The following is a 136,203-nucleotide window of genomic DNA, read 5'->3' on the forward strand; positions in this document are numbered from 1 at the left end:
TCATGTACGTTGTTCCGTTCGTAGAACAATTACATTCTCTAACATATTTTTTCTACAGGATATCCAGTTTTTCCGTGAGGCTTCTGACGTTCAGTTCGATGAGACTGGCAACCGGAAGAGAAAACACAGATACGGCGATGAGGATGAAATCGAGATGGAACAACAAGAACGAAAGCGAAGACAAATGCTCAACAAAGAGTTCAAACTCTTTGCCGAGCGAGTAGCCGAGGCAGCATCGACGTCTATGGGTGAAACACTCGAAGTTGACATCCCCTTCAGTGAATTGTCGTTCGAGGGAGTGCCGTTCCGCACCAACGTCCGATTGCAGCCCACAACAGAATGTCTCGTGCATCTCATCGACCCTCCATTCCTTGTTGTCACCCTCAACGAGATCGAGATTGCTTCGCTGGAACGTGTTCAATTCTCGCTTAAAACAATTCGATCTCGTACTCATCTTCAAAGATTTCACCAAAGCGCCGTTACACATCAATTCAATACCGAGTGGTCAACTTGATGATGTGAAGAATTGGCTAGAGTATGCATGTCCGTTGTGATCGGTAGAACATCGATACTGATGGAACGCGTTCGCAGCTCGGTCGACATTCCTCTCGGTGAAGGCCCGGTCAACTTGAACTGGAGTCCTATCATGAAGACTATCAATGAGAGCCCGTGTGATTTCTTCCAGCAAGGCGGTTGGCGAAGTTTCCTCGGTGGGGGTGATGCCGATGTAAGTGCTTAGATGTGATCATCCGTCATGGGGGCTGAAGCATTGTTGGCAGAGCGATGCAGACGTGGGTTCGGACAGCGAATCTGAGTTTGAGGCAGATCCTGAGGAACTGCAGTCTGAGGAGAGCAGCGCTGATGCTAGTGAGTATGATGGCTCAGATGCGAGCGACGACTCAGGAAGTGGTTCGGGTTATGATGATGATAGCGATGACGGTGATGACTGGGAAGAGCTAGAAAGGAAAGCTGCTAAATGTACGTATATTGACCATCGCTCTTTTTAAATACTTATTTGCAAACCAGCCGATTCAAAGCGAGCCGCCGAGGCAAAGGGAACTCGCGGAGACTCCGAATCAGATGATGACCGACCTAAAAAGAAGAAGGTCGCTGCTAAACCCAAGACGAACGGCAAAAGCAAGAAGCGGTGATCCTTGATGTGGACTTATCATGATGAATATTGTATCTGCTTAGCACTTTAAACTTTTGCCTCAATCTACTTTGCATCTGGTCCAGGTAGAGCCCTGAACTCGAAAGTATGCGACTGTTTGTTCATTAAATCACAGCGGAAATCAAGACGGAAGATGCGGTCTATGTATTGGCGTACTCTGTGATCATGCTCAACACTGATCAGCACAACCCGCAAATACGAGTCAGGCCTTTGCACTTCTTATGCGCTTTCTTTATCTTACAAAGCAACAGAAACGCATGTCGATAGAGGATTACCAGCGGAACCTGAGAGGTGTTAATGATGGTACTAACTTTTCGCCCGAGTTCTTGGTGGGTGGCTTTCTGCTGTTGAAGATCTATGGTGTTCACTCCCAGCAGCAAAGCGTTTACGATTCCATATGCAAACGTGAAATTGTTATGCCTGAAGAGCATACTGGCCAACTCAGCTTCGAGTACGCCTGGAAAGAACTGCTCACCCGTTCACGACAATCGGGTAAGTCGATTGTGCAGAAATTGTAGTGTGCACAGGGAAGTTGATGACGGAGTGGGAGCAGGGCGTCTCAAAAGCTGACAACAAACCCGAATTGGTCGATATGGCCCCTGCGTTGTCTGCATTCATGGCCATTAAGGACGAAGAAGAAATGGTGTGTTCACGCATTATATCTTGGGGCCAACGGTCTTCTAATGCACAGTGCAGACATGCATCCGTACGGCGGCTAATCTCACTTCTACCTTGCTCGTTCACCACATCGTGTTAAAACTGGAGATGATATTGGACAAGGAAGCTAAGATAACTCATGAACAATTTGCTACTCAGATAGAGGCGCGACTTGGGTCGGGTGAAGGTGAAGTTGCCAAAGGACCTGATATGAAGGTGTGGAGTAAAGGGCAGGGCCTCAATGATGTGCGTCAACTGCTCTTCCAGACTCGCTCGTACATCTCATGGGTCATTCCAGGTTGACTGGGCATCGACGGAGATCTGCTACTCTCCCATCATTCAGTCGCGGTCAACAACCACTAGTTATGATTTGCGATCGACTGCGGAATCATCTTCGGACACTATCGCACACAAAGGCGTCTTCCTAATTGCCGTTGGTATGCGATACAAGGGTTACTGTGCCAATCTTGGGCGCAGTATTATTGTTGACCCCTCGAAGGTCAGTGTTAGCGACGTCCTTTTCTCACTGGTCTCATTCGGCCTCGCAGGAACAAGAAGCCATTTACAACTTACTGTTGTCGATGCAGAGCGAGATGCTGAAGGAAATCAAGGATGGCGTCAGCGCACGTGAAGTGTATCAATGGGCATTGGACATCGTGAAAAAGGAAAAGCCAGAGCTTGAGAAGAACTTTGTCAAGAATGCTGGGTTTGGAGTGCGTAATCCTCTATCAAAAATGTGCCCATAAGTCTCAAACTCGTTCAGACCGGCGTTGAGTTCCATGATTCCGCGTATTTGCTTTCTTCTAAAAACTCCAAGCGCCCGAAGACGGATATGGTTTTAAACCTGTCTCTTGGCTTCTCCGACTTGCTTGATGACAACGGCAAGAAGTATGTGTCATTCCTTTGGTCCACGGCAGCCTCGTTCATACTTTTATTTCAGATACGCCCTCCATATAGTTGACACTATTCGCGTTGGCGCTGACAGATCAACTCTTTTGACTGAAGGCGCCAAATCCACCAAAGACACGCTCTTCTTCCTAAATCCTGAAAATGAAATTGAGGTGGAAGAAGATAAGCCGTCCAAACCCAGTAAGAAGGCTCCTGTGAAGCCTCTGGTAAACGGTTCCCCCGTCAAGAACAAGACAGTTGGTGGGAAGGTGTTGCGAAACAAGACGCGTAGCGCTGCCCAGGAGGAAGTTTTAATGACTGCAGCGGCCAAGATCAAGGAACATCAGCAACAGCTGCATGAAGGTCTCCAGTCTGCTGGATTGGCGAAGTACTCTGAAGGTGCTAGCGGTGGCGGTGAAAAGGAGGGTAAAACCTGGAAGCGTTTCCAAAGTTATAAGGGTGAAAGCGCACTGCCACGAGAAGTTGAAAGTCTTTGAGTAAGTGCATCAACTTCTGTATGGAACTTCTTATACTAAAACAACACCACTCAGATCTGCGTAGACCGCAAAGCTCAAACGATTGTGCTGCCCGTGCACGGATTCGCTGTACCTTTCCACATCAACACTATCAAGAATGCGAGCAAAAATGACGAAGGGGATTACACGTACCTCCGCATCAACTTCCAGACTCCTGGTCAGCTCGCCGGGAAGAAAGATGACACGGTAAGTATGGCTTCAGAGTTACGAGTGTTCTCGAGTTTTTGAAGGTATTGCCAAATAGCCTTTTGAAGACCCTGACTCTACTTTCATTCGTTCGGTCAAGTGATGGCCATCGTTTCGATACTATTTCCAAACAAATCACAGACCTAAAGAAAGAGGTCAACAAGCGCGAGCAGCAGAAGAAGGAAATGGCTGACGTTATCGAGCAAGATGTCCTGCTCGAAATCAAAGGTAGACGTGCGCACAAGCTTCCTGAAGTGTTCGTCCGCCCCGCCCTTGATGGTAAACGGTTACCCGGTGAGGTTGAGATCCACCTCGGCAAATAGACACAGCGTGTCTCTTCGCATTCTCGCTCTCGATAATGGATGTTTCAATTACAAAAAGTGTATTTTAAAGTTCTTTAAGGCAATAAGTAAATCCGTGCACGAAGCGTGCCCGAAAATGAAGCAAATCGAGGGATATATCGAGTTCGTCATGTGGAACGACGAGCGGGAAGCGTCGGCGTAAGGATTACATAATAAGAATGTAGCCAAAGCGTCAGTAAACTCTCAAAGTGTACTGCAAGGTAATAAATAAATATATACATAGAGCGCGCCCAAAAATAAAGTAAATCGAATGATATATCGAGTTCGTCGTGTTGAACGACGAGCGGGAAGCGTCGGCGTAAGGGTTACATAATAAGAATGTAGCAAAAGCGTCAGTAAACTCACTAAGTGTACTGCGAGGTAATAAATAAATATATACATAAAGCGCGCCCAAAAAATAAAGTAAATCGAATTATATATTGAGCTCGTCGTGTTGAACGACGAGTGGGATGCGTCGGCGTAAGGTTCGGCCACTATGGGCATTGTGATGACATAATGCGTGACTTAACTCTATTTCGGGTACTACCGGCGGAGTTTGATTTTCTCAAGTCAGTCACTATATAAACCTCCAGCGCTTGAATCTGTTTTCCTTTCCGTTCTTTCATGTCTGTCTCAGTAGTCGTGCGCTTACAACCGTGTAGTAGGAATTTGTATCTGTCTATTACCATTACAATACTATAGTACAATAACATGATAATCCTAAGTGTACCTCACAATGAAGTAAACTTCAGCGGTGCGCTGGACTTGCGCCGAAGGATAGACGCTTAAGGTTGTTTTGATTTTGCTTATGAAATAATTGTAAAGTTAATGTAACTTCGAATAGGCGAAGGTTTAAATGACATCAGGAAACATACGGAATGAATGCAAATTGTGCAACGCTCTGGGAGTCGCTCCAGATTGACGGTGAGATCACACCCAAGTTATCGTGACTCACATCCTTAACGTGATTTTCAGATTGGTCAACGATTGATCCTATTTTGACCGTATATCGTTCAGGCCATCATTGAACGATAATGCAAATTGTACCAATTTTCTACCTCTAGTTGATATAACATACTGATGTCTGGTATAGATACCGCAGTCGGTCTAACAGCCCCTATCTTGTCACCATGTCTGGCCCAACACTACGGCACATCCTACGCAGCCATACGGGTTTCTCAGCATCAGACGGTAGCGTGCGGGGCGTTTGGTGATCTCTAAGAGTTATAGGCATATGGATTTGCGCGCAAGTTTGGACAATTACCTCTCCGAGGATAATACACTGCAGGTACGCAGGCTCTTCCAAAAAACTTTTCAATATTCACTAAAGTCATCAGATAAGCACCTAGCACCTTGGTGACGAACGAAGGGAGCCGAGGAGGAGCTCACTCACCCATGTACCCACAACTGCCGGTTGCGCACTCTGCTACATATTCCCCTTCACATATCCCTGCAGTGCGACTAAATATAGATGCCTCGACGTATCTGTTACCCGTGGCGCAAAGGCAACATGGGTAGCGAAATGTATGTGCCTTACGATAAGCCTCAAATCGAGAAGGGTGAATTTTATGGCCGTATCGGTCGGTCGGCCTGCATTGGGTGTACGTGAGTAACGAATATTCTCTCATAAAGATAGATGACTTACCATTGAAACGTTGTCAGTTCTGCAGTTTGAGCGTGATAATGCAGTATGCCATGGCGGCAAGTGAGGATTGCCACCAGCATCTTTACAACTTCGGGGTCGGCAGTCCCTTCGAATTCCGTAGATATCATTGAACATTCAGAATGTGGAGAACTTGGTGCGTTCATTTTAGGACGTAGAGCTTGAAGATGACTGAGCTCTTATTTCCAGCATTTATATAGCTATGCTATCGTTTCGCTTCATGTCTGCTTTGTTCCAACATTTGGTTGCCATTCCGCCATCGCCATATCTAGCCATGTGCCTGCCATTTCGGCACCATTCCTGTGCCATACGCTGAATCGCATCATTCTTTCTATAAATCCTCCGGCGATAGACTTCCAGCGTTGACCATCCATTCCTCATGTCAGAACCCGGATACACCTGTGTGTGTAGGCGCACTTTCGCTGCGCAGAACCACTTCTCTCAACACCAGCGCTCCTGCCCTCAAACAAAAAAACGCCTATCATCAGCTATATCCGCTTTTAAGGAACTTGTAACTCGCAGAAAAAGGCCGCGCACTTCGAACTATAATGCTGAGCCTGTGGCGATTATGGGGCCGCCTTGTCAACTGTCTAATTCACCTTCCAATCACCTGGTTTCGCGTGAAGCCAACTCTGTCATAGAGTCCGAGGTTACCGTTGTACCTCCGTTCAACTCATCCTTAGGAGATATGACCCCTGACTGTGACGTTGGGGGAAATGACGGAGATACACTTAGTTTGGCGGAGCGCAGACCAAGACGCCAGAATCGCCAGCTGCCCAAGCGATTTAGAGACGTCCTTCCGCTGCCACCACCTACTGCGCCGTCGGGCATCTTTCCTCCAGCATCCATCAATCACGAACAAGTCGTCTCATCCAATCAATCCCCACCCTTATCCCGGCAATCTGTATTTCGTACCCCCTCAAATATATTCGGACTAGTACGACAATACTTCTCATCTACACCGCCCTCCCACGATCCGGAAGAGTATGTCTCCATCGCAGATCTCTCGTTCATCCCTGATAATTCTCGTGCCGATGACGAACCCAATGCACCCACTGCTCCGGGCAGCGACTCGCAATACAGTCCCTATCCCAATCGCTCCTCCTTCCGACTTGGCGATTGGTACTGGAACCAGGGCCTGCAAAAGTCGCAGAACGACTACATGAAACTATTGGATATATTGAGTGATGGCAACTTTGAGGCCACTGACGTGAGCTCCACACGTTGGAAGAAAATAAACTCCCAACTGGGTGTCAACGAGTATGACGAAGACGATGGAGAAGAGTGGGAAGACGAGGATGCCGGTTGGAAGAGAACCCCAGTGTCAATTCAGGTGCCATTTTCCCGTACGACTGAAAAACCGGGCCCTCGCCTATATCAGGCGGCCAATCTCTACCATCGGTCCCTTGTGGCTGTCATACGGGAAAAGATAGCTAACGAACGAGATAATAAATTATTTCATTATGAACCGTATGAGCTGCGCTGGAACCCTTCTCACCTCGATGCCGAGGTTGGCATATACGGAGATCTTTACACGTCCCCGGCCTTCCATGACGCTCATATGGATATTCAAAATTTACCCAGGGAGCCCGGCTGCGATCTTCCTCGAGTCGTAGCTGGTTTAATGTTTTGGTCAGACGCTACACAATTGACTTCGTTCGGCAACGCCAAATTATGGCCGACCTACATGTACTTCGGTAACGAGTCCAAGTATCGTCGCTGCAAACCATCTTGCAACTTGAGTAACCACGTCGCGTACTTCGAGACGGTACGCTTCCCCAGTATTTGATTGTATTGGTTATCTAACTTTGCACTTTCAGCTTCCAGATTCATTCAAGGATTTCACAGGCGGGAAAGGCATGACTAGCGAGTGTGCGACACACTGTCACAGGGAACTATTTCACGAGCAGTGGAATATCTTACTGGACAGTGAGTTCTTGGAGGCGTATGAGCACGGGATCGTGATCCTCTGTTGCGACGGCATCACACGCAGATTCTACCCCAGGATATTTACTTACTCCGCAGATTATCCTGAAAAGTACGTGAATTTGTCTGTGTCTTACTGTAGATGTGATTCAGATTTCAATAGGGTCCTTATAGCCACGGTCCGCAATCTTGGAGGGTGTCCATGCCCGCGTTGCCTTATACCTAAAGACCGCATTCAAAACATGGGAAAGCCTCAAGATCGGACACAGCGTGAAACTCTTGCACGCAGCAATGATACGCGAAGGACTATGGTTAGTACTGCGCGGTCACTTATTTACGAAAAAAACTACGCGGTCGGGAGCGCTCCAGTTGAGCAAATTCTTAAGTCGCAGTCCTGGGTTCCAACCTCGGTAAGGCTTGAACTTCCATCCCTAACAACGCCTAACCATTCCATAGAATGCGTTTATAGATCGCCTCGGTCCTTTGGGCTTCAACATTTTCTGCGCACTTGTAGTAGATCTCTTGCATGAGTTCGAGATCGGCATTTGGAAAATGCTTTTTATCCATTTGTTGCGGATTCTTACCGCGCAGAACAAGGATCTTATTCATGAGTTGGACCGGAGGTACGTTGCATGAGCATGCGTTACCCATTCAGCTGACCTCTTCGTCACCAGATACAGGCAAGTTCCTACCTTTGGTCAAGCTACTATCCGGAAGTTTTCAGCCAATTCTTCGGGCATGAAGCGCATGGCAGCTCGAAACTTCGAAGATTTACTTCAGGTATGACCACATTTTCATTGACACTTGATCAGACTTGACGCTATCCTCAGTGCTCCATCCCTGTGTTCGACGGTCTTCTGCCCGAACCGCACAATTCATCCGTCCTGCAGTTGCTATTTACCATGGCTCATTGGCACGGACTCGCCAAACTCTGAATGCACTCTGATTGGACACTAGATATTATGGATCATGTAACTTCAGCAGTAGGCGAACAATTTCGCGACTTCAAAGCAACGGTTTGCTCCGCTTATGTGACGCACGAACTTCACCAGGAAGTCGAGGCTCGTACCCGACGCAATGCAAAGCAAGCTGCAAAGCAGACAGGCAAGCATAGCTCTAGCGTGTTGGAGCAAAGGAATGCGGCAGTAGAGTTACAGACATCATCCAAAAATGCTCAACGCACAAAGACCTTCAACTTCCAGACATACAAGTTTCACGCTTTAGGCGACTATGTGTCTACAATCCGTCGATACGGCACATCCGATTCGTACAGCTCCGAACCTGTCAGTCCCGTATATATAACTTCATACTTAACTTACTGACTATTGCAGGGTGAACTCGAGCACCGTTCTCCCAAGTCCAGATATCGTCGGACGGATCGCAAGTCGTTTGTAAAACAATTAACCCGGATCGAACGTCGCCAGGCTCGCATTCGTCGTATTGGCGACAAAATAGTTCATCGCCCGCACATCGAAATCGCTGAATTAGCCAGAAGCCCATGTGTCCACCACCATATTGGCGCAACGCAAAAATTCCCTGTTCACATAGGAACATATCTAATCAGCCACGAAGGTGATCCAGCGATCAAGGTAAATGTTATTGGTATGTGCAAACGTCTCCTAACGCCCCCGCAGAATTTTGTCGTGAAGCTCAAGTCTCATCTGTTGAAACGAATTCACGTTTTACCAGGAGCGGGAGAAGAGGATGGTATCGATGCGGTCATCCTCAAGGACGATCGGATGTATCGTCACAACATAGCAAGGTTCAACTACACTACGTACAATGTTCGCAGGGGCCAAGACGTCATCAACCCCAAGACCTCTCACTGCAACGTGATGGTCCTCCGCAATGCCAACGATGTGGGGAATCAAGGGCACAGATTTCTTTATGGTAAAGTATTAGGCATATATCATGTTAACGTTATCTACGTCGGAAGTGGCATGGTAAACTACACCCCACTCCCAATGGAGTTTTTATGGGTTCGCTGGTACGAGCCCACGATGCAGGTCTCTTCCTGGGAGAACTCCACTCTAGATCGTATTAGGTTTCCGCCCATGACTGACGAGTATTCGTTCGACTTCCTTGATCCTTCAGATGTTTTGAGGGGCTGCCATATAATACCATCTTTCGAGAAGGGTAAAAGACATCTGGAAGGATCAGGCATGTCTGGATGTGCAGGAGACAATGATGATTGGCGTGAGTACTTCGTTAATCGGTGAGTCAGGAAAATAATTAGTGCAAATCAATATTGAACTCATGATTTCAGGTTTGTTGATCGCGACATGCTGATGCGATTCCACTTTGGTCTTGGAGTCGGACACGTCTACTCTCACTATCGTGGCGCACCGGCTGGCCCTCAGCCAGAAGGGAGCACAAATAGTGTCCCCGAAGATGACGTCGATGTCAATGACTTTGACTATGACTTCGAAACAGAAGAGGAAGATGACAGTACTTCGAGAGTGCAAGTCGTCGGGGAGGGGTTTGGCGACAGCAACGAATCATTATTAGAACAATTTGATCAGATGTACGATAGCGATGTAGATTTAGATTACGAGAATTAGCGGTGAGCTCTTGTACATAATACATTTTAGGTTTTTAAGACTCAACTCGATGGCCTGCGATGGCGCATTTTATTCTATGCACATCAGCACGATGCAGAGTGTCACATGAATTTACATGTAATAACGGGATGGCATTGCGATGGCACTCGCATAATTTCTCACATATGGGCGTTTATTCATAAAAGACCATCTTTGCGGTGTTGACTCTTACCTAGATAGCAATGGTTTTCCTCTATGATGCAGACAACAGTGCGCCATTCTTTGACTCCATTCTCTTTCGAGAAGATGCATTTTTTACTTTTTCAGTAAGTCATGTCATGCTGTTCACTTCACCGCCTGCGAGACTAATTCTTTACAGTTTGTCCTCCGAAATTGCCCTGAGGCGACAGCTGTGTTACCCTTCGTGGGGTATGTTCCTGTAGGGTCGCTGATGACACTCTATCCTCTCTACGTATGTATCTGCATACCTAGAAAATCTTCGTGATGTCTCATTGTCGCTGCAGTCTACACAAGCAGGTGTTGCGATCGTAAGTTTTCTTTCTTTTGCAGGGGTGCTATATACGCTGACCGCCGCTCTAGTTGGGATCACTAGCTATATTGTCTGCTTATTTGCGAACTCCGTTGGTACACTGCGCGGTCTATGAGCAAAGGTCAGACATGGAGGTGCCCATATATGTGGTAAGTTGAATCTCAATAGTGTTACGTCTTCCCACTGATCAGTCACGCAGCTGGAACCTCAGTCTCGTACATTCAATCTTCCCTACGTAGGCCAAAAGATAGGTCACGACGGCAACCATTACAACTTATTCACTTGTGTAAGTATATTTTGCAATTTTATTCTATCTCGCCTGACAATACCATAGGACAGTGACGGCACTGCTGTCCATCTCGCACTCCATCCTGCAGGCTATGAGCCTATTCCCCATGCTGTGGGATTCCCTGCTCTCAACTTCACATCTTTCCCGCCGGCGTTGGATCTCACGTTTGGTCTAACACAACCTTTCATCCCACTGAACACGGCTATGGTCGACCCTCGTTCCATTTTGGAATCGTGTGTGCGATCTCCCACTGTTAATCGTTTGCGTTACGACCCTATTCTCGTCGCATCTCGCGCGCATAGTTCCACCGCCGACTCTTCAGAGTCTGGTTTGGTCGGACCCAGCTCAATCTTTGGGTCATCCATCCTGGAGACTTCATATATAGGCTCTTCCGCATATCCGGCACGCAGAGGCGACACCGATGCTAACATATCCAAGAATCTCACAGGCTCAACTGGTACCAAGCGCAGAACTACGCAGAAAACAGACAAACCCACACTATCCTATATCATGACTCGCTACCCCAACTGGAGAAAGGCCCTTGCCTACCTTAGGTGCATGCTACGAGTTGCCGTGTGCCGCGGAGGTCACCCCAGTCTGTTCTTACTCGTAACGGCTGATTATGCTACTGAGCGAAAGGCGCTGATTATTTCCCTCTGGCCCGAAACTCTGGTTCGGTGTGAGTTGCAGCCGCAGGATTTGGAAAAGGGTGAGCAGCTCGATCCCTCTGACTGTTTATAAGCATACTGATCTCGTAGCAGTTACTATGGCAGACGATAATGTTATGTCTGACATGGACATCCTAGCTCTCGTTCGTGTTATCTTTTTTCTTCCCTATCTATCTCATACTGGAACAGGGCGATGCTTGGTTCAGTCTTTGGATGTATGACAACAAGTGTCACGCGTCCACCTCAGTCATGACCAATCGTGCCGGCTTTGACCTGAAACATCTCTTCGGGATTACGCTACATGATAAGATCCTGTCCATCGTATCGAAGCTGATGCCCCCACAGTCAAATTGCCTTCCGTTCACCGTAAGTATTCTGAATTGGCTTTGGTACTCAGACTCTTATCTTCTCACATAGGTCAATGGTTTAGTGAAGTTCCTCCGCCATCAGGTCTCGAAAGAGTCGGTTTACCATGTAGTTTTCTGGCAGAACGCCACACCAGGTTATCGTATCTGTCTCGCTGATCTGGATCCCACAGCCTTTAGGGAGGCAGCACACCCGCCTGTGGCCACGTTGGCCTTAGTCGTAACTACTGTCAGTTGCCTCATTAAACATACTGTTTTCATTCACTCATTTCATTAGTGTTACGACGTCTTTCTGGACACCTTTGATGAAGAATTCAAAGACACTCATGTGTTTATGTCTCCAAGCGAGATGCATAAACACGTATGCGAGACGCTTCCTATGCTATTCGAGCAATCTGACGACCCAGATTATACGTCATTCATGGCCGCTATGAGCGCGTTATGTACCATCAAGTGAGTTTACATTTGTGCGGTGTCTACACTCCGAACTGATCAGAATGCAATGTGTAGGAAGGGCGATGTCCAACGGGTTAGCCGGCCTAAGCACCCAACAAAACGAAAAGCGGTTGCTTAAATTTACGTTTCCGTCCATATCATTTACAAAGAGAGCTTTTTGAAATGTACAGTGTGTTCCGCTTCGAGTCCTTCGTGTATTATTGGAGCTAAGATACGATGTGATCCATTACATGAGTTTCTATATAAGTAAACAATAATACCCACACTGATATCTACGCTCGCTTAGAGGCTTTCGGAAGGATCCAAAACACACGGGTCTTTTTCTAGTTTCATCAATGGCGCACCTAAACCTGCAATATAATTTTGTGTAAGCGAGAAACTAGACTTCAAAACGTGTGTGAATTAAGTCATTCATTATCGTCATTATATTAACTAACGTTTTTATAGTTTGATGGCCATCATGCGCCATAACTGGGCCATTACTCCCAATTCAAACGTATAGGTTAGCATCAGCATTTCACCATCGTGTGAACACCCCCGACCTCATTCTTCTCTGCCCACCATTTTCAACATGTCAAATATTATTCTTTCTACATGCGACACACCTTTGGACCTCAAGTTGCTTGGACACAATGAGAACGACCTGGTATACTGGCTCCAGACGAAGGGGCATGAAACCGTCAGTACCCCTATATATATTTATATCGTTCCCTCATAACTTCATATCCAGCTTCCAGAATCTCTCTTTACCGCAGCTTCCGTGCTTTTTGGATTGGTCGATCCTCTTGATATTAAGACTCTCATTGAAGTGAGCCTCAAGGAGGATGCGACGCAGACAGGCCTCCACCATGAAGAGGAAAGTTGCTTGGAATACCTCAAGCGAGGAGGGCGTTTGTTGATGGAGGAGCGAATGGATCGGGCTCAGATAGAAGTATCATTGTTCAGTAGCGCTATTGCGAACTTATGTGAAGAGTTAAACGCTAGATGTCACCCAAGTAAGCCATGTTGTTCGAAGTATCTTGTCCGACCCTTAAAATTTATTTCTAGCTCCATGTCGTACTGATCCAAAGAAGGTGGCCACGCCCAAAGCTGTTGGATCTGTGGGAGCACACCAATCATCCATCTCAGTCAGTTGTTTCCAACCTACAAAGGCCGTTCAAGACAAATGCCATGCATGGCTTCGCACGTCGTCGCAATCTCAAGATATCACGCGAGATTCCAATGCTGGCCGAATACTTCGTGATTTCCCCTCAACTTTACAATGCCCCTGTCTTCACGACCATGTCCTAAGGGTGAGTGCTATTCATATTATGAAGGTTAGTGTTCTTATAATGTACAGCCCGACGATCAATTCATCCCCCTCCCTCATGTGATGAAAACTTGGGTCGATAACTTCACATATGGTGCATACATGAGCGCATCATTAGCAGAATCTAACGAACCCCTATGCCTCGACCACAGCAACAGTTTCACAACAAAGGAGTTCAAATCAGTGGGTATGCTCAAGTCTGATTTCCACATTCTGGACTTGAAGAAGCAACGCGCCCAGTCCGAAGTTGACATGTTGTCTGAAGCCATTGCACGTATCGCCGAGTTCCATCACAATGATGACGGTGAGCATGTAGCTTTTTCGAGTTTTCTCTTACTTAAGTGATATGCAGGCACCACTGAGACGGATGAATCAGATTCATCCGATGATTGGTCCGATGATTGGATGTCAACCTCGTATACATCTTCCCCTTCCTTGTCACTCTCTTGACCCTCTTGCAGATGTACCACCTAGGTCCGAGTTCACCACCTATAGTTCCACAGTTATATTATTACACAAGTCAGTTGTACGATGGACTTCGTTTATGTTATTCATCTTCCCATTATTATGATCACCAATTTATATCTGTTTGTATGCGCTTGCTCACCCACCCTACGTCCATGTCTAAATGTGGGCCAAACACATTTTTGTACTGAGGTAAGGTTTCATGGTTACTTCCATTCAAATTTGAACTTCGTGCTCGATTAAAATCTCAATCTGAGCAACTGACTTGGGTCCAGGATGTCTGGTCTGCTTGCATTTCATCGGACTTTTGGTAATATCTTTTAACTATGATTTTTATCTCGAATCAATTACTAACTTCACACTAACCCCTATGTGACAGTGTTTGTCTTCGCCACCTGCATATCATGTTGTCCCATTTCAAATACATATCAATATTATATCTCCGTGTGGTCAAACATTATTTCATACATGTGCGACAGCATGATAATATTTAAAAGCTGAACATGTAATGATGTATTTCGAGGCCAGCTAAATATAAGAGTTGGAAGGTTCTATTATCATACTGCTGTCACCCTACAATATGTATATCAAAATTATACATCCCTTGGATAATCATATCTTCTGTTGTATATGTGTCGCAGTGTGATAATATTGTCCAATTTTACAGCTGAATGTCTTTCAATGCCAGCCAAATATAAGAGTTGGAAGGTTCCATTATCATGCTGCTGTCACCCTACAATATGTATATCAAAATTATACATCTCTTGGATAATCATATCTTCTGTTGTATATGTGTCACAGTGTGATAATATTGTCCAATTTGCAGCTGAATGTCTTTCAATGCCAGCCAATTATAAGAGTTGGAAGGTTCCATTATCATGCTGCTGTCACCCTACAATACACATATCAGAATTTTATCTCCCTCGTAAGATCATGTCTGATTTCATATTTGTGTGACGCCATGATAATATTGTCCAATTTTGCAGCTGAATGTCTTTCAATGCCAGCCAATTATAAGAGTTGGAAGGTTCCATTATCATGCTGCTGTCACCCTACAATACACATATCAGAATTTTATCTCCCTCGTAAGATCATGTCTGATTTCATATTTGTGTGACGCCATGATAATATTGTCCAATTTTGCAGCTGAATGTCTTTCAATGCCAGCCAATTATAAGAGTTGGAAGGTTCCATTATCATACTGCTGTCACCCTACAATACACATATCAGAATTTTATCTCCCTCATAAGATCATGTCTGATTTCATATTTGTGTGACACCATGATAATATTGTCCAATTTTGCAGCTGAATGTCTTTCAATGCCAACCAATTATAAGAGTTGGAAGGTTCCATTATCATACTGCTGTCACCCTACAATACACATATCAGAATTTTATCTCCCTCATAAGATCATATCTGATTTCATATTTGTGTGACGTCATGATAATATTGTCCAATTTTGCAGCTGAATGTCTTTCAATGCCAGCCAATTATAAGAGTTGGAAGGTTCCATTATCATACTGCTGTCACCCTACAATACACATATCAGAATTTTATCTCCCTCATAAGATCATATCTGATTTCATATTTGTGTGACATCATGATAAGAATATTCAAATGTAAAACTAGATGTATAATAATGAGTTTTGTTTGTCATATATATCTGGTCATAACAGTTTCGGGTCAATTTTCTGATGTATGAGGCCAACGACCTGTGAGTTCTGACTTCTGATGCACGGGCCTCCCAAGTTGTGGATTGCCCTCTTTCCAACTGAACATGCACATTGCAGACAGGACAAGCGGCGCGAGGATCTTGTTGCGATGGTCCAGCGCCAGCACAAACGCTGGCCATTCAAAGAGGGCAAGAGGCGCTTCACCTCGAAGACGAACATGGTGCACATGCGTGCTGTCCTCCTCAACCCAGCATATGGCTTTACCAGGCCTCGAGCCGCTGCTTCCAAACAGGTTGCAGCTCAGCGCAGCAATGCTGTGTCTGCGGATGGGCCGATTCCACCACCACCACCACCAGTGCTATCATCGGCACCTTCTCCACCTCCACCACCAGTGCTGTCATCGGCACCTTCTTCACCTCCAACTCTGCCGCCGCCTTCACCTCTGGCACTGCCATCTCTGCAACCTACCGCTATTGAAACTGAGGATCCGGTGGGGACCGAGCTCGAACATGGTACCGAGATGGACTTTGGTAGCTGCGCCCTGCCAGGTTCGTCTCCATCTCAAGCCATTTGCTACTACTGCTGACTCCTTCCCCAGACTCCATGGACTCATCTGGCCAGGCTGCAGGCAGAGCGACTGGTGAGAATGAGATGGCCATGCAGGTATGGCCTTTGTCATTGCCGAGGAGAACCAATGACCTCCGTTCACAGGACATGGATCTCTATGTGGACTTTATGCATCCTAGTGCTGACCTTGAGCGCTTTGCGTACTCGGTCGCTCTTGAGCAGGTTGGTGCACTGAATGACCTGACGGGTGAGTGGCAAGGAAGCATGATGCAGCTCATCGAACGGCTGCATGAGAAAGCACCTGGTATTGAAGGTAAGCCCTTTTGACTGCTCCAGCTGGTATTATAACTGTGCTTGCCAGATGCCTTGGAGATCACGTACCCAGATCCAGCTCACCCTGAGTATTTGCGGTGGCTTGTGTCTGCTGCTGCAGGTGGACTGCTGCATTCGACCCCAGATGCTCCCAGCATCCATATCCCAGCGGACAATGTTCTGACACTGCACGTCAGGTTTGGGCAGGTGAGGTCTTTTCATTCTCGCATTGGGTCATCCACCAGTTCACAGCTAAGTTTGGATCATTCAGATGAGGGCAGCTGCCACTGCTCCAGGCGCTGCTCCCGCTCCCGCTCCAGGTGCTGCTCATGGCCAGCACTGCGCCACTGCATCTGGCTCCCGTGCATCTCAGTCCCGCACTGCCACAGCATGGCTTGCTGAGAAGGCGCAGGAGGAGCCTGGGTATGCTGCCTTCAAGGCTGGCCAGCACCGCATCCAACCCAACGCAGCCGTTGTGGCGTCATGGCAGTTTGCTGTGCAATTCTGTGAAAGGTACAGCCAGAAGCCATGTCCCGTCAGCGTGAGTACTGCATTGTCTCTTCAGTCCCTTACTGAGGGTATCCACTAGGAACCAAGTGACAGCTGCCAGTCTTGGAGCCTTGCGAGAGGACTGCGCATCAAGAAAAAAGATGTGCAGGATGCCCTTGGGGTGGGATCAACGTGGATGGCTGAAGCGCAGCAGGCAGTGCACATCTTGCGGCAATATGGTGAAGGGGGAAGCTCACCCAGGCAGGCTGTGATAGCCAAGTGTGCTTCGACCAGTGAGAAGGCTGGTGCACGAGATCTTCTGGGCTATCTGCGCATGCAATGATAGGCAATTCATTATAGTGTAACTTACTCACAATGATAATGACAACGGTGATGGCTTGACTGCATCTGCCTGTGCATCCTCACCTGCGGCGAGTCAATCATGTTTGAGCAGCACATCCTCACCTGCAGTGAGTCGCTCGCGTTTATGTTGTGCCATTCTTATGCGTGTGCGACGCGTTCCGTCTCGATTCCGGCTCCCGTTTATTGTGAGTGATATCTATTTATCTACAGTGCATGTGTCTGACACATTCTTTTTCTCGCCCAAAGACACCGATGCAAGTATCCCATCCCATTCCTGTCATGCCCAGCATCCACAACTAACTATAACCATTCAACAGATCGTCTGCGTGCGTGGCGCGTTCCATTTCAACCACGCCATGGGTTTCAATGCTGCTACCATCTCTAGCCATGACGACGCTTTCGATCTTGAACGCTGGAGGAAAATTTCAAACCATGGGTTTTGACGCTGCTACCATCTCTAGCCATGACGAAGCATCCACAACTAACTATAACCATTCAACAGATTGTCTGCGCACATGGCACGTTCCATTTCAACCACGCCATGGGTTTCGACGCTGCTACCATCTCTAGCCATGACAATGCTTTCGACCTTGAACACTGGAGGAAAAATTTCAAACCATGGGTTTCGACGCTGCTACCATCTCTAACCATGGGTTTCGACGCTGCTACCCTCTCTAGCCATGACAATGGCTAATTTGGCTAAGAAGATGCATTTCATGTGAAAGGATTTGGAAGTACAATTTGCGTAACGCTTTTGATGAATGACTCAGTTGGATGTGTGTAGGATATAGCACCGCAGTTTTTGTTTGAACGAAAATAATGAATTTGTGGTCTTACAGACCTGGACTCGGACTGAATCAAAGGTTAGCACACCCCTCAACTCGCTGCTGCCTCCCATACCGCGCACCCCTCAACTCGCTGCTGCCTCCCACACCTGTACCCACCAATCAAGGATAATGCAAAGCAGCTGCAAGGACAGCCTGAAAGCCAGCCCCACGATCCTTCTGTAGATAGTCACAGAAGGCTCGTACCTTGCCCATGAATGCAGAAGTGTTCTCATACTTCTCAACCAGGAATCTCAGCGCAAGGGAGACATTCCAGTTCGGCTTTGCTGACAGCTGCTCTACAAGGGAGACAACCTTGGAGTGCCTTGCAGCCTCAGTTTTGAGGCCACCTTCATTGCGTCGCCACTTTGCACCCCACCGGTCCTTTAGCTCTCGTGTCGAAAGATGGCCATTCAGGCCATCGACATACTCAGTCCAGATGTCTGTGATGGCATCCACAGGCTGGTAACGGTACCTTGGGAGCCAGTCTCCGTTCTTCCACTCCCACTCATGAGCGTCGAGCTTGGCCCGCCCATACTTGGCAAGAAGGGCTGCCCATTTCTCTGACTGTGGATCGGAGGGTGAGGTGTCAACGGCCGATGGCTGGTCAGCGCCAAAGGAGGGGAGTGCCAAGTTGGGACGGCTGACTGTGGGAACCAAAGTGCTGGTGCTCATGTTTGTGGTGGGTGCGCCTGAGATGTTGATGGTAAAATTAGGCATGGTAGTGTGGGGAAAAGAGGGGACGGTCTGAAGGCAGAGGGAGGGGAGTGAAGGCGGTCCAGTGATTTGGTGAGTGGGTGCTGGGATGGCTGTGGCAGCTACAAATTTTTCCCGAGTCATGAGCGCATCATTCAAGGAAGAATAGCTTACCTGTCTGCACAGCTGCCTTGTGGCTCCTTCTCCGCCGCCCATGAGAGCTGCCTGCAGTGAGCTCTGCGAGCAGGGCACTCTGGGTTTCCATGTGCTGCCGAACCTCTGCCCGCAGGGCTTCATTCTCTGCATGCTGAGCTTGCTGATCCAGTGTCATGTTTGTGACAAGGCCCTTGAGGCTGCACACAAGATGCTGAGGCAGGTTATGAAAGGCCATCCTGGCCTGCTCCTCTGCCTGCGCGACTGCCTGGATAGCTTCGTGGGCATAGTCCCGGAAGCACTGCGTGTTGAAGGGCTTGAATCGAAACATCTGAATTTCAGGGTGTTTGGTGTAGAGGAGCGCAGCATCCTGAAGAAGGACCAGTCGGAACCACAGCAACACAGAGAGGAACTGGCGGAGGGCAATGTCCATGGCAAGCGGTGAGCGTTGACTGCGGTCTTTGAGGTCTTGCTGTGCCCGCTCAACAAATGGAAAAATCTCCTCCATCAGTGCAAGCGGTGGAACTGCAAGTAAGTCATGCATTAGAGGATGCGCTGCAGGCCTTGTGGGTGCTCTCACCAATACTGTTCCTGGGCAGGGTGTAATCCTCTGGGCGCCGTGCATTAAACATGCCTGCACCAAGCAGTGCATCCAAAGGGAATGCACGGTCATAGACTGGATTGAATGAGCCGTTGTCACTCCAGCCACTGAGTGCCTTGGTGCCATTCACACTGGCACCGTGTGCACGTGCTGTCTGCGCAGCATAGTGACGGCCAGCGTGAGTCTTCTTTGTGATGTCAACGTTGTTCTTCATGTGCATGGTCGTGATGCGATCGCGATGGTCTGATACAATGATTTTCATGTCAGCTGGGATCTGAGTTAGTCAAGGGTGCACCCACTGCAACTCACTTTCATAGGTCATTTCCTTGGTCGGGCTGCCTGTGTAAAAGACATGGTATTCATACCACTCCCGGCAGCCATACTCGCCATAGTTCTTGTTGGCAAAGTCAGGGGCAAAGTCAGGAGGGGCGCAGTTGAGGATGTGGAAGTGTGCGAAAAAAAGGAATGCAAGCGCGCCGACGGGGCAGAGCTCAGCATGGACATGTCGTATGGCCCCATGCTCATCAACACGGCCTGTTTGGTTGTGTTTCGCATTGTCCGCCAGTGCAGCGAGGACCTGCACAAGAGAGTGAGGAAGGAGCAGGCATCGATATTGAAACTGAGCGCACGCACCTGGATCTCATTGTTTTGGTCCAGTGGAACGGTCGCTGGGAAGAGGTCTGACCACTCCAGCATACGGCAGCCCTCCCCTCAAAAGGCTGTTGCAGCTGATACCAGCAGCATCGCACGATCACGGATCCCAACAAAGACATATTGTGGCCCTGAGAAGTCTGTGAGGCACCAGAGAGAGCAGCGGATGAGCTTGGCCTTGGTGTATGTGTCTGATCAATGGTTACTGTCAGCGGCAGGCAGGGATGCAGCGACCGACACTCACCAGAACTTGTGCCAGCAGCCTTCACTGTCTGTGACTTCTCAACTCTCTTCGGCTCATGGTGCCTTGATGCTGACTCGAATGCACGTATACGTGGATCCCTGCGCAGGCTGACGTGTGTCTCATGCTCGCGTGGGTAAGAGTGTGAGTGGTTGAGGCGGTACTTCTCAAGAGCATTGATGACCTGTGCAACGTGAGATTTCCCGAGGGATGAGCCTTGGATTAAGTCTTTGCTCCCGCGCTTATACTGAGCATTAGAAAGAGGCGTCAGAAGAGAATTTGAACTGATATGAATCAGACGGTTACCTTCTCGCGTGTGGTCTCATGGTGGAGAAACATCGACGCCTTCGCAGCAGTCACAGGAAAGGCAGGAATCGGAACTCATGTGCTGTCCACAGCAGCAGTGCGTGCTTGGTCTGCATCAAACCACACCTGATAGTTCTGAACTTGCCGTGGGTAGCTCTTCGCTGTGCCCTTCCCCTCAAGCTCCTTTTCTCCAATCCTCAGCCACAGCTCATGGGATTCCCGCTCAAGCATGCTGAGCGAACGTTCCATGCGTGGGGAAACCGCCAGAGTGTTGAATGGCTCCATGCGCAGCCGCTTTGGACTTGGTGGAGGGAGGCAGGGGGGCGAAGATGCGCGGTGGATGCCATGAGTCGATGACATGGGTAAGCGCTGGTATGAATGATGGCAAAGGCTGGTAATGAAGTGCTTTTAAAGCAGTGGGCAGATTTGATTCAGCTCGGGTCCGTTAATTGCAATGTGGCAGCACAGAGTAATTGACAGCGGTGCTGAGACAGGCAATAACCTGAAAGCCGCCAATGGAAAGCCACGCACGTAAGCATCGACACTCGGAACTAATGAAAAGGCAGGACCTACAGCCTAGTGTGTTAGTGCCGTTCCTTCTGTTCTTTTCCCATGTTGGATCGCTCGCATGACTGTCCAACGGGTAACAAACACTGTGGGTGGATTCACCTGCCAAGTACACTAGCAATCGCTCAGTTGAGTGCAGGACCATCAGCAATAAAAAATCTTAAACATTACCTTGAGAGTCGGACGTGCAGCAAAGTAGCACAAGAGAGGACAGAACGTGAGTCTTGCAACCGTGCATGGTGAAAGTCCATGGACGGAGAGGCTGAAGATGTTAAAACTATGAGAAATGTCAGAACGGAAAGAATGCAAGGTCTGGACAGATTGAAAGACACTTACTGGAGCGCGTTTGGGTGCCAGGGACAGAACTTCAAGAAAGAAGAATAGGGCAGATGAAGAGAACACGAGCCTTGGGACTGTCCGACCGTGGATGGTGAAAGTTGAAAGTCCATGGTATCAGTGCACTTGAGACTCTAAAAAAAGGTCAGAATGCAAGGAATGCAAGGACTGGAAGACACTTACCAAAGCATAGTATGCGATGCCCTTGCGCCCCAGGACAGAACCAAAAGAGTGAAGAATGTAACACTGTGAAGAATGGTCAAAGCGGAAAGGACAGCCAAAGTGAAAGGCGCGTACCGGATTGAATGAAAGTAGACATTTCGGACCGCATGTAACACTGTGAAGAATGGTCAAAATGGAAGGGGCGGCCAAAGTGAAAGATGCGTACCGGATTGAATGGAAAGTAGATAGGTAGAAAAGAACAGACTGAAAAGAGCAAAAGATGGTGCTGACAACGCTAGCGTTCGGAATGAAAGCATCGAACATTGGTTTGCATGGCGGACGTGGCACAACACACACCTGCACTGATTCCACCCCCCCAATGGCAACGGGGCACGCCCAGATCTCACGTAGACCTTGGTACCTACCTTGGCGGTAGTGAGCGCGCCCGGGTCTCACGTAGACCCACCCTGCAAAGGGCCAAGAGCCAGGAGCATCGTCAGCCGCCCATCAGTGCTTGCCACCACGCCAAACCAAGCAGTGTCCAAAGGGACGGAGGACCGAAAGGAACACAAAAAGAAAGGAATGGCACGAACGGACTGGCTGGGACGACGACAATGGTGGTGGCAGCGGCGCACACAAACGAGAGAGGGGCGAGATCGATCGGAGTTTGAAAAAATAAATTGGCTGCCGTTGATCGACTTGGCGCCGGCGACGAGCCGTGTACACAGTTGGTGACTCCGCTTAGGTTTGGCAGGGGTCACCAGCGAGGTCACCACGCCCAGGTGGTACCCGGGGGTATACTCTATATATTACTAGTATACGATGTCAGACGTTTGTTGCGGCGGCGTTCGGTACATCTTTGTTGGGCTTCTGAATCGTCGGCGCCTCAAGCTAAGCTTGCAAGGCTCCCGAGTAATTCCTCGTCGTGGTATGCTGCCAGGTCCGCGTCATGGTTTCCAAATTTCAGCACTTGGCAGTTTTTTTGTGCCAAATCACGTCCAAAATAACCTGAAGCAGACGAAATTCTCGCCAAAAAATCAAATTGAATATTCTGGTTCGAATTACTCCGAACCGATCAGTATCCGCCCCAGCTGGCTATCTCCCTAATACACTTGCACTAATCATGATTGACATTATGGTCTTGGAAGTTCATTATCTGGGAGACTGAATTCCGTCAGGTAAGAAGGTTCAACGACATCAGAGAAAACCTCCTTCACAAAATGGCTCAAAAAAGAAGGAATTTCAGGGAATCTGTTAAACTACATGTATTTCGAGAGTATTTCAACGAATCTGTTAAATTACATGTATTTCGAGAGTATTTCAACGAATCTCGTTATATTCCTCAAACAATAGTTAAATAAGCGTGTCGGTCACTAAACGAGTTTACAAAGAAGCTGGGACAGAGCTCCAGAACGGTACTGCTCGTCCATTCACGAGGTACTACTGCGCCGAAATTTGGAAAAAGATGAACACTCCTGCGGATGTCCGATACATCGATAATGCTTGCAAGACGCTCTCCATGACGCATCAGACGGCAAATTTTGTACAGCCCATGGTGGGATTCAGGTTGCTGGAAGGGTGTGAACCATTCCACATACGCAAGGTGGGCGGGTGGTTTTAGAGGTCCAGCAGGGAATAACAAATTTGTAGCTTGACTTGTCAGCGTGAAGACGACGCGAACTTGCGCAACACGGTATCCTTTTTGGAATAAAGTCAGATTAATTCTGACAGTAGAGAAACAGGCGAGAAACAGGCGTAGATAAAGAGACGAAGGTATCCGAACAGCATGCGTAAAGAGACAAAGGTATCCAAATAGGTGAATGTAAGGCTTATGGAAACTCTAGGTCTAGTCTACGTAGAGTCTACGTAGAGTCCACTCTGGGTCCTGTCTGGGTCCTGTCTGGGGGTGTGCCAGCCGCCCGGCCAGATTAAAGCGGAGTTTAATTCCAAATCAGGACGATGTGACTGAGCTTCAAGTTGTAATTTAGCTCACCCCGCCCTCATCTTGATGACGCCCGCCGCCCCACCCTCTTGCCCGCCGCCCAGGGATCCGCATGGGTATAGAGATAAAGGCCTTAGAGCGGAAAGGTTAGCACTTGCACAGTTAGAAAGCAGTTACTAAAACGCACCTGATTTCAGTTTGGAATGAGACAACGGCCAACAGTCGTAAGCGCGCACCCACAGTAACTGGACTGCAATCAGCACCTGCAGCCAAATTAGCACGGAAGATACCTGCAAAAAAGAACTATGGTAGGCACCGGCTGTGATACTGTTTCAAACTCTGTATACTGACTACATAACATTCTCCACAGATTTATGCGATATTGAAGGATTGGAGTAGCGGCAACCCGCCTTCAAATGCGCAAGTCAAATCATTCAATGCCTCCCACGTCGGTGTTTACAAGGCTCACCAAGCGACTCTCAACCGCATCTTCAATGGTAGTATAAAGAAGTACCATGCACTGATGGCACGGCTTTACAAGGCAGTCAGGTGCGTCTTGCTTGCGCCATTCTTCATTGTTGGGCACTCTGACTAACTCAACACCAGTGCAATCGAGAACTCGGCGTCCACTGCCTCATCAAGCACTTGCGACTATCAGGTGCATCTTGCTTGCACCATTCTTCATTGTTGGGCACTCTGACTAACTCAACACCAGTGCAATCGAGAACTCAGCGTCCACTGCCTCATCAAGCACTTGCGACTATCTCGATCTCGATGCAATGGTCGAAGAATAAATCAAGCTATGAATATGGCACCGAGTCAGTTGTTTCTCAGTTTGCTGATATTTTCTTTTCTTTTCACATCTTTTGATTGTGATATTTCGTTTTAATCAATGTTCATGTATGTCGACTTCAACCGAATTCAAAATAATTTGATGGTATTCGAGGAATAATGACTGAAAACTCAAAGAAATTCGAAGAAATTCGAAGTAATTCGAAGTAACTACGACCGAGCTTGAGAAATCTGGTCGTACTCGATTTCACTGGATTTCACTGAAATTACGAGGAATTCTCCAAAAAATTCTGAAATTACCTTGTTTTTGTGAAGGAGCTTTTTCCCGATGGAAGGTACCACCTCGGGAGAGGGTGGAGCAATGGAAGGAACAATGGAAAAAAAATTAGAACAGACAAGATTGGATAGATACGGGATCTCACCGAGGAAAGCTGTGTGCTGAACTCAGAAGGAGAACTCCTCCATTTGTAGAGAACGGCAGGTTTGCAGAAGATCGCTGCGGGCAGATCACGAGGCTAGAGAGTTTGCGGAGCGTGCGTTCCTGGACAGTTGACTTTGGAGTCGGATCTGCCGTGTTCTCTCGTAAGGCATAAATTAGTGTACAGCAACTTGTCACGGACACGGCAGATCCGACTTCGACGATCCAAAGTCAACTGTCCAGGAATGCACGCTCCGCAAACTCTCTAGCCTCTTGATCTATAGTACATAATAGGCTGCGGAGAAGCAGTCACTGACGCGGACTCACCGGAGTGAAGTGGTCCCCGCGTCAGCTACTAGTTACTAGTATAAGGCTACGTGTATTAATTGAAAGCATTATATACTATGTGCTAATATATAATTATCGTCTCTGTCTGCCCATGTAGTAGAAATATTTTGGTGTCAAAGCATTTTTTTAAAATCCAATTTTTTGTCTTTCAGAGTAGTAGTACTACTCTATGTAAGACAGTAAGGTGTCAAAGCTTCTCAATGATACTGCTCAGTGCTGGCGCTCACCTCCTAGTAACATAGCCGTTCAAATCACCATCATGTGGACAGTTTCAAGAATAATACGCCCTCGGCGCTAGCAGTTGCTACATAGTACATAGCCCCTGCACTCAAAGTCATCGTGCCTGCAGGACGATGCAACAAGAATCAAATAAAACTGCACGTGTAAGCGGAGAAGTTAGAACCCAACTACATCCAAAAGTAGTAGAATTAATCAGGCCTCAGGGTTAAGCACCCTGGGGAATTTCCGAATCCTCCGAGTCAGAGACTCAGACAACTTTTGGAGTCATAGTTGACCTGTTACTGTTCCGGAATTGATCGGTTCCCAAACTCAAGAAGAACAAGGTACGTGCAAGGTGACGTTACTTAGTCATGCCTGACCCCCAGGACCTCCTCGCTTAGAAATACTCATCCGAAATTCCGAATAGCTGGGTTTCTAACCCCGAACACCTGGCTTTGAATGTTCCTCTTTACCTTCATCCTTCCGACTCGTGCTCGTAGCGCTACCTTACTCACTCAGTAACTGCCTTTGGTGTACCGGGTGGCGAACGGTGTAATTTGGTGGTGCTCGCACTTGACAGATCCACATTTTGCAATATCTGTTCAGTTGGTGAGTGTCATTTTTGATTTGTTTAAACTGTCCTCCCTATGAAGTCCGGTATGGCCCGTCCCCGCCCCGAGACTGAGTAGTGGAGTGTCACCTCCCCTTCCACCACATCTTTGTATTTCAACCTTTTCTTCGCTTACTGTCTACCTAGATTCTTTCGCATTTACACAGGCTGTGTTACTTTCAATCCTCAATCGTGCGAACACAATCATCTCATGGCCTTCACCGCACCAAATTGCACTCCTTTGTAACTTTCACTGTGCTCGTCCTCCAGCACTTGACAACATCTCTAGCACTTGACGGCATGCTCGTCCTTCTCCAATGCTTGACGACGCTCTTCAACCTGATAATTATATTTATTGCTATCTTGCTACTGTATGGTTAGTTATAATGATTTTTCTCATATTTTCTGTGTAACTAAATACTAGACTCCGAGCGCGCTTGCCAGTGTGCTATATGTGCTAAGCGGCAGCATGATGGACTCGAAGTGCAATACGAGTGAGTGATCTTCACTAATTGCAGTTAAAGATGGCTGAGGTATAGTACTAGGTGACTGCGCTTGGAATGTTGTGTTGCTTGTGGAGAGCGCAGGGGCAGGTACGTCGTACGATGATGTTTCAGCTGCATGTTGATAATCGAGTGCCCCAGCCAGAGAACTATATGACGAGACTCTGATGCAGCATTCTGAGTTGTCTGCGATCGTGAGTGGTGGCGGGGACTGAATTCTTGTGGGTTGATAGTCTATGATGCGAGCACCCGATACTAATGCAAATGACAGGGCACTGAATTTGCTGATTTGCGCTGGAGATGGTGATTTGTGGAGTGAGAACAACGGCAGTTCAATCACTGGCTCTTTGACACTCGCATGTTGCACTGTTGGCATCGCTGTATCAGGGTGCAGAGGTGCTGCACGTTGTACTGTCATGACAGTAGGTATCGTGATGGCACGCATTGTAGCAGGGTGTGGAGCTGTGCTCTGCGTTGCACTCACTATATATGAGGAGTGGCGTTTCTGTTGCACTCGAGCTAATGAAAATGAGCTAGTGTTTAGAGTTGCAATATAAGTTCGTACTTTGTCGCATAATGCACTGTTTTGCACGTTGAATATAAGTTGCGCCTTGATCTCTAGTCGATACACCAAATGTGGTGTGAACGTCCATACTGTTTGTTGCTCCCTGGTCATATCTCATGCCTTTCATGAGGCCAGCTAATAGAGTCAAGTGAATGCCTTCACGATACGCATTACGATGAGATTGCTCATTGCCGTTGGTTGTTGCGGGTGATGCTTTCCAAAAAGCGAGAGGTATCAGGCTTGCTGGTTGGTATATTGCCGGAAACGCAAATTTCGTGCCTTCAAGCTTATCTTTCAACCATGCTGATGATGTGTCAATTTTTACGAAGTGTTTTATTGATGATAAATCACCTGCAGCTTTTGGACCGCCATTGCGAATGATATCCAATGTCTTCTGAATGTCTGGATGAGGCTCGGACGTTGCCAAGCTCAGCATTGCTGTATATACTTTGTCTGAAACGTGGGTGTAAAGGCCGTGGACATTTCTCTTATAATGTGCCACACAAAGCCGATAGAATCGACGGAGATGGTCGTACGGCCCCAGATCGCAGAGACGACGTTGCGACTCGTATGGACATGGCATTGTGAGGGAGCGAGACAATTGCATGCAGTACATTCCCAAACCTACAACATTTAGTTATTTACAAAAACTGTCTGGATGGCTGCTACACGCACCTAACCCTTGACCTTTGTGGCTATCAGCAATCACTGTCTCGAACCCGCAGCCGTGGATATGGTTGAATGACACAGGCAACCCAGTGTCAGTGGATGCGATCTCAAAAATTCGTTCGAAGAGAATGAGGTGAGCTTTAGCACTTTGTGACGTTGTAAATGCTCTGCTGCTGACGACAGCTAGAAAACAAGACATGAATGCACAAAAGTATAAACAGTGTGGTGAGATTTACATCGTTGGTGCTCAACATTCCATGACTCAATTTCAAACTCTTGCCATCCTTGTGCACGCTTAAACGATGTGTCGATGGACAGGCGCGTAGCTTGCATGAGGTGCAGTGACATACGTGGTGTCATGCAGATGACGAGTTTGAGTGTTGCTCCCCGCTCGATGATGTGTGTCTCTGCACAGCGCACGTAGCGTTGTTCCAGAGGTAGCTTTGCATGCTCCTCAGCAAGGAGACGTGCACCTAGTAATTCCATGTCAGTATAAGCAGCAGAAATCTGGTAGTGATACCTGCCTTCGAATCCTGTTCCACTGGGATACTTCACAGACCTCAGAATATTGATGAGACGCCGCACATGATCGAGATTGGCCAGTGATGGGTGAAGATCTTGCAGTGTTGCGTCGCGGCCATCTGGGAAGTCCCAGCCAAGTACTTCATGAAGGCCCTGGATGAATGCTGTGTCCAAATAAATCCGACGTGGTGTCGCATCTGCTAGTTTCCATTTCATGAGCAAGAGAAGCTCATGAAATATGTCAACAAGTGGTGTTGGTGTTTTGACAGGTGCAGGAGGTGGATGTGAGTGCGGGTTGCTGCAGAGGACGACTATGCGTGGGCAAGTTACGAGATCATGGGGGACATAGATGTTGAAATTTGCGGTGCAATTATGCGTCCACTTCCGCAGGACACCTTGTTTGAGCTTGCCGTCTGCTTGACGGTGGAGGTGTGCTAGTGCATGGAGATGAATTCGACGATGTAAACACTAAGGGAAGCAAAAACTCACGACAAACTTGCCTTTGGGAGGATGGGCTTGTAACATAACTGCATGGTAGGAGTGGACCATATCCTTGTGACTTCGCTAATTGCTCGCATTCTGAAATAATGATGTGGTCATCGTCGAGGAGAGCTTGCAGGTAGCGTGTGTCACATTCCTGCAGATTTCGTATGAACAGGTGGGTACGGCGAGTGTGGGAGCGCAATTTGCATCTGTTGCATATCAGTCAGACTATTGCAAAAAGGAATCCATGAATAAACTTACCGGACAAATGGCTGATTGTAGGCATCAAGCTGCATGATAAGTTTTCCGCTACACCTGGGCTTCTTGACTTGACGACTTGACGGCAAGCAATCCACACCATCCAAATCACCATCAAAGGTAACACTGTTGAAATATTCATCAGCCGAGATACCATCCAAGTCGTCTATCACACTCTCAGCAAGGTGATCATCAATGCCATCAATGGCAGAGCAGCCACGTTCATACAAGGCCATGTACAATGCCAGTGTTCGTTCGAAGATTTCCCTGTCAGCAGCGCTGGCAGGACTGTTCGAGTCTGTCCGAGACACAGTCTGACAATGAGATGAAACCTCAAAAATATTAGTAGAGTGATGCGTTGACATGTCGCGCTTACGCGCTGAGCAAATCTTAAGGCCTCTACCTGAATAGATGTGTGAGAGGTATCAACTAACAAAGAAAAAAGACTCGTACAAGATGTTTTAAGGCTGGTGCATGAAACAGGATGTCCTTCAGCATCACGAAGCATAAGACATCGACTGATTGTCTTTCCCCCATGCCCATCACCCAAGGAGTACTGAAAACTTGATTGAGGGCGGAGAGAAGACTTGGAAGTAGTTGGATCAATGTGGAAGATGTGAGCAACAGATTCATTCGCATATTGTCCAGTTTGTGGATATTCAACAATGGCACCAACTGGATGTTCGACGAGAGAATGTGCGGAGGTCCTGCGCGTGACACGATGAAATTCCCGTACACGATCTTCATCTGTAAAAGGTCGTGCAGGAGGTGGGATATAGTATGTGCTGATAGTAGGATGTGAGCAGGCATGTTGGATAGCTGGGGCAGTCACAGTAGAGAGATGAAGTGGTGTTGAAGCAATATGAACAGGACTCAGAGGTGTCGGTGATGGTGATGGTGAGACTGAATCCAAGTCACGAGGCGACAGTCCAGCACTTTCAAGGAGAGCTTGCGCATTCTGAACAGCAGAGCGCTGAAGTTCAGTAAGGTGTGACATATCATTAGATCCACCAGTTCTACGCACCTCTTAATATATGGTCAACGGTGTTTGGACTTCAATTGTGCTGGCTAATATTTAGACTTGAGAGCACCTGCAGGGTCCGCAACTCCTGAAGAATTTCCTTGTTCAGAAATCAATATCATTTGGCACTTACATCATAAGCGCTCAGCAACCATCACTACGACATTGGTCTTTTGACCGTTGTGTTCTCGAACTCAAAGTTTCCAACCCTGATGCTCTGTTATGACAGTCACTCACTTTGTCGTGTTCTCGAACTCAAAGTTTCCTGCCTTGATGCTTTGTTATGACAGTCACTCACTTTATCGTGTTCTCGAACTCAAAGTTTTCCAGCCCTGATGCTCTGTTATGATGGTCACTTACTTTGTCGTGTTCTCGAACTCAAAGTTTCCAGCATTGACCATCACTGTGCAACAGTCACCCACTGTCCCTGATGCTCTGTTATGACAGTCACTCACTTTATCATGTTCTCGAACTCAAAGTTTTCAGCATTGGCTACCACTGTGCAACAGTCACCCACTATCCCTGATGCTCTGTTATGACGGTCACTCACTTGCCGAAACTTACCCTGCTTCAAAGCACATATTGTCCCTCACTGCTACATCACTCATCATCTGTTGCACTCGACAAACATCGCCGTGACACCACCCAAGCCTCCAGTCAAGGCAACAGATTTAGCTACCAGGGAATCTGGGCAGGTTCGTGGAATTGTGTGCCGCTTGACTCTTGTGCAAGCCACTAATGGCGTCTTTCCAGGGTCTTCAATTGAGACTCTCAGATGGGCTGTACTGTGGCCACCGGTGGGGGACTTGCAGTTTTTTTGTTTCAAAAGGTCAGCCGGGTAGTACTATATAAGAGCAATGAATACCACTCATCCACTATCTGCTCCTATATTCTGCTTAGCCTTCATCATGCCAACCTATCCAGAAATTTTCCGTGTATCCCGAGCCCTCCAGTGTGCCAACACAGAGCTTAGTATTTTCTCCCGTGAGCTTGGTGAAACGGTTTCAATAGCATAGTGCGTCACAATTTTATTGTTTTGCTCCTCATTAGCTGACTCGTAGTTAGCCCAATTAACAGAGTCACTGGGGATCGTATTGTCGCTCGCCAACTCAAGGACTGGGTTCTTCGTCGCAAGGTTATCTGGGAGTGCTTTTGTGCTCTTGTGACGGAGCAACGCACTCCAGTGCGCTTTGAAACTAATCATTGGGGCCATTCAATGGCATATTGCCATCAATATCCTAGCCACTGTGGCTTTTCCTGTATGTGTTCCCTCCGTCTCCTAGTATATACTGTATTTTAACACATTTCTCAAGTAAATCTTAGTGAGGCTCGAGAAACTGCTCTTCTCGAGTCTAGATATACACACGTTCTTACACGGGGTATGTCATTTCCCGCAGCATGCTCTGATGTCTTTCTGCTCACCCTTATTACTTGCAACTAGTGTATCATAACCATCATCAGCTGATGGATCTGCATGGTTTGGTAGTGCGAGTGCACCACGACCGAGTTGCAGCAACGCCCAATGGACACGCAGAACTTTTTCCATACTTCGAGGATTATTGCGGCACCCCAACAAGCTCAGCATTAATACAGCCTCGGCGAGGCGGCGCTGTTCGTACTCGTCGTCAGTTCTCAGGTAAATAAAGTTACATTCAAATAATAAAACACTTTGACATTGATTCTACTACCACAGCTGCACGTAATATATCACTACAGCATCAAATCCACCGCCCATCCGCCCCACTCAGATTCCCCAGTGTTGCTGATGATACACACATCGAGCTTGCAAGTCCAACGTCTTCGACAGAGCAGGGTGTATTGCATTCACTTGCAGAGGGCAGAGGGATTACATCCTACGAGCATATTGGGCTATTAGAGTTGTGTGGAAACTGTCAACGAATGTTTGCAGCGAGTGCGTTGCGGGTGCACATCTTACTGTGCTCAAAAGATTGAATGTTATATAGTGCCTCGGTCTGGCTTATTAGATTTTTCATGTTACGTGTAGGCGAGGAGGTCCTGGGGGTCAGGCATGACTAAGTAACGTCACCTTGCACGTACCTTGTTCTTCTTGAGTTTGGGAACCGATCAATTCCGGAACAGTAACAGGTCACTCATTACTCCTGCAAGTTGTAGTACGTACACTTTCTAGCCAACTCAGGACACGAGTGGCGGTGGAGCAGGGCGCTCTGGGAAGACAGGTTTTGGAGTGGCAGGGTTCTGGCGCGGTGGCAGGAGTCCTGGCTCGTAGTCGGTAGTCCTCGCGCGCGTCGTAGTCTGTCCTCGATAGAGAGAGCCGTAGCCTCCCGCAATAGAGGTCTGGCCTTGGTTTCCTTGCGGTCCGTGCCCGTTCCAGTGGAGATTTTACATATACCTTCGCTCGGTGGAGCTGAATGAGCTAGTCGGAATTAATATTGAGCGCCAGCTTTGAAAACTGATGCTGTGGCCAATCGTAGGCTTTAAGACGTCTTTAGATGGCGTCCTAAGTAAAACTAACGCCGTTAACCTGAATAAATGGAAGACACATTAGCACAAATACCTAGTGAGCTAATATGATTCTGAGCAAAAGTTGGAGTAATGAGTGACCTGTTACTGTTCCGGAATTGATCGGTTCCCAAACTCAAGAAGAACAAGGTACGTGCAAGGTGACGTTACTTAGTCATGCCTGACCCCCAGGACCTCCTCGCCTACACGTAACATGAAAAATCTAATAAGCCAGACCGAGGCACTATATAACATTCAATCTTTTGAGCACAGTAAGATGTGCACCCGCAACGCACTCGCTGCAAACATTCGTTGACAGTTTCCACACAACTCTAATAGCCCAATATGCTCGTAGGATGTAATCCCTCTGCCCTCTGCAAGTGAATGCAATACACCCTGCTCTGTCGAAGACGTTGGACTTGCAAGCTCGATGTGTGTATCATCAGCAACACTGGGGAATCTGAGTGGGGCGGATGGGCGGTGGATTTGATGCTGTAGTGATATATTACGTGCAGCTGTGGTAGTAGAATCAATGTCAAAGTGTTTTATTATTTGAATGTAACTTTATTTACCTGAGAACTGACGACGAGTACGAACAGCGCCGCCTCGCCGAGGCTGTATTAATGCTGAGCTTGTTGGGGTGCCGCAATAATCCTCGAAGTATGGAAAAAGTTCTGCGTGTCCATTGGGCGTTGCTGCAACTCGGTCGTGGTGCACTCGCACTACCAAACCATGCAGATCCATCAGCTGATGATGGTTATGATACACTAGTTGCAAGTAATAAGGGTGAGCAGAAAGACATCAGAGCATGCTGCGGGAAATGACATACCCCGTGTAAGAACGTGTGTATATCTAGACTCGAGAAGAGCAGTTTCTCGAGCCTCACTAAGATTTACTTGAGAAATGTGTTAAAATACAGTATATACTAGGAGACGGAGGGAACACATACAGGAAAAGCCACAGTGGCTAGGATATTGATGGCAATATGCCATTGAATGGCCCCAATGATTAGTTTCAAAGCGCACTGGAGTGCGTTGCTCCGTCACAAGAGCACAAAAGCACTCCCAGATAACCTTGCGACGAAGAACCCAGTCCTTGAGTTGGCGAGCGACAATACGATCCCCAGTGACTCTGTTAATTGGGCTAACTACGAGTCAGCTAATGAGGAGCAAAACAATAAAATTGTGACGCACTATGCTATTGAAACCGTTTCACCAAGCTCACGGGAGAAAATACTAAGCTCTGTGTTGGCGCACTGGAGGGCTCGGGATACACGGAAAATTTCTGGATAGGTTGGCATGATGAAGGCTAAGCAGAATATAGGAGCAGATAGTGGATGAGTGGTATTCATTGCTCTTATATAGTACTACCCGGCTGACCTTTTGAAACAAAAAAACTGCAAGTCCCCCACCGGTGGCCACAGTACAGCCCATCTGAGAGTCTCAATTGAAGACCCTGGAAAGACGCCGTTAGTGGCTTGCACAAGAGTCAAGCGGCACACAATTCCACGAACCTGCCCAGATTCCCTGGTAGCTAAATCTGTTGCCTTGATGGAGGCTTGGGTGGTGTCACGGCGATGTTTGTCGAGTGCAACAGATGATGAGTGATGTAGCAGTGAGGGACAATATGTGCTTTGAAGCAGGGTAAGTTTCGGCAAGTGAGTGACCGTCATAACAGAGCATCAGGGATAGTGGGTGACTGTTGCACAGTGGTAGCCAATGCTGAAAACTTTGAGTTCGAGAACATGATAAAGTGAGTGACTGTCGTAACAGAGCATCAGGGACAGTGGGTGACTGTTGCACAGTGATGGTCAATGCTGGAAACTTTGAGTTCGAGAACACGACAAAGTAAGTGACCATCATAACAGAGCATCAGGGCTGAAAACTTTGAGTTCGAGAACACGATAAAGTGAGTGACTGTCATAACAAAGCATCAAGGCAGGAAACTTTGAGTTCGAGAACACGACAAAGTGAGTGACTGTCATAACAGAGCATCAGGGTTGGAAACTTTGAGTTCGAGAACACAACGGTCAAAAGACCAATGTCGTAGTGATGGTTGCTGAGCGCTTATGATGTAAGTGCCAAATGATATTGATTTCTGAACAAGGAAATTCTTCAGGAGTTGCGGACCCTGCAGTGCTCTCAAGTCTAAATATTAGCCAGCACAATTGAAGTCCAAACACCGTTGACCATATATTAAGAGGTGCGTAGAACTGGTGGATCTAATGATATGTCACACCTTACTGAACTTCAGCGCTCTGCTGTTCAGAATGCGCAAGCTCTCCTTGAAAGTGCTGGACTGTCGCCTCGTGACTTGGATTCAGTCTCACCATCACCATCACCGACACCTCTGAGTCCTGTTCATATTGCTTCAACACCACTTCATCTCTCTACTGTGACTGCCCCAGCTATCCAACATGCCTGCTCACATCCTACTATCAGCACATACTATATCCCACCTCCTGCACGACCTTTTACAGATGAAGATCGTGTACGGGAATTTCATCGTGTCACGCGCAGGACCTCCGCACATTCTCTCGTCGAACATCCAGTTGGTGCCATTGTTGAATATCCACAAACTGGACAATATGCGAATGAATCTGTTGCTCACATCTTCCACATTGATCCAACTACTTCCAAGTCTTCTCTCCGCCCTCAATCAAGTTTTCAGTACTCCTTGGGTGATGGGCATGGGGGAAAGACAATCAGTCGATGTCTTATGCTTCGTGATGCTGAAGGACATCCTGTTTCATGCACCAGCCTTAAAACATCTTGTACGAGTCTTTTTTCTTTGTTAGTTGATACCTCTCACACATCTATTCAGGTAGAGGCCTTAAGATTTGCTCAGCGCGTAAGCGCGACATGTCAACGCATCACTCTACTAATATTTTTGAGGTTTCATCTCATTGTCAGACTGTGTCTCGGACAGACTCGAACAGTCCTGCCAGCGCTGCTGACAGGGAAATCTTCGAACGAACACTGGCATTGTACATGGCCTTGTATGAACGTGGCTGCTCTGCCATTGATGGCATTGATGATCACCTTGCTGAGAGTGTGATAGACGACTTGGATGGTATCTCGGCTGATGAATATTTCAACAGTGTTACCTTTGATGGTGATTTGGATGGTGTGGATTGCTTGCCGTCAAGTCGTCAAGTCAAGAAGCCCAGGTGTAGCGGAAAACTTATCATGCAGCTTGATGCCTACAATCAGCCATTTGTCCGGTAAGTTTATTCATGGATTCCTTTTTGCAATAGTCTGACTGATATGCAACAGATGCAAATTGCGCTCCCACACTCGCCGTACCCACCTGTTCATACGAAATCTGCAGGAATGTGACACACGCTACCTGCAAGCTCTCCTCGACGATGACCACATCATTATTTCAGAATGCGAGCAATTAGCGAAGTCACAAGGATATGGTCCACTCCTACCATGCAGTTATGTTACAAGCCCATCCTCCCAAAGGCAAGTTTGTCGTGAGTTTTTGCTTCCCTTAGTGTTTACATCGTCGAATTCATCTCCATGCACTAGCACACCTCCACCGTCAAGCAGACGGCAAGCTCAAACAAGGTGTCCTGCGGAAGTGGACGCATAATTGCACCGCAAATTTCAACATCTATGTCCCCCATGATCTCGTAACTTGCCCACGCATAGTCGTCCTCTGCAGCAACCCGCACTCACATCCACCTCCTGCACCTGTCAAAACACCAACACCACTTGTTGACATATTTCATGAGCTTCTCTTGCTCATGAAATGGAAACTAGCAGATGCGACACCACGTCGGATTTATTTGGACACAGCATTCATCCAGGGCCTTCATGAAGTACTTGGCTGGGACTTCCCAGATGGCCGCGACGCAACACTGCAAGATCTTCACCCATCACTGGCCAATCTCGATCATGTGCGGCGTCTCATCAATATTCTGAGGTCTGTGAAGTATCCCAGTGGAACAGGATTCGAAGGCAGGTATCACTACCAGATTTCTGCTGCTTATACTGACATGGAATTACTAGGTGCACGTCTCCTTGCTGAGGAGCATGCAAAGCTACCTCTGGAACAACGCTACGTGCGCTGTGCAGAGACACACATCATCGAGCGGGGAGCAACACTCAAACTCGTCATCTGCATGACACCACGTATGTCACTGCACCTCATGCAAGCTACGCGCCTGTCCATCGACACATCGTTTAAGCGTGCACAAGGATGGCAAGAGTTTGAAATTGAGTCATGGAATGTTGAGCACCAACGATGTAAATCTCACCACACTGTTTATACTTTTGTGCATTCATGTCTTGTTTTCTAGCTGTCGTCAGCAGCAGAGCATTTACAACGTCACAAAGTGCTAAAGCTCACCTCATTCTCTTCGAACGAATTTTTGAGATCGCATCCACTGACACTGGGTTGCCTGTGTCATTCAACCATATCCACGGCTGCGGGTTCGAGACAGTGATTGCTGATAGCCACAAAGGTCAAGGGTTAGGTGCGTGTAGCAGCCATCCAGACAGTTTTTGTAAATAACTAAATGTTGTAGGTTTGGGAATGTACTGCATGCAATTGTCTCGCTCCCTCACAATGCCATGTCCATACGAGTCGCAACGTCGTCTCTGCGATCTGGGGCCGTACGACCATCTCCGTCGATTCTATCGGCTTTGTGTGGCACATTATAAGAGAAATGTCCACGGCCTTTACACCCACGTTTCAGACAAAGTATATACAGCAATGCTGAGCTTGGCAACGTCCGAGCCTCATCCAGACATTCAGAAGACATTGGATATCATTCGCAATGGCGGTCCAAAAGCTGCAGGTGATTTATCATCAATAAAACACTTCGTAAAAATTGACACATCATCAGCATGGTTGAAAGATAAGCTTGAAGGCACGAAATTTGCGTTTCCGGCAATATACCAACCAGCAAGCCTGATACCTCTCGCTTTTTGGAAAGCATCACCCGCAACAACCAACGGCAATGAGCAATCTCATCGTAATGCGTATCGTGAAGGCATTCACTTGACTCTATTAGCTGGCCTCATGAAAGGCATGAGATATGACCAGGGAGCAACAAACAGTATGGACGTTCACACCACATTTGGTGTATCGACTAGAGATCAAGGCGCAACTTATATTCAACGTGCAAAACAGTGCATTATGCGACAAAGTACGAACTTATATTGCAACTCTAAACACTAGCTCATTTTCATTAGCTCGAGTGCAACAGAAACGCCACTCCTCATATATAGTGAGTGCAACGCAGAGCACAGCTCCACACCCTGCTACAATGCGTGCCATCACGATACCTACTGTCATGACAGTACAACGTGCAGCACCTCTGCACCCTGATACAGCGATGCCAACAGTGCAACATGCGAGTGTCAAAGAGCCAGTGATTGAACTGCCGTTGTTCTCACTCCACAAATCACCATCTCCAGCGCAAATCAGCAAATTCAGTGCCCTGTCATTTGCATTAGTATCGGGTGCTCGCATCATAGACTATCAACCCACAAGAATTCAGTCCCCGCCACCACTCACGATCGCAGACAACTCAGAATGCTGCATCAGAGTCTCGTCATATAGTTCTCTGGCTGGGGCACTCGATTATCAACATGCAGCTGAAACATCATCGTACGACGTACCTGCCCCTGCGCTCTCCACAAGCAACACAACATTCCAAGCGCAGTCACCTAGTACTATACCTCAGCCATCTTTAACTGCAATTAGTGAAGATCACTCACTCGTATTGCACTTCGAGTCCATCATGCTGCCGCTTAGCACATATAGCACACTGGCAAGCGCGCTCGGAGTCTAGTATTTAGTTACACAGAAAATATGAGAAAAATCATTATAACTAACCATACAGTAGCAAGATAGCAATAAATATAATTATCAGGTTGAAGAGCGTCGTCAAGCATTGGAGAAGGACGAGCATGCCGTCAAGTGCTAGAGATGTTGTCAAGTGCTGGAGGACGAGCACAGTGAAAGTTACAAAGGAGTGCAATTTGGTGCGGTGAAGGCCATGAGATGATTGTGTTCGCACGATTGAGGATTGAAAGTAACACAGCCTGTGTAAATGCGAAAGAATCTAGGTAGACAGTAAGCGAAGAAAAGGTTGAAATACAAAGATGTGGTGGAAGGGGAGGTGACACTCCACTACTCAGTCTCGGGGCGGGGACGGGCCATACCGGACTTCATAGGGAGGACAGTTTAAACAAATCAAAAATGACACTCACCAACTGAACAGATATTGCAAAATGTGGATCTGTCAAGTGCGAGCACCACCAAATTACACCGTTCGCCACCCGGTACACCAAAGGCAGTTACTGAGTGAGTAAGGTAGCGCTACGAGCACGAGTCGGAAGGATGAAGGTAAAGAGGAACATTCAAAGCCAGGTGTTCGGGGTTAGAAACCCAGCTATTCGGAATTTCGGATGAGTATTTCTAAGCGAGGAGGTCCTGGGGGTCAGGCATGACTAAGTAACGTCACCTTGCACGTACCTTGTTCTTCTTGAGTTTGGGAACCGATCAATTCCGGAACAGTAACAGGTCAACTATGACTCACTTGCAGCGCATGGATCTAAGCCGATTAACCCACAGATCTCAGATCCTAAACTGAGATCGTCTGGTAACCCAGTTTTCGAACGACTCAACGGTCACTCCGGTCAATATGGGTTTTGACCTCTCTCACGCGAAACTCAGCTTGTGAAGGACCTGTCGACATAAACCTTGAGATATAAGCGCACTCCAGCCGTATTTAAGCTCGACTGACTCGTCACGAACTCCATAACCGGCCACTCTTTTATCTGACCTTCTACGGATTCATCTTGAGCTTATTTTAAATTTTCCTGTCCCACTCGTTAATTATCCTTGCGGGTGTGCTGCAAGCTCACTTCGATGTGGTGCAGCTGCTGTCAACCCGCATGGTATTGCACTTACGAACACCTTCAAAGCGTAAATCTTTTGCGACGGTCTCATGCAGGTGAATCTCAACGCATTGTCTCATTACAGCAATACTCATGACTCGCAGGGCGCCTGAATATCATTACGGTCAAGTGCCGTCCGTCGAAATCCCCGTTGCAGGGTATGCACTCCCAACCTCTCCTCAGTGGACATTTTTCAGATGGCCAAGCGGAAAGCATTGTCTTGACGCAGGATTTTAATGGAGAACCGCTCAGATTTCCTCTTCATTTGTGGTACCTCCCGACTGCACTATTGCCTTGCGCATCCATTCACTGTGCCACCTTACACCACCTCTCGACTAGCAATGAGGAGGATCCGACCATACCACAGCAGGACAGTGAACCCTCATGCAGGACAGGTCATACTAGCGACATCAATACCATCGCCATTTATCCTACTGACACACCCGTCGTTTCCGCATCTGAGGACACCCATGTCTGCTTCTGGCAGCTCTCAGATCGACGGACTATCGCCATTTCCCAACACCCACACTTGACGGACCCCGTCACTTTCTTCACGGATGACAAGCACAGCCTCAGCGACGGTATTGATATGATGATATCAGAGTGGGCAGTACCCAAGGATGCTTTACCAGAGGAAGCTATCAATGTATCAACATCAAAGGTATTTTCCCGTCGTTTTCTCGCCTATGCTCCATCTCATACCTGGTCTTTTTAATTTTAAGGCTCAAGACGCTTGTTTAAAGGCACGTCTGCATATTTTACTCTGAAAACGTAACTTGAGCATGCCTCATGTCGCAGATCCTTGCAATCGACACACCCGCCCGCAATGCATGCATCGCGGGGGATCTGTCTACTGCTGAAGAGCTTCTTACGCAAGATATCAATGCTAATACCAACAAGTACACCTCGTATGCCAATCGCTCGTTTGTTATGGCGCGCAAGCGCCACTGGGACCACGCGCTCCAGGACGCGATCAAGGTAAGATATACTGACCTACCACATGCCATTATGAGAGGTTAACTTTCATCACCACATAGTCCGTTAGCATTCAGCCCTCCTTGACAGGTTGTATCTCCAAGGGCATCGCCCTCGGCGGAAAGGGAAACCTCCGGGATTCAATGCAAGCATTTGATCTCGCATTCACGTTCGCGAACGAAGATTCAAAAATTATTATCTTTCTTCTTTTGATCAAGGCACGTTAAATTTTTCTGACATATTCCTGTCTTCATTGTAGTTTTCAGGCTATCGCGATCTTCAATGCGGGTCAGCATGAGGAAGCAATTATGCGTGTACAAGAGCTCGCTGCCACTTCCCGGAATGATATCCATGCATGTCGGATCGTAGAAGTGAGACTCTATTATGTCTAGGCTCGTGTATTGATACTGATCATCTGGATTCTGGACATCAGGCGTATTTACGAGTCCAACTGGTGATCAGTGCCTTAGATGGCGGGCGTCACAATGAAGCTGCTGACCACTTCACTGCGGTTGTCAAGATGAACATTTTCTCATCTCGATCGGCCATTCATTCTAGATATGACGACTTTGTGGTGGTACGTTGATATGCAGTCTAAAATATGTTTTTTGTTCAACTGGGTGCTTTGTTGTAGCTGTTTGGGTGGGACCTTGCGTCGTTGTGGATGACTGCAAACCAGAAACGTTGCCATGCACTCCTTCAGGCAGGTAGACTCTGGGAAGCCATCGAATTGTATCAACATATGATGGATGTAGGACATATAACTACAAAGTATCACACAGGTGGGAAGGGAAGGAGCCACTGCTGCAGGATATCCAGGACAAGGTCTTGTACGAGCTGAATCCAGTTGGCAGCATGGCGAAGTTGCAATCATTTTGCAAAATCGCTCGCCGTGCGGGGTATCGTTGGGCGTGGAGCGATACGTGCTGCATCGACAAGAGCAATAGTGTCGAGCATCAAGAAGCAATCAACTCCATGTTTGATTTGTATCAACACTCGGCGCTCACGATCGTCTACCTGTCGGATGTCCCACCCTTGTCGAAGTCCGGCGCATTGGCAGATAGTGATTGGAACACACGCGGATGGACAGCTCAAGAACTCCTTGCTTCTAAAGTCATCCTCTTTTATCAGGAGGATTGGTCTCTTTACCTCGACGATCGTTCTTCCAACCACAAGGAGTCCGTCACGATCATGCAGGAGTTGGAGTATGCAACAGGCATAGATCGACGAGCCATTGTTGCCTTCCGTCCCGGGATGAAATGCGCTAGAGAGATACTCCAGTGGGCATCCACACGTGTCACAACATTGCCGGAAGATATTGCTTACTCGTTATCCGGCGTCTTCGGCGTCCGCTTACGCGTGGATTACGGCGAGAAGAAGCAGTGCGCGCTTGGGCGACTTCTGCGGAAGGTCATAGCTCAGTCGAACGATATCACTGCCTTAGACTGGGTCGGGAAACCATCAGAGTTCAATAGCTGTTTACCAGCCGACATCACTTCGTACAAAGCTCCCACATGCAAGCTTCCATCTCTATCAGAAGAAGACATTCAGTCATCGGTCTCTTCTCTGCGAGGCACAGTGGCTCTGGAGCCGGCTTCGAGGTTGTATCAGACACTCGACTACCTGAGCGCTCCACGGTTCGTGCACCGCCGGTTGCATCTACCTTGCATCGTGTTCCCTGTGACAGGAGTCAGGCGGAAGCCTGGCCAGAATAAGGGGATACATTTCACGTACGGAATCAAGGCAGATGGGCTTCGTGACCTGGATATTACCACGGAAGACAAGCTACCTCAATTCCCACGGGTAATACCGTTGCCAGCTTGGCAGACGTTCTTGCTTGTTCGCACATGGAGCCGTCATCTCCTTGAGCTGCCTGACGCTGCAGACGATACAGAGAGCGTGGAAGACTGGTCCGTGTCCGAATCCACGTCATCCCCTTCAGAAAATGAGCCGGTTTATTCGGAATCTCACTCGCGGGCATTGCGATTGATTGTTCGCCTTGGACAGCCGTTTAGCGCATTTCTTTTAGCACGGCAGCGCGACGGAGAATACAAGAGAATCGCGTCAGATCGTAATATCATCGCACAAGTTAATGACATGGCGTCTGTTGGCGACATGATGGATATCAGGACGCTGGAGATAATATAACTGTATGTATTTTTGTTGAACGGAGATCTTTAAGAAACAGTACTTGTATACATAAATCTTCATACCACTATTTGCATTGTACACTAGCTAGCTCACAACAGAACCACAATCCATCATCACCCATAATTCATCTGCACTAACCAATTGCTATATTATTTGATTTGCGACATACAGAGTAGTCTATTTGTTTACCGCATTCGCGTCGTTGCCATTCACCGCCGATTCCAAATCCAAGTCAACAAGCTACGGTCAACCACTCCTGCGGCCGAGAACGTATCCTGAAGATCCTCACCTACTTAGTTATATCATTGCGCATATATCTCAAAGTCGCCTTTCCTTTGATAGATTGCATGGGAACAACGGCCCAGTGGAGGCTTGCCTCACATCGAGGCGTATAGACCTAAGGTGCCCCATGACTAGATCGACAGTAGTAACAGTGCTGTCTTATACTGTTAAAGACAAAAATTTGGATGTTTTTAGAAAATAAAAAGGTCTATGGCGATCCGTTAAGCAGAAGGCTTCCACTCAGCAAGCCACTCCTTCATGTACATCAATCCCGCTTCCTGCACGGCCGCAACTGTCGGATCTGCAACGGCATTCTGTACTAGTAAATCCGTACAGTGGAATCCATCGCCCTCATAGATCGGCCTACTGGTAGTGTTGGGCTTATTCAGCCCATCAGCAGAGACAGTTGCCTCGCGCCAAGGGTCACGCAAGCCATTCGCGAAGAAGAGACGCGGGATACTCACGTCCCAACCACCGTACATTGCGTTCGTCTCTTCTGTGGTAGGCTCAGGTGGGCAGGTGAATGCTTCAGGGAACATGTTGACGCATTGACGCTGACGATGATATCGACGAATGGTCATCTTCCAAGTTATACTGTACATACCTGCTGATAAACGGGTTGGAGGATGCGGCTCACAATGGCAGGCTCGCACTCGGGAGGGCCAACCTGATACCATCCGACTTGGTTACACCTGGAATGGCTGTCAGGGTGGGCATTGAAGCGAATGAGAACACGTACACGATCCAGAACCACGACCTGTTTGCATTATTTACGGTGGCATTAGTCCAATAGGACTGGCTCGTGTCATACGTCCCAAGACAAGTTCTAGTTTCACAGTCAGCCAATCCGGACGACTAGGTCCCAAGGATACGCACTCAGCATCCTCGGATCCACAAACTTTACTATCAAGTTTAGCCATGGCAATCAGAAATCAGAGGGACTGCCTACCATAGTCGTAGTATGTAGTATTCCAAAAGTTTCCCCAAGAGTATATGGCATTTTCAAGTCCCCATCCCTCAGGTCCGGCACTGACACCGTTCTTGACCTCGAGTGCATCACAGAACTGGAAAAACATTGATCCTGGGCCGACAGTAGGCTGCAGATCTTGCCAATCGAACAGGTTGTCTTGAACTGTTGGTCCGAGTAGGGTCAGTAAGGTAATAAATCCGTATTCTCTGTCAAAGAGGACAACTCACGTGCAGTGGCAAAATCTTCTACACGAACAACATCGCCGAGGCCAAATGCTTCCTTGAGCGTCTGGATTCCGGCAGTGTCACCAACCGCGTACATGTAATCTAGGTAGAAGATCACTGCTTCTACGTCAGAAGAACAGTTCTGTGGCATGTGATTGCGAATTGGGGTGAAATAGTCATAATAGTCGCTGTTTTGGTCGAGAGCCATCAACAAGAAATGAGCAGTGATTACATCAAAGCAACGTACGTTATTGCCTCTACGACGCCAGAAGATGAATATCCAGCCCAGAAAATCCCCGGTTTGCTTTGTGTCTGTCACTATACTGAAACATTGAAGTAATTTCTTGGCTCACTTGACCATTGTCCAACTCGTGAGGGCTCCTGAATAGCTGCCTCCAATCAGGATCCACGGTGCCTGACCTGGTTTCACAGCATCACCCCCAGGCATGGGAAGGTCGGCTGTGGTCGCAAAATACACGAGATCATCGATGGCTTGCTGAATGTTGAGGAGCGCGAGAGATTGTGACGTGAGGTTGTCGTATGGGTTGGAATAGCCAAAGAAACGATGTTCGATGACGATAGCTGCACCATTCTGCTGTTGAGCAATGAGACCGTTGACGCTTTCATTGGTAGTGTAGCCTTCGAAGCCTGATGGAAAAAAGTACTTGAGAGAAAGGTGCAATTGAGTAACATGACACTCACCATCTGCGTTAGATTCTCCAGGCGTCATCAAGATAATGGGGCCACCTTCAATGAATCTCATTAACATCGAGCACACCTCGATTCTCGCGACATACCAGGCTCATAAAACTCCCAGTTCATCCAGTATCGCTGCTGGAATGTTCCAAGGTCTGGATTATTGTGGTCTATGAGCTGGTCAAAATGATAGACGGTCGTTATGGGTGGGAGCGCTGTGCCATTCGATGAAGTGAGGAAGCGTTCAGGCACTGGAATTTTTGGGAGAGAATGCATGCCACGAAGCATGGCATTAGGGATAGCTGCTTGGGCGACGCCTGCAAGTAGGAGCGACGTAAGGGCCCACATGATGCCTAACCTCAATCGCAAGGATAGGATTAGACAACACGGTCGAGCAAAGTCTTTTTATAGTCATGGGAGGATGTGTAAGTGGATATATGCACTGTTCCTCGACGCGTAAGAAAAGCTGGGAATGATATAATTGGACGTAGCTGCAAGTTTGTCAGTTGGGCTCGGTTGTTCTAAAAGGACCCGATGATGAATTGACAGCCAGGCAGCACTTTTCCACAGCCTTTCAAATAGGGTTTCTTTGCATGCGCTAACCTATTTGCCTCCTCAGAGAAGCTCCCGCCATTTTCTCAAGCCTCTTGCCAAGTTCCTCTCGAGTTACGTGGCCGCCCTATTGTGTGAACCGAAAAAGAGCTCTGTAGTTCTCACTCCTTACCTCACGAATCCACGAGGAACTTTGCGCGAGGTTTCGGAGAAACGTTTTGAGATGTTCTAGAAGAAATTTTCGGACGGTCTTCGTAAATCAGTCAAATTATGCCAACGTCCGATGCATGTCATCACGCTGCTTATAATACCAAATGTGCATTAAGCCACTCTTTCCTCCATGCATCAATGTCCGAGTGTTTAGGCCTCCGGAAAAGCGATCGCTGGAAAGAGACCTGAAATTTGACTCGCTATTGCTGGACAATGTGGTGGTTGGAGCGGGAGGGGAAAAGTGGTGAGAAGCCAAGCATGATGCGCCACAAACGTTATCGGAAACATAGATGCTGTGTAACTTGGTGTTGGTTACTGAAGGCGGACAATGATGCTCCCGCGGCACAAGAGCGACGGGACCTGATAAGAATTCATACTTGCAAAACCTACAATGGCTCCAACTCCGATTCCTCCCCCGACACTCCCGACTGTAGTCCTAACATTCGAGTTTTTCGAATTAGGTGTCGAAAGTCCTGTGTCTGAAGTAGGCATTGGAGATACTTTGCTTGGAGTAGGCGTCGAGGACCCCACGCTTGTGGTCGAAGTGGGCACGCTAGTGAATAGCAGCTTGGTTGCATTAGATTCTAGTAGATCTGCAAGAAAGCGAGCAACGAGGTTTATACCACAGAAAAATTATGCGTGAGGCTGACCTGCGTCCAGTCCTGCCGCTATGGTCTTGAACATGTTGCTAGTTACCTTGAGGTATAACAATTGGGAATTTAGGATGCCGCATCTACTCACAACATCCAGGTAAGCCCCATTCTGAATCAAGATGCCAGTTGGAATGGTCTCCATGTTTAATGGTAAAACGAAGTTTCAGGTTTAAGGATATAAGGTCGCAGACTGACGGCTGGGTAGAAGACGTGAAACGATTGAATTTCTAGGAACTCCAGCTTTGGAATACCGTGAAGTCGAGCATACTTGCAAGTCGATCCAATTCGCCTCTCGACTGTGACGCCATAACAAACGTCGGAGGCGCTCGGCAGCGAGTAGGCGACTGTATTACCGCATTGGCAAGGTTTGGCTCCGTCGAGCAGAGAGACCTATATATCGCGCACCCACAGGATAGCATCGATCCCAGGATCTGTCCAAAAAATAAAATTTTCGGGTCAAGGCACATCAAGAAATCAAAAGCCATACTCCCACCGCTGCAGCGGCTCCCAAGCACAGATCCTGAGCATGAACATTATTCATCTAATCTCACCTAAACATGCGGTTAGACCATGTATCTTTTAAAGTAAAGGAAAGAAATTACCAATCAAAGGTCCCGAGGCACGTTATAATGGCTATTATATGTGCAGATGTATTTTGGAGTCTCTCGGAGTGAAGCGACGACAGCTATTAGGGCCACTATCCATGACCATGCCTTGGTGAGTGGAGAAATGACGGATGACATAGAGAAGGAAAAAGCTGGTGCACCTACCTAGCAGAATCCCGTTATTAAGGTAGGCCTCCTCAAGGCTTCATGATGATGTAAAAGGCGGCAGCCCATGAAGAAGTTGTCAAGAAGGGTTGTAATCATGAAAGCTGGCACGGCGCTTTGAGTAAAGATATACCTGTCCGTTGCCCAGTTACCCCTACTAGACTCGCGATTGCTTTGATGAGTCTAGCCCGGTGATGCATGATGTTTCACACAGTCAGACTTGGTGGTCGATGTTGGAGTTGGCGGGCAGAAGGGAGGAGTTTAAATTTTGGGCCGGTGCCGTGTCGGACGGTCGGATATCCCAGGATCGAGGTGTCCTCCGGCTGCCGATCTTCAACTCATGTGGCATTTCGTTGGTTCAGTATGTTATTTTATGTACCGAAATATGGGTGAAAAGTACAAGCGAAATAAGTGTATTCGGAACTGAGACTCGTACTGGCAGGACAAGTACGGCCTCCGGCACGGCCCGCACAGGTCACCGTCTAATAAATTTGATAGTCCGACTTGCTCAGCGGCCACAAATGGGTTCCTTCCTCCGCAACTTGAATGCAGGCTCCCAGTACTCAGGAAAGCTTTCGTTTCTCTGGGCTCATTATCAACATCATGGTGATCTCACCAGCTCCGACAAGACCCAGTGCATAAGCTATCGGTCGACTACTTCTGAAAACTTCGTTTTTTCTCGTTCGCCACGTCGAGTCACGAAACATGGCGCATATCATTTTCATCTACATACTTCAATCAGGCTGAAGCCTTGTTACACACGTAACATCATTGCGGCTATTTGTCAGACAGCTTGCACCTGTACTCACCTGTGCACCGCGCTATAATAGCTGGGCATAATGTCTAGCATATGCGAACGAGTATTGCACACCCGCTTCTCTGCTAACTTGAATTCAAATGCCCTGCTGCAGTGCCCCTTGTCGCTCATGCTTAAAATCAAAGTCCCCAATTCAGTCTCTGTTCGATGTTGGGAGGCGTATGGAATGGCCCAATTCTGATCACTTCACGAGCCAAGGACGTGGCTCCTGATGGGACGTTCAATTTGACGCCAGATGACAGTAAAGATACTGCAGCTTATTCTGTACATACGTCTTTGTTGGGGGGAGAGTGGATATATCATCTAAGCGGTGCTCGTGACGTAGTTGACAGATATACAGTACTGCATCTAAAAAAACTCAAGTTGGTCGACACAAGTTCTGAACTTGTTCTGAACAAGCCTATTTGGTGTAGCTCAGGGTGGTGTTCGTAAACACTCGTCTTGGTTTAATTGAACATTTGCCTCGAGCCCGATGTGCTTAAGTAATAGATATAATGCATTTCGCGAGGTAAAAGAGCCGTATTTTCAATGTATATACAATAGATCTACTAATAATACAAGTATCGTGATTAATAATATGAGTATCGTGATTAATAATACATGTCACGCGATATCCGAGTCTGAGTTTGAGTCCAAGTCGAAATCGGAGAGCTCATTCCTGCGCTGTTGAGACGTCCCACAAATGACCATATGGTCTTTCCACCCGTCCAAGTCAGCTTTCTCCTCATCAGTGAGATCATCCATGCCCGAACAGATCATTTCGAAGGTAAAAGCATCTGCGTCTGGGGACGACTTAGGTGCAGTGAGTATCAGGTGTGCTTGTTCCGCCAGCACACGTTTTGTTATTGCGCCGGCCAGTCCCATTGCGAAGTGCAGCTGTCTGCGTGGCGAGACGAGCAAAACGTCGAGTTGAAAGCGCATATTCCATACCATTCGTGTGACAAGGTGAAGAATGAAGTGATTTTTGAACTTCGAGTGAATTGTCAGCGTCCCGTCCTGTTGACAACTCAACATGTGATTGGTGATTGAAAGTGCAATGAAGACCATACCACATTAAATGAGTAATCGTGCATGAACACGTTGTTTCGAATGAGGTGTCTCACACGATCCATGCGGAAGGTCTCGGGGGAGATTGGACTACCCTGCGGAGGGAAAAGTCCATAGGCCATTACGACACCTTCTCGAGTGAGGGTCGTAACCGCCGTGCGCATGACAATTACTGCTCGCCAGATTGTTGCAAGGTCCTTGGTTTGATTCTCCCAGCGCGGTATTCCTGTTGGTCTGTTAGTTAGAAAAGTATTGAAAAAATTAACATACCATTAAGCCCTGGAATCTTGGGTGTCGCCTTTCGAATGATAGACTTGATAATACGTTTCTTGTCGGCCGTAGACGAGGCCATCGCGTCCTTTGTGAGGGCGATGCCCACGACAAGTTCTTTGGAGCATTTGAAGATTTGATCACGGATGGGTCCTGTAACCTGGAAATAATGGTTGTCGCCCGAGGCTCCTGCATGGCTCGGAGTTGCGTGCATTGTTGCAGTGACATCAGCCTGTGTTGTTGCAGGAACAACAGGGCTCTCGTGAGTAAATTGTGGTGTTCCAGGTAATTGTCGAGTACGTCGTCGTCTGTTGGACGATCGCGCGGGTCCCGTTGTCTATAATAGAGTTTGAGAGAAATAAACAAAATATACTTGAAACTTACGTGTATAACTTGTGAACGCGGTATCTCACCCGTTGCGACGGGGACAAGAGCATCTCGAGGCTCCAATGGTTCCTCTTCATTGTGGTCGAATAGTTGAGGAATTTGTATGTGGTGTGGGTTAGGTGCTTGCATGTTGTCGAAATCGGAAAGATGCTCAAGACGCCTGGGACTGTATGAGCCTGTGAAAACGATCAGTGACGATGTCTCATCGATGATCAAATGACTTACCATCAAACGATCTATAACTCTCATAATCGAACACCGGCGGCTCATACGGTGGAATGTCGTTATTGGGGTTTGATTGATAGGCAGGGTCAGTTCTAGGTACTGAATCGTTGTACATGTTATAATCGGGGTTAGGGAATGTGTAATCCATGTCAGTGCCCGATGATGGATGAGTGTGAGCGCTTGATGATGGATGAGTGTGAGCGCTTGATAATGGATTAGTATGAGCGCTCGATGACTCAGCGGGAGCGCTTAAAGATGCATCAGCCTGAGGGCGAGTACTTGATGATGCAACGTGAGCGCCTGACGGACCCATGTGAGTGTCGTAGGTGTGAGCAGGGTGGAATGACGGCACATAACCACTGGGAGCATGTGCACTGAAGGAATTGTAGTTGTCGTAACGAGTGCTAGTAGGTGCATAAATCAGTAGTAGCTGTCAAGACAGAAAAGTACGCACCTTGAGCTGAACCCGTCGTGTGGATTGAAAACGTTTGCCATTGGTTCATGGGGTTGTTCGTCGCTGAGACACATCTGAGTGTCCGCTGGGACGTGTGAGGGATTCAGACCAGACCCGCGAGTGGGTTTTGGTATCGTTGTTTTACCTTTAGCATGTTTTACAGGCATACACAGGGAGGACTCCAGTAGTAAGGGCGCAATAAGGGCGCAGGGTACAGGTAAATATCCGCATAGCATTCTACTACAAACCATACTTAAACAAGATGTGTCAATCAGAAGACGCTGAAGAAGGGTAAGATGAAGGGGTACGATGTAAAAGTAAAGCATGCAAGTGACAAACCAATACAATCTGGGGGGTCGCCATCATAATTAAACAGTAACACGAGCAGCGTGTAATATTACATGTTCTCTTATCGATTGATCAGTGTCGTACATTGAAATACAATAATCTGTTTCACATACCGCGATTGGAAGGGCATGCAGCTGAATAGCCACTGATCAAGTTCACATGGTGGTACTACTAGTCACATCATCAGGCGCTTCACCAGCCCCCACTGGTGCCCCAAGACACTCTTCTTCGGAATCCAGGTCCGAAGAATCGTCTAGAACAATATCATCATCGTCATGAATCTCAAGACTGGGGAACCGGGATTGCGAGTCCGCAGGTCCGGATTGTAAGAATGCGTCTTTGGTTCGTGAACCTAAGATCTTTGAGATCTGTTCAGCTTGGGCTGAGGTAACATGAAGGATTTCGCATTCATCTTCATAGATGGCTTGAAGGTAATCTCTATCATCGTCAACTTCTGTGCGGTCACGCTCAGAAAAAATCCTCCTAAAGTTCTGCAACTCCTCGTCTGCAAATCCAAGTCGTTCTTCATTCTCGCTATGCAGGGCATCAAGGAATGCAGTGAAGCGCTCTGATTCTTCAATTTCCCATGCAGTCACCACAAGGCGTTGGCGTGCCGTCTCGCGAGCAGCAAGCTTGGCTTTATAGCCTTTGTACAAGGTTGAAGAACGCAGTTGTGCAAGGCCATTTTCCAAGTATCCGATATGCTTTGTCAATATAAAAATCAGTCCCTGTAATCCAGTAGAAAAAATATATTGTACCTGAAGAAATGTTTCCAATGATACATATGGCTTGCGCTCTTGCCCCATGACACGAGCTGCATAACGAACCTCTATTGGAGCTGGATATACGGGATATGGATGCTGCTTCCTCATCATTCTGTTGTGTATGAACTGCCGTCGTGCAGCACATCGAGGGTTCGGAGATTTAGACGGATCAAAAAATATGCTATCCGTCTCCTTAGCCGAAATCCCAAGTGTCTTTTCTGGCCTTGTGCTTAGTGGGGAAGTGCACAAGTCAGAATTCATAGTGTTGGGAGAGCTCCCTGACTTGGAGCTAGAATAAAAAAGAGATGTTTCAGGAGTGGTGGCGCGTCCACTGGATAGAGGAGAAGATGTGGGGCTGTTTAACGGACTTGGTGGGCCAGGCGAACTGCTAGGGGGAGGAGGAGATGAGACTCGGGGGGGACTACTGGGCTGAGAACGAGATGGAGAAGACATCTGTAAGCACTTTGAACTTGACGATGGAAGAAACCTACTGATATATAGAAGAAACCTGCTAATAGTATAAGCTGTTATCAGTACAATACCCTGTGAATGCACAGTCTGCGGAGTCTCAAAGACGTTACTGCCAGCAAGCGTCAGCAAAGCTCACAAGGAAAGGCCTAGTCAAGACTTGGCAGTCCGGTTAACTATCTGATGCAAGTATCTTTTTATCACTTTATTATTACATAGACTAACATATACCAGGCTGTGTCCCAACTGCAGTGAGGAGTTCCTTTCCATCGAGGCAGTCATTCTGCATCTTGATTCTCCGTCTACCTGTTGGCCACATGAATCACATCCACATCAATTTCCAATTCCACCTGCATTGCGAGGTTCTCATTCATCGACATCCTCCACTACTGGACATCATCATCCTCGATCTGGGTATGTCTTTGGTGTCGGCAAAAACTTATTCAACAGGTTGCAAGAGGATCAATATGATTATCGGAGGAAAATGAATACATATTACCCTTTTCATGATGAAGGGGAGTGGGAATTGGCGAGGTTTCTAGTTGAAAACCTGACTCAGACTCAGATCGACAAATTTTTGAAGCTGAAATGGGTAGGAGACTTGGAGCCCTATTTGACAGGTCTAACTCTATGTTTACAGTTTCACACCCGCCCAAGACCATCTTTCACCTCAAAAGATCAACTTCTCGACTGGATTGACGCACTCCCCTCTTTTGTGCCTTGGAAAGTCTCGACCATGGAGTTTACAGGCTACAAGACAACCTATCCTTTGCAACTCATCTGGCGTGATGCTCTCGAAGTTGTCAAACAGCTCTTTGGCGATCCCGTTTTCGCCAATCACATTACTTTTCAGCCACATGTTGTCGACATTGGGGGTCAGCGTGAATATGGGGATTATATGAGCGCCAATATGGCATGGAAAATTCAGGTCAGTTTTATCCGTCAGTCTACTATTCAAAGATTGATGCCATGTTCCTAGGACCATCTCCCAGTAGGTGCTACACAAGTACCGATCATCCTGGGATCAGATAAAACACCTGTGACACGCACTACTGGAGGGCTTGAGATGCACCCACTCTTCATTACGATTGGCAACCTCGATTCAGAAGTTCGCTCCAAGGCTACACTACGAGCTTGGCGGTGTATTGCTTACATGCCCATCGCCAAGTTTCGTGTGCATCCTGATTATCAGAGCATTCTGCAAGCACGGCTGTGGCATAAATGTGTCGATCTTGTCTGCGCCAATCTCAAGATTGCAGCAAAAAATGGTTGTTTTATGCCCGATCCTTCCTGATACATTCATTACGTCTTTACACCTCTCATCGCTCACGTATGTGACCTCCCAGAGGCTACCATGATCGCTACTGTCAGTAAAAACGCATCTCCCATAACTATGGCGACACAGGCAAATTTTGGTGATGGAGTCCTCTACCCTCCTCATACTGGGCAACACACGCTGCGACTCATCTATGAGATCTCCCAGGAGGCTGATCCTTGGGATCTCGATAAATTCCAGAAGGCAGCAAAAGCAGTCCATCTGTCAGGAGTTCACATGCCGTATTGGCGCGATTGGATGTTCGCATGCCCGTCTGTCTTTCTCACTGGTGAAGTTTTACATACCTGCATCAAGTTTTTTGCAGATCATCCGCTCAATTGGATCAAGGAGACAGTAGGGAAACCTGAGCTCGATGCTCGCTTCATGGTTCAGCATAAGCGGGTGGGAACACGTCACTTCACCAAAGGTGTCACCCATGTCAACCAAATGACAGGACGGGAGCACTGAGATATCCAACGCACCATTGTCGCTTCAATTGCAGGTGTTGCTCCACCCAGATTCATTCGTGCCATTCGCGCCCTTGTGGAGTTCATCTATCTTTCGCAGAATCCAGTTCATTCTCCTGATTCCCTACAGTCGATGGCGCAAGCACTTTCAGATTTTCACATGTTCAAGGATGCTATTGTCGATGCTGAGGCAAGGAGGGGAAAGAAAGGTGTTAAAGAAGATTTCTTTATCCCGAAACTCGAGCTATTGCAAAGCTTTGGAGGCACAGTCGAGAGACTGGGCACTTTGATGCAGTTTTCGGCTGATATGACAGAGCGCTTACTCATTACACACTGCAAGCATCTCTTTGGGCGCACAAACCGGCGATCCACTGATTTTACAGAGCAGTGCGTACGGATCCTCAACCGCCAAGAGTCAATGGAATTATTCAACTTGTATGTGTTATTCTATTCTCGTGGCGCGTCACTCGTCAATGCCATATGTATGGAAGATGAGGAAGTGACAACCGTTAATCCAGCACTTTCCTGGGTTTCTCGTGTTCTCCCTGATGAAGCACATTCCGTTCATGGACCTCGGCCAGTTCGGAATCATTTTCTTAAGGGCATTCTTTCTGGAGATGCTCACACTGCCTTCCATCTGACTTCGACACCAGATTTCAAGGCTCTGACACCCATTGCTATTGAAACCAAATATTCACTTGTTAATTTCAATCGCGCGCTCTCTCAGTTTATCAATCAGCTATCCCTCCTCACTGGCGAGCATACCCGCTGGGACCACAAATACGGACGCTTTTGCGTGTGGAACAAATTTCGACTACAGCTTCACTCTGCTTTCCAGCCACGAGTCATCATGCCAAGCAGAGTGATACAAGCGTACCCACCGAGTGATGCATTCCCCCTTGGAAACTGTGACACTGTCCTAATCAATGTCATGGATGATGATGGCCAAAGTAGTAAGTTTATTCTTGCAGTCGTGTTTCAGATCTAATTCAAGATGTTTTTCAGCCAGTCGTGTTGCACAAGTCCGACTTATTTTTCAGCCGAAGATTCCAGGGACTTCTGACTTGGTGTTGCCAACGTTCCTCTCCGGTCCACTCCTCTACGTCCAATTCTTTCACTTCGTCGCTAATCCCAGTGACCGTCCTGAACTTGCAATGTGGACAGTAGAGCGCACATACACGATGGACCAACATGGCAGACGTTGTAGGTGTGGTGGCGTGATATCATTGACGGATGTAACACATGCTGTCGAATTGATACCAGAATATGGTAACAAGGTAGACGCAAAGATTTCTTCGGCCACTTGTTTGGAGAGCTATGACCGGTTTTTTCTTAACAGTTTCGCAGATAAGGAGAGCTATCATACATTCAGCACGGAGTTCGCATAGACGCAGTATCAGTACCTCATACTAGTAGTAGTAGTCACAACACAGACAATGATCTCAAATACATGCACAATTGTTACAAAGTTTTACAATGGCCATCACTGCTGCCTATAAATGGCCCTAGTCTAGGGTTCCAAATAGTAATCTCAATATAATATCGTTATTTCCAACCCATTTTACCCACTTAACGCTACCGCAATATTCGATTTACATTTTACTACGGATAAGTTTGTTCCACCAATCGCGTTGCTCCATCACCAGCGCCGTAAGCTCACCGTAAGCATCAAACTTCTTTCTGACAAGCGAAATTTCAAGGTCTTTTGCTGATGTGGCAGCTGGAACCTTGGTAGACTAGCATGTACGCAGACTGAAATTTCTTTTTTGCCTGAACAGTGAGAATACTAGCCATTTTGTGTGCTCTTTCTCGATATCCTATAAGTGGGGATGGACGAACTTGAAGACGCGTACCTCTCATAGACGCCACTCGAGATAAAAAGGAACACTCAGGTTGGCAGCGGCAAATGGAAGTGTGAGAGGGTTTGACAAACTTAGATCTGATAAGTCATATATTGCCTCGTCATTGAGGTCCACTGTATTCGTCTTGTATAATTCGTGTTGTACATTGCAAGCCACCAGCTGATAGTCCATCTTCTAATGATAAAAGTGACTCTAGAAGGTACTCCCCTCTGGAGGCTGGAGAAGCTTCCGATTGTTGGCTGTCGCCATCTCCCTGCGCAGAAGGATGTCAGTAACATGACAACAAATTCTTGATAAGATAAAAAAAGAATGGATGGATACCTTCTGATACCGACGAGGATGGTCTCGATACTGCTATCCCGACCCCACTGAGAGAGCACATTGAGCCTCATAGGGTCAATCTTGCCATCGATTGGAGATACAAAAGGAAGGTTTACACGAGAGAGGAAGTGAACGGCGGGTGGCTTTTCGGGGTAATCGTCACCACAATGGATCTTCAGACTGTAAATTCGGTTCTCGTGGACAGTCTGCAGCGTGTTGTATAAATAAATCAGCGCATTTTACAATGGGGAATAATAGAGGCAGAAGAGCGTTTCAGAAGAGATCCAGAGAAGCGTTAAGAGAAGACATGCGATACAGTGGCAGATCGAAGAATCCAGTACCATGTGCATCGATCAGCAAGCGATATAATACTAATTGAAAGCACATACGTGTCCTGGGCCAAGAATCGTTCCATTCCAGTTGCTCATCATTATATCGTCGCTATCCATGAGGCCATACGAACAACTGCCATCTCCTATGCCTTTCTCTCCTTTCTCCAGTTCTTCTAGGAGGCGAAAGTTGCGGGGGACTATAAGAAAGAGGTTAACCACAACTTGTGTTATAATCGATTATCAGACTTACCTCTGGCCGCCATTCTCCTTTGTAGAATGGAAAATGAGTGATTGTATACGGTGGTATAAGTATGACAAGATAGTGTGTTTGGGAGCAACGGGTATTTGCGGCACAGCACTGCCTCCGCAGCGGCCGCGCAGTCTGTAACTCGTTGTCACTAGCAATCATATTCGTCATCTTGTTCAACGACCAGGTAGCTTCAAGCAACCATGTTTAGAGCAAATCAAGCAAACCCTTATGATGACATAGTAGGTGCGTAGGCGCGATGCTCACCGTATCAACCATTGTATTCTGATACAATGTCTTGAATCCTTCAGCCAAGGCTACCGACGAGAATTTGACGGGCGAGAACTGGGAGGTCATTCTCAATCTGTGTGATAAAGTGCAGGAAGAGGGCGAACAAGGGTGAGCTTTTCACTGCATCACGATCTCAAACTAGTCAAGTTGTTGGTATTCAATAACCGATTTTGACGGGAATTGCGTTTGGTAGTGCCCGTAACGTGATCGCAGCACTCTTGAAGCGGCTGGCCCACCGTAGTCCCAATGTACAACTCTACGCACTCTCGCTAGGAGAGTCTCTCTCAAAAAACTGTGGTATCGACCTTCATCGCGAGCTTGCTAGCCGAGCATTTACTGGGGCATTGGAGAAGCTTGTTCTTGATCGGGTGCGTGCATACTCCTGCTTTGATATCGTCTTTGAGTTCCAACTTGACATTACACCACGTTATGCTTCTGATTAAACTGACTCGGATGCATGACAGACAACACACGAAAAAGTTCGTCGGAGGGCTCTCGGCCTCGTCGCGATGTGGACGGCAGAGTTTGAACACGACGCTACTCTAGGAATCATGGAGACTTGCTACAATAATCTGAAAGCAAAGAGTACGTTCGTCTCCTTTCACCTTGACCCACCCCCTTCTACACCAACCCTGATTCCTATCGTTTTCTCCTTTCATGCATCACCATACGGTATCCCTTCTTATCCATTGGCTCACAGACTATCAATTTGAAACTCCCTCCGAGCCAGCCCCTCCCAGCGTCGACGACGAGGCACGGCGACGTGAGGAAGAGGAACTTCAACGGGCCCTCGAAATCAGCATGCGTGACAAGGGCGGGCGGTCTACTTACGCACCTGCTACCTCAGCTGGTTCCTCTGGTGCAGCTGCAAAGCATGCATCCGGGTATGTCCCAGCGCAGTCACCAAGTCCAAAGGATCCCGCGTATGCTGCAAATAATAGTAAACATCCAAATGCCAGGACAACGTCAGGATATTCTGCCACAAGTGGCGGAGTTCCAGCCATGGCTGCCTCTTCGACATCGTCACTGCCGTCCCAAGTCTCTACACCAGTAGTCACCCGCGTCCGCGCTATGCACACCTTTGAGCCTACGGAACCGGGCGAACTCGCGTTTGAAAAAGGTGATGTGATCAAGGTGGTGGATCGAGGCTACAAAGACTGGTGGCGAGGACAATTGAAGGGACGCACAGGAATATTCCCTGTGAATTATGTTGTACGTTTCTTTACTTCCACTTAATCATGATAATCGGCTCACTTGTCCCTAATCGTTACTGTTTCCCTGTTCTGGTCTATGTGTTTGTCACTCCATTATTTATTCCGCTATGTGTAGGAACCTCTCCCTGAGCCAACTGCTGCTGAGATTGCGCGCGAGGCAGAGCAGGAGGCAGCTGTCTTCGCTCAAGCTGCGAATGTCGATCGACTGTTGACAATGCTGAGGAGTCTGGATGCTTCGAGAGAGAACCTAGCGGATAACGAGGAGATTCAGGAATTATACCGCTCATGCATGAGCCTCCGTCCCAGGATTGTCAAGCTCATTGACAAGTACAATCAGAAGCGAGGTGCGGGTTCTTTTCCTTGTCTTACCCAAATCGTATTGATGAATGACGCAGCTGATTTGGTGTCAATGAACGAGTCCTTTGTGAAAGCACGCACGATATTTGATCGAATAATGGAAGACAGCCTTGCGCGTCACACCGCAAGTGAGCAAAACAGCTTTCTGTTATTACCAAATCTCCTCATCTTCTGCAGTGTATGATTCAGGTCCACAACCCTACGGATACGGTTACGAACAACCCCAGCCATATGGGTATGGTCCCAATAATGCTTATCAGCATCAGGTCGAGCATCAACCACAATCCCAGCCTCAACCTGGACCACCGCAACAACCCGACCCCGCATATGCATACCAGCAAGGGCAAGTTTACGGTGCGCCCGTCGGTGGGGCACCGTACCCTCAGTCCGCACAGATACCGTACCCACAGACTTCGCAAACGCATTATCCTCAGCAACAGCCTCAACAGCAACCGCAACCACAACCGCAACCGCAACTTCATCCCCAACCACAACAACCACAGACACAACAATCTGCTGAGTATTCTCCCGGAGTACATGTCCAACAGTCGCAGTCGCAGCCGCAGCCGCAGCCACAAACTCAGCAACAACCACCTCAGAGTGCTGGCCCGCCCTACGTTTTCGATCCCAATGCAACATACCCAGATCCCAACGCTCAAGCATGGGCGCAATACTATGCGCAGGGTGGGACAGATCCCGCTGGGGCGGTGTACTTTATTTCAGTGCCAGGCGTAAGTGATACACCGTCACCGCCAGAGCAAACCCCTCAATCGCACCAACCATCACTGGATCCATACCAAGCTCAGGCTCAGCAACTGCCTGCACACCAGGAACTCACGCGCCAATCGTCGACCTCCCAGCGCGCAACGTACACGGACCCCAACCCCCAACAAAGCCAATATCCCTCGCAGCCATACTACCAAGACCCTGCATCTGCCCCGCAGGTGTCACCGACCAGTGCAACTGGTGGTATATCTTCGCTGCAACGGGCGTCATCTGCGACTGCAGGTGTCCCAGTCACGTATAGCTATCATCCTCCATCGCATCAGCAACAGCTCGCTCCAATTGGACAGAGTGGATATGCTGGACCGGGGTCTGAGGGACATGGGTATGCGCAGCCGGCAAGCGATGGTTACGAGGCGCCCACACCAGGTGGCTACGCTCAGAGTCCACCGTCAGGGCCAGGGTATGAGAGTTCTCCGTCGGGCGAGTACCCTCAAGGCCCCGGAGCACGTGGTAATGTGCATACTTTACAAAACCAATTTTTGGACATGTCAATTGGAGGTCCGCAGGCTGCGACTTCGTGAGTAAAAGATGCATGGATGGATGGACAAGTGTTTGTAAACGTTTCTAGGTGACCCTAAATTATTGTCTCAAATCTGTGATATGCGAATTATTATCGAATTTTGCGGTGAGGGTATGAACGTTGTAGGGTCTAATCATCGCACGTCCTTGAGACTGTTGGGTCATCTACAGCTGTGGCCGGTCACGTTGTACTCTGTACGACTCAACAAACGAGCAATCGGTAAACGCCTTCGCATTTCTTTTGATCTCCTGCGTTCAGAGGACATTGAAAGCGTGTTAGCGGCACCATCTTAGGTAAATCGCCACACATCATCCCACTCCTCGCTTTGTGGAACCGACTTATGGCTGAGAGATTGCCATCGGCAGATGTGAGGTCCTCCAGAAATTGCTGTCCTCCGCGACTGGCAAACGACCAATCAATTCCCCCACTTGAAAGAGTTTAGCGAAGGCCTGACATCATCATGGACTCGGTTTCGCAACATCACCGTTGAAGTGCCTGATCTCCTCCACCTCGTTAAGGTTAAGTCTGTTAGAACACTACCAAACTCATCCCGTGCTGCAGCCTCCTTGTCGCCTCAAGTCTCACATCTCTGGATCCAGGTCGATTAATTTCGAAGACAAGGAGCAGGGACGGTAGGCATGGTCAATCAAGTTCATTCACAGACCTGGCCGCGTGCTCTCGAGAAGGTGGCGCAGCAGTTGATGGTCTCTACCTCTGCAGCGCTCTCTGCGATACATGCGTCTTCAGAATCCACCTGCGGTCGCCTTAAAGAGAGGATGATTCGGTATCGGAAGACCCTTGAGAACAAACCATCCTCTGCTCAGTGAACAAGGCTCGACTCTCGTCTATCAGAAATCGAACACGAACACGGCCGAGTGGAAAAGGAAAGGGATAATGTTGCTCAGCGGGTATCTGCTTTGCGGTTTGCCCGGGGCGCACACTGGTTCCTTGATCAATCAGTCTGAGATTCTTAAGCGAGCTGCGAGTCTACCATAGGATCGCTGCGTTAGTGATGTCAGGACGACTGGTGGTCAGCATGAACTTCTCCGTTGCATCAGGTACAAGCTTAAGTGAATTGTCAATGTCAGGACCTAAAGTAAATGATTCAAATAGATACTATGACGAAAATATTGCCAAAACCTACTCATTGAAATCTACTTTAGGACACCAAAGGATTATACGAGTACCATGACAAGGCTTGGAGAAAACACAAATTTTCCTACTTCCTGCAGAGCACCAGACAACCATTAACAACTCGTATGTTATACACCACTGCCAGTCGATATATGCACACGCTCCTGGAAAGCGATTGAGGTCATGCCGGTTGCTGCGTCAGAGTTGGCCACGAGGTTAGCGTGGTATTCACGAACGCCAAGGATTAGGCGTGGTCCTAGCACAGACATCTCCACGACCTCCAAAATGTGAACCAAGCCAAAAAAGGTCTGAAATTCTAGAGAATTTAAGTCCTATAGAAATGATGAATCATGGTCGCATGCAGAGGTAAGTGAGGGATTGACGTACCCTTATGAGTGTTGGAGAAAAAGTAACAATGAGCTGGAAGCAAGAAACAGCAAGAACGCTACCACGTCCGACCCTTTAGCGGAAAAAAAGGAACAATAAGCACAATATGAGCTTACCCCGCAGAGTAAACCACGTGAGTTTTCATCAACATCATGAAACAGTCCCCGATGATTCCTCCTGCCGAATGTTGTTGCAATTCACGGGAGTGTTTTACTGCAATCCAGACTGCGAGACACAGTACGATGACCTCCCACACAATGCTGAGTATCCAAACAATAGAAACCAGAGGTGGGGTAACTTTTGCAAAGTCAATTGAGCACTGAAAGCCGTCAAGGAGAATGAATTCCTCTGGTATTCATCAATGAGCCCCATACACGTTTGCTTTCATCCACAATCAAACGTACTATGCATCGTTGCAATCACAGTAGATACTCCATCGAAGGTATTGATAGCCAGGAAGGTGACAATGAGAAATATCAGGATCTTTCTGGATCTCTGATACATGGCATGCAACCGAGTGATGATGATGACTTGAAGCATGTGTCAGTCAAGTCGATATCACTGAGGTCTCACAAGTGCCAAGCTCACCCCACAGCATCACAAATATTAGACCGCCAGTCCAAGTACATATGACGTACACGATCCAGCCTAACGAATCCAGTCAGTGATCGGCCTTGGGTTACGGTAGCACACACACCAAAGACTCACATCTGTGGCATCATAGCGTGACAGTCATTAGTGAACCAACAAGTTAGCAAAGAATTGCACGCACTCCTACAGGGCACCACAATTAATCGGAGAGGAATAGCGGGCATCTACTATGCAGAAGACTCACTGCATCTGTCAGCGAGATGGTCGGAACACCCGCTGTATGCCGTTGGTGAGAAGAAGTGAAGACAGTGTATGTACTGAGGAGACATACACAGCGTGCTCAGGCTAATTATGACAGATGGACGATTAGCACAACACCGATTGCTTAGCCTTCCAACATACGCAGTATATAAGATTCCAAGGTAGCGCACCTAGTAGGATGCTTTCAATTCGACAACCGTGACAAGCAGGCTACATACACCGAGATACAGAACCGTCATCAGGGACCAATGTTGCCCCTGTAATTAAGTTTATTATCATGGTTGTTCTTTTGACATAGTAGGACTCTACTTACCCAGACCAATTCGACCTATAAGAGGATTCTTAGCGAAATGGCTGCTCCGGTCATAGCATCGACATACCTCTTGCCCGAATGTAAGTGCTGAAAATACTTTTAAGATATCAGCAGTCATTTAATACTTTCATGCTCACCCCAATCATATGTCACTCCAACAAATGCAGCAACTATGAAACCGCCGTCAAGTTTAGATTGAGACATTAGCTTCCAGCTTCCACATCCGACTGTTCTCCATGAACCTACAAAATAGCTGGAAAAACGATATGCATTGATGGTCGGCCACCAAGTGGGATCATTTGGGACCATGGTCATAGTATTGGTGGAGAATGGGTGTGGATGAGAGGCGAACGCGGTAGATGCATGACAATAACATTCACACTATATGATGTGCGTATACCACTAGATCCAGTGCTTGCTAGACTCCGCTTCCAAGGAATTCGTCAACGTTCTCTTCGAGTTCTCTCCTCGCGCGCGAGTCCTCGGTCATTGACGTAAATGTGAAAGTCGCGACGACCGGCTGCAACGTTTACTTGATTGTGAACGTGTCGGGTGCCACGACTCGGACACTCGGAGTTCCTGTATAAATTAATATTAGGGTTGAGCACGGGTGAACCCGCGGGTCGCTGAGGCCACACCGCACCCGCCACGGTACGGGTGTACACCGACCCGCCAGTTCTGCAGGTATTCACGGTATACCGCAGTTTTTTCACAGACCCGCGGGTCATATAGTATTTTGAGGTATACATGGCAAGTAACTTGAGTAGAACTACTGCGCGTCCTCTTCATCATCACCCTGAGGAAGTCCTTCGTATCTAGCAAGACAGTTTTCACTGTCCTATTCGTGCATGATACAACTAGGATTGTCTAGTATTGTAGTCATGCATGATGTCATACATGATACAGCTGACGGGTGTGTGCCAACATCCCCGACTCCCACGTTAGTGGGGGAAGGGTTTTGTCGGACGCAATCGCGCCATCTATCTGTAAAATCTTCGCCCATTACGTCACAGTGATGACGTGAACGTGAAACCTCGTCGCTTACGTTGCATCCTTCTTTCAGAGTGAGACATGCGATGCCTATATATCCCTTTTTTTTTGGTCCTCTGCTCTCGTTTTCTCTTCATCATCGATCCTCCGCAGTATCGGTTAGCACCTGTTTCTGAGTGTCCTGATTGTTTTTGGCTGACTCTCTTCTTTGCAGCTCAGAATTTTTGTGCAAAAGCCGTCCGTTATGGCATGCGCTCTTGATAATGATGATTGTCCACCTGATTATACTGTTCATGATAACGAAACCTATCCTGCATATTTTGATGACCCGTCTTTTCGTCGATCACATGCTTCTGTATATGAACCTACGTCTGCGAACTTAGCTGGGATCATGCAACGCGACAATCCATCCTGGTTTCTATACACCGAAGCTTGTTATCGGGACAGTTTGCAAAATTTGCCTGCATCTGTTCTGACCTTTAGTGCACGACCGTTTGTTCGCAGAAGAGATGATGCCAACACCAAGGAGATTGCCACCTCAGGCAGTACTTTTCGGTGCCAATAAAGGGTCTTTCAGATCCGGTTTCTATGTTATGGGAAACCGGGCTGAAAGACCCCTCATCCGGGAGGATTCTCCATTTGTAAATATAGCTACAATCTAAAAATAGCAGCTGCCTTGTTGCCATCCTGTTCTGCACTGCTCCGGTGCAGCGCGTTCCTCTTGTGCGCCCGAATCCTCCATTTGTAAATATAGCTACAATCTAAAAATATCAGTCTGCCTCGTTGCCCTCCTGCTTTGCGCTGCTCCAGTGCAGCGTGCTCCTCCTGCGCGTCCCATTGACAATCAAATACCTTGGGTTGCTCGGCGCCTCGTACTACGTTTTGTCACAGAGCATCCGATGCCACCTCAATCCCTCATCACTTGGCTGTCTTTCTCAACTCTCCTGCTCCAGCCTCCAAGACATCATGGCCCCACACGCGGGTACCCGCGCTGCTCAACCGGGCACGTCATCTGGGCTTGGTATGCACTTTTCCAGCCCGCGGAAACTCAGAGACAAGCAAAAAACTCAGGTACTTGTTGAAGTGCCAGGTCAGGAGGCTAAACAGCGCCAGTTGCTCGCAAAGATGGCCAGTTTACTCGCAGGTTCAGCGAAGCCTAAAGAAACTTCACCTGTCCTGGCAGAGACGGAAGCGGACACGGCAGTCCTCGAGGAAAATGCTAACGAGGCTTGGGAAGACATCCTTGAGCCTCACGACAATTGTTCTCCCCAACCTGCCTCACAATCCACACCGAGTCGTCGTACCCAGCCTGATCTCACATCTACTCGCTTGTATGACGGCTGGAAAACACTTATTCCTACCCTGGTCGAGACCCAACTAGACTACACTGCAAGGACGCTAGGAGCACCTCTCGAACGAACACCCAAAGTTTTGTCTTTGTGCAGCTCGCACACATGTGCACAAAAACGCACACCTATTACCTGTCTCTTTTTTGACTGTCAGTATTCGGTCGCATACATGGAGTCTTGGACTTGAACAGCTAATTTCTTTTAGATTTCATCTCCATCGATGCGATGAGCTGTAGATGTGCTAACTTAGCACAAACACTTGTTTTCTACGGCTTATTCCCTACTGCTCCCTCCCAGCCCCGAATGGCCATATCAGTTGAGCTGCTCGCCTTCTATCGCTCTCTCTTTGAGCGTTCCTGTGACGCCGTCAATGCACTTGCATCAGCACTTAATACTCACTACATCTGACGAGGATACTGAATAACAAACGCAAAGGTATGTGTCAGTCGACTTCATATGCTTGTTCAGCTACTCACATGAACCAGGGAGAAATTATTCAAGAACCTTTCCGGCGGAGTCTAGGTCACGCCATTCAATGGTTCGATGTCCTGCAGATAAAGGTCGAGCGCCGGTTAGAACTAGTCATACAGACTTGTCGTGATCGCGTGGAAGCTTTTCGGGCGACTCCCACACATCCTCAACCATCCAGTACAGCAGGGTCTGAATCACCTGGAGCCAGAGAAGAGAAGGGACTGCGGGAGCGCTGTGCTTCGATCCTCATCCAACGTTGTCCAGCTTGTTTCGCGGGTGTTAGATTTGGCTGAGACCTGGACAAAGGGGGTGACATCCACGTTGCTACTGACGGTAACTTCCACCACCGACACCGGCGTTCAGCAGGAGATTCACCACATTTTTACGACCCTTCTTATTTCCTCTTGAAGGTGCAGGTCGACGCTATTGGTCATCACATCAGTCGAAGTCACAAGTCCCCGCCTAAGCTGCATATATCACATGTGCCAAATGAGGCGATTGATCTGTGTGAAAACTCCTACGAGGCAGCGGATGGCAAGAAGCAGAAGGCCGCCATGGATAGCTTCAATGACACAGGACTCATGGTGCTGATTTGCCGCCACGACATTCCCTTATTTTTTGCCAATATCGACAATCCTGGCGAGCAACAAAAGTATTCAGTTGCGTTAATCAACCATCTCTTTTCATTATTGCCACGGAGTGCCACCGTCATCACCCTCTATGATGTGGGATGTGTCTTATCACGGTCGTTAAATCAGGTCAGTCTCACTTCCTTCGCCTGTCGTAGTAAACTGACATTAATTAGTATGACATCTTGCCAAACTCTATCCTACAGCACTTACGGTTTGCAACTACGGCCATGCATGCCTATGGTCATGAATGGGCTTGTCAGCTCGTTTATAACCCGTGGATGATCATTGGTCTAGGCCTGTCCGATGGAGAGGGGATGGAGAGACTCTGGTCGAGGTTCGTTCGATTGATAGGCATACAGCGGTCATCTTCTGTATGTACTTATGTTCTCTTTTGAATTCTACTCACGTTCACACAACAGAGGCAACGTCGTCTGTGGCTGATTGATCGACATGCTAGAGCCATTGGACTTGAGATGCGTGCTGACCTTGGGGAATGGATCAGGCGCCGACTCAGGCGTGGCGTGGAGGATCAAGGCACAGATGCCTGAAACATTCTCGAAGAGTGTGAAGTTCCTGTGAGTGATTTGCGAAAAGAATGGGTGATGCAGAAGGAGTCACAGCTTTCAATCCGTGCTCGTGTGTAATGTTCCTCGCGATCATCGTGGCCCTCCTGATGTTCCGCAATAGATGCTCCGGCTCGTCTCAAGAAAGAGTTAGACACCATCCTTGCTCTACAGGCAGACCTTGATGCTTCGGACAAAGCTCTACAGACAACAAGGGACACAATTGCAAAAGGTGAGATGTCAGAAGACACCCTTGATGCAATCGAAAGTCTCGAACGAGCACACGAGCGTCTTGTGCGCAAAGTAGAAGTGTTATATGCTTCGCTCAATGTTCAGGACAGGTTCCCAGAACTAGAAGGCTTGAACCTCGAGTTCGTTCGAACCTTGCTATTAACGCGCGATCTCAAGATTAACATTCGCAAGCGTGCCATTGGCAGCTTCTTCGAGTGGGATAAACTTGATTGTGCAGTAGGAGGATCACAGCAAGCTCTAGGTAAGGCACAATCTGATTTCGAGCAGCTCGACCTGATGTTTGCTACTAGGCACAAAACTCCACCAGCAGACTCGAAAAGCAATTGCCAAACACCAACCAGCATTGATGGCTGCTCTATGTTACAAGTAACATCGGCTACATGGCCCCCCTATCATTTTTCCCCTTCGTCCTCGCCCTCGTATGCCTCCAGCTTGTACTTCTCTACCGACTATCTGTTGACCGGATCCTCGGGACCGTTCCCATCCCTCGTCCCCCTCTCATCGCACCAACGTGCGCACGTGCCTTCGGGCTATGACTCGTTCTGACTCGTGCCACCAATGTGGCTTTCCTTATCTTGTCTTATCTTTCCTTTGACTCGTGCATGCTGCACATTGTATCATTTACCGTTGGCTCGTTCCAACGTTTCTCGGTCTCATTCCGCATTCGACCTTACATCACTAATCAGGCTCTGCTACCAGCGTACCTATACCCTTTCCGTTTCCCCTTTGCCCTTACCTACAGTACGGTAGCCTTGCCCTTAACCCTTTCCACTTAGTATAAGTAGTCGGTCACTCTGTACTAGATTCCCTAACTTGAATCTACTCAATCTTCCCTCGAACATACTTCCCTCTGAAGCCCCCTCAGCTTCAGTCTCTAGTATCTTTTCTTAGGTGCTCATTGCGCCTAAGTCTACCTCGATCGACTACTCATCGTTCGGACAAGACTGTCCTTACTTTGAGAACGTCAGTGACTTTGAAGACCTCCGTCTTAGAAGTCACGTGACACGCGCGTCTCTGATATCTGCCGACTCGACGTCGCCAGTCTCAGTCGCTACACCGGACCCTTCCGGTTACGTCACGAACATTAGCGGACAACGCCCCTCTTAGGGCTCCGCATAACAGATCTATTTGAGTGCGTAACACTCTACGTAAATTCAACGCCTATTGTGAACGATTGGAAGCCCTTTATGATCCGCACTGCGGCATTCCTCTTCCCACACCTCTCCTGACAAAACTAACCGACCTACGCAACAATCAGAGTTTGATGGAAAACATATGGATTACACCTTCAACTGGGAAGGTTCCCCGCTGGTTGGATGATCAAGACGTTCGCGATGGCATTCGTGCAATGTTGAAGAGAGATAGATGTGTTGAAGAGCAGCAACATCTTGGGCTGGAGGCGGACAATCTCTGCAGATGGTTCGGCGATGAGCTCTCAGCACTAGAACTCGCCCTTTTGACACCAGGTTGTAAGTATCATACCTTCCGTTGTTCTTGTCTGATCTCACAGTGCATTTGCAGATGAAAAATTCCTTGTCCCGCTTCGCCAGCAACAGGAGCACCTTCAGTACATCCAGACTCGTTGGACAACCTCACTTGCATCTGCGGCACGATTCGCATCTCGCGCAACTGATGCTGTATCTTTGGCCCACAAACTCTCGGGTGTCTCGGAGGAGCGTCCGCTTCAATGGATCAACACATATGCTGTCTCATATGTTGTGCCTACCGAAGACGAAGAGCCTGGACCAGAAATATTTTCTGACATCGATCACACAGCTTTGCAACCTGAAGATGCTGCCCTTGTAGATATTCTGACTGCCGGAGTCCCTGGTGGTGAGGATGATGATATCGACATGATTGTGAATGATCCCGGAGCCGACCTTTGTTGGCGAATCCCTGAAGTAGCATGGTTTTTCTACTGTTCACACTATAGTCCATGCTTACGAGTCTTCTAGGACATCACATTCGACCGAACACCTCTACCAGAAGCGGGAATCATCATTCCAGGCACCATCAAAGAACAAGTATCTGCACCTCGCTTTGGATGTCCTTGTCAAGTATTTGAGCCGAAGGATATCGCGCTTCTTGCTTCTCGGACTGCACTACTCAACGACAGTTGCATTAATGGGTGTGCAGTGCTTCTTTACTTAGAGGCGGTGCAATTGTCTCCAATGGTTGAACAGTATGCCATCCTTTCAACCCACGACCTCCCACGCATCCGATACAATGCCCCTGATGATGTTCTATGGCGCAATATGTCTTGGACATCTTACTGGATGAAAGAGGTGTGGATTCTTCCCATCCATAGGCCTTCAGATATCGGCCACTGGGTTCTATGTGTTGTACACCTTCGAAGCAAGGAACTCCATCTCTTTGACAGCTTCGCTGAGCGGAAGCCATGGAAAAGTGACATCAAGGTTCGTGAGCTTCCTCTAATAGATTTTTGCATGACTAAATTCATCCAGGACATCATGAAATTGATTGCTCGTCTTCTGAGTATCGCTCGACAACATGATCATGTTTTTAATGTCAACAACAATTTCGATGGATGGCTCGCACGTCCTCTAGTGGTAAGTATGGTCACAACCTTGATGGTGCGAAACACGGCCTCAGCTTATATGTTTTAGACTGATGCACTTCAGACAAACGGCTTTGACTGCGGTGTCTGGGTGCTTGCCGTGATTGCGGTGACACTGCAAGGGTACCACTGCACGGCTCTCGGAGAGGGAGACATGCACATGTTTCGATATTATCTCAGAACACTCGTGCTTCAAATTCCTGTACTCTAACTAGTTAATACTACTGTCCAATGCATACAGATTTGATCCCATCGTCATTGCATGCACTTCGTTATGATAACAATAGATTCTTCGAGCACGCCACTGTAGGAGGCACTGAGCCATCACGCAGTGTCTGTCGCAATATTGCATACCATCAACATACTTGTGCAACGTTGCCCACTGCCTCAAGAGTACATCAATACCTTCCCTCAACTCGGCACAAAGATGCAGCGCTCCCCCTGAACTATGCCTCTTAGCACGCTCATAGACTTCCTCCTTCTCCATTCGAAATTGTCGACCATGGATCACCTGGACAAGGTTTTCTGTCCAGCGAGCTTCTGCTGGGGTGTCCAAAGGTCGAGGAGTGTGGTATGGCGGATCAACATCCCATTGCGCAAGATCTGATTCGTCAAGGTTGTCAGCACTTTGTGATGCTTGTTGAAACAGGTAGGTGTCTGGAAGATCTGCTCTTGCGAGGTTGATTAAATTGGATGGAAGGGATGACAGCTCAACATTGGGATCAAGAGTGAGGGACTTTGTTGAACCCTTTCGACTGTGGGCTTTGGCATATGTGCGCGAATTCCAAAGTCGACGAGTGTCTCTACCTCTGTACGTGCAGTGTTAGTACTTAGATAAGAAGGCGCAAAGCAAGAGTTCTCTGGACCTATCGGATCGACTATACTTTGCTGTGTGTTGACATGTTGCAGCAGTTGTATCAGCGAGAGTGAGGTGTTTTGCTCTCCGCCCCATAGGTAAAGAGGTAAAGAAGTCTAAAGCAATTGAAACGAATGAGTGGGCAACGTTCGAGAGTTGGTTTATTTGACCAGATACCATTCAAATTAAAAAATGCGTCAATACCATTAGAACCGGCATGTCATGGAGCATCTTAATATGTGGACTAGATCGTTTTTTGGGTACATTGGAGGTATTGGGACATGTTTTTTATGTGTGAACATCGTTATCCATACGCTGATTGGCTGATCAGATTTGGCTGTACAGAACAGTCATCCTCAATGTGCTGCCGCAGTGCCTTGGGTGCAACGTGAACCTCACATAGTCCTGATACCCTCTTGTCCCTCTCCCGTCCCTTTGTAAGTTGTCCTATTGACTGTAACGGCGTTTTGACTTTTGACCTCTCTTCTTTTACATGGCTTACACTGGGCTGCATTCCAATTGACGGACTCACGCAGTAGCTAGTTAGCTTCAAGCTGAGGTGAGATCCTGAGTCCTCGCACAGGCACTGAGGCAGGAACAGCCGCTTTAGATCATATGGCATTGATAGAACCCTACAGAACGACTAGACTAAGACGATGCCCACGGTTCCACCATCTCGATCCTGCCTTGATCGATTGCCTCCCTAACCAGTTGCTCCCCAAGTGCGACAGATTCAACTTCACGATAATCGGGATTTGCAATGCCCAGAACACAGTTCAAAGCATTTTCCCTAGTTGCATTGATAAATAAATGTGACAAACATTGAAATATTACTTACCAGCCTGCCATGACGCCAATATGGGAACCACAAATGACATAGAAGAGTAACTGCCTGGATTTCACTTGCACTAAAATAGTGTTAGCGATAAGGCAAAATCAAAGTATTATTGTTGACACACCTGGTATATTGTAATAGACGCCCTTGTAGCAATGAAGAAGGCATTCATCTGCCAGCGATCAGACTACATCATGGAAATTTGGGCTACCTGCATGGATGGTGGTGAGCTCTGGTGACGCCGTGGAGACTGCATGATTGACGTCGATGGACATCAAAGGGTACACGCATTCGATTATGAATGGTATCTCGAATGGCATGGTCGTTAGTGTAGGAATGAAGAGGGAAAGTGTGCTACATACACATTTCCTCTATACCTCTATATAGACCTACAAGCAATGCATCTGTGAGATTGTAAGATTCAGACAACAAGGAAAAGGGAAAGACTCCACTTAAACGAAACATCGCGCCAGCAAGAAACTCGAAAATTGCGTAGTTGACTTGCTAAAAAAAAGGGGGTACCATGCTGCCAGGCCTGAAGAACTGAAACTTGCATGAAAACGTGTATCTGACTTACTAAAAAAAGGGGGCATTGTGCTGGCCAGCAAGCCCGAAGAACTGAAACTTGCATTTGACTTGCTGGAAGTGGGAGGATTGGAGTCAAGTGGCTATGGTGGATCTTTAGTGATGGTTCGATTTGGCGTGCATTTTTCACAGTCCGCTATATTTATCGTTGTATATCTTATATTTATTATTGTATATCCTAATAGTAGCATGTCACAGGTGCGATAACACTCGGCAACTCCTCTCGAACAAGCTTGCCAGATTTCACAGTCCAACATTTATCGTTTTGTTTCGCTGCGCTGGTCTTCTGTGATGTTGAATGGACTATCGATGAGGGCGAAAGCTGGGCTGTAATAGGGACATGCTCGAAGCAAAAGACAGCCCTTTTGCAGGTCCATCATGCTGATATTGCGAAGCGTTTGCATTGACATTGCTGTAGATGCTCCTAGGTCACCTACGTTCCTTACCTGGTGGTCTGTTTTCTTTCCTCTCAGACTCTCCTTGCAACCCACACCTTGTGGCTCTTGTATCGTTCGCGCATCGGCCCCGCGCAGCAGGTGGTACCTTCTATGACTACACTTCTCGATATCGCGCAGTTAGAGAAGAAGACTGTACCATAGGGAAAGTATGTTCTGAGAATACGACTTTCTGGACATTCAGCCAAAAGGTGGAAAGGTGAGTTGACAAAGTAAAGAAGGGCATATTTGAGGACCTAACTTTGAGACTATCTGCACGAGTGCTTCCTTCATCAATCGAAGACTCGTTGTTTGGATCCAAATAGTGTAAGGGACTATTTAAATGCTTCGTTGTTGCTCCTCTCCTCACTATACGACATTACCTGATAGTCACCCCATTTTTTCACTATGGTACGCCCAACAATATACAAAACTCATCAAGCTAGAGTACAAGCTACAAGAGAAGAGCGCCGTCGCCATTATCAAAAGTAAGTGATGAAGTGACGGTATCTAGGAATCGAGTTGACCAAAAGACTCCCCAGGTGTCGAGAGGTTATCCTAGCCAAGCGGCATCAGTCGCGCAAAGAAAAAAAATCCTGTCAAGACAATGAACCTTCGGACGATGAAGACGAACCAATGTGCGTACTGCATGAACTTACTCGTATCAAATGATCTGACATTTGCGTCAGGGAAACCTTACAAGATTGCATTGCCGCAGTTAAATATGCCAAAGATGACTTCATGACCTATGTGAAGGCTCCACGAAGATTCTTCGACCTCCTCGTGGACGAGTACTCCAAAACAATGCCTGACCCTGAGGTATGCCCTACCGGGAATGGAGACAAGTCTGTATTTGAACGCGCCATCACAAGCTTGGAAGACTTTCTCGACTGAGCTAACCGCGGGCTTGATGGTATCCTTCAGATGTGTGGTGTGAGTGACGAGTGGCGTGCTGCAGATGGCGTATGCAGATTCATGAGCGAGATGATAGGAATGGTTGAAGACATCTTGCTGCGTCTGGCAGAGGGTGGAGACGGTGAACTATCGATTGCTTTCATGGGGAATGAGTTATGGTATCAAGAATACAAATTCCCCGTCTAGGTAGCACCTGCCCTGTAGAGTGAGAGCTTCCATATTTATTTGCGAGACCTCCAGAATACAATTACCGACGACAGTTTGAAGTGTAATGTGGCTACGCGCAGATCTATTTATGAAGACGTGTAGGCTCGGTTCTGTGATTCACGTTGCTATCGCGCAGCCTCTTCTCACTGTACGCGCCTTCAATTCGCTGGATTCTGCTCAAATTACACCAGCAATCCGAGCCGAATGCTACAAAGTGTTCCAAGTGGCTTTCATGAGGCTCGCGAGGATGAAACGGAGGCTCCTGTAGGTCATATTACTTTGGTGAAGATGAGAGAGAGGCTTGAGAGGCTCACAGTTCACAACTGCAGGCTGCGAACTGACAAGCTCGTCAACTTCTTGTTCTTCGTCCTCGGCGGCACTCATAACGGCGATATGTGGGATGAGCTGGCTGCGACTGGGTCCAATGGGGGGACGTTGCCGAGTCGGACAACTGGGTCCAATGGTGGGACGTTGCCGAGTCGCCTTCAACTTCCAGGTGGGAGGCACCGGTGGGAGTTCTACGAAGACTCGGAGTCTGCGCGGCTTAGGTGACGTGGCGTTAGAACTTGAAGCAGAAGTATTGCCCAGATGGATCAGCCCATGCCTATCTATCCGGCCATTGGCAAACACTCGTCGACCATGAGTGTGAGGTGAATTTGCAGTGGGCACTTCTCCTACAATGACAGGGGCACGTGATTTTGCAAGACTTTTGCGGGCGTCTGTTGGAATAGATTTGACAGTGAGGACGTTGTTTTTGAGGGCATCCGCAAGTTTGAAGCGCTCAAGGGTGGTGAGGTCGTGTATGCCCTTGCTCCTCACAACTGTTGGACGTCTTTCGCCGGGCATGAGAATGTCCTCGGGGTAGTTTTTGAGGATGCACCCACGATGGGCTAGAACCTGAGGTAGAGTCTTCCACAGGATGGTTCCCCCTTGTCCTTCCAAAGTCCCTGTATAATATTTAGCTGTTCTCCACTATGATCTGACTGTGAGACTTACCGAGAAGCGCTGTGAGCCCACCAGCAATGCAAGGTATACCCTCAAGGAGCCTCCATCCCTCAGGATCCCGGACCTCTCGCTTCTCCATCCATTTATCCAACACTTCCTGCTCGTCGACCTTGTAGCGCGATGACACACATTGGAGAATTAAGTCGAGCTGCGTGAAATCCATGAGTCCAATTAACGTAAGCTTAAGAGGGAGTAGCACGGAGGATTGACATTGACAACACATCGATAAGATGCTGTGCTTCCATCGATAATCTATGACTTCGTGAATTCTGGATGAAGTAATTATTGGTGAGGTGATTGATGCGTACATTTCAGCCCTCCAAAGCCTCCCATGGGCTGTCCCGCCCCCCAACTCTCAACGGCGTCTTGTCATTCCTCCCCTCCCATCAAAAGTTCTCTCTGCAGCATTTCTTGCATGACAGCCAACGCCAGGCAAAGCGAAATAAAGACTCACATGCTTATTGGGTGATTAAGGTGCATGCAGGAACCTCTTGTCCAACCATTGTCTAACCTCCTGCGCCCTCAGATGCTCCAGTGCCTCGGAGGATCCCTCATCATTTGGCCATTTTCATGGTTTTTCGAGCCTTCCTGGAGGAGTACTTGCGCTCATTCTATGGCACAAAGGTACGCAGTGAATTGCCGTCAATCTTCTGTTCTAGTAACTTTTGGTCAGTGAATCCCTATGGAATGCGAGCAAATATTCTGGTACTCTTTCAGAAATATGAAAGGCACTGTTGCATCCTGCCCTCCTCGTCTGCCGTCCCTCCTCGTCTGCCGTCAGAAAATTTTCAACTCCATCAATTATCCTTGCGACCCACTTTGCACAATGTGAGTTATCGCATATCTATGCTGAATTAAGCTTACACTGGTGACAGTCTGGTGTTCAAGTGTTTCAGTGTATCCGTCTCCCAACAGAACAGGTGCGTTGTTTCTACTCAGTAATCGTGCTCACACCTAGTGTAGCACACCTTCAGCCAAGTGAGTACTTCTATCCCTCACTAGATGCATCTGAGCCGGTTTTCATCTTCTTTCAATAGAAACAAAGCACATGTCAGAGTCAAGCTTAGACACTCGCGAGGCTCCCTCTGAGCAAATTGGGGGTGGCCGCCGCCATACATCACCTCCATTTGTACCAACACCAACAAAGTTGCGGACCTGTATCAAGGCTACGGCACGCGATTCGGGTGTCGTCAAAAGTGCCCAGGACAGGAGAGCTAAACTACTTGCTGACAATGCGCATGAGGATAGCCATGCTGATCCTTTGGGTCAATCGCACTCTGTTGATCCACAGCAACTTACTCAGACAGCTCCTGGACAGTGGGAGCCCCATGTATCGCAGCAAGAGCTTACCAACATCCCTATGCAAGGTAGCCGACGGTTCTATGGTGATTTGCGGCAACGAAGCATGTCGCGTGAGCCGCATCGACACCCTTCAGGGCCACGCGAGCCTCCCATCTCTCCAAATCTTCAGCTTGATGTTCCCCTTCCACTCCTTCCGCTCCCTCCGCTCCCTCCCACACCATCTGATTCCCAACCCAATCATGTCCTTCCACTCCTTCCGCAACCGCCTAGCATACACAATGCGCTTCCTTTGCAGCCGGAGTTTGGTTCCTTGATCGAATTTGGTCAAGGTCATCCCTCATCATCCTCGGGAGGCATGTCACAGCCAATCGCTCCTGACACCTACAACTTCTCAGGGCTAGACGCTTCATGGGTGCCTGTAGATGGTGGGGACTTCAGTCCTCACTATGAAGTTGGTGATCTACGTGACTTGGGTTTGCCCAAGACCCGGATTATTCCCCCCACGCCTCAGGCTGCTAAGGCCATACCCCAGCCGTCACTTGGTGCTCCCGCTACTGCACAAGACGTGTTCCAGGACACGCCTCAGGCTGCTAATGCCATACCCCAACCGTCACTTGGTGCTCCCGCTACTGCACAAGACGTGTTCCAGGACAACGGCAACGAGGATGGATCCTCAGGAACTGCGCTGGTCGGACGCCGAACGGATGAGGTAAATGGATTGTTAGACGAGCAGTTCAAGGTCATCAATGACATCTTCAACAACCTTGTTGCGAAAACTGGCTTACCTCTACAGCAAATATCTCACGTGTATTACAAGGCTCGTGGTCGAATTCATTCCGCCTTCAATCATTGGAATGTATATGGGCACTACTTGAAGGTGAATCGAATACAGGAACTACGGAGGCTCGGCAAGGATGTCGGCACTGATAACGCCCAAATTACACCAACAATCCGAGGTGAATGCTATAAGGCGTTCCAACTTGCTTACCCAGATACATGGCAAGACATCCTCGAGACATTTGAGGAGGCTGAGATGACAATGGGCGGGCCTCAAACAGTCTCTCAGTGAACGCAAGACTTTAATAAGGTTTGGAAGAAAGTGACAAGCACCGTGCGTCTCACGTTTATATCTGATCCATTGTGCAGAGTACTGACATTGTGACATTTAATTGTATCTAGATGGACTCAGCCTCTGCCAAACATGGCTTTGAAGGAGTGTTCATCATCTGCGGTAAGGTGGTCAATCAAGATGCGTCACTTGGGCACATACACACGACTCCAGGCGCAGAAGATGTAAGTTGTTCCTCTGCTCTTGTATATTAGGCCCTTACTCCATGCCCTCAGTTTTGGGCCACGTGCTGCCTTGCAGATGAAGATATAATGATCAGGCATCTAAAGGCACATGTTTAGTAAGTCTACATCCATGTACCAGGCTCGTTGGATTCTAACTCTACTTCCAGCAACCTTGCGTCACTCTCAGTAGCCAAGGGCACGCAGGCTGACAACGCATCAAGCGCGAAGGAGATTGAGCCGTCACGTAGACATACACCCTTCCAAGCATCCAGACAGCCCACCAAAGATGGACCGGAGGTTCTAGAGGTCCCTGACTCGGATGTTGACAACTGGCGACTCCAAGCTGACCATCTTCAATGTATCAAGGGCGGGATCGTTGCGTTAGTCAGTGAGTATATGTCTCCTCAATATCGTTGCTTGTCATTTTATTGACCATTCTCAAGAGGAGCTAGGTGGGAAACTCACCATTCGCTCTGGCCATTTCCCTTGGAAGAAGCTCCGTAGTGACTTCGATCGTCAAGGGTTTGTTATGGAAGGCTATCCAGAGGACGTTCTGATTCCAGGAGAGATGCGCTCTACCATTAGGAGCAAGGGTATCAATGATCTCGACAAAAGGGAACAAGTGATCCTTGCAGAGGCATTGAAGGCGGGCACGTTAGTTATCAAGCATCATGGAAATGGGACCACAGGTATGTATTCATCAATCTATTATCATTATATACTGATCTCGTTACTAGATCATAAGGACAAATCTCAGAGCCACGTCGTCATCATGGGGGAGGCTCCCCCTCCAAACTCTATTCACTCCCAGGGCCGGCGGCTGCTTGCCAATGGGGTTGTGGATCGTGAAGGGCTGCCTGGCCTCCGGCCAAGTACAGCAACGACAAAAGTCAAGAAGTTCAAGCCATTGACGGGACAGAAGCCTGCACCCACTCAAACCTCCATTGTCATTGATGTCACTCCCCCTTCCGCCGCCGTACCTCGGAAGAAACTCGTCTCAGTTGACATCCCCCCTTCACGCCCTTTCAAGGTTGTCAGATACCCCAAATCGAAGGTGATGCCAGCACCTACCAACACCATCGCTCATGACGATTCGGTCAAGGCGTCATCTGGATCTGAGGAAGACGACTCCGAAGGTGACGGCTCTGACTACGAGGAGAAAGCCGAATCTCACAAACGCAAGGCAAAAGCATCTGGGGGCGCTAACTATAAGCGCCGTGCTCCATCAAGTGAAATCGAGCTGGCTAACTCACCGAAAGGGAAGAGTCGCGCAAAGGGAAAGGGGAGAGCACCTGGGCCCGCACACTTTTCAGACAAGGCAACGACTAGCACGCAGAAGGGTGCATCCGAACGCTCTCATCGACCTCGTTATCGCACCGCCACGTCGGATTCTGAAGGAGAGGGAGAAAAAGATGAAGTCATGGAAGAACCAAGTACGTGAACCTGACCTGCATACAATGTGCTGCCATTGACTATAATTTCATAGCTCACAAGCCTTTGCGATTCCAAGGTGGTCCAGTAAATTTGGAGAAGATATCGGAGGAGGTGAAAGAGCATCCAAAGCCGAAGAAGGTCCTTCCAGGTTCCACAGTGGCTGCAAGGCAGGTTGCATTTTATGAAGGTGGGATGATTGATGCGCACGAAAGAGGCACAGATGCCTCCAAGGAGCCAGTTCCAAGGACGGCGTATGAGGGACCTCAGACTGGCGGAGGCTCTGGAGCTACCAGTGGTGCCAGGGAGCTACCATCAAGGCCAATGCAAGAGCCACTTCGTAACAGCTCTGCTATGAGGGAGCAATCTCAGGAGGTCATGACATCTGCCCCCTCCTCTCCATCGCCCATGTTTCGGCAACCTCCACGCCCAGATCAGCGAGGTCCTGCCTTGCAAACCAACTCACAGCAGTACATGCAAGCCCTCCCTGTGCCGTCACCATATGGGCAACATCTCAAGGTGCCACAACGTCAGAGTTACCCTGATCAGCGCCGTAGCCAGATCGACTATCAACAGTCTGCTCAACCCTTCCAGGCGCATTCAGGTGTCGCCGCTTATAGCCATGCCCAGCGCCATGGTATGCATCCCAACCCCACACCCCACGCTTACAACATGCATGCACCTCCTTATCAGCAGCGCATCCAAACTTACGATGCTCGCCCACCAGCTCGGCAGCAGCAGGACATGGAAACTAACGACACTCTCACACGTGTTCCTCCACAGCACACTGAAATGTATGATCGTGTACCTGCCCCTCAGCAAGGAGCTGCATACACAGTGGAGTACCGTGATAACAGGGTGACATACCCAAGTGGAGACCAGCAGGGCATGCACCCCATGCCTTACCTTCACCAAGACCTAGCACCAGGTCATGATGGACGTGGCATGCATGAAGGTTGGCAGCCTCAGTATGGGTCCACGGCATATCAGGCTGCAGATAACGTACGCACACCCCGTTCTAGTCCTAGGATGAGCCCTCTGCCTTCTCTGATGGAGTATTCCTCTTCTCCGGCCCAGTCTGAAGGTAACTAGATGTCACCCTCTTACTTCTTGCGTGCATCCGAGTCCTCCCGGGGTCCATTTTGTCACAGTCTGTCCATAATCGAGCCTCGTCTTCTTGCCCTTGATAGCCTGCATGTTTGTGATATTGTTTATGTCCATATGTCGCTCATTCTTGCTTTCGTTCTTACTTTTGAATGGTAGTACATGGTCGCGTTCAATGATAGACTATGCATGTACTTTTATATTCTGATGAATCACAAGTCCTACCAGTTGAACAAAATGAAGTCTTGGAGGTTCGCGCAGCGAGAACTTTGGTGGAACAAGAGGCATTTGAGGTTCGAGAACACTCGGAAAGACCCTCTGATAAATTAAAAGTCTTGCCGAATATGATGTATGCGAGGCTCGCAAGCTACCTGACATAACACGCTTGTTGAATGAAATGCATTTGAGGCTCACAATGTACCTGACATGAGCATCGATAACACTTGAAAAAGATTGATTCAAAGCTAATCATTTTCGAAGCTAGTAATAAACGAAGCTATTTAGAACCCTCAATTGAATCTTTTTCCCCAAGCTCAGAGAGGGTACTAGCGGATGCATAGCGCACTGTGTGACATGCATGGCAGTGAGCCAAAGGCAATGAACAGCGCTGTATGATGAGAGAGGTGAGGGGGAATGTAAGGAGCGAGAGCATTTGACAGTGCTGTATGACGACGAGGAAGGTAGTGAACACACCTTAGATCGTCCAGAGCCCCCACCATAGCCTCCAAGCAAACCCGATGAGGGAGCGAGAGCATTTGACAGTGCTGTATGGCATGAGAGGTGAGGTTAGGAGGAAGGTAGCGAACACACCTTAGAACCTCCGGAGCTCCTGCCAGAACTTCTGAGCGAACCTACTAACATGCACAGCAGCGGAGCGAGAGCATTGTATGATGAGAGGCGATGAGGAAGTACAGCACTACAAGGAGGAATGTAAAATGTACTTAGAACCTCCAGAGCCCCTGCCTGAACCTCCGAGCAAACCTGAGAAAATTATCCTCCGGAGGGCAGGATCCTATTGTAGAATTGAGGGAGAACCCTCCGAGGGATGATAGGCTTTCAGCCTAGTTTCCCATAACAAAGAAACCAGGCTGATAGACCGTGTGAACCTCTTTAAAGTGATGCCAAGGGTGGAGATTGCCATTAGGGTCATCTTAGCTCATTTCTTCCAATGGCGTGCCGAGCTTTCACAGATGTCGGACGAGCTCTTGTTTGCGGAGTTGTCTGATGTCTCCTTGCCTGACCGCTGTATCAGGTCGCGAGGTGCTGTCATTGCCGCCCATCTTTGTGAAACATATGGTGATCAGGTTGCTGCTGCCATACGCACTCCACCCCCTCTCGTTGTATGCCTTGCAGAAGACGCCCTCGCTTCTGATTACTCTACCACTTTTGGTATGCCGTGGTTGTGTTACCCTTTCAATGATCTGGTCCACGCACTCCGCTGTCTGAGCCGTGATGATGTATTGTCTTGCATTCGTCTGCTACCTCGGAGTCTCCGTTCCTTGATAGACACTCGATCGCACAGGAAGTCGTGCAACGGCCTTGCGAATGCACTGCGGCAGCGTGCGGTACAGCTTTGTCATGGTGGCCCAAGGATGTTGGTCGATGTCGTCATGGCCCTTTTTCCCTTTCTCGACATATCTGCCTGGACCGATGGAGAGATCATATGTCACATTCTACACACCGAATTCGGCTCCATCATTGTTAACTGCATCACAAACGACTTGCATTCTGCCAGAGAATTGAAGAGCGATCAGGGAAAGGCCCGCCGTTCTGCTTTGAAACAAGAGACTGTTGCGGCTGCCCATGCCGTTCATTTGGAACGTGAGCAGGCATGGCCCTCCGTTGTCCCTCAGGATGTTGTGCTTCGCTGTTTGGGCGATTATCACGCAGGTTCCCAGTGGTCTGAGCCTCCAACGTGTGCTGTTTGTTCCAGGTTCGTCGAAGGCTGTTTGGTTGTTGACCTCTCGGAGGATCTGGCATGCTACAATCTGGACATACTGCAGATCTCAGATCCGTTTATCATTCAAAATTGCATTGTTCAGAGTATGTCGGCGAGTTTTTCATTTCAGAGCGATGCAATCGATGGTCTGATGTTGGACAAATCTGGTGTCCAGTTTGTTGGCTCTACAGGCAAGGCAAGGGGGTTTAACATATGTCCGGATTGCCGCTCTTCATTGTCCAGGTGCAAAATGCCTCAGTTGGCCCTTGCCAATGATCTGTATCGTGGATCCTTGCCTGAGCAATTTGCGGATCTGATGTGGGTTGAGGAAAAGGTATGTGCATTGTATTGCATCACGGCACATGTCACTCGTTTGTTCCAGTCCTCGGATCCGACGCAGCCCAGGGTTTTCCATGGCAACACTTGCACACATGAGATGAACACTGTGTCCACAGCGACTGTCCTCCCTCGCACTCCGACTGATGTCAACGGTTTTCTCAGTGTTGTGTTCATCGGCCCTGAGAAATTTGATCCGAAGTGAATGGGCACACTGTTTCGAGTGCGGAGACAGAAGATATGGTCCTTTCTCGTATGGTTGCATCATCACAACGCCCTTTATGCCGATATTCCCCTGGATTCCTCGATCGTGTCGTTATACCCTGAGGACGGTCCTATTCCAGGTCTCGTTGAACGTGTTGTGGAGGACCATGAGCTCGACGCAGACTTCGTTTTTGGTGAGGAATCAGCTGATTTCAGCGAGCACCCAGCGAGGATGTTCTCTGATGATGATTCAGATCCCCTGGTCGAGCAGACGATCATGGTGGAGAAGATGGGAGTCTCGGATCCTGAGAGCGATAAGTTGACAGGGCGAAGTTTTGTGGCGTCTGCAATTCGCAATCTCCTTCCCAAAGATGTGGTGGATCTGCAGCCTGACCTTGTTATCCACTGCAGCAGCCAGCCTGTGACTGAGTACAACAATCCGTCCTTTTTTCCTGGTCTGTATCCCACTCTTTTTCCTTATGGACTCGGGGGCTTCGAAATCAAGTCTAGACGGACTGCATTGGCATTCAAGAAACAAGCTAAGTACTTCTTATCCGTGTCTGACCGTGCCTTTCGTTACCATAACAGTTTCATATTCGTCCTGCTGAACATATTGCAGCGTCGACAAGCTCATCTCCAGACCTATTTCACCGTGGGCAAATCGAACTTTGATAGTGTTGCTCGTAAACTCACGACTGTGTCACCAATACTACTTGAACGCTTGGCGATTAAGCTGGAACACGAACGAAAATTGGTTGACCCTACCGCTGAAGAACGTAATGCTCTGCAACTTTTGCAGCAAGTGAACACAATGTCTGCTCGCATTCCAGGCTCGCAGGCCTCGAAAATATTCGTGAGGAATGAGATTCGCAACTACTATGGGTATTTTGGCCTGCCCCACATATTCTTCACCTTTAACCCCAGTCCTGCTCACAGTCCTGTTTTTCAGGTAATGTTCGGCGACAAAACAGTGGACCTCAGTGAGCATTTTCCTGCGATGCCTTGTGGGCGTGAACGAGCACTCAGACTTGCGCAGGATCCTGTAGCTGCCGCGGATTTTTTTGAGTTCTCTTTCAGGTCCCTATTCCGTCACCTTATGGGCTGGGACTTTGAGGCCAGATGTGCCACTGCTTCTGGAGGGATTCTCGGGCATGTCCGTGCTTTCTATGGTAGCTCTGAGTTTATGGAGCGTGGTTCATTGCATGGCCACTTTCTGATCTGGCTTGTTGGTGGACTCAACCCTTCTGATATACATGCCCACCTTCGTGATTCCCCTGAATATCAGCAGAAGTTTTTCGCATTTTTCGAGGACATCATTCACCATCATCTACCTGACACAGATGATGCAATCGAGCCTACCTTCGAACCACGCGTTCAATGCCCACCCTGTCCACCTGATGTTGAATCACCGTTGGAGGTGTTGCAGGAATGGGATGCTGTCTATGTTACTGAGATCAAACGGTGTGGCGAGGTGCTCCAACGGCATAGATGTCGCCCTGTCTGTCATAAATATGGTAATGATGATCGCTGTAGGTTCTTGTTTCCGCATGAAATTGTAGAAGCTTCTTCATTTGATCCTGAGACCAATTCTGTTGTAATTATGTGCCGTGATGCGAATGTTAACTACTTCAATCCATATATCTTGGTTTTTTGTAGACACAATCATGACATCAAGTGTATCTTGTCTGGCAGAGGTGCAAAAGCTGCTATGTTCTATATCTCTGACTACATCACGAAGATGGATGTGAAAACATATGAGGTTTTATCTTTACTCTCTCGTGCTGTCGCTCGTGTCCCTGCACATGGACCTGGTGTATTCCTCACTGATGGTGCGAAGATGCTATTGCACAAGTGCCTGTCGCAGTTCAACGGTCAGCAACAAGTACATGCTCAGCAAGCGGTGCGTTACATCCAAGGTTTCGGTGATGGTATCTCGTCCCATGAGACATCACCAATGCTTTCCTCACTATTGATCGGGTATGTGCGGGATTGCTACCCTTGGTTGAGGTCGGGCCACAATGTTCCTGACACCGATTGTGATTTCAGTCATGAGAATGAGGAGGCAGAAGCTGTGCACATGATGCGAATCACCACGGACGATCAGGGACAGCTCCTTGATGCTAATCAGGTGCACCACTACATCTACCGTGCTGATACACTTTCACATATGAATTTCTATGATTTCTGTCGTTGTGTGCGCTTTGAGAGTATTAGTAAGAGTGCAAAGATCAAGAACACCTTTGAGACTAGACTTGGCGTTCTCCGTAGACATACGTTGAAGCCCGGACATCCTAACTGGAAAACACACGTGTTAGTGGAACACACGAATGATGAACGGGGTGACGGAGCTGTTGAGCGTGTCCCTCGTGTCATTGGCATGACTATTCCACGCCCGACTAATGCAAAGTTGTGGGCCATATTTGCCCTTGCACATTTTAAGGCCTTCAGCGTGTCAACTGATCTCTTGTGTGTTGACGAAGATCCAGTGGCATCCTATGCATGTTTTTCATTCTGCTCAAGGAGTCTGGAGGTGATGAAGAATTGGGAGGCTGTTTATGAATGTGAGGATGAGCGTGATGCGGACAGACTTCGTAAACATGCACAGCTCACCAGTGCGAGCAAGGCACTGACTGCTTCCGTTGCTATGGGAGCTGATGATGTGGACCTTGACTTTGAATTCCAGCAAAAGTCTACTCATCGTTCTGGAAGTGATTTCCGTATTCAACAGGCCATTCTTGAGCTGCAACAATCCGGCTGGTTTGATCCCTTGACAGATAACGTATCTGGCTTACCTCATATGCCTGAACATTATCCTGATGGCACTGGAATCAGCAGGTCGATCAAGCTGTGGAAAAGTGAGGTCAAGCAGCAGGAACAGACAATTGCTATTACACGTCGAAATGCTCTAAATCCCGATCAGCAGCTTGTGCCAGTTCGGGTGGCACCAGAAACAGAACACGGCCTAGATCATCAAGTTATTACCCCCAATCCTCCTGCGGCCATAGCTGATTGCTTGCCCACAGAAGTTCAGACAAAGCCCTCTGCTGCCACTGCCAAATGGTCAGCGAGAGATATCGTCACTGAGGTTGGCACTGCATTTAAACTTAATGTAATGCAGTGGCGGGCATTCCAAATCATTACTTCTCATTTCATCATGAAGTATGTCAACAAGAAACAGGATGCAGATCCGGTCAACCAGCTCACTATGTTGATGACGGGTCCTGGAGGAACGGGGAAGACTCATGTTGTGAAAGCTGTCCAGGCTGTTATGGAGCATTATGGCTGTGCACATTTGATTAGGTTCTTGGCTCCCACTGGGTCTGCTGCAGCACTGATCGATGGTATGACTGTGCACAAGGGGCTTGGTTTGAAGATTAAGTCTATGAACAAAGGAAAGGGTAACCGTCAGCCGGGAACTTCTTCCGAAGATTATTCAGTCCTGATTAGTGTGCAGAACCGCACACAACTTCGAGAGGAATGGAAAAATGTCGAGTACTTACTTATAGATGAGGTTTCCCTTTTGAGCTTGCAGCTGTTGGCACAGATAGACCACGCCCTTTGGTATGCTAAGGAAAAATCAGATCAATGGTTTGGTGGTGTCCACATCATATTTGCTGGTGATTTCTATCAGTTCCCTCCTGTCGGGGGTAGTCCCCTGTATTCTCCAATAGCTGCGTATGCTGGACAAACCGATGCAGAAGTACAGAAAAGACTGGGGCGGCTTGCATGGAAAACGGTCAACATTGTTATCACTTTGACCGAGCAACAGAGAATGAAAGAAGACATTGAATATGGTGATGCAGTGAATCGTCTGAGAGTCAGGAAATGCACTGAGGATGATGTTGATTTGTTCAACACCAGAGTTATGAGAACATCGAGCAAACTCAATGGTGTGGACTTGACGTCTGTGAGTACAGTGGATGCCACGGCCATTGTCACAACCAATGAACTCTGTGAGGTGCTTAATGCAAGAAAGGCACAGGCTGTCTCAGGGGACACATTGGTTGTCTGTGCCGCTTTAGACCAAACAAGTGAGGAGATGTCTTCAGATATGAGAAAGAAACTATTGCAACTAAATGTAACCGGCCTGAAGGCTTCCAGGAGTTTGCTGGGTTTCACAGCTTTGTCTGTAGGTATGCCTGTCATTTTGCGACTTCGCAATGTCTCCACTGACCTCGGGATAACTAATGGCTCACAGGGTACTGTCCGGCATATCTACACTGAACAATGTTCCCATGACATCACCTATGCGACCTGTGTACTGGTTGAATTCCCACACAGCAAAGTCCATTTAACTGGTTTGCCAAAGGGTGTGTTCCCCATTCTGCCTTCCACTTGGTCATTTACAACATTACTTGACTGCGATGGTTCTCACAAGAAAGTTCATGTGACTCGCCATCAAATCCCAATTCAGCCGGCATATGCAGTCACGGGTCACTCTTCACAGGGAAAAACACTTCCCAATGTTGCCACAGTGGATGCCGATTCGGCCCCTCCTGCAGTACCTTCTGAGGATGAGGTTGAAGTGACGAAATCTCCTCTGTATATTTCCCTGCTTGGATGCGCCCTTTCACGTGGTGCTTTCGCTGTGGATGCTTGCAGCTACGAGAATATCCCTGAGGAGAACAACCCTCGCCCGCTTCGTCGGCAAATGAGGGATAAGGTGGAATATTGGGTAAATGGCGTTGGTGAACTCTTACATATGAAGTTCATGGCTCAACTTGACTACCATGGCCAGTATAGTCATCTGGGGCCGTATTTCAACTTGTTTGACTCTGGGGTGTGTAGTACTGTTCTTGGGAAATCTCTTCTAATTGTCTTCATTGGCAGATTGATGTCACCAATCTGAAGAAAACTCGGGCACAGTTCGAGCTTCATTTCCTTGCTCCTGAGGATGAAGACAGCAGTGACTATCCCCAGGAAGCTCTAGACATGTCATGCAGGGTGCTCGATACTGTTACGCACTCAAATAGATCTGTTATGCGGAGCCCTAAGAGGGGCGTTGTCCGCTAATGTTCGTGACGTAACCGGAAGGGTCCGGTGTAGCGACTGAGACTGGCGATGTCGAGTCGGCAGATATCAGAGACGCGCGTGTCACGTGACTTCTAAGACGGATGTCTTCAAAGTCACTGATGTTCTCAAAGTAAGGACAGTCTTGTCCGAACGATGAGGTAGTTGATCGAGGTAGACTTAGGCGCAATGAGCACCTAAGAAAAGATACTAGAGACTGAAGCTGAGGGGGCTTCAGAGGGAAGTATGTTCGAGGGAAGATTGAGTAGATTCAAGTTAGGGAATCTAGTACAGAGTGACCGACTACTTATACTAAGTGGAAAGGGTTAAGGGCAAGGCTACCGTACTGTAGGTAAGGGCAAAGGGGAAACGGAAAGGGTATAGGTACGCTGGTAGCAGAGCCTGATTAGTGATGTAAGGTCGAATGCGGAATGAGACCGAGAAACGTTGGAATGAGCCAACGGTAAATGATACAATGTGCAGCATGCACGAGTCAAAGGAAAGATAAGACAAGATAAGGAAAGCCACATTGGTGGCATGAGTCAGAACGAGTCATAGCCCGAAGGCACGTGTGCACATTGGTGCGATAAGAGGGGGACAAGGGACGGGAACGGTCCCGAGGATCCGGTCAACGGATAGTCGGTAGAGAAGTACGAGCCGGAGGCATACAAGGGTGAGGACAAAGGGGAAAAATGATAGGGGGGCCATGTAGCCGATGTTACTTGTAACATTACCCCCGTTTCAAGGTAGAGTTCCACGAACTCTTTAATCGTCGTCCAAGGGAACGTAGTCGTCCTGGTTGTTATACCACTCGGGGTCGAAGTCGAGGTCTTCGAGCCAAGAGGCGGCTTCGATTGCGTTCTCTTCGCATTCTTGCTCAAGGCGAGCAGCATCCTGGTCATACGTGGCTTCGAGCTGGTGCATGTCCCTGTAGAACCTGTCAGAGGAGGTTCCACGGCGAAGGATCCTTCTGCCATCGAGTCGAGGGCAGAAGGGAGTGAGATGTTTGGGGGCAAATTGCCCACAAATGCGGCAGAAGTATTGCGCGCAGTGTTTCTGTTTGTGTCCAAAGACACGACACTGGTGGCAGACAACATTGCTGCGGTAGACCTGGGTGGTCTCGGTGGCATCACGACGCGCGTCATTGATGGCGTCTTCCTGGGCTTCCTCACGAGGATAGTGCCTAGTGAAGTTCTGGGTGTGCGGGCGATGCGCATGGGAGAGGGGTAGTCCTAGGGACAGGATGGATCGTGCACGAGCACGGTGATTTCGGCATTGCGGAGTGGGAAGAGGTTCCGGAGAACCAGTAGAAAGGTGTGGGACCACTTCAGTGGGTACCCAGTCGTCGGGGTTGAGAACAGGTGGTTTGGGAGGGCACTCATCCAACTCCGGGATGGTGATAGAGATGGTGTCGACATCAAGAGTGGGGGAGGGGTTACGTGGAGCATAGAGCTTGCGTTCGTATTCTTCGTAGAGACGGTCGATCTCGGGGTTGGTCAGCTGGGTGACATTGGGGATATGCTCTGGTGATTCAGAGCGGGGTAGTTGGGGAAGGAAGGGGGTCGGAGCTCTGTCATAGACAGCACGCTCAACGACTGCAAGCGGGTTGGGAGGGGGATTAAATGCCCGCTCCTCCTCAACGGCCATGACAGCGGCATGGAAGTTCCTGAGTTCGAACAGATTTAGCAAGGCTCGCTTGATCTTGCCTTGGTTATATCTGGTCGAGACGGTGGATAGGGAAGTTTCCCTAGCCAGGTCGATCCTGGCGATATCGCCGGTGAGGGCGTCGGTGGCCCTGAAGGCCTGGACGAGGTTCATGGTTATGTCGTCGTTGGTGCGGTTGAGATAGTTGTCGAGTCGAAGTGCATACTGGGGGTCGCAGATGACTGCTTCCCAGTAGGCCCGTTGCCTATCTTGGACAACTGTGCGAAGGGATGGTCGTCGGAAGACGGTGTATCCCGGGGGGGAGGGCCTATCAAGGCCATGCGTTGGCTGGCTCGTCGGGTCGCGGTCGGAGGCAGACGCATGAGAGGTAGCAGATCGGTGCGAGGAAACAGACGACACTGAGACCGACATAGTGAAGCGTCTTTCCTTGGGTAGTGGCATAGGTGGGGTATTGGGTAACGGGTCTCTGTTTGTTGAGAGGTTTGGGTTTCGTGGGGCGGTGGTGATTGCGGATTTGTTGGCGATGGAAGGTTTTGGTGTCGGTGTGGATGGGTTCATCGGTGGGGTCAGCCCTCGTGTAGTGAGGGCGGTAGGAGAAGTTGCAGTGGTGTTTGTTGATCAACATGAGATGGCGATTGAAGCGATCTTGAGTCACTTCTTATACGCCTTCAGGAGCTCCACTGCGGACTTCAATTCTGTTTCGTGGAGCCACGTTCGTTCGGAGGCAGGATAGCCAACCCAAGACACGAGGTACCGGCGACGCGATCCGGTACCCTTGTGTTGGAGGATAGCTTCCACTTCGTAGTGTTCCTCTCCATCGATAAGATCAGGAGGAGGTTTGGTGAAATTTGGTCCATGCACGTCTGTCTCCTGATAGGAGGAAAGTTCTGAGGCATGGAACGTGGGGTGGATATGCCAGCTGGCAGGCAGCTTTAGCTGGAACGTGATGGGGGAGAGGACCTTCTGGATTGGGAAGGGTCCATATCGTTTCGGGGCGAGTTTCCTAGAAGGGAATCCGGTGATTAGGTTCGTGGCAGATAGCCATACCTTATCACCAACGTTCCATGGCTTGTAACGCTGGCCATAGGAACGATCAGCCATGCGTTGCTGCGCGAGGCTGTGGCATGCAAGGGCTTCTTCGCGGATCTTGGCGAGTGATTTGACTCGGTCTTCGGCGGTTGATAGGGTAGAGTCGGGGAAGAGATGGGGGATGCCTCGTGGTTCGTAGCCCATCATGAGATAGAAGGGGGAGGCTTTTCTGGCGGAGTGTCGTCGGGAGTTGTGAATGAATTCGGCCATAGGCAAGTGCTTTGCCCATTCGGAGGGAGTTGTCCGGCAGTAGATCCGGAGGTAGGTTTCAAGCTCTTGGTTGAGCTGTTCGGTCTGGCCATCTGTCTGAGGGTGGTAGGCAGTGGAAAGTGCGACTTGGTAGTCGAGGAGTCGTCCTAGCTCCTTTGCTAGCTTCGAGGCGAATTGGGGGCCTCGGTCCGAGATGATCTTGTCATAGAGTCCGAAGCGCAAGAACACTTTCTTGAAGAAAAGTTCGGCTACTCCTTCCACTGTGATGGTTTTTCTGCAAGGGCAGAGAATTACCCCCTTCGTAATCCCATGGTCTACCACGACCATGACAGAATCGTAGCCGGCGCTCTCGGGGAGGTCGGTGATTAAATCAACCGACACTTGAGCGAAGGGCCGGAGGGCCGAGGAGGGTATCGGGGTGAGGGGGGGTGTCGTGGGGTGGGTGTTAACCTTCATCTGCTGGCACATGGCGCAGCCATCAACGTATCTCCTAATGAAGGAGCCCATTCCGGGCCACCAGTAGGATTTCTTGATGTTCCATTCGGTACCTGAACGCCCGGGGTGCCCGGCGGTTGGGTGATCGTGATGCAGAGACAGCACGCGATGCCGGAGGTCGGGGGGAACGTAGGCACGATCTTTATAGAAGAGAACACCATCGGTGAACCTCCAATCGGAAAGTGCAGACTTCATGGGGGGTGCGCACACCCCGGAGAGAGCGTCCAAGGCTGTTTTCACAGTCTGGTCGGAGAGATCGTCAGAGAGTCGTTGGAACTCGTCTGCAAGTTCAGCGTCAATTAGACGGGTGAACAGGGTGTCGGGGAGGAGGATACGATCCTCGTTATCCTGACCAGCTATAGCGTGGTCCAGACGTCGGGATAAGGCATCCGGTGCAGCGAGCTTTGTTCCGGGAACATGGTGAAGTTCCAGATCAAAGTTGGTGAGCGTGAGGTGCCACCGGGCCTGTCGTCGGGTGAGTCGTTGTGCAGAGCGGAAATAGATCAGGTTCTTGTGATCCGTGAAGACAATGACCGGGTGAGGATTTCCTTCGAGGAAGTGCCTCCAAGCCTGAAGGGCTCGGATGATGGCAAGGAGTTCCCGGTCGTAGATCTCGTAGTTCTGTTCGGCCGCGTTGAGGGACTGGGAGAGATAGCTGCAGGGGTGGTAATCCCCATTGCTATCTGTCTGGAGCAAGACTGCACCGGTTGCGAAGAGCGAAGCGTCAGTTGCAAGTGCAAACTGTCGCGAGGAGTCGGGGTTCCGCAGAACCGGTTCGGTGGTGAATAGCTTCTTTAGATGCTGGAATGAAGCTTCGGTGGAGTCGGACCAAGAGAAGGGAACCTCCTTCTTGGTTAGGTCTAGGAGAGGGCGTGCGATGTCGGAATAGTGGGGAATGAAATGACGGTAGAAGTTGCAGAACCCAAGGAAAGACCGCATGTCCTTGACTGAGGAGGGTTGTTGCCATTCGCTGATGCCTTTCAGCTTGGCAGTGTCCATAGCGACCTGTCCAGGTCGAATGATCATACCGAGGTACTCGACTTCTTGAGTGTCGAAGGTACATTTCTCGGGTTTGAGGAAGAGAGACTCTTTGCGGAGTTTCTCCAACACTCGGCGGGTCCTCTGCCGGTGTTCGTCCAGGTTATCTGAAAAGATCAGGATGTCGTCCATATAGACGATTAACCATCCTTCGTTCAGTTCTTCTGAAAACGTCTGGTTCATGTAAGCTTGGAAGGTGGCGGGTGAATTGCACAATCCAAAAAACATTACCTTGGGCTCAAAGAGCCCGTATGAGGTGAAGAACGCGGCTTTCCACCTGTCGTCGGGATGAATGAGGATATTGTTGTATCCTGAGCGTACGTCGACCTTTGTGAACCATTGTGCCTTGTTGAGTTTCGCAAGCAAGGGTGGTATCAAAGGGAGTGGGTACGCGTTCTTGATCGTCCATTCGTTGATGTATCGGTAGTCCTGGCAGGGGCGGAGAGACCCGTCCTTCTTGCCGACAAAGAAGAATCCAGCAGCTTGAGGAGACTTCGAGGGTTGGATGAAATCTTTGGCGAGGTGTTCGTCCAAAAATGCTTTGACAGCGTCGGTTTCCTTTGGTGAGAGCGGGTAGGCTCGAGAAGACTTCGGAATGAAGCCTTCCTTCGTTTCAATCTTGTGGTCTACTCCTGGTCGTGAGGGAGGGAGTTTGTTCAGACCGTCCTTTGCAAAGATGTCAGCAAAATCATGAAGATAGGAAGGTACCAGTTCTTCAAATGATTTCTTCTTCTTCTCCTGCGCGTCCTCCATAGCAAATTCTTGAGCTTTGTTGGAGGTCTTCGTGTAGTCCTGCTGAGAAGCGAGGATCCAGAGATTCCGGAGAGGTTTTGCTCGTCTATGGAGAGCCTTCCGGATTTCTTTCTTCGAGGTCCCATCCTTGGTGAGCGGGGTGTCGAAAGAGATGTTCTTGATGATCCGGACGGATGTTCCGTCCGAAGCATATTCCACTAGAACTTCATCATCAGTGAGGGGATAAGTGGAGATCTCCTCAACTTTATCCGCAAGATGGGTCTGTCCGACCCAGACATCGTCCATGGTGTTGAAGTCGGTGTCTTCGAAGGGCACGATGATTGGCGCCGTCTTCTTCTTGTTACGCTTCTTGCGTTTCTTGATTTCTTCGAGGCAATGTTGGGTGCCCTCGGGGAGTCGTTTGAGGGGTGAAAAATCCTCGTCGTCGAGTTCTTCTAGGACAGCCTTTTCTCCACAAAAGAGATATGGCTTGGCCTTGCTTTCTCGTCGAGAAGCGTTGAGTTCCCTCTCCACCTCCTTTGACCTATTGGTCGCAGGCAGGGAGATCGTGTTGGCCTTCCAGTCGATATTGGGCATCATGGCACTAAGCCAAGGTTTTCCAAAAAGTAGATCATCATGCTTGGAAAGTTTCGTTACGTTGAACTTTCCATACATAAGTCTCCGATCGAGACGAATGAATAGCATGCAGTATTGGGTTACCTGTCCTGCTGAGGGCGGGCTCCCGTCTACTGTGGTGATCCGGAAGGGTTTCTTGAGTAGGTGGGTCCGGATCCCATTTCGCTTGACAAAGTCATAGCTAATGAAGGTCCCACCTGCCCCTGAGTCGATGATGGCGGTCGACTGAACGGTTTTGGCACTGCAAGAAGAGAAAAGTGTCACCAGGACACGAAACTCGTTGGATTTACCAACAGCTTTAGTATACAATGCGCAGATAGAGGGAATTGACCGTTCGACAAGCCCTCTCTTTAAAAATCCTTTCTTTTGACAAGGTTGACTTCCATGTCTTCCTCGTCAGAAGACTCGTCAAGCTGGCGGACGCCAGACTTGCTTGGCTTCTTGCCTTTGTTTTCTTTGTCGTTCTTGTCTCCTCGGCGCACCTTTGGGTGGAACCGGGAGTCGTTTTCTCGATGGCCCTTCTCCTTGCATTTGAAGCAAAGGCCTTTATCGAAGCACTTCTGTCGTTCCTCCTGCGTGAGGGAACGATCAACGTCCATAGCATCAGGATCGTGTTGGCAGACCTGAGGCTTGGGGACGTGCCGGTGGCCGGAGGGGCGTACCGATCTGTTGTTGGATACAACTGCTTTTGATTGCTTGTAGTTGGCTTCCAACTGTGTCACGGCAGTGTACCATTTATCGATGGTGGTGGGGACGACCTCCTTCCCGTAGATGGCGATTCGAAGTCCTGGTTTCAACCCTCGTTCGAAGAAGTGGATGAGGGCAACGTCCTGCTTGAGACTAGCAGTGGACGACAGGGTTTTGAACGTTGCGATGTAGGGCATCACGTCGCCAGTTTGGGTCAAACCATGAAGCTTGGTTAGAGCCTCAGTCATCTGGTCAATCGGGTGGAAGGATTCGATGAAAGCCTTCTTGAAGTCCTTCCAGCTACCGAAGTCGACGGCAGGTTTGTCGAAGGCTGCTCGGTAGAAGGTGTCAGCCCAGACGCGGGCGTCTCCATCGTTCATGTACTGGAGTGCAACAGTGACCTTGGTTTGGTCGGAGCTGTAGATCGTCGAGTTGATGAGGAAGTATGTCTCCACCGAGTACATCCAGCGCTCGGCATCATCGATGCTTCCATCATAGTTCTGTGGTACTCCAGCCTTTAGTTCAGGCCTGGATACGACCACTGTCGGTTGTTGGGTGGGGCCTCCGGACATTCTTGTTCCAGGGTTCGAGTTGAGGTTGCCGTACGGTTGTTCGTTGGGAAACTCGTCGGAGGACGTGTGGTCTTCTTCCGATTCTTCTTCTTCGGAGTCCGGAGTGTTGGGATCGCGTTCCCAAGGGTACTTCAGGGTCCAGGTAGTCGTGGTGTCTGTTGGTTAATGGGCCGTGCGGATGGCAGGGCGCAAAAAGGAAACTTGAATCTTTTGTTACGCACTCAAATAGATCTGTTATGCGGAGCCCTAAGAGGGGCGTTGTCCGCTAATGTTCGTGACGTAACCGGAAGGGTCCGGTGTAGCGACTGAGACTGGCGATGTCGAGTCGGCAGATATCAGAGACGCGCGTGTCACGTGACTTCTAAGACGGATGTCTTCAAAGTCACTGATGTTCTCAAAGTAAGGACAGTCTTGTCCGAACGATGAGGTAGTTGATCGAGGTAGACTTAGGCGCAATGAGCACCTAAGAAAAGATACTAGAGACTGAAGCTGAGGGGGCTTCAGAGGGAAGTATGTTCGAGGGAAGATTGAGTAGATTCAAGTTAGGGAATCTAGTACAGAGTGACCGACTACTTATACTAAGTGGAAAGGGTTAAGGGCAAGGCTACCGTACTGTAGGTAAGGGCAAAGGGGAAACGGAAAGGGTATAGGTACGCTGGTAGCAGAGCCTGATTGGTGATGTAAGGTCGAATGCGGAATGAGACCGAGAAACGTTGGAACGAGCCAACGGTAAATGATACAATGTGCAGCATGCACAATTCAAAGGAAAGATAAGACAAGATAAGGAAAGCCACATTGGTGGCATGAGTCAGAACGAGTCATAGCCCGAAGGCACGTGCGCACGTTGGTGCGATAAGAGGGGGACGAGGGATGGGAACGGTGTAGAGAATCATGCCTCTCATGGCGTGATATGGTAGTTTTCACCAAGGAGTATACAGCACGAACTCATAGCATTACTCTGTGCGCTACCCGCAGCTATCTCTATATGAGGCGCAGCTTTCCCACGCAACGCGCGCCATGCGCGCACCATTCCCGCGCTTCACGATGTATACGCGCGCGCGCGTTCCCGCGCTTGCGCGCCCTATAGCGCCAGCCATCCAGATGCATCCATCCACTGTCCACCAAGCTCCCTAGTATGTATATTTCCATTTCCTTTATTAGCATAGTTCCACCTTTATTTTTATCATAGTTTCTCACTCATATATATTTTTACATACCTACTCGGTAGCGCTTCGGCTCCGCATGAGCGTGCTTAGGCGCGCTATATAAGTGCCAGCAGTACATACTACACTGGACCTACTTTTCCTACTTTTCACTTACTAGTTACTACCCACTTACTACTTAGCAGAATATAGTAGAAAGCTATTCCTTTACATTTTGCACTCTTATATCTCTTATCTTGCTTTATATCACTACTTAAGCTTAGTTTCTCATTTCCGCATACGCGCGCGCACTTTCCCGCGCTTCGCGCTAATACGCGCGCGTGTTCCCGCGCCTTTGTACCTTGCGCGCTCCTGCGCTTTCTCGCGCTTCGCTTAAGCGCACACTTCTAGATCCTTGCTGCACTCACTTCCCCTATAGGGTCGAACGCACTTGCTTCTCAAGTAACGCAGACTAGGCAGCGCGCGACCTTACAACTTTTACAGATACAGTCAGGAGCTTCTTTTGTTCCTCATTGTATTGTTGTTTCTACAACGGTCCCGAGGATCCGGTCAACGGATAGTCGGTAGAGAAGTACGAGCCGGAGGCATACAAGGGCGAGGACGAAGGGGAAAAATGATAGGGGGGCCATGTAGCCGATGTTACTTGTAACAGATACCCTGTCTGCACTAACTACAGCTGTCGAGGACAGGCGTAATGCCAGTCAGTATCTGATCAGTCTCCATGAACTGTCGCTCAGTAGTTTGCAGGTGTTCCGGAGGCAGAACACCCTGTAGTGTCTCCCTTTGTGCACGATTACACTCGGGACTCAAAGGATTGTTTTGTTCTTGTTGTACAGTCCGAGCCACTGTTCAAAGACTTACCAAAGGAAGGGTCCGCAACCATGCCAAGAATTTCTTGTCAAGACATTGGCAGTGAGTATGTTTGAGTGCTCCTTCAACTCTGAACTGAAGCGACACGTACCAGAATCAGGTGTTCTCTTGAGTCCAAGTGAGTGGATGGTGACGACCAATGTTGATGGCTGCTGACATGGTTCGCTTGCCAAGGCAAGGCAAAACAGCTTGCTCAGGCTTCGGCAGCTGCGAGGAGTTCTCGTGCAGCAAACACTAGCAATTCTGGAGGTAACGAGGCCCTTTCAACAACTAATCTGGCTGGTGTGTTCATGCATTCAACAGAGTTTCTGCGCATCCGCGACCTGCATGACCCAGACAACCGCTATTCAGGCCTTGGCTCACTTAAAGAAACAAAAGTGGAGTGTCCGGATGTGCGTGATGGGAATGGACTGTTGATCCACCCAAGAGAGTACAGTATAAAGTTGGCCCGTTGTAGGGATTCATTTCTGGCTGGGCTTGTAGAGACTATTTTTACCTTACCTTATGTTGGCACTTTTGTAGCTTACATAATCAAGTTACCTTTTCACCAGTTTTACTATGAGTCTGAGAGATCAGCAAGTTTTTATGATATTTTCTCTACTCTGAGCCTTGAGCCTGGTCCAGAACCCTTTAGGGTCGAATAGCAGCTAGGTTCTGCAAGACCCAACACATTGTTCAGACTCACCATCTGAATTGTTGTACCTTCACCGTGCACGGTTTGTCGAAGTTGAGGTGTACTTGAAATTGTAAGGTGCATTTTCCACACAATTCCTACAATACTAACAGACATGGCACTACAGGTGGAACATCAGCAAGAGCGACAAGGATGATGCATCTGATCGTGAGAGACTTGGGTCTCGAAATTACCAACTCATCATGTGCCATATGCAGTTGCTGCCTTCCGTGGGGTATGCCAAGGCAGAAGTTCTCAAAGGCAAGAGGAAGGCTTCAGAGGATCTTGCTGATTCATTGCAAGCAAAGAAGCACGCTGCTGCATCCGGCCAAGATGACAGTATGGATGAGCTCTGATCACGGCAATACTGCCCTGCTGCCTTCAACATGGCACTGCCTGTGGCATCTGATAACAAAGTTGACTCGATAGCCCCCCTCAATGGTTGATTTGTCTTGGTTCGGTTCATTCTGTCAGTATGATATTTGCTAGAACGATGTATATGTGGTGTGAAATTACAGGAGACGTATACCCATACCCCTGCTGCTATTGTACTCCATGTGCAGTGATGTGTGACACCAGTAGGGTTTCTGAGCAAAACTAAACTGTTGTTCGAACTCGAATCAGACCTCCAGTCTGTGTGAGGGGTGGCTATCTTTAGACTGTATGCGACTCGCTGACTCAGACGTGTGACCTGTGTTACCATTCTTTACCCTCCGTTTGTGTTCATGCAGACATAACAGAGTATTGAGGTGACCAGGTTAAGGTACCGTACATTCTGCACAGAACAAATCTGCAGGATGACCAACTTCAGTTGGTATTGTAAACAAGGTTCACCAACGGATGAGGCTGTGATGGCTGACACCTGGTCATTGTGTGCTGATAATGCTGGAATTTGAAACGGTCAGGAAAATGTTTATCCAGATAAGTACTCCCCTGAACTGACAGACTGTCATGAAATCTTAGGGTGTGACTCTTGGGTCCAGGACGATCGATCAAGTACTAGAGTCTGTTCTGTGAGTCTGGCGGATTGGCAGGTGACACTGGCCTGCCAGTGAACAGAATTTCGTGCCAGTCTGAACTCCCTCTACATGTGATACTTTCGTGGCCGCACCAAGGGTATCCTTCGCAGGTTAGCGGCCTCTGCTGAAGTCCAGGTGGAACCCGTGTTCTGGCGATATGATGAACACACGTAAGTCGAGGTGTCGGTCTGCTGCAATGGCCAAGTCTAATACAACCCTATGCTTCAGTGGTACAGCTTGCACTGCAGGTTTATAACAACTTGAGTGGTGCATCGACTTTGGTTCGGGAGAGTGAGGACAGCCCTCTCGGAACCTGCAACCTCATAAGTTATGCACTCCCACAGAAGTCGCTTCCTGTGAGCCTTCAGATGTGTATGTGTCTTGCTGCTAACATGTTTCGTTCCAGTTCCGACCACACCTTGGATGGTGCAGGAAGTCTATGCATACCTGCCCATGCTGAGGGATGTCCTCGCCTGGCAGAATAGCAGTCACTGGACAAGGCCTGTTGGTCATTCATTTGTGTTGCGACACTTCAAAGGCATCCTTCGGCCATTCATCGGCTATCATGTCCCTGCCCTGTGTTCCCTGATGTATGCCTGGGGTGTAGTCATCACAGGTTCTTGCGCCCTGGAGATGTTGACAGGGGAACACCACAACACGGATAACCTAAACCTGGTTGTGCCACAGGGCAGCTTCAATGTACTGCAGGAATTTATTCTAGAGACTCTGAATTATCGCCAGATCATGGCAGTATCTCAGCCTCATCACGTGTTTCACACAGTAGTGAAAACATATGCAAAGTACTGACGTGGTAAAGTGCGCATTACTCTGTCGGAGGCCATCACAGAGGACGTCTTCAATGTGGTTACGAGCTCCCCAACAACGGGAGACATGGTCTTCATGACGCCTGGGGGTGTAGCAGCCTTCTACCCTGATCTTACCTTCGAAGGAATCGTGATACTCAACAACACCATGAAAGAGCGCCCGCCAGGTACTAAATTTGTGGGCTGCATGAAGCATGCACAATACAAGGTCTACGACAGCACCTGCTATCGCGAAGAGCCATGTGGCCATGTCTGCCCAGCTCTTTGGCGTAACATTGTGGATGGGGACCCGGGGGGTCTTGTGCTTGAGTGGGACTCAAGGTATTCCATCAGGTTGACCATGGCACAGTCGCACACCAGCTGGCGGCTGGCTGAGCACTGCAACAATGTCCTTTGTCCTCTGAATCCTGTGATCAATACGAGGCTGCCGCTGTTACCTAAAGTACCTTCGCCTGCCGATCAAAGTGCCATGCGAGAGCAGGAGGCTCGTATGCACCACCACCATTGTGTCAGTTCCTCTGCAGACTATCACATGGAGATCTGCTCACCTCGAATTTCACAGGGCGGTATGAGCTCATTCATGGGTGTACTATATGCTACACGGGCCTATGGTCCTGAGCTTGTGCCCATCCCTCTACGGAATGGACTCACACGACTCGGACACATCAACAACCTCGAAGTGTTGCACTGGGTCGACTGTCTAGGTGACAACAAGTTCAACGTTGACATGGCTCGCATGCACAAGACTTACAACATCATCACACTGTCTTCTTCTCCTGCTTACGGGTACGGGTACACCTTCTGTTTGCACCTCCAAATGCTTTGATTGCAGACATCATCGCCGACGTCCACATGGGGAATGCAGTGATGGGAAACGTGTTGGTCGTTAAGCACATCAGCGGTAACAAGCATGCAATTGTTGACCTCACCATAGCCGACTTGGATTGTATCAACGAGGTGCTGAGATGGTGCGTTTTGATGTACGACTAAGAGCTGTGGCTGATTTTGGTAAAGTAACGTTGGGCATGCTGAATTTTGGACATGATCTACGTTGTCACCGTGCATCAGTCAATCTCATATACTGCAATTAGTTATGGCGTGCAAGCCTCGCATGTACCATTGCTACCTATCTAGATATCAAATATGTTCGACTGTGTCACTACCATCAGTAGTCCATCATCCAATGGCGATATAATGTATGATTCCTTGAGCAACCAGCGCACTCCAACCCTGTATCAACCACATGGTAAGCGGGATAGCGACTTGACAATTTCACACTCACTTGTATTCTGCTTCGCTGATATAATCATTTGGAGTACTCGTTCTTGCACTTCAGATGGTATAGCCCCATAGGCAGTGCTCCTTTGGAGTTGCTGGATGACTGACATAATGACCAAGTGCATGGTTGTCAACTGAACTTCATTATGAATCTGTTGTACAATCAGATGTGTGATCAGTAAAATCTTCAGACAGGCAACTGCTACCTCCTGATCGTGACACAAACATCCACAGGGGCGCGGATAGGGTGCTGACACCGAGGGGGGTGGTTGTGGTACAAGAGGTCTGGTCATCACGTGGCCAGTCTCGGAGGGTGCGGGGCAAGCGCAAACATCCAAACCACACGAACAAAGCGGTGGGGGATCATCGGCATGCAATACCTCTGGCAGGTTTAGGAAAATTGGGGTGGGGTGCGATGGACCACCTCTGGCTACTTCGGTCGCCCACGCTGAGATGCTCATGTGATGGAGCTCATACTGAATAATGTGTAAGTCGTTGTCGTGGTCCTGGCAGTCTTTGTTCATGGTTGGCATTGACAGTCCTAAGTGTTATGATTAAATACCTTCTTGAGATGGTTCAGCTCTCAGCTGTGTATTCATATTAGGGACAGGATCGGGGTGATATTCATGTGAAATACTGAGACAAATCAAGACAGCCAAAGGGAACAGTTGAATTGCGAGACATCTGACAACATCTGGTCTGTCTGTGTTCAAGCTCGGGCATTCTTGATGCCTCCGGTACCACTTTCTCTCTCCAACCTGGCTTCATGCAACTTAGTGGCCTCCAATGCAAGGTGATCTGCCAACCGCACATTTCCGGCATACACAGCACTAATGTTCCTGTCGTTCGCAATTGTTCGGATTGTACCTGTGCCCTTTAAGAAACCAATTGTGCCTGAGATGTGTAGAGGTACGCACGAGTGAGTTGAGACTCGTTGTTGTATGGGTCGTCCATGGCAAACAACACAGTACAATGATGACGTCTCACATGCACACATCCAGAATCTCTTATGTCTCTTGCAGCCACCACTTCAAAAGCAGGGCAGGGCCGACCTTGACGGTGTGCTGGAAATTATGAGTGTTGGTACATATACACAGAGAACGTGGCCTCACCAAATATAAATGCCCCTTCTCCATCAAATAGCTCCACTAACTCTGTTATTGCATCAGTCATTGTGCTCAGTCTGACATGACAACCTTGGAGAAGCAAGTCAAAAGATGTCCTGGTGCTTGGGTGAGTGGTTCACATCATGTTTAGCCACGGCAATATTGTTCATACTCCACTGTACTTGAAGAAAAAATGTTCGTCAGTTGTTACCACATGGAAGAGCCTTCACCCTTCCAGGTCCACACGTTGGCACAGGTGACAGCTCAGAGTCTCGCAATTTTTGCTCCCCTTGTACAACTGTCTACAGGCAAGGACATCTTGGTGGTTGGATAATCATTATCATGTGCTGGTGAGCTGTCATCATCATGGATCGAGAATCTGACAGGGCTCAGTTACATCACATCAGGTTTCAGCCTGTGAACGAATCAGCACAGATGTTGACAATGAAAATAGGGGCACAGATAATGACCAATCCTTGTTCATGTGCCGGAGTGCTTTTGTGGACGTAGATCGAGACTTCACCCTTCTGGGTCTGTGCATTGGCACAGGCGACAGCTCGGAGTCTTACAATACATCTGTCCACAGGCAAGGACTTCTTTGTGAGCAGATAACCTTTTATCATGTGCCAGCAAGCTGTCGTCGTCATGGATCAAGAACCCGACTGGGCTTGGTTACATTGCCACTGATCAGGTTTCATCCTGTAAATGAATTAGTATGACCTTGACAATGAAAATAGGGGCATAGATAACAACCGATCCTTAATCATGTGCCAGAGTGCTCTGGTGGACGTAGACACCAGGTCTCAGATATGCCACTTCGGGTTTCAGCAGGTTACTGACTCAGTACAGACATTGATGGTCAGAATATGGGCACAGGATACAGGACGAGTCAGGTAACAGGGGCTGTGGATGGCAACTTCAACTGTCAGCAAGAGTGACAGAGTAGGCAGTGCGCAAAAGATTTTTTTGGTGAGCGGACTTGGACTACACATACCATACCAGTAGGTGTACAAGAATGAATCTAGAAAGCAGACGGTGTGCTAACAGAGGGCATTTCGAGGGGTAACAAGTCAGGCGGAAGGCGATTGACGCATCACGCTGTCCATCATCCTTCCACTGGTAGAAATATAGGGAGCATAAGCCATTTTCCCAGCCTCCCCGACGAGATAGTGGGCAAGATCATCACTTTCGGCATAAATGACTGACACGGTAACATCATTGGCAATGGTTGTGATCATACCTGTGAGCTGCGTGAGTAAATAGGTGCATGGAAGGACACAACGAACCTCGCAGCATGTCAGGCTTCTCACGCAACAGTGAGCCGGCATACAGAACAGAGGGATCTGCTTTGGTAGGAAAATGGGATTTCGCCGCAGAAATCTCATTGCAGGTCTGAATATGAAAGGTGGGCCTGTCCTCATTGCTGCGCTCAACTGATATATCATCAGAACAAGTGAGAGAAGTTAGGGACATCGGCGTACCAAAGATAAAAGATCCTACACCATCAAAAATCTCAATAAAATCAACCACAGCGGGGGCAAGCATCGTTAGATGAGAGGTGATCGGCGACACAGAGAGTAACAAGGCCTAAAACAGCCTGCGATAATATAACGAATGAGTGTGACATGAGCATGACAAATAGACGGACCAACACTTGATCACTAAACACTGGAATCCAAGACCGATGGTCATGTCCCTCACCACTGCGAGATAGTCAGCAGGAGTCCATCTTCAAGCCATTCTGGATGGCAAGGATGACGTTAGAAATTATGCAGGAGATGTGCAGCTGCTCGACAACGTCAAGTGGATAAAGATGGGTGAGAGACATCGCGTGGCATGTAAGGAGACGCCTTGAGAGCCTGCCATGCTCTGCACAGTCAGAGTGGTCTCTGCGAGAGTTTACCACCTGGCATGTGATGGAGATTGGTGAAGATCTGTCCTGAATGTGTTTGAGGATGTCCGGTCCAACATTCAGCTGAGCAACTTCATGTATCGCCTCAAGTCCCGGGCAGAAGAAGTCATGTGTTCAAAAGTTTGAACGTTCGAACATACAAATGAGAACACATGCAGTGCATGACATAACAAAGGTATCGACATTCTAATTGACTTGCACTGGCAACAGACACTCGAAAGAGTTTAGAGCAAGCGGGGTGAGGGAAAGGCTAACATACAAGCCACCAAAGCGACTGTTGACTGAAATTCACACATTCAAGCGGCTGTGGTGAGGGGGGTTAGGGTTATTCCGTATAAGGAGATCCGTTCCAGAACGGATTCCCATATGCGGCCCATGGTGAGGGGGTTAGGGTTATTCCGTATAAGGCGATCCGTTCCAGAACGGATTCCCATACACGGCCCATGGTGAGGGGGTTAGGGTTATTCCGTAGAAGGAGATCCGTTCCAGAACGGATTCCCAAATGCGGCCACAGTGAAGCTGACGTAGCTAAGGCCTGGTCACAGGTATATGTCAGACGTGACGAATGCACGCACAGACCAGTGGACACGGCCTGGGCCGAGTGCGATCGTTGATTCAACTCCCTTAAACCTAATAAAACTTGATTAAGGAATTAGCCGGACAACGGAGTCGGGGACTGGCGCTCGCCGCCGCTACGATTTGTAACACATTACATAATCCGAACAGTGCTGCCGCACAGCTATAGTGCGTCGTTCGGCATAACGCTGGCGCTGGCATCCCGCAACCGCCCACCCCCGATTTCGTTTTCATGCACAGCATCTCACCATCTCTTTCAGTGTTTATTCCTGCATTCTGTTTGCCGTTAAGTGGGTGACTATCCGTAGGCCAAAATAATGCGGAATCGAATATAATAGAATAAAAAATGCCATTTAAGGAAGTCGTGCCGCGATGCCGCAGTTCATTTACGTCGGATGTTCAAAACATATTTTTTTGAGGCTCTTACAAACTCTAAATCTGTAAGGGGGGGGGGGCCCCCCCCCCCCCTTACAGAATATTCAGATGGATTATATCCAGTTTTGGGCCACTAACGCCCCTGCGATCCGCTGACTAATCTACAACGGAGGTCGGCGCCTCACTTGTCTTGAGCTTAGTGACAATCGTTGCTTCATCACAACATCTTCGAATATACGGATTTTAACTGCGGTCCAATACCTACGCTGCCTGGAGAAAATTGTACTGAAGTTTTAAGATTTATAACAGCCGAACTGCACAATCACGTATCTCTGCAACCGGCCAAGGGACAACTTGAGCAATGCCGACCCCAATCAACCTCTATCTGTCCAGTAACAAGGACTGTCCATCCTTTGAGGTTAGGTGTGTGTTTTTTTCTATTAAATGCTTTGATCCATGTGTGTATGCGCTAACGTATTACTGCAACCACTACAGGGTGAACTTCACTATCTATCAACTTCAAGACACGCCTGTGCATCTGACGACCAAAATTTTTGGGACTTTGGGGACTTATAAAAGCTTGGGGACAACAAGGTAAGCTTTATCTCAATTCAAACGTTACTACAATTACAATGTCTGACATTCCCCCTCCACAATCTATGATTCCCCCTCGTAGTAGCCCATCCTACCCAGAATTACGCTACAACGACGCCAGAAATGCCTATGCACACAACGAAGACGGTGCTTGGGTTCCTCACCCAGGAATATGCAAGGTAAGTTTCATTTTTCTCATCTATGCTTTCAGACACTCATTACTACTATAGTCTATCACTTCACATGCCTTTGGCCTCGAATATGGGGAGCCCCAACTGGGTTTTAGTTATAAGGTACGTCAATGGCACCATACTATGTATTTTCGCTTGACTAACTGTGTCATATACAGCCTCCTGGCACCTATGCACTCACACTGGCCAACTTCCAGTCCAATTCGGACACTGCGCCACCCTTACAACCATCCGGTTCCCGTGTACCTCTCCGCCAGGTGCCGACTAACCAAATGATTGATCCTGCGCTCCTCCCGCTACCCGACTCTCCTGATCTTGACTTGAGTGACGCTGTCACTATCGCAGAGGCCCGTGGCCACACTCTGGCGGCCAAAACGGCGGGCTCTCATCGCCAGGTCAAAGGCCCAAGGGGCAAAGGTAAGGCCAACCAAAACATTGCATCTGCTAACTCAAAAAAGCATTCCCGAGAGGACGCTGAAGACGACGATGAAGTGCATGCTCGGCGAGGACGCCCTCAAGGTTCTAACAACTACACCAGCTCAGACGTCAAAGTTCTTCTGGACATGGTCCGTCAGGAGCTTCCCCTCGGTCAACGTGGATGGCAGGCCATTCACGTCAAGTTTGGCCAATGGGCAAAGGCAAATGGCCGGCCTGAACGCAAAGTTACTTCGCTCGAGACGAAGTTCAAGCAGGTAAGATTTGAAGTGTCATACTATGACTGTGAGACGGCTCACTCATTGAACTACAGCTGGTGAAGACCACGAAGCCAACAGGAGACGGTGTCTGCCCTCCAGAGGTCACGCGTGCACATCGTATTGATCAACTTATCAACGAGCGTGCGGGCACGCGTGACCTGGACAACATCGATTTTGATGACATCGAAGACGACGACGGCAATCACTCTGTCGTCTCTGATCAGTTTCAGGATGAGTTAGACCATACTCCCCCCCCAATTCAGCACACCGCTCTTGCACGCTCCACTGCTCGCACCGAAGCCCCCATTCCGCATCGCAACGCTCAAGGAGCTGCCGCTACAGATCTCCTCACTCGCCTCTCTGGTGCTTTGGACCCAGCTGCCCAGCGCGACCGTGATGAAGATCGCGCTAATCGCAGCTTCGCTACTGTGCAGCTGCTGACCCAAAGCCAGCAGCTCCGAGACTCAAATGCCAATGTCGAAAACTTACAGGGACAGCTCTTTGGTTTGCGCAATCATTTGTATGACGCCGAACGCGAACGCGATCGTGCTCAGCTTCGCATCGAGATGATTGAGATGACTGGATCCACACACCGTCGGCATATCCGGATGCCCAAACGCAAGAACTTACAGCAGGAATGGTACCCTGAGGGTGGGGGATCCGTCAGGTGGATCACAGACGAGGGTGAAAGTACCACATCCGAGGTCCCCAAGCCTCCCAAGCCTCCCCGCCTTCGAAGAGTTGGGCCATCTGGACTGTCGCAAGTATTCTGATCGCCCATACTTTGAGGACTTGGCTGATGAACTGCCCAAGCCCATTCAAAAGGAAGGGTCGCAAGAGATTTGAAGGAAGGGTTGAAAGAGATTTGATTGTACAATACGATTTATGTAGTTTCCCAGTGTGTTTAGGGTACCAATGTACCATTTGAAAAATTGACTGTCCTCTCATCTGTCCTCTCGTCCCTCTCATATGAGACAGGCAGCACGCAGCAACACTAAATCAATTTTCGATCCTCGATATGAGACGGGGAACATACAGCAGTACTAGATCAATTTTCAATCCTCGATACGAGACAGGGAACATGCAGCAGTACTAGATCAATTTTTGATACTCAAAACGAGACGGGGAACATGCAGCAGTACTAGATCACTGTTCTATCCTATGTACGAGACAGGCAACATGCAGCAGTACTAGACAATCCTATCTACTGGTATTCCAAGGTGACATGGAAGCGCGAAACTCGATCTTTCTTCCTCTGGTCCGAAAATAGCATGTTCTCAAAGTCTCGCCACACATCCATATCATCCTCTGTAGCCTGCCAAAGCTTCGTGTACATGGTCCGTATCTGATTGATTCCAACGCGGATGGCACGGAGATTGTGCAGCCGAAGACATATTTCGATGAGATTGCTGCGAGCTTCTTCGTTAGCAATATTGAGTGGTAGACGTAACCTTCCAAAGGCGCCTTGAATGGCACACATACCCCATTCTGCTGTTTGACGGTAAGAAAGTAGTTCGTGGTTAAATGCCATTTGTTCCGCTATCTCAGCAACTGAGCCACGTAAAACCTGGCCATGTTTCAGAGGTGCACGAATGCGCCCATTAATGGAGGACGTTCCACGAGGGAAGGCGGTATCTGCGACAATGTAATAGTCGGGAGGCGTGTGGAGTTGAAGTTGAGTATAGATGCGGGATGCGAGGCGAGAATCATGCCAGCTACCAGGTGCATTGGTCCTGGCCGCAATCACGATGCCTTTGTGAATATAAAATTAAGTACAAACTATAGCAGAAGACGAGAAAACATACCTTCAGCTGAAAATGTTATGACGGAACTTATGAAGTGCTCAGAAAGCCACCCATTGTATGTAGCATTTTCGATCTCATCATCCTCGGAAGTTTGCACAGGCAATTTGAGCCCGTCGATGCTTCCGAAGGCGCCTTGCAGTCGTGGGTGACGTGCGATCACGAGCACACTACACCGTTCAAAATCGGGTCCCCATGGCCATTGAATTCGGGCATCAGTCATAGAACGGAGAGTTTGTAAGAGTATGGGCAGTCCAGATGTGAGATAGCGGGAAACAGTGGCGGGAACCAAAGCGAATATCTGTTGGAGGCTAGTCTCCTGCATGGTGGAGTTGAGATAGTGAAGTATGAGGCCCAGTACCCCACCAGCATTAAGTGAACGCCGATTCAGGCGAGCGATGCCGTGCAAATTGATGTCAGGACGTGTGACGGGCCTCTCGTACCATTGGCTGGCAAAGCCAGAAGTCAGAATGAATGCAAAAGTCGGGGCATCAATGCCCATGGTGGTAATAAAGGCACGATCATTCTGGCTTTCATACAGTAGTTGTTGCCATGGAGTATTGCAATGTGGATCAGGAAGTAGCTGAGCGCGACAAAGGTAAAGTCTTCTAGGGTTCCGTGTATTGATGCGATCGAGTCGAGCAAGCTCAGCGCTGGCAACGAGCATGGCTGCTAACATTGTGGCATCTTCTTCGTCATCGAGAAGTGCCATCTCTTCAGTGTCGTTCACCAGAGCGTACTGTAGCAGTACGTCTTCCATCGGAGTTCTGACCAAGAAAATACAGATTAGTTTATTCCATATAGGCTACGGTTTAGTATTCTATTCAGATTATCTTTTGCAAATATGTTTTAAAGTCCGTTTTAATCTATTCCTTATTATTTACCCTACGGATAGTCACCCAGTCTTTGTATATTGCTCTCCATTTGTTATTACAGTAATTACTAATTAGTCTGGTGTCCCAATGTTCACGCTTGCGCTTAGCGCTCAGATGGCCAGGCCTCAGGCCTTCGGGTTATTTCTACCTTATCATCTCACACTGGAAGTTGCTACCTCCTTCTGCTATCCTGCGCTTGTGGGCTATATCTAGTGGTCACCTTCAAAGCTCTCCCAGGCATATGTATAATGTGCTGCCCCCTCGTGCTGCACCCATTGCAACAGGCATTGAGCTAGTTTCATGATGCCTGCTTCGCCACCACTGAGAGTATGTGATTGATACTAACCCCATGCTAACGGTGAGTCTTTTATTGAATGGAAACTGTGCTAATGTCACTTTTTGCTTGCTTCTCACTCTTCCGAACATTCTGTCGTACCACTCTGCCCGTCTCCCACACCTACTTGTACATTCTCCCACCTTCCAGTTCTTGCCATCAGTGAACTGATGAATGTATGAGAATGACATATATATCAATACATAGTATATAATTACTAAAATCTGCATAAATCCGCTATCGATCATCACATCATCATTTTTGACTTTGTCTAGGAAAGAACAGTTCTGAATTTCATACTCCGAGCTAGTGATAGGTAAAAGACACCCACTCATCACTCAAGGTCAGATTCGACGGGAAAGTAGAGCAAAGCTAATGGTTCAACTAGACGGATTGCAAGCGCCATGTCAGAATTAAGTTTCGCGATGTCAAGTACGGCGTGAAAGTCAGGATCTTCCTGAGGACAGTAACGCTGTTCAACATGAGCAAGAACTAACTCCACGAATTAAGCTTGCCACATCAGCAGTAGGGCGCCCACTGTTAAATCCCAACATAGCTCTCTGGAAAGCCAAATTTCCCTCACTTCAACGAGAATTCTCCATGTGAGACTGAAGGCCAGTATCTTGCAGGCAACGATGATATATTCAGCCGCGCGCACGACTAGAAAATCATTCCGCGCTTCAACCTCAGAGGATATCTTTTTGATACATCTAATTATTGTCAGCTATATATGAATTGGGAAAGCGTGTGAAGAAGCTATACCTTTGCGCAGCAGCTGGGTTTTGTTTTAACAGGCAGGCGACAATCAATTTGTGTCATCCTTGCGTCTCAAGGCGGTGTTCTCTGAATCACTAATGGCTGGCAATGGTATACTACTTACGACTGCGTCCCAAGAAGTCAGAGTCATGCGCGAACCCTGCATCGTGGTAGCAATGTACCTTAACTTCAAATTCAGTAGCGGAGGTTATGTATCGACTTCGGTACCCAGCATCCTCGATGTACGGTTTTATGTGTGAAGTGGTCTGTCAATCAAATCCGTGACGCGAGTCAAAAAAGCGAATCTCCCATCATAATTATCCAGACAAAATGTTAAGATCGCCACTCACATAGGCACGATACCCCTGCACAATGCTGAAAACTTTACATTTATGTCCTGAGTGAACGTGTCAACACACTCTTCAACTGTTGGGAGGGCCGCAGAAGAAAATGCCTATCTGCGGTGTTTGATCTGATGCTTGGACATTCGCAATTCGTTCACGAGAGTACATTGTACGACCAAACATCGAATATACTACCTAAATGAAAGGCAAAATATATTGCAGACACTTTTCAAAACTGTAAAATCATATTATGCCTGAAGAAACGCACCAAAAAAATTGCTACTGTTCAACATCCTTCACTCACAAACCAGTTGGTGGATGCTAATATGAAAGGTGCATTTGAGAAGTGAAATAACTGTGAGAGGTGTTGGCATATCGATATATTCTGAGGTAGGACTTACGCGTTCTCCAATGATTGTCTGCTTTACATTGATTGGGAATCCGTGGGAAGAAGTGATACCTTGCCACACTAGCCAAGGTGTGTTCGCCCAGCGAGCAACAATCGACCTATGTCCTGCTTCAACTTCCCACACAATCTTCTGCGAGTTTCTAACGACTGACAGCTATTTAGTGACCTTGCATGCTTACACTATCTACCACAATTATGCTGCATTTCTCAGATTCAGCTTCCGAGAATACAAGCACGAAGATCCAAACCTGTAGCTTTACTTACCTTGTTCATAACATGTCCATAATGTGCGAATATTATCACAGGTACTGTCTCAGATGCTTTGCTTCCGAAGTTTCACATCGAAGAGATACGATTAAATCATCACATCATAATTGCAAGATACTATTGTAATTTAATAATACCGTATTATTGAATGTTGATATACCAAACAAAACGATCCAATGCTCAACAGGGTGGTACTAGTAGAAGCCGCCCTTGCACCAGAAATAAATTACTCAGAATCAAAGAGAGCATCGTCCAGTTGTGCTCTCTGTGTCGCGAGCATGTTGATGGACATCCTGGCCTTTGCACCATCACTGAGTTCTGCACGAAGACTTGTGCCGAAGACTTTCCTAAAAAACTGGAGATCAGTTGAGGACTGTTGAGTGTGTAAAGAATGCACCTCATCCACCATGACAAGAGTCGGTTAACCCTTTGCTGCGCTGCTCGACCGGGGGGCCGTTCGAAGAAGTCGACAATGTTTTGCCAAAATGGGATGTAGTCGAAGTCGCCATCAACCGAGCGCCACGAAGTCACAGAAGACAGGGCAAATCGCAACTTGTTAAATATCGTCACTCCGCAAGGAAATTAGAAACTATTACAACGTACCTGACATGCTACATATGCGATCGAGCGGGGTGTGACTGCGTGCATCTTGATTATTTGCGCCACGTGTGTCTTCACTTTCTTGCATGAATTAAAATCCTTCTTAGCGCGTCGATTGGCTTCAATCACATCGGCGGCATCGCCATCGGCGGCAACCTCCCTTGCAGAGGAGGGCGATGTAAATATTGCTTTGAAGGCCTACTAAAATTGAGATCTTTGTCGAGCGACTAGAGAATGACTCACCTGAAGTAAAAGGGTGCTTTTGAAGAGGCCCTGCTCTAGATTGTCCTGATCCGCTGTGTATTTTTCGTACAGAAACGCCGGCCAGGACATCTCCGTCACGACATAGCCGTTTGTGCGATCCCTGATTCCTGCTCTGACGCTAGTGTATAGTAGTTAGTGTCGCGCAAGATCTTGAATGAGATACTTTACTTACGTTGGGTTATTCCAGTCTAGCTCCGTCGGGCAGAGTAGTCTGCCACACACATCGTTGATGAATCCACGGCAATGTTTGTCCTCAGGGTCGACTGGGGCATCGGGCTTCAAGTCGCGATTAATCCAGTCAGCGACGAGATTCTTCAGCTTCGAGGTGTTGTCCCCTCGAGCAGCATCGGCTCCCTGCCTGAGCTTCATAATGAGTTATTAGAAGACAGATGGTTTGTACTGGTAAAAAGCACCTTTTTGAGCATATGCGAGTAATCGTCATATTCCAAGTCTGAAGCCCTTGAGTGAAACCACGGAAGGGTGTGATTGAGTGTGATAAAACCGGTTTGCAAACGATCTTGACTACAAACCAAATGATCAGCAATCACGAAGCATAGGAAAAAGAAAAACTTACTCGACAGTTGTACTTTCGTTCTCGCCGTCCAAATCGCACCGCCTGTCGTTCTCGCATATTAGGTCTTCGATGTTTTCAAATAAGGTAACGATGCGTCTGATGGCTCTTCCTTTCGACATGTAATAGTTTATCTCCCTGAAAATCATATTGAATCAACTGAACGAACTAGATGTAAATGACGCCGATACCTTTGTTTGACTGCATGCCCCGACTCTAGTATCTGTAGCTTTTCTTCTAAAGCAGCAATTTTCCGCTTCTGACGAGCACTCTCAGATGTAGCCACCGCAAGTGACTGTGACCCTTCCGGAGGGCAGGGAACGTTCTCCACCGGCGTCTGACTGGGAGACATGGACATCTATGGCGAAAAGTGAAAAAAGCGAAATTGAGCCTATGATAGAGGATGGGAGAGGAGGGACTTGCCAAGTTAAATAATCCTGCCCGCCATTTTATATGATGGCCGTCCAGAGTCAAGAAACACAGCTGCTTTGAGATGCATAGTATGCCGGGAAGGTGTCAAACAACATTTGAGTTAGTACTAAATTTCATAGGCCGGAAAGAGACATGTCAGCGCATTGACGTTAACAATGACCGCTGAAAATGGTTTAAGGCGCCATGCAAGGCAAGTACGACATGCTGAAATTAAATTACTACTCTTTTGAGCGATCGTCAATTTGACATAGTGCAAGAAACGTGTCATTCATCTGCCGTATTGAGTTGGTCCGAGCATAGCCGAGTATGGGACAACAAGCAGACGGAGTCGTTGATAACATATACGGGGGGTATAATTGAAAGTCTGAGAATGTATATTGCTGGATCGGTGACTTAGTCTGTACAACATGATAATGGGAGCGAGGATGCGCACGTAATTGGGACCTCTGCAGAACCTCCATTTTGAGCCTCGGTGTCAGACGGTCTTAATCCTGTTGGACGTTCACACTAAGTTCAAACTCGAGCGTTTACTAAATCGTATGCATCCGAGTCCGACCTGAACGTACATCAATTGGGCTGGAGCGGGATGGCTCTGACACCGCGCTGCTCCACCCTATAGCGAAACTCCTGCAAATTCAAGCGATTCAAACTAGTTATTTAAACACTTCGATATCTAGTATATCACTGGTACTTACATGCAACCTAAGGAGTGCCTTGGTAACGTTTATAGGGTTGCTTGCAGCACGTTTGGGTGTATATTCGGGGCACCAGCCAGACTGCTCACTGCCCCACAGACGTTGCAGGAAGTTCGATGCCGGCCTGCAGATTGATCGGAAATTTGATTCGCCTCGAGACCCCCTGAGATTGAGCATGATTACTGACCTTTAAAGAGTTTGTGCTGCGCCTCAGTCGAGTTTGCCGATAGCTTTCAAAGGTAATAATACCTGAAGAATGTTGTAGAATTCAGAATAATCAAATGCGGTACGAAATCCGAGTCAACATACCTTGGACAGCAACTATTGTCGAAACAACTATTGTCGAAACTATGGCATAGAAAGCATACATGACTGGAGTGATATCATGATGGATGAGAATCTTCCACGTGAGCACATCGCGACCGCCACCTTGACTATTAATACAGCCAGTGCTTCTGAAGGATGGTCTGAGCAATTCATCAAATGTGTAAGCGCGAATGCATACCTTCAGCTTTGTGACGTGAAATAATTGGTGGCAAGATAAACATAGATCTGTTGAGTGGGGCTCTTGTTAATGCCAATGACGTCCATATGATCAGGAGTACGAAAAGATAGATGAGTAAACCCCGGCTCACCATCTGGGCACGTGGGACCTTGTAGAGATCATAAGTCCGTGCACAATTTGGAATTCCCAGATCACAGATCAATTGATTGTACTTCAAAATGTCTGTCCGAAGCTTGCGTACCCAGGATTCAACTTTGAAGTGTGTGTAACCTTCCGAGAAGCGTCTGTTCAGTTTGACTACTTGTCCTAAAAGATTGCCCTGGTGTCTTGTGTAACCGGCGGACGACTTGGGTAGGCTGCCACATAGTGTTCAGGTCTCACTTGGGGCAAATGACTACAGAGACGGGCCATCAGCGTCGTAATCTTTAGAACGAGTGGTCATTGTTTTCACCGTCATAGGGTGAAGTCCGAGAACTTTGCTACGGCTCCATGCTTTTTGTTACCACCTTCTGTAAACATCTCAACAAGCTCAGTAGGCACATTAGAAAGCAGTTCCAAACTCTACAACAACGCGAGAGCGGAAGCGATGGGCATAGAAATATATAAACCGAGGTACAATCTTGACTTGCACACTCGGATCGTTGACCATAGTACCAACCGCGATGATGGAAACACCAGGTTTGAGAGGGAGTATATCTGTCATGTCGTGACTTCCACCTAATATTCCAACGATACAATGAAACACCGCAATAAAATAATGAGGAGTGGGCTTGCCTTCGGGGAACATGCCAATGCACTCTCTAGCTTCTGATATACTCCTGGTCGTCGAATGGCAGAAAATTGAATGATGAGCCCTTCGTCTTTTCTCAAACTTCGTCGATCTCCAAATTTCTTGTCGTGTAACTCCGTAGTTGAAACAAGCTCTCAGTCACAGTTGAGTCGCCTGGCTTTGAAATGATTTACATTTTCGGAACAAACTCAGTTTTGAACTTGGTGCCTTCCCTAAGTATTAGATACGGGCCATCCAGAGAGAGAGACACCAAGTCCGTTCCCGGTTTGGCTTCGTCTGCAGATTGAACAAAAATCAGTAGGGAACAAGAAAAATATGACGCAATGAACGTACTACTAGTACTGTCCATGAGGCGGGCAAAAGAACCCCTTACCTTCCGCTCCAAACTCTCAGCAGCAGTCAGAAAGACCCGATGAAACGCAAACGGAAGCGAGGATACCATCAGCTAAAGACCACCAGCAGGTCTTGACGCGAGGGGTGTTGGAAGTATAATCAGGGTCCAGCAGCCTTCACATGGACAAGTAGTGACTCAGCGCTCACTGCTGAATAAGCAATGTCCAGTTGTGGTATACCGCTCTCTCAGGCTAGATATATATATGGCCCAAGTACTAATAGGACAGCTCATTTTGTACGGACTTGACAAAACCAATTAGTTAAAATGAAAGGTCGTCAAACTCGTCACTATCACTGGCACCATCTTCAAGTTCATCTTCCGGCTCTTCGTCACTAAATGCAAGGTCATCCTCCTCGTCTTCATCGTCGAATTCCCCGGGACCCTCGTTATCACTGAGCTCCTCATGATCCGAATCATCGTCCACAACATCGTTAGTGTCAGCTGGTGCCCGCAAGCCAAAACAATCTCTAGTCATGCTCCGGATTATTACCGGATGTCCAACGCCGAAAGGGGTATATCGCATAAACATATCGCGATCAACAAATCTGACCCAAATGTCAAAGGTTTACCTGGCAAAGGAAGTCTTATGCGTACTCACATCCCCACATAATATTCTTCCCAATCGTCTAGCTACCCTTCAGAACGCGCCAATGATTTCCCGTAGCGAAGGGAGCCTGTTCCACGTTCCGAGGCAAAGGCGGGAATTAAATGAGCTCCTCGTATTACTTGCGACGGATCGAGGAACCCAAATGCATCTGGGTCCGATTCGTCCACAAATGCAACTTTCGGGAGACGAGCTTGATCGAAGCCGGATCGATAGCCCTGCGGTGGTGCCAGCCACCTTACCCAGAGAACATCTAGATGCTGCTTTACAGGTCGAGCTCCATCGTTGAGCCATGTTTCTATTTGGTATATACCCAGTACACGGGCATACCAATATGGGTGACTAGGCCTCTTCTCCCCCGAAAGCACCATTACATCAGCGTGCGTTCTAGGGTTGACGGTATCGTATTCGCGCCTGAGGTCATACGTGGTGTAATACACCTGCATCGTCTGGTGTGAGTAAATTGTGTGGTTCGGGACGATGACCGTGTTATGTTCTTCGGCTGTGAATGTGTGATCACAATAACTAATGTCTAGCTTCTGCAGCCGGAAAAGGATGTGATCCTTGAGCTTTGGTATAAAATTCTGAGAACTACTGTGAGACACGTGTAAGGTGTGTGCACACTTCAATGTCACTTTACCTTGACAGCCGGGTCACCGTTGTGTTCTCGAACGAATGTGAAAATATTGATTGGGTTGCTCTGATTAGTTGCGATATGGTGATGTCGTCCAGATAATATCGAGGGGGGGTATCGATAGGTGATTGGCTGTCGGTGGAGGATATGCCTCCTGCTTCTGCCACACGTTGAAGCACACGACGCCTGCATTCATGCTTAGCTAACTGGGCCGGGGTATCTAACTTGCTCGTCAGTGGATAAAATGCCTTCAGAGCTCTGTGTGCAAGCTCCCCCTGGCCGAATTTAACTTCAGGTCGAGAGTAAAATGTATAACGTACTTACCATTTGAGTTGTGAATGAATTGGTCGTCCCGAAGAACCTGATAGTTCTCACATAGTCCCCCATCACGTGGAACTTGTATGTGCCGAGATTAAACTTCTTTACCCTAGGTTGACTTGATTCCAGAGAGGTGATATTTAGTTCAGAGCGCTGAGCGAACCTGCGTTGGCGAGCTGCCTTCTCTTTCGGTAACTCCATAGTACTGAAAGCAGCACAGGTATCACGTTGAAACTTCCGCAACTTCCGAGAGAGCTGTTTGAATGTCTCTTCGAGAAAGGTCACAGTAGATTCTGACTGAACCCTAAGCTTGGTAAGCGCGTGCCATTGTGCAAATCGATATAGTAAAGACTGCACGACTGCATCGTGCTCGGGAGGAAACAGCCCTTCGAAGACTGCGATAGAACACTAATGGCCAAGGTGTCAGCGACCGTAATAACAAAAAGAATGATCGGGAAAACCTGTAAGATATCTTCAAAATCGCGCGCTGCTAATCGTTTCATCTCAGAGGTGTTATTTGCAAACCTTCGAATGATACCATTCCCAAATGTGGGAACCTGGCGAAATCTAGGTAAGATTGAGAGTCGATGACTCATTAATATATATCAGTACTCTATATGAACACCGCATACCTGCTATTGAGGGTCGCGACCAGTTGATTACCCCCAGGGAGCGCATAAAGAAGTCGGATAAGGTGCGTGAATAACGCCTTCCAGGTACCCAATTCACATTCATGCATAAAGTCAACAACAAGTATGCGGAATGGGTCGAAGCCGAACGGTCCAAGCTTGTTGACAAATTGATTCTGCGAATTAATGAGCTCAGCTGATTGTACATGGTGCGGAACTGTTTCTGCTTACCATAGTGGGCACCCACGAACCCTCTCCGAGAGTGTGTTCGACTTTAGAGCCATCTACAGTGTTTCCGCACTTGTAGATAAAGTCACGCGCCTGGACAACTTTCATCGTAGCATATACTCGGAGGTTCGCGATACGACTTTTCATATCCTGTAGTAGACCGAGAGAACCGAACAATATTTTTGGTGTCAGACAGCGAGGACATGGACAAGAGCCCATATCTTTGATTGTCGCGATTAAGACCCTGAAAAATCATGAATGATGATAATGTTAATCAAGGTAAAGGAATGCACTTCTCTGGGTAGTCAGCCGAATATGTGAAGATTCTAGGAAATATCCTCCGCAGTACTCCATCCGGACATTTCAAAACGATACCATGGCGATATGCTTCAAGAAATTCTTCATCAAGCAAGGTTTCCCAGCAAGCGTGAAATAATTCCCTGCGACAGTATGTTTGAAGTGAGGCCATGCCAGTCTTCGATATACAAGATATTGTGCTCAGCACATCTTTGATACTGTCCGGAAGCTGACAAGGTGACGTCAACGGGTGCAGACATGAACCCGGTAATTAAGACAACTCACGGAAGGAAGAAATCCTACTAGGTGGCACGCTCCTGATCGAGGTGACGATCGCACATACTTCGTCAGATTTCCGAAATACAGATATAACGGCCAAGCTTTTGCAGTTCCAAAGCTCGCTAAGTGAGTTGAATCCGAAAAGAACATGAGACCTGCTATGACGTGTTCTAACGAACAACCAGGTTCCTTTGGTAGTTTCTGGAGATCGTCCTGAGCTTCTAGCCAGGCATCGGACGTATAGAGTTCATCGTATAGTCGTTCCTGACGATCGTCCAATGGGTCCTTCCATAGCCGTTTGAAAGGCATGAGATGGAATGCGCCTGCTTGGATATCTGCAAAGGCAGCCCGGATTACTTCGACGAGAGGACGGTAGTGAAATCCAGGAATAGTGTATGTTTTAGGCCCTTCCTCCCTTGACTTCGTAGGGATGGCAATCGTGACATCTGTCTCGACCCAATCATCTGGGAAAATGACCTTCCCCCCACCGTCACACCTATCTAATTCTTGCAAGCTTCTCCTCACTGAAAACCCCTCAAGATCTTTGAGGTCGAAGTTGTCTGCCTGCATAACCTCTTTGACGAGGCGCTGGACCTCGGCTTCAGATTTCCGGTGACTACCTGAGTTCATCCAGGTAATAAGGCGATACACAGACATGTTGGGAAACGGATAGGGTGGAGGCAAGACCTGCGCCTGAGAATCAGGTCCTTGAACGACAATCGGGCACGACTTAGCGAGTAATGAGGACGGAATGAATCTATCGGGCTCGAAGGGCGGCGAGGGTATAGGCGGCAGATTCCAAACGAGTTGAAGGATGTTTGAAGGGTGTCTCTTAGTGTTAACAGAATGTGTTGAATTCTCGATCGGATTGGGAGTGATGAGGCAGTGACTTCATGAGCGTCGTTGAGATCTTCCGCCAAATGCTCGATATCATTGAAAGATCTTGGAATCCGTTTCCTAGGAAGCACAGGTTCACCTGAGATAATCGAATAATCAGCAAGCATTACTAGATGCAAATACCTACAAAATACGAACGCGGGACATCATGTTCGCCTCTTGAATCATTTCCAAAAGTGCCAACGCCCTCTGAGTCCATCATAACATCGTTTAGTTCATCTTCTGCGTCCGAGCTAGAGTGCTGCAAATCCTCCGGTCCTGCAACACTGAATAACGCGGGCCCGGGAGTGTGACGGTTACTAGGGTTTGCTAGGGAATTTATAAGGGCAATTGGTCTTGGTTTTCCCTTTGTAAGTCCAGCGATTCGACTCGGAGTCGCTGGTAATATTCTCTGTCAACATGAGTGGAGAATTAGTTCAGCCATCTTACATAGTTGACTCGGAAGGTTTAAAGAGAAAATTTACACACTTGCAATGATGAAGCAGACCTCAGGTTTCCAACTAGATTTGCCGAAGTTGCGTTTCTCGCCCGCTGTAGCCTTTTCTCAGCTGCAAGAATGCTTGATTTCCTGAAAAAGTGGCAGCTGGTGCGATGCCTGTTGAGCCCTCGGTTGTCTGTAACTCTCTCCCAAGAGCAACCCAAATCTCCACAGGATATCATTGAAAGAAACAAGAGTAGTATCCAGAGAGCACCTGAAGGCCGCATACTTACTCCGGCTAACTTGAGCACAAAGTTACGGTAATAGTACCAAGTAGTCTTCAAGTACTCCGGCAGTGACACTTTTCGCACGAGACTAGTACTGCCTGATTAGAATTTATGGTTAGTACACAAGACGAGTACATAGAGTATACTTACAGGTATACGTCAAAACATGGCTTTTGATTCGGACCATTATTCAAATAGCGATCGAATATCTCATCACCGTGACTCATCAGTATTATGTACTTCTCTCAGAGGCCTTGTCGAACATACCTGAATTCTCTCTGCTCTCAACCCTGACATCGCTATGCCACCGAATAGACCGCCGCCTTCCCTGCTGAATATATTTACAAGTTATATCCTACTAGTGGCCGCCACCGTGCATCCGAGTCAGTGACAGCGAGCAGGAAGACCCTATGATGGGCGCAGGGTGGCACATCACAGAAATTGATTCGGTGTGTATCTGAGTTACGATGCCATTGTCACGGTGTGGGCATAACTCGGATGGCTCAGAGCCTCCTCCATACTGACTTTCAACCCTCCATAAAAATCACCGGACCAACTTGAAGCGGCTACGCCCAGTTGTTCTTCCCAAACCTTGTTTCAGATTTACCAACTGCGCACACGCGAGAGCCTGAATCTCCTGGAATCGCCGAGAGTGACAAGTGAGAATGCCACCACTTCTTGGTACCTCAAGTGCCTCGTCACGGCTACTAATATCATCTCAATTCTGATCGTGCAGAAACTGAAATTGCTTTTCTTTCATGCCTGGTTCCACTAGTAGAGTTTGGGTTCCGGAAGCGGTGCTCAAATAAGTATGAATGCCAGCAGTGCTGGTCAGGGCTCAAATTGATGTCGGACCGTCTCGCAGACTTCTATACTAACAAGTACGAAGTACAACGCCCCGCCAAAGCTGTATGCCATAGCTACATGATCTTGCTGCGTGAGTTCTTCATATCCGAGTCATAACGGCAAAATTCAATCAGCGAAGCTTAGTAGTACTGCGGCTCAATCGACTCATCGTCACATTTACGAAGATCAGAATCAGACAAGGATGCCTGGTACCTGCATGAAGCCATTACTATCTGGCTTTATTTATACAAGTGAAGTTGCCGCATAGGTTTCCAACGGATGAGTGCAGTCGGGCGTAAGCGTCGTTTTGTAACACTTCTGTGGCTTTGATAGCTTCCTTTTTCAGCCTACGATTTTTGAAATGCCAAAAGATGTCACTTAACCCCATTCGGATTACACCCTGGCTACAGGGGAGCCCAGCCCTGACTCGGAGGGGCTTCGAGTTACTGACTTATCCCCCCCACCAGTTCATCGTGCCCGGACAACTGAGTCGATGTGTCAGTGAGTGATCCCTTTGATTTAGAAGGTGGACCAAGGTAATGATCCTCTGCTCAGCTTAGTTAGTGCAGCCCGAGATCACGATGCCCATGATCGAGCGGACTCGGAAGCTCCCGCGAAGTTGCGGTGACTAAAATAAATTTAGTACGTGCCAAGTTAAATCCTCTCGAACCTCCTCGAGTCATATCATATTTATCTGTACTATATGCCAGTCATGAGGACTTCTGAACTTCGTGACGTAGCTATGATAACACTGGCCACTACATGAAATATCTCCCTTTTTGGTGTCAATGTTCAAACGTTCACTGAGTATCTGAGTATCTGAGAATATCGATATATATAAGTAGCTACTGGTTGAAAACGGGTTTGAAACTCAGTCCCCTCCCTCCTACTGTATTACTATTCACGCATGCAAGCCTGTCTTACTTGTCCTATCCGAGAGCCCAGTCCTGACTATCAAGGCAGGAAAGGGCGTGGTCCGCGTACTACTGTTTTGAAGCAGGATCCAGCGATTCGTTCTAGAACTCCGGGTCGTCAAACGAAACCCATCAAGCCTCCAAGATCACCACCTTCATCTGACACTCCCTATGATTCATCAGACGATGATATAATTGCACCAATCAACCCTCCTCCCATACTTCGTGATCTATCTAGCTATGCGAAGTGTATAAGACACAGAGCCAAGCCCTACCAGAGAAGTCCCAATGTAATAGACCGCCTCTGTGGTGAGGAGTGTGTCGGGTGCGGTGTCTCCAAGGATTTAGTATCGGATGTTCAAAGGGTATGTTGATCTTTGTGTGTTAGGTTAGTTGTTAATATAACCCCAGGACAAAGCTACCTTGCAACGTAGAATGCAGCATCTGAGTCCTGAGGCCCTCGCTCAAGCTGTGATCGCGGTTCAGGCTGATATTGAATGGAGGCGCGTGCATGCAATTGCAGCAGCTTTGCGTGTCGATGCGGTTCATCAACATTCCAAGTTTCTCGACATAACCGTTCAGAGTGAAACTGAAACATATATCAATGCTTCCTCGGAACCATTCAACACCGCGATAGAAGCACTCTCTGGTTGCACTACGGATGAGCTTATCGATCGCAAAAATTGCAGTATTACCACGTACGAACTTGATGCGACGTCGTTCGCTACTGCTGATATGGAATTTGAACAAGTTCAGAGTTTTGCGTGTACGCACTTCCATTTGCCTGCAAACAATGCGACTACTGAGTGATCACTGCAAGCAGCACCTCTTCTGCAATCGGATGATAGCACCACCAGTTCGGATGAAGAAAACTTCTGATTTTGGATGTTCGAATAATTCCACTGACCCTCAGGTTTTTTTTTTTCCTATTTGGCAACACTCGTACTAATCTCGCGTAACAGGCGCTGAGGGACGGGACTTGGGCATTTTTCCGCCATACATTCGCTACTGTTGCACACATCGTGGCGCGAAACACTGCGTTCTCTTTTGTTTGTAATATCACTTATAATTTAAAGTTGTACGATGTTCTTGATTTCCTCCATTTCTTGCAATATATATATATCTTAATCGGCTGTGCTGGAGTGATCCGATAGTGAATGACTAATGACTTCTCATCGGCTCCAAAGATCCGGATTAGAACTTGGCAACCTGATATAAGCTGCTCTCAGCGCTTCCGTGCCTTCTCCGTCGTCGAGAACAGAATATGTTTATTGTTATATCTATCCGATTATTTAATAGTCATCAGAACCTATCAGAACCCACTGGAATGGGTGGGAACGAGAATTCTGTAAGCGCCTGCGGTTGAATTATTCGCCGTAAAAAATAAACTCGATTTCCTATGATTTTTGAAAGTCCGAAATATTCTATTTTAATTATTTTGCCTGCAGGAAGAGGTCATCTAGTATATATGCATAAGTACTAGCCCGTGTACGTAGTCGAACCGCATGATCAATGAAGTTGTAATGAAGTGGTTGTTGAATTTGTACAGTCTGTATTGGGTGGTTACTAGCATCATATGCCACCTTGCGAAATTAAACCTTATATCATTCCGTAATTTACTGCCTTTGAATCAGGTGGTGTTGTAACGTCTACCCCCTGCCGTTGTTCATCCTCCATATTTTTGTCTTGTTTCCTGGATCCAATTCGACGCTCTCGTGGCGATTAAATGTGACCGTTTGGCATGTTACTGCAATTTTTGCTAATTTGAATGCAAGCGTGTCGGCATACACAACCGATCGGATGTCTCGGGATCGTTTGCGCAGGAGCCATCCGATAGTCCTTGTCAAGTACAACTTCAGTATGGGAGCTAATTCCACAACGCGGGTAACACGACTACAATTATTTGATACTGGCATGTGCATTTGGCCGCTACCGACTTCAAATCTCGAGGCGAAAGCATCAATTAGTACGTACTATTACTATCACAAACTTTATTTGCCGTCAATCTGTGCTCACCTTCACAATGATGATCAAGTGACCAGACCCATTACCGGTGGTTGCATTACGGAGTCCCATTTCAAGCTTCGACTCAACCGGTGAACCACCGCGAGTCTGCATTGATTTCGATCTGAACCAGGATCTGAACCACTTGTGAGTAATAAGCCCAAGCTCTCGGTTGAATTCAATGAACCCTGGCCGTCTTTGCTCATCATAACGGGAATTAATCCCAACTTCGTTTCTATCAATCGGATTTAGGGGCCAGCCTCGAGGTAAGTCCAAGCAGCTTCGAACACCTAAATATCTAGTAATCTAGCTATCCACGATAGGATCATATCAGCTGCCAGTAGCATGAATAAGACCAACGCCCAAAAGCGTGACTTGGCACGAGTTTACTGCTGTAATCTTGCAACCATTTTTTTCGTCCATACAAAGCCACTTCGTAACTGACTCCCGTTTTAACTCAGACTCGGAGTTGCAGCCATCACCTGAATTCGAAGGCTCCCTCAAAGTCACGATCGAAAGAGGTAAGACAAGTCATGTTATGTTCATCGTGATCATCATGGACTAATCATGCACAGCCAGAACTTCAAGTTGTTCAACGACTCAGAGATGTCTCATTGGAGTAGCAGCTACTCGGGCCACCCTGAGGACCATTTTCAAAGTCATAGTGACGGTCCAAGTGCCCCATCAAGCTCCTTACCGCCGCCTCAACCGTTGCAACGGGACACAGGTTTGCCAGCGAGCAGCCTCACTTACGCTGTAGATAACGGCAGCTACACGCATTTCCAGTCTCAATCAGAGCTAACATATGGTAGCCAGCGTCAGTATGGTGTTGTAGCGCCCAATACTTCCCATGTGCAAGATCCCGCGAGCAGCAGCTTCCAGACTTCGCAGTCGCACTTACAAGAGCCCATTCAGTAACATTTTCCGACTTAGTCGGACAGCCAAAGGTTGAGATTCTGCCCAGGTAACCGGGCCATCCAAGGTGGGCCCATGGGTGGGTGGGAGCGGGTGGGCCCACAGTGCAGAAATCACCGACACTGGCGGCTGGGCTGAGGTGTGAGGTCCATAGAGATGAGTGGGCCCAAAATGTGTGACCTGGTAGGCCTGCATGCTTGAGGGTGAGAATGGGCCAGGCGGATTTGCGAAAATTGTGACGGATGGGCCCAGCCCGCATGTATGTGTACATATGGGCTCGGGAAACAGGGCAACGGATGGGCCCAAAATGTGTGACCGGGTGGGCCTGCATGCCTAAGGGTGAGAATGGGCCAGGCGGATTTGCGAAAATTGTGACGGATGGGCCCAGCCCGCATGTATGTGTACATATGGGCTCGGGAAACAGGGCAATGGATGGGCCCAAAATGTGTGACCGGGTGGGCCTGCATGCCTAAGGGTGAGAATGGGCCAGGCGGATTTGCGAAAATTGTGACGGATGGGCCCAGCCCGCATGTATGTGTACATATGGGCTCGGGAAACAGGGCAATGGATGGGCCCAAAATGTGTGACCGGGTGGGCCTGCATGCCTAAGGGTGAGAATGGGCCAGGCGGATTTGCGAAAATTGTGACGGATGGGCCCAGCTTGTAGGCATGCTCGGGAACAAGGGCAATGGATGGGCCCAAAATGTGCGACCGGGTGGGCGTGCAATGCCCGAGGATAGGCCCAGCGGATTGCATGTAATCTTGAAAATCACCACGGATGGGCCCACCATGGATTTCATCTCAGAAAAGGCAAATTGGGCCAGTGCATATGCAGATGCGGTCTCGGAAACAGTGACGGATGGGCCCAGTCCGCTGTGTTTGAACTCGGAAAAGGCAACGGACGGGCCCAGTCCCCCATGGATAGAATAACTTCGGGTGGAGTCTCGGGGAAGGCTATGGATGGGCCCAGAACATGCTTATTTGCTCGCGAAAATGGTGGCTGATGGGCTGAATGTGCTTGGAAGAAACTCAGGAATAGACCCTTCCACCCATGACTGTGGAATCGGAAAGGACGACGGATGGGCCCAGCACTCGTCGTATATAGCCGAGAATGGTGGAGCCCGTAGATTTGGTCTCGGCGAAGGTGACGGGTGGACTCAACGTGTGTGTATTCCCGAGAATGGTGACGGATGTGTGCAGCATGTATGTTGCATGATGGAAGGGGCTACGGATGGACCATCCGTCATCCCTTGCGATGGCGATGATTTCCGGGCCCATCGGGCAAAGATAACAAATTGGTCAGGTGGCAGACAGAACCTTCATGTAGTTTGTGCTCGACCAGAGCGGCAGATAGGCAAAGACCCTTACCGACCCAGGGTTCTGACGACGTCCCAATGATGGGTCCGCCAGGCACTTCCGATATCCTATTTGCGCCTTGGCAGAATATGGCATATCGTCCGCAGGGCTGACGCCATTTGATGAGCCATTAACATTAGCTGGGCCATCCGAGATGCCCTTCATTAACGAAGAGTTGGCATCGCCGGACCTGTCCGATATCCTGTTTGCGCGAGGGCCAATTATGCTTCCTCCGTCCCGCTCATACGTCCGCTGGGCCATTGATTTATAATCGGCTAGGCCGCCATCAATGGAACCTCGGACTGTCACAGACATTGCTCTTGATGCCTTCCTCTATTCATAATGTTTGCTGTCTGGAATGCATCGGGATGTCCGAGCGATCTTTTGCACAAGACTACGATCTCCGGCTAGAAGTCAACACAGCCGACGATGTCCTTATTATGCGATTGATGCATCGGACACAAACCGCATGGGTGAGAAGTGGGTTAAGGCTTGTTGCGGTTGCAGACGGCGGTGCAAAGGAAATGTATGGATCGGCCCAGAGAGTGCTGATACGGAGGGGCCCGACTGGCCCAGTCCATACACATTCGTAGTGCGGATCGGCCCAATGCAGAAGTATCTGGCGCAACCGGTTGTTCTGAACCTAGTGCATAGAAACTCTATACGCAGATCGGCCCAGTGCACAAGTACCCGGAGGAGCCCAACTGGTCATTCTGGTACCAATTTGGTGTGCGGATCAGGCCCAGTGGGTAAATTGTAGGCCCAGTATGTGTGTATCTTGATTTGGGCAACTTCCAGAAGGCTCAAGCGACATGATGTGCCACCCATTGATATTGCATTGCGGCAGGGAAAACGGAAGGCCCAGCTAGTCGTTTTGAGCACAATCGGTGAGTTTAATTAATGCATATACATTGATGCTCGGGACATGTTGACGGATGCGCTCGGTCAGTAATATAATATATCAGCCAAGCAAGTAAGTAATGCATTCGGGTCTCGTTGGGGCTTGGGAATGTTGGGGCTGGAACACGAACATGCTGTTTTGGACTCTGAGTAGTCAGCATCATACCTCGGTAATTTAAAATCTCGGCAAAATTTCATCGAGCACCAGTGGTCCCGGATGTTGATGGCGACGTGGGCCTTTACAAAGGTGACTCCGAATGCGAACTCCCGGATGGATATGTCTCATTATAAACAGAAATTTTCAGCACTGTATCGGTATTAAATAGATTGGTTGTCGCTATTCAGAACTGCACCGTGATGACTGGTTCCGGAAGCTAGTACAATCAGACAACCACATATCAGGTCATCACCACTTGATATGGTGGGTGATGACAATCAGTTCCGGATGCACCTTCTGTGTATGATGCTAAATCATGTCGGATATACGCAGGCGCAGTCTGGCCAGTATCACGGTGATTCGCGGAACCAAGAGGGTACTCCTATTGCCCGGCTCACGCTTTCGTCCACCGGACTCCTGGATGCACTTGCCGGTACAATAATCACATGTGAAGATGATTTGCACATCCTCAGGTCCCAACTTTTAGTTAGAATGAAGCAACACTATGATTTGACAAAGATCTGATAACAATACCACATACACAATTTGCATGGACTCAACTTATTGAACTCGGATACAAATGCAGCGCCAGGCTGAACAAGCAATATTCTAACAGTACACAGTCCTCCGGAATATCTACAGTACATGCGGGGGTCCCGCGATCAGATCCATCCTATATAACTAGTGACTATTTAAAGTCGTCATAATGTCGTCCATCTATTTTATGGATTCCAAAGATTTCCACCGGGCATCAGATTCGTTGAGCCGGAGCTCTAACTCGTCCAACCGCTGAAGCAGGTTGGTCTCAACTGAACCCACTCTGACCTCCAACGCGTCTACCCGCTCATTGGCGGCGAGGAGATCCAACCTCCGACTGAGGTCCTGGATGCCCTGCAAGATTTCTCTTGCGGTGGGCTCTGGTTCCAGCAGGTTGGTGGGCGCAGGTGATTGCCGGTTTTCCGGCTGTATTTGAGCCTGACCCGGAAGGACCTCCGTGGGCTTTTTCTCTGCTCCTACCAAATCCAATGAGCTCAACTTGTTCCGAGGCCACAAGAAAACGTACCTTTGCTACGAGCAATGCTCCGTTGAGAGCGAGAAGGACGCGCCGCGAATTTTTCGGAGACAGCTCGGGACTTGGACGTCTTGGGGGTTTTGCACGCGTCAGAGGATGCTTTCGCCGCATTACCTTGCAACCTCTGCCGGACACCAACGCCGTCGATTGCGCACACGATCTTCATGTTGTCGCAATTGGCGCAGGCGAGGCGTGTATACCCGAATTTCTTGTCGGGGAGGACAAGGCAGGCTACGTCCAACTTGGCACACTTGTCGCAGCGCCGGGGGTGGTAACGAACGGAATGCTTCAAATTCATTAGCCCGTATTTATCACGATGCATACACAGACTTACCTGCCAAGGAGTAGCGACATCAGAATCCGAGCCCCATTCTGCAGGCTTAAAAATGGCTCAACGTCCGCGCTATGCTTATGTGAGAATCACTTACCCGAGTTTCTGCATCCAGGAAATCCTTGTCTGCGACTAGGAGAACGTCCTTGTCAGTAGCGACAGGCGGCAATTCCTGGAGCGGTAAGCTGTTGGATGCCTGATCAAAGATGAATGGACATACCCTTCGTTTTACATGGATGACTCCTCCGGTTGGCTCTTTTTTGACATCGGACTTCACCTTCCTCATCTTTTTGGCAACTTTGGTCCCATCAGTATCTTCATCTTCCACCTTCCTCTTCTTGCTATCGCCAGCCGCGGAAGCTATCTTCCATTGTTCCCTCTCAGCTTCTGGAAAATACAAATGTCGGTATCTTAGGGGCGGATGTGCTGGATGACCGACACGGGGCGGGTTCTTGGCCGCTTGCAACCGTCGTTTCGGTTCCTCTACTGGCGTAGCGATGACATCCAGGTCCGTTTGGGATGGCATAGATGGCGGAGTCGAGGGAGTCGATGGTGGGACGATGATGGCCGGTGGTATTGGGACGGTGGCGGGAATATCAGTCGATGTCCCGATGGCGGGATGGTTAAATGTGGAGGGGGGGCGATAGTCCACGGTCTTCTCGAATCGTGGGTGATTCTTTATCCGAGGGTCGTCGTTGGTGACGGAGGTCCAGTCGGGGACGTTTTCAAAGGCCCCGCCCTTTGAGTGCTGTCTCACAACGGTGGCAAATGAGAGTAGCTGTGGGGAGAATGATGTAGCATTCCCACTGTATAGTTTTAAGTCTTTTGCCTGTGTCGAATGTCTTAGTTTAACACGGAAAATTTGAAACAAACGTAACAAACACTCACCACACGCCTGGCAATCTCGTCCGACAGCCTTAAGGCCTCGGGATCACCCTTCTTCACCTTGATGCAGCGCTGAACGAGCGATTGCACGACAGCGAGCGTGGCATTCAGGGCATCATTTGCTACTTCGGGAGGTACGGCCATGATGTCTGATTTGAAAGAAACACAGTGGTGAACAGGGTAAATACGGCAGATATGAGAAGTTGACTTGGAAAATTCCGACAAGTCTGGATTGTAATCAATCTGGTCATGAGTAATGCTGGGGACTTGTGGCTTGTGGATAGGGAAATGTGGATCAGTGGCAATGGTATTGTACTTGGGAGTGGTTCTATTATTGTCCTATGCATTCGGATGTAATACTAATAATCCATCCACCAATGTCCGGATAAACCGATACTGCATGTTTGAACAAGCCAGACTCTGTGCTGCCCTGCATCCACCCATCTTGGTCAGGGTGCGATTAAACTTCTTATGCTCATTTTCCCCACGATCTCCACATGTGATACTTCTGAAACCCTATGCTCAGATCCACTGGCCAGAACTTATTTGTTGTCAAAACCCCATTACTTATTCGCCGCCCAGCTTATACAATTTTGTCACTGCATTGCAATTATTCTACTAGTAGCAGTTGTAAATGCATTTGACAAGTGCGGCCGAACAAGTAGCCCATGTAACAGATAACTACTCACATATTACAGTGACCTATTTCCGTATAATACGAGGGAACGGACGTGCATAATATCCCATATGATACGGGCCAGCGGACCATGGGCCCATGATCAAAATATCCTCGACTATGACGGATGGGCCGGGAGGCAAATTATTCCCGATGGAGGCGGGTGGGCCCATGCAGGGGATATATAGAGTAGATGAGTGGGCCGATGTACATGAATATTAGGTAGACGGGTGGGCCGAGGTAGTTGGATATTATGCAGATGGGTATATTAAGGTAGATGTGTATGAGATAGATGGGTAGGTACTTGTTATCACATTCACGGGTGGGCCCAGACACATATTAAATTAGATGGGTGGGCCGAGGGTATTATACAATATTGTATTATATGGGTGGGCCCAGACGCATATTAATTAGACCGGTGGGCCGAGGGTGTTGTATGGGATGTTGTATTAGACGGGTGGGCCGAGGGTGGTATAAAATATAGATGGGTGGGCCCATGTGTATCATAATTGTAAACACGATGGAGCTGAGGTAGTTGTACATCAACCAAATCAGAGGAGGTAATAAAATCAAAGTTACCAAGTTCCTGGAGCAGCAGGTGATCTCCTGACATGGCCTTTGATGGTGCACAGGTTGTCTTGCAAAATTTGGAATCCGGGGTGCGAAGCTTGTGTTACCCTATGAGAAGCCAAGTTCCGATTACCAACCTTTGGGTCAACTGTACTCAGAGGAGGTAATAAATCAAAGTTCCTGAGTTCCCGGAGCAGCAGGTGATCTCCTGACATGGCCTTTGATGGTGCACAGGTTGTCTTGCAGAATTTGGAATCCAGGGTGTGAAGCTTGTGTTGCCCTATGAGATGCCAAGTTCCGACCACCCAAATTTGGGTCAACCATACCGACTTCCAAGTTCCGGGACCCGGTGTAGAGACTCGTGCATCTCATAGTGTGATATGGCGCTTTACACTAGGGAGTATACAGCACCAACTCGCAGCATCACTCTGTGTACCATCCACAGTGATTCCTATATGACGCGCAGCTTTCCCGCACAACGCGCGCCATGCGCGCACCCTTCCCGCGCTTCACGATGTATACGCGCGCGCGCGTTCCCGCGCTTGCGCGCCCTATAGCGCCAGCCATCCAGATGCATCCATCCACTGTCCACCAAGCTCCCTAGTGCGTATATTTCCATTTCCTTTATTAGCATAGTTCCACCTTTATTTTTATCATAGTTTCTCACTCATATATATTTTTACATACCTACTCGGTAGCGCTTCGGCTCCGCATGAGCGCGCTTAGGCGCGCTATATAAGCGCCAGCAGTACATACTACACTTTACCTTACTTTTCACCCAACTTTACCTAGTACTTACTACTTAGAAAGTCGCAGTAGAAATCTATTCATTAGCACAACACATCTCACATCCTTTATCTTGCTTATATCTTCACATAAGTTTAGTCTCTCTTATTTCCGCTTACACGCACGCGCTTTCCCGCGCTTCGCGCTAATACGCGCGCGCGTTCCCGCGCCTTCGTACCTTGCGCGCACCTGCGCTTTCTCGCGCTTCGCTGAAGCGCGTACCTCTAGATCTCCGCTGCACCTGCTTCCCCTTTAGGGTCGAATGCACTTGCCATCTCAAGTATCGCAGACTAGGCAACGCACGACCTACAACTTTTTAGATACAGTCAGGAGCATTTCTTTGTTCCTCTCAGTATTGTTGTTTCTACAACTGGAGCCCACCGCGAGGGGAGCAGTCAGCAAGATCTAGTTCCGCGCATTTCGCGCATACAGGTCAATATCTTTGCATTTCAAAAGCTAATCATTTTCTAGTCACGCATTCTCGCGCCTTGCGCGCGCGCAATATTCCCACGCCTGTGCGCCTCGCGCGCGCACCTTTCTCGCACTTCACACTATTTAACGCATAAAGGTCAATCTCTTTGCATATTCAAAAGCTAACCAATTTCTAGTCACGCATTCTCGCGCCTTGCGCGCGCGCTTTCCCACCCCTATACGCCTTGCGCGCGCCTGCGCTCTTTCACACTGCAATGCCTTATAGAATGCCCATCCGCGGCACAGCAAACGCGCCCAAGTTCGACGGCACTACAGACAACCTCGCCAAGTTTATTGATACCTATGAGCAGCTCGCTGATGAAGCAGGACTCCAAGGACTCGACCGCATCAAAGGTATTATCCGCTCCCTTGAGCGCGACGATCGAGAACTATGGGGCGGAATGCCTGAAGCACAAGTAAGCGATTACGACGCCTTCTTAGACGAGGTAAAGGTAATGTATCCTGGATGGGATGGTAAAAGACGCTATGCGCTCGCGGACTTGCGCGCCATCGCGCGCGAATACGCTAACAAACCAATGTCTTCTTGCACAGAACTAAGCAATTACCTGCGCGCATTCAGGAAGATTATGCAGCCACTCATGGATGAAGACCGTTGTAGGGATTCATTTCTGGTTGGGCTTGTAGAGACTGTTTTTACCTTACCTTATGTTGGCACTTCTGTAGCTTACATAATCAATCAATCTTTTCACCAGTTACCAGTATGAGTCTGAGTGCTCAGTAGTTTTCTATGATATTTCCTCTCCTCTGAGCCTTGAGCCTGGTCCAGAAACCCTTTAGGGTCGAATAGCAGCTAGGTTCTGCAAGACCCAACATTGTTCAGACTCACCATCTGAATTGTTGTACCTTCACCGGGAGTCGACAAATGAATATCTGATAACCAGCACACTTCCAATCAGGTAGTATTTCATTGAGCAATGAATCATCCAAGGGGTCTCTTATCAGACTCGGTAGTCAATATAGGCAAATGATAATGAAAACATGAAAGTTGTTATTATGCTATTTTTCAAACCCGAGACCCTGAAACCCATTGTTCAACATGTCCATTTTTCACTCACTGCACAAATCACCAAGTTTCGAGTGCCAAAGCGTGAAACTTGAAACCCAGTGTGCAACATGTCCATTTTTCATGTACATTACACAATTCATTGAGTTCCGAGTGCCAAGTGCCGAAACCCGAACCCCGAGACCCGAAAATATGTATGCAACATTTCCATTTTTCACTTGTTGCACAAATCACTGAGTTTCAAGTGCCGAAACCCAAAACTCGAAACCCAGCATGCAACATGTCCATTGTTCAATTATATTACACAAGTCATGGAGTTCCGAGCTCCGAGGGCCAAAACCCGAACCCCGAGACCCGAAAATATGTACACAACATGTCCATTTTTCACTCATTGCACAAATCACCGAGTTTTGAGTGCTGAAACCCAAAACTTGAAACCCGGCATGCAACATGTTGATTTTTCATTTATGTCACACAAATCATTGAGTTCCGAGGTCCGAGGTCCGAGACCCGAACCCGAACCCCGAAAATATGTGCACAACATGTCCATTTTTTACTTGTTGCACAAATCACTGAGTTTCAAGTGCCGAAACCCAAAACTCGAAACCCGGCATGCAACATGTTGATTTTTCATTTACATCACACAAATCATTGAGTTCCGAGGTCCGAGGTCCGAGACCCGAACCCCGAACCCCGAAAATATGTGCACAACATGTCCATTTTTTACTTGTTGCACAAATCACTGAGTTTCAAGTGCCGAAACCCAAAACTCGAAACCTGGCATGCAACATGTCCATTGTTCAATTATATTACACAAGTCATTGAGTTCCGAGCTCCGAGGGCCGAAACCCGAACCCCGAACCCCGAAAATATGTACACAACATGTCCATTTTTCACTCATTGCACAAATCACTGAGTTTTGAGTGCTGAAACCCGAACTTGAAACCTGGCATGCAACATGTTGATTTTTCATTTACATTACACAAATCATCGAGTTCCAAGTGCCAAGGGCCGAGACCCGAAGCCCAAGACCCGAAAATATGTATGCAACATTTCCATTTTTCACTTGTTGCACAAATCACCGAGTTTCAAGTGCTGAAACCTGAAACTCAAAACCGGGTGTGCAACATGTCCACTGTTCAATTATATTACACAAGTCATTAAGTTCCGAGTTCCGAGGGCCGAAACCCGAACCCCGAGACCCGAAAATATGTGCACAACATGTCCATTTTTCACTCACTGTACAAATCACTGAGTTTTGAGTGCTGAAACCCAAAACTCAAAACCCGGCATGCAACATGTTGATTTTTCATTTACATTACTCAAATCATCGAGTTCCGAGTGCTGAGGGCCGAGACCCAAAGCCCGAAACCCAACATCATGTACACAACATGTCCATTTTTCACTCATTTCACAAATCACCAAGTGTCGAGTGTCAAAACCTGAAACCCGGTACTTCAAATGGACACAAATTGTATTTGTATGTATTATCCATTGGTGTAGGGCTCAAATAACCTGGGAATTGTATTTGTCAGTACTCAGTACTTGGGACTTGGGACTTGGTACTTGGTACTTGGTACTTGGCACTCAGTGATCGGTGGTCAGTGGTTGGTACTTGGGACTCGGTACTCGGTACTCGGTACTCGGTTCTCGGTTCTCGGTACTCGGTACTTGGGACTCGAGACTTGAGACTTGGGACTCGGGACTCAGGATTCGGGACTCGGGACTCGGGATTCAGGACTCGAGACTCGGGATTCGGGACTCGAGACTTGGGACTCGGGACTCGGGACTTGGGACTCGGGACTCGGGATTCAGGACTCGAGACTCGGGATTTGGGACTCGAGACTCGGGACTCGGGACTCGGGACTCGGGACTCGGGATTCAGGACTCGGGACTCGGGACTCGGGACTTGGGACTCGAGACTCGGGACTCGGGACTCGGTACTTGGTACTCGGTGATTGGTGGTCAGTGGTTGGTACTCAAGACTCGGTAGTTTCTCCCTGATACCCACCAAAAAACCCACACCCCCAAGGTGGGTGTGGGTATATCATGGGGTATGGGTGGGGGTAGTGCTACTCATACCCCGGGGTTCACCCACACTATTCCCTATCGGTACTCGGTACTCGGCACTCGGTGATCGGTGGTCAGTGGTTGGTACTCGAGACTCGGTAGTCAATATAGGCAAATGATAATGAAAAATGACAGTTGTAGTCCATGTCAAGGTGAGTGATTTGGTAGTCTTTCCTTGTCATTCAGCAAAACATCAGCAATAATGAAAAAATGAAAGTTGTTATTATGCTTAACTCCTTACCAAAGGTTGTAGTCCAAGTCCAGGTGAGTGTAGTGGTAGTCTTTTCTTGTCAATTGGTTATCTTGTTACTCATTACGCAGTACTTGGTACATGGTAATTGGTACTCAGTATTTGGTTTTGATACTCGGTATCTGGGAATCAGTAGTCAGCTTAATCAAGGTTGTAGTCCGAGTCTAGGTGAGTTTATTTGTAGTCTTTTCTCGTCCATTGGTTACCATGTGACCAAGATATAAGCTAAAGAAATCCAAAACATCAATAATGACAAATGAAATACATGTGTGCAGTAAGTGAGTCTAAAGATAAAGAATGAATATTAATAGCGAGACTTGCACATTATGTCAAGATATCCAACATGACAAGCCTGTGATGTGATCAGAGACCTGGAATAACACCCATATACATCCATTATAATAGCTTAAAAGCTTAGAAATATTCATGAAGGATTGATGTAATGATAGGCAAAATGATGTGTGGAGAGTGACAGTAGACATCTTTTATACAAAGTCACATTTATATATGATTCAGGCCAAAAATATCATTACAAATATGTAGGATAGATTGTAAACTACCCAAGGAACCCATACTGCCTACTGCCCTGAGGGTAGGGGGTGGGTAGAAGGGATATAGTGAAAATATGAGTTGACCCAGCATTAAAGTCCTACCACTGCTCAACTAACCATTTTCGATGCTTTGGGTCTTTGAAGTTTCCCACACTCAATTTCTTACCCATTTCACTTCCTCAGTACTCAATTCTTGGTTGATTTGTCTGTAAATTTATGTCTATGATACTTAAGATATTTGAAATGTACCCCAGGTTTCTGATTATGAAGATTCAATGTTTTGAAGGCATGGGCCCCTTATCAGGCAAAATGGCAAGTATGCACACTAGCTCACAAACTCCAGCCTATTGTGAGCTGATCTTGGTCATAAGAAGCAAGAATATAAGCTATGCTCATTATATATTAAAAGGTTGGATCATGGATGCAAGGGCAAGATACTGAAAATTGTGAAAAAATGTCACAAGTGCAATTGTCTATGCTTTGTTCCTGGAGAAGGATCCTGTGTGTCCTGGGCTGGTTATATGATATATCTACTCCAAATATGCTCAGGAATAGACTCCCTACAGTCCTTGAGGTCCAGCTTTACAGGGAAAAACCCCCAGCGGGTGAACCACCAGAAGAGGGGGAGGTACACTATACAATAAAGGATTACCCTATGGTCCTGAGCTCCTGATACATTGTTTCTATTGTTGAATAGATGATTGAGATATAATTCCAAAGTCTGTTCACCTAGAAATGAACACATAGGAACATATTTTGTATTTTTATGTATATATGCAATATCCATTTAAGCACCAAGTCTCAACTACCGATTACCAAGTCCCGACACTTGATAGTTGATAGTCAGTATTTGAGCTCCGAGTGCCAATATTGCCTACCAATATCTCAGTCAAATGATAACCAAACCAAGACCCAAGTTCCAAACCTGACTACCGAATACCAAATATCAGTACTCGGGACTCGGGACTATTGGCTGGAGTACCCAACTATTGATTCCCAGGTACCGAGAATTAGAACCAAGTACCAAGTACCTGACTACTGATTCTTGGGTACCAAGTATCAGAACCAAGTACCAAGTACCCGACTACTGATTTGAAGTACCGGGTTTCGGGTTTCGGCACTCGACACTTGGTGATTTGTGCAATGAGTAGATGGGCATGTGGCATACATGTTTTTGGGCTTCGGGTTTTAGGATTCTGCCCTTGGCACTCAATGATCTGTGTAATGTAAATGAATAATGAACATGTTGCACACTGGGTTTCGAGTTTCGGGTTTCAGCACTTGAAACTCGGTGATTTGTGCAACAAGTGAAAAATGGAAATGTTGCATACATATTTTCAGGTCTCGGGGTTCGGGTTTTGGCCCTCGGCACTCGGAACTCAATGAATTGTGTAATGTACATGAAAAATGGACATGTTGCACACTGGGTTTCAAGTTTCACGCTTTGGCACTCGAAACTCGGTGATTTGTGCAGTGAGTGAAAAATGGACATGTTGTGTACATATTTTCAGGTCTCAGGCTTTGGGTCTCAGCCCTCGGCACTCGGAACTCGATGATTTGTGTGACATAAATGAAAAATCAACATGTTGCACACTGGGTTTCAAGTTTCACGCTTTGGCAGAACTCGAAGTTGTTGATTTAGATATCACCCAAAACCTGAACACCCGAATGTCAAATTTTCAGTGCCGAACCCCCAACCCTGACTGCCGGGTGCTGAGTCCTGAAGTCCGGAACTCAGGATTTG

At 48.1% G+C, this 136,203-nt stretch overlaps 36 protein-coding genes across 36 annotated transcripts; 22 read left to right on the forward strand and 14 right to left on the reverse strand.

Annotated features, from left to right (window-relative positions):
• Positions 1-58: 58 nt before the first annotated feature.
• F5891DRAFT_986430 (uncharacterized protein) lies at positions 59-1,151 on the forward strand (the record flags this gene model as incomplete). The annotated part of the gene is made up of 5 exons (XM_041377770.1): positions 59-413; positions 463-535; positions 592-727; positions 780-978; positions 1,027-1,151. Coding segments are annotated over 5 exons (888 nt in total), but the record flags the coding sequence as incomplete, so codon positions are not given.
• Positions 1,152-1,428: 277 nt separating this feature from the next.
• On the forward strand, positions 1,429-3,761 carry F5891DRAFT_1209795 (FACT complex subunit-domain-containing protein; the record flags this gene model as incomplete). The annotated part of the gene is made up of 9 exons (XM_041369144.1): positions 1,429-1,663; positions 1,699-1,814; positions 1,868-2,074; positions 2,127-2,327; positions 2,377-2,541; positions 2,592-2,716; positions 2,769-3,205; positions 3,278-3,438; positions 3,483-3,761. 9 exons carry the CDS (start codon positions 1,429-1,431, stop codon positions 3,759-3,761), a joined length of 1,926 nt encoding a protein of 641 aa, XP_041218347.1.
• Positions 3,762-8,330: 4,569 nt separating this feature from the next.
• F5891DRAFT_1197237 (uncharacterized protein) lies at positions 8,331-12,354 on the forward strand (the record flags this gene model as incomplete). The annotated part of the gene is made up of 14 exons (XM_041368445.1): positions 8,331-8,651; positions 8,700-9,583; positions 9,635-9,905; positions 10,145-10,234; positions 10,288-10,380; positions 10,433-10,456; positions 10,509-10,607; positions 10,658-10,744; positions 10,793-11,456; positions 11,509-11,558; positions 11,605-11,781; positions 11,833-12,009; positions 12,058-12,233; positions 12,291-12,354. The coding sequence occupies 14 exons, from the start codon at positions 8,331-8,333 to the stop codon at positions 12,352-12,354; spliced, it is 3,177 nt and encodes a 1,058-aa protein (XP_041218348.1).
• A 453-nt stretch (positions 12,355-12,807) lies between these two features.
• On the forward strand, positions 12,808-13,995 carry F5891DRAFT_1197238 (uncharacterized protein; the record flags this gene model as incomplete). Its single annotated transcript, XM_041368446.1, has 5 exons — positions 12,808-12,915; positions 12,967-13,231; positions 13,284-13,528; positions 13,576-13,849; positions 13,898-13,995. 5 exons carry the CDS (start codon positions 12,808-12,810, stop codon positions 13,993-13,995), a joined length of 990 nt encoding a protein of 329 aa, XP_041218349.1.
• A 1,747-nt stretch (positions 13,996-15,742) lies between these two features.
• Positions 15,743-18,250, forward strand: F5891DRAFT_1209800 (uncharacterized protein; the record flags this gene model as incomplete). Its single annotated transcript, XM_041369145.1, has 7 exons — positions 15,743-16,232; positions 16,283-16,347; positions 16,396-16,564; positions 16,613-16,770; positions 16,835-17,104; positions 17,153-17,291; positions 17,877-18,250. The coding sequence occupies 7 exons, from the start codon at positions 15,743-15,745 to the stop codon at positions 18,107-18,109; spliced, it is 1,524 nt and encodes a 507-aa protein (XP_041218350.1). The 3' UTR covers positions 18,110-18,250.
• Positions 18,251-18,362: 112 nt separating this feature from the next.
• Positions 18,363-22,276, reverse strand: F5891DRAFT_1197240 (uncharacterized protein; the record flags this gene model as incomplete). Its single annotated transcript, XM_041368447.1, has 14 exons — positions 18,363-19,057; positions 19,110-19,613; positions 19,669-19,932; positions 19,999-20,266; positions 20,323-20,357; positions 20,439-20,531; positions 20,585-20,828; positions 20,888-20,926; positions 20,978-21,256; positions 21,626-21,731; positions 21,791-21,924; positions 21,974-22,036; positions 22,088-22,127; positions 22,179-22,276. The coding sequence occupies 14 exons, from the start codon at positions 22,274-22,276 to the stop codon at positions 18,363-18,365; spliced, it is 2,862 nt and encodes a 953-aa protein (XP_041218351.1).
• A 1,730-nt stretch (positions 22,277-24,006) lies between these two features.
• Positions 24,007-24,594, forward strand: F5891DRAFT_986436 (uncharacterized protein; the record flags this gene model as incomplete). Its single annotated transcript, XM_041377771.1, has 4 exons — positions 24,007-24,040; positions 24,092-24,135; positions 24,265-24,443; positions 24,501-24,594. The coding sequence occupies 4 exons, from the start codon at positions 24,007-24,009 to the stop codon at positions 24,592-24,594; spliced, it is 351 nt and encodes a 116-aa protein (XP_041218352.1).
• A 2,723-nt stretch (positions 24,595-27,317) lies between these two features.
• On the reverse strand, positions 27,318-30,278 carry F5891DRAFT_963926 (uncharacterized protein; the record flags this gene model as incomplete). The annotated part of the gene is made up of 7 exons (XM_041376057.1): positions 27,318-27,652; positions 27,701-27,973; positions 28,025-28,201; positions 28,255-28,974; positions 29,030-29,232; positions 29,285-29,613; positions 29,712-30,278. The coding sequence occupies 7 exons, from the start codon at positions 30,276-30,278 to the stop codon at positions 27,318-27,320; spliced, it is 2,604 nt and encodes an 867-aa protein (XP_041218353.1).
• A 932-nt stretch (positions 30,279-31,210) lies between these two features.
• F5891DRAFT_1176671 (uncharacterized protein) lies at positions 31,211-32,550 on the forward strand (the record flags this gene model as incomplete). The annotated part of the gene is made up of 7 exons (XM_041365770.1): positions 31,211-31,317; positions 31,368-31,561; positions 31,616-31,681; positions 31,744-31,938; positions 31,996-32,214; positions 32,403-32,434; positions 32,461-32,550. 7 exons carry the CDS (start codon positions 31,211-31,213, stop codon positions 32,548-32,550), a joined length of 903 nt encoding a protein of 300 aa, XP_041218354.1.
• A 521-nt stretch (positions 32,551-33,071) lies between these two features.
• Positions 33,072-34,083, reverse strand: F5891DRAFT_1176672 (uncharacterized protein; the record flags this gene model as incomplete). Its single annotated transcript, XM_041365771.1, has 5 exons — positions 33,072-33,298; positions 33,356-33,550; positions 33,613-33,678; positions 33,733-33,926; positions 33,977-34,083. Coding segments are annotated over 5 exons (789 nt in total), but the record flags the coding sequence as incomplete, so codon positions are not given.
• A 929-nt stretch (positions 34,084-35,012) lies between these two features.
• On the forward strand, positions 35,013-37,973 carry F5891DRAFT_963930 (uncharacterized protein; the record flags this gene model as incomplete). Its single annotated transcript, XM_041376058.1, has 8 exons — positions 35,013-35,562; positions 35,613-35,855; positions 35,940-36,006; positions 36,059-36,261; positions 36,317-37,036; positions 37,090-37,266; positions 37,318-37,590; positions 37,639-37,973. 8 exons carry the CDS (start codon positions 35,013-35,015, stop codon positions 37,971-37,973), a joined length of 2,568 nt encoding a protein of 855 aa, XP_041218356.1.
• A 1,833-nt stretch (positions 37,974-39,806) lies between these two features.
• Positions 39,807-40,025, forward strand: F5891DRAFT_929954 (uncharacterized protein; the record flags this gene model as incomplete). Its single annotated transcript, XM_041373935.1, has 1 exon — positions 39,807-40,025. A coding segment is annotated over one exon (219 nt), but the record flags the coding sequence as incomplete, so codon positions are not given.
• A 464-nt stretch (positions 40,026-40,489) lies between these two features.
• F5891DRAFT_1282329 (uncharacterized protein) lies at positions 40,490-42,823 on the forward strand (the record flags this gene model as incomplete). Its single annotated transcript, XM_041370529.1, has 6 exons — positions 40,490-40,678; positions 40,738-40,844; positions 40,935-41,046; positions 41,109-41,252; positions 41,310-41,407; positions 41,458-42,823. 6 exons carry the CDS (start codon positions 40,490-40,492, stop codon positions 42,821-42,823), a joined length of 2,016 nt encoding a protein of 671 aa, XP_041218358.1.
• Positions 42,824-43,329: 506 nt separating this feature from the next.
• Positions 43,330-45,346, reverse strand: F5891DRAFT_1197246 (peptidase S28; the record flags this gene model as incomplete). Its single annotated transcript, XM_041368448.1, has 10 exons — positions 43,330-43,662; positions 43,713-43,800; positions 43,848-43,934; positions 43,985-44,006; positions 44,058-44,240; positions 44,306-44,490; positions 44,550-44,606; positions 44,656-44,950; positions 45,005-45,049; positions 45,100-45,346. The coding sequence occupies 10 exons, from the start codon at positions 45,344-45,346 to the stop codon at positions 43,330-43,332; spliced, it is 1,542 nt and encodes a 513-aa protein (XP_041218359.1).
• Positions 45,347-48,603: 3,257 nt separating this feature from the next.
• On the reverse strand, positions 48,604-51,948 carry F5891DRAFT_986444 (uncharacterized protein; the record flags this gene model as incomplete). The annotated part of the gene is made up of 10 exons (XM_041377772.1): positions 48,604-48,996; positions 49,050-49,273; positions 49,318-49,654; positions 49,702-49,880; positions 49,930-50,028; positions 50,239-50,333; positions 50,384-50,623; positions 50,845-50,876; positions 50,911-51,435; positions 51,490-51,948. 10 exons carry the CDS (start codon positions 51,946-51,948, stop codon positions 48,604-48,606), a joined length of 2,583 nt encoding a protein of 860 aa, XP_041218360.1.
• Positions 51,949-52,044: 96 nt separating this feature from the next.
• F5891DRAFT_1131466 (uncharacterized protein) lies at positions 52,045-55,133 on the forward strand (the record flags this gene model as incomplete). The annotated part of the gene is made up of 10 exons (XM_041364670.1): positions 52,045-52,115; positions 52,216-52,555; positions 52,604-52,891; positions 52,943-53,231; positions 53,310-53,329; positions 53,447-53,572; positions 53,594-53,705; positions 53,748-53,851; positions 53,876-54,718; positions 54,786-55,133. 10 exons carry the CDS (start codon positions 52,045-52,047, stop codon positions 55,131-55,133), a joined length of 2,541 nt encoding a protein of 846 aa, XP_041218361.1.
• Positions 55,134-55,596: 463 nt separating this feature from the next.
• Positions 55,597-56,600, reverse strand: F5891DRAFT_1068757 (ubiquitin-conjugating enzyme/RWD-like protein). Its single transcript, XM_041363203.1, has 4 exons — positions 56,511-56,600; positions 56,318-56,457; positions 55,929-56,134; positions 55,597-55,860 (listed from the first exon to the last, which is right to left on the reverse strand). The coding sequence occupies exons 1-4, from the start codon at positions 56,521-56,523 to the stop codon at positions 55,800-55,802; spliced, it is 420 nt and encodes a 139-aa protein (XP_041218362.1). The 5' UTR covers positions 56,524-56,600; the 3' UTR covers positions 55,597-55,799.
• On the forward strand, positions 56,585-59,966 carry F5891DRAFT_73529 (uncharacterized protein). The gene is made up of 8 exons (XM_041373019.1): positions 56,585-56,753; positions 56,819-56,906; positions 56,992-57,166; positions 57,263-57,383; positions 57,499-58,010; positions 58,128-58,356; positions 58,408-58,497; positions 58,547-59,966. Exons 1-8 carry the CDS (start codon positions 56,711-56,713, stop codon positions 59,674-59,676), a joined length of 2,388 nt encoding a protein of 795 aa, XP_041218363.1. The 5' UTR covers positions 56,585-56,710; the 3' UTR covers positions 59,677-59,966.
• Positions 59,967-64,317: 4,351 nt separating this feature from the next.
• F5891DRAFT_1209819 (uncharacterized protein) lies at positions 64,318-66,351 on the forward strand (the record flags this gene model as incomplete). Its single annotated transcript, XM_041369146.1, has 4 exons — positions 64,318-64,849; positions 65,535-65,929; positions 65,977-66,174; positions 66,223-66,351. The coding sequence occupies 4 exons, from the start codon at positions 64,318-64,320 to the stop codon at positions 66,349-66,351; spliced, it is 1,254 nt and encodes a 417-aa protein (XP_041218364.1).
• Positions 66,352-69,671: 3,320 nt separating this feature from the next.
• Positions 69,672-69,875, reverse strand: F5891DRAFT_915750 (uncharacterized protein; the record flags this gene model as incomplete). The annotated part of the gene is made up of 1 exon (XM_041373701.1): positions 69,672-69,875. A coding segment is annotated over one exon (204 nt), but the record flags the coding sequence as incomplete, so codon positions are not given.
• Positions 69,876-70,356: 481 nt separating this feature from the next.
• On the reverse strand, positions 70,357-71,207 carry F5891DRAFT_986449 (uncharacterized protein; the record flags this gene model as incomplete). Its single annotated transcript, XM_041377773.1, has 6 exons — positions 70,357-70,560; positions 70,585-70,684; positions 70,717-70,842; positions 70,891-70,960; positions 71,012-71,059; positions 71,099-71,207. 6 exons carry the CDS (start codon positions 71,205-71,207, stop codon positions 70,357-70,359), a joined length of 657 nt encoding a protein of 218 aa, XP_041218366.1.
• A 454-nt stretch (positions 71,208-71,661) lies between these two features.
• On the forward strand, positions 71,662-73,007 carry F5891DRAFT_986450 (uncharacterized protein; the record flags this gene model as incomplete). The annotated part of the gene is made up of 9 exons (XM_041377774.1): positions 71,662-71,670; positions 71,901-71,924; positions 71,946-72,062; positions 72,112-72,126; positions 72,297-72,317; positions 72,349-72,394; positions 72,421-72,544; positions 72,596-72,725; positions 72,831-73,007. 9 exons carry the CDS (start codon positions 71,662-71,664, stop codon positions 73,005-73,007), a joined length of 663 nt encoding a protein of 220 aa, XP_041218367.1.
• Positions 73,008-73,595: 588 nt separating this feature from the next.
• F5891DRAFT_908164 (uncharacterized protein) lies at positions 73,596-73,922 on the reverse strand (the record flags this gene model as incomplete). The annotated part of the gene is made up of 1 exon (XM_041373584.1): positions 73,596-73,922. A coding segment is annotated over one exon (327 nt), but the record flags the coding sequence as incomplete, so codon positions are not given.
• A 1,159-nt stretch (positions 73,923-75,081) lies between these two features.
• On the forward strand, positions 75,082-79,151 carry F5891DRAFT_1197260 (uncharacterized protein; the record flags this gene model as incomplete). The annotated part of the gene is made up of 7 exons (XM_041368449.1): positions 75,082-76,392; positions 76,515-76,628; positions 76,680-76,744; positions 76,796-77,016; positions 77,072-77,317; positions 77,366-78,061; positions 78,115-79,151. 7 exons carry the CDS (start codon positions 75,082-75,084, stop codon positions 79,149-79,151), a joined length of 3,690 nt encoding a protein of 1,229 aa, XP_041218369.1.
• A 2,780-nt stretch (positions 79,152-81,931) lies between these two features.
• On the forward strand, positions 81,932-82,822 carry F5891DRAFT_963943 (uncharacterized protein; the record flags this gene model as incomplete). Its single annotated transcript, XM_041376059.1, has 1 exon — positions 81,932-82,822. A coding segment is annotated over one exon (891 nt), but the record flags the coding sequence as incomplete, so codon positions are not given.
• A 213-nt stretch (positions 82,823-83,035) lies between these two features.
• Positions 83,036-83,416, forward strand: F5891DRAFT_931788 (uncharacterized protein; the record flags this gene model as incomplete). Its single annotated transcript, XM_041373972.1, has 1 exon — positions 83,036-83,416. A coding segment is annotated over one exon (381 nt), but the record flags the coding sequence as incomplete, so codon positions are not given.
• Positions 83,417-85,750: 2,334 nt separating this feature from the next.
• Positions 85,751-86,110, forward strand: F5891DRAFT_910293 (uncharacterized protein; the record flags this gene model as incomplete). The annotated part of the gene is made up of 1 exon (XM_041373611.1): positions 85,751-86,110. A coding segment is annotated over one exon (360 nt), but the record flags the coding sequence as incomplete, so codon positions are not given.
• Positions 86,111-95,575: 9,465 nt separating this feature from the next.
• On the forward strand, positions 95,576-96,838 carry F5891DRAFT_1197265 (uncharacterized protein; the record flags this gene model as incomplete). Its single annotated transcript, XM_041368450.1, has 5 exons — positions 95,576-95,639; positions 95,687-95,851; positions 95,904-95,927; positions 95,984-96,201; positions 96,596-96,838. The coding sequence occupies 5 exons, from the start codon at positions 95,576-95,578 to the stop codon at positions 96,836-96,838; spliced, it is 714 nt and encodes a 237-aa protein (XP_041218373.1).
• An 820-nt stretch (positions 96,839-97,658) lies between these two features.
• Positions 97,659-100,087, forward strand: F5891DRAFT_986455 (uncharacterized protein; the record flags this gene model as incomplete). The annotated part of the gene is made up of 7 exons (XM_041377775.1): positions 97,659-97,671; positions 97,730-97,873; positions 97,908-98,251; positions 98,339-99,128; positions 99,158-99,293; positions 99,498-99,571; positions 99,783-100,087. The coding sequence occupies 7 exons, from the start codon at positions 97,659-97,661 to the stop codon at positions 100,085-100,087; spliced, it is 1,806 nt and encodes a 601-aa protein (XP_041218374.1).
• A 1,692-nt stretch (positions 100,088-101,779) lies between these two features.
• F5891DRAFT_1197267 (uncharacterized protein) lies at positions 101,780-102,254 on the reverse strand (the record flags this gene model as incomplete). Its single annotated transcript, XM_041368451.1, has 3 exons — positions 101,780-101,949; positions 101,996-102,142; positions 102,191-102,254. The coding sequence occupies 3 exons, from the start codon at positions 102,252-102,254 to the stop codon at positions 101,780-101,782; spliced, it is 381 nt and encodes a 126-aa protein (XP_041218375.1).
• A 7,811-nt stretch (positions 102,255-110,065) lies between these two features.
• On the reverse strand, positions 110,066-111,626 carry F5891DRAFT_1197270 (uncharacterized protein; the record flags this gene model as incomplete). The annotated part of the gene is made up of 8 exons (XM_041368452.1): positions 110,066-110,186; positions 110,237-110,391; positions 110,443-110,637; positions 110,683-110,821; positions 110,876-111,057; positions 111,117-111,225; positions 111,278-111,412; positions 111,466-111,626. The coding sequence occupies 8 exons, from the start codon at positions 111,624-111,626 to the stop codon at positions 110,066-110,068; spliced, it is 1,197 nt and encodes a 398-aa protein (XP_041218376.1).
• Positions 111,627-118,476: 6,850 nt separating this feature from the next.
• On the reverse strand, positions 118,477-119,599 carry F5891DRAFT_986459 (uncharacterized protein; the record flags this gene model as incomplete). Its single annotated transcript, XM_041377776.1, has 5 exons — positions 118,477-118,620; positions 118,688-118,779; positions 118,949-119,009; positions 119,207-119,272; positions 119,561-119,599. 5 exons carry the CDS (start codon positions 119,597-119,599, stop codon positions 118,477-118,479), a joined length of 402 nt encoding a protein of 133 aa, XP_041218377.1.
• An 835-nt stretch (positions 119,600-120,434) lies between these two features.
• F5891DRAFT_1197272 (uncharacterized protein) lies at positions 120,435-121,320 on the forward strand (the record flags this gene model as incomplete). Its single annotated transcript, XM_041368453.1, has 3 exons — positions 120,435-120,806; positions 120,853-121,207; positions 121,265-121,320. The coding sequence occupies 3 exons, from the start codon at positions 120,435-120,437 to the stop codon at positions 121,318-121,320; spliced, it is 783 nt and encodes a 260-aa protein (XP_041218378.1).
• A 921-nt stretch (positions 121,321-122,241) lies between these two features.
• On the forward strand, positions 122,242-124,290 carry F5891DRAFT_986461 (uncharacterized protein; the record flags this gene model as incomplete). Its single annotated transcript, XM_041377777.1, has 10 exons — positions 122,242-122,407; positions 122,484-122,592; positions 122,698-122,711; positions 122,907-122,966; positions 123,021-123,172; positions 123,410-123,499; positions 123,548-123,619; positions 123,699-123,759; positions 123,785-123,891; positions 124,021-124,290. 10 exons carry the CDS (start codon positions 122,242-122,244, stop codon positions 124,288-124,290), a joined length of 1,101 nt encoding a protein of 366 aa, XP_041218379.1.
• Positions 124,291-124,659: 369 nt separating this feature from the next.
• Positions 124,660-125,031, reverse strand: F5891DRAFT_1197273 (uncharacterized protein; the record flags this gene model as incomplete). The annotated part of the gene is made up of 1 exon (XM_041368454.1): positions 124,660-125,031. The coding sequence occupies one exon, from the start codon at positions 125,029-125,031 to the stop codon at positions 124,660-124,662; it is 372 nt and encodes a 123-aa protein (XP_041218380.1).
• Positions 125,032-126,490: 1,459 nt separating this feature from the next.
• F5891DRAFT_986463 (uncharacterized protein) lies at positions 126,491-128,205 on the reverse strand (the record flags this gene model as incomplete). Its single annotated transcript, XM_041377778.1, has 6 exons — positions 126,491-126,786; positions 126,837-127,131; positions 127,180-127,224; positions 127,274-127,372; positions 127,397-128,005; positions 128,065-128,205. 6 exons carry the CDS (start codon positions 128,203-128,205, stop codon positions 126,491-126,493), a joined length of 1,485 nt encoding a protein of 494 aa, XP_041218381.1.
• Positions 128,206-136,203: the final 7,998 nt, after the last annotated feature.

Source organism: Suillus fuscotomentosus, assembly GCF_016647785.1.
Source record: "Suillus fuscotomentosus strain FC203 chromosome Unknown F5891scaffold_118, whole genome shotgun sequence".
Classification (NCBI taxonomy): Eukaryota; Fungi; Basidiomycota; class Agaricomycetes; order Boletales; family Suillaceae; genus Suillus; species Suillus fuscotomentosus.

Excerpts from the sequence above, each read along its gene's own strand:
- F5891DRAFT_1068757 (XM_041363203.1), bottom strand. Across the intron at positions 56,135-56,317 it reads CGATTCTTGGCCCAGGACAC|ACTGTCCACGAGAACCGAAT; the intron begins GTATGTGCTTTC and ends AACACGCTGCAG. Across the intron at positions 55,861-55,928 it reads ATCCTCGTCGGTATCAGAAG|GGAGATGGCGACAGCCAACA; the intron begins GTATCCATCCAT and ends CCTTCTGCGCAG.
- F5891DRAFT_73529 (XM_041373019.1), top strand. The coding sequence starts at position 56,711 with ATGTTTAGAGCAAATCAAGCAAACCCTTATGATGACATAGTAG. Across the intron at positions 57,167-57,262 it reads AGAAGCTTGTTCTTGATCGG|ACAACACACGAAAAAGTTCG; the intron begins GTGCGTGCATAC and ends GATGCATGACAG. Across the intron at positions 58,498-58,546 it reads CCTTGCGCGTCACACCGCAA|TGTATGATTCAGGTCCACAA; the intron begins GTGAGCAAAACA and ends CATCTTCTGCAG.